The sequence below is a fragment of the Carcharodon carcharias genome, chromosome 13 (assembly GCF_017639515.1).
Source record: "Carcharodon carcharias isolate sCarCar2 chromosome 13, sCarCar2.pri, whole genome shotgun sequence".
NCBI classification, from domain to species: domain Eukaryota; kingdom Metazoa; phylum Chordata; class Chondrichthyes; order Lamniformes; family Lamnidae; genus Carcharodon; species Carcharodon carcharias.
The window spans coordinates 128,703,355-128,847,533 of NC_054479.1; the positions used below are offsets into that span (position 1 = coordinate 128,703,355).

Here is a 144,179-nt window from a genome sequence, read left to right on the forward strand (position 1 = left end):
AAAAATTTTTGATTAGTTTTTGAGTTGGTGAGTCTGGGCCTACCCAGTGCCTCCTTCCTCTGTGTTTTACAATAGATTCATTCCTACCGTGCTGCAGGGGGGCTGGTCAATGAAGGTGATAGGGATCTGGCGCTGCAGCTAACCCTCCAGGCCAGCAGTGGGAGACATGCTGCTCTCTGCGTGTCATTGGGATAGGAAAGGGGGCGGGACGAGGCGGTCAACGGAACCGACCCGGAAATAATCGTACCTTCAGGTGAGACGGGCTGTCTTGACGATGAGAGTTCACCTGAGTGCAGGTAAGTGGCGTCTGGCTCTCACACATCTGGCTGGCAGCAGTTCATGGACTAAACGTTACTGCATTTTTACACTTTTTTAAATAAAAATGACCCCAGTTAGCATATATTTTTTCTTAAATATTAACATTTAAATCCATTTAAGATTTGAAAAGTAAGTATTTTAATTAGTTGAAGTTGTTAAAACTTGTTTGAAAAAGCTTTGCACAGAATCACGGGAACAGACTGTTGTCAGTCTTTTTTATGAAGATTAAATTTATTGCAGATTATGTTAAAATGTATTCCTGAGTTTTTAAGAACTATATTAAACACCACATTCAGTCAGCAATCCAAAAAATAGGCCTGTGTTTAAAAGTCAAGTAATTTGTGTTCTTATCTCGTCTTACCCTCCCGTCTGCGGTTGTCAATTCTGGTAGGACATATTCCCAGAGGTTTCAATGCAGGATTTCCTTGCCTTTATCACCCTACCTAAACAGCTCCCCACACCACCACAACCCCCGTCTTCATTTCCAATTTTTTATTAACTAATAAAGAGTAGTCAAATAAAATGAATAAAAACACGCAGATTTTTAATGTCCCTATGATATTTCTTCAGGGTTGCTTTACTTGCAGCAGTATTCAGGAGATTAATGTTTAATTCCCAGAGACTCCAGGATCTTCCCGGAGGGTTGGCAGTCCTCTCCTGACCTCCCCTGATGTAGGTGTGTACAGTGGGTTGCTCTGTGGTTCAGTTTCAAAGTTTGTTTTGTATCAGTTCTGTGAAGTGCCTTGGGACATTCTACGACTATATAAATGCAAGTCAAAGTTGTTTTGTGGTCCTTCACACATCATGTATAAACTTCCAGGATCCATTCATCTGGGACTGTTACCTCGAGCCCAGTGAAAACCAGATGTGGGTATAGTATTTTTAAAACACATACCTTCATGTGCGGTGGGGGGTGCGGGCGGGATCACTAGATTACTTGCAGCAGCAGAAACTCTTGATGATTTTCCTCTCTCTCTCCATCTCCCTGCCTTCTGCAGGAACTCCTTGACCAATTGTAAAGCTACAAGTACTGTCCTGATTGAAGTCTGTGAACTCAGCACAGGCCATGTGTCAAACCTAAGGGCTTACCCTTATCGATTTGCAAGTTTGGATAGAGTATGTGGCAAGCCGTTGAATTCTGGGGTGCTTCAGGATTGAGCCTGCTCTTTCCACTTTTGTACGAGGGGAAAGTGTAGTTTTGGCTGCTGGTTTAACATGGTTCCATAGATGTTTGCTCATGTGGGTGGTGGTTTAACAGATTAGTTATAATGTTAGAATAACATTGCAACATTAAGTTTTCCTCTAGTGAGGGTGAGTTTACAAAGCTTGTGCAGATCACAATATGTTTGGAGTATAATTCAGTGGTTATTGATGGTAACTATATTTTCTCTCATCTGTGTGTAATTTGAAAATGAGTTCTATTTGCAAGGAAGATCTAGGATAGAAATATGATTTTGTTTGAAGGATCTTAACCTGGCATTTTTTTGTTTTAAGGATGAAAGAGTGGTGGATCCAGGTTGCACTTCTTGCTGCACCGCTCATTGCTGTCTACCTTCATCTTCCTCCCCCAAGTCTTTCACCATCCCTCTATTCATGGAGAATGGCTGGAGCCTTCTTTACCTTCAAAGACCACCGCATATTTTACAGAGGTGAGGGCTTTGCATGATATGACAATGATCTAATTAAATGGCAGAGAATGCCTGTGGTGTCAAATGGTGTAGTTCTGTTTTTAATGTTGCTATGGTGTGGCTTTGATGAATCTGTAATTGTGCTATATGTAAATGCTTACGCCCATTGCTCCATATATGTTGTAAATAGCAATGTTTGTCTTAGGTTGGCTTGTATATCCAAAAACACTTTTCTTCCCTGAAAAGCTATAAATCAGTTGAAAATGAGGCCCTTGTGTTCTCAAAGTTATGATGCCTATGAGATTAGGAATACGGTCTTTATCAGGAGTTAGTTAAGGTAAAGCCTCTCTTTGAGGACAGTGTTACAAATGAAAAGCTGCAAGAGGCGAGCAGCTCAGCAAGTATATTAAAATTGTACCTGAAGCTGTGCCATTTTATCTTAAGAGAAGACTTTGACCACCTGTAGTAATTTTTTCCATGTATTACCAGCTTCCTGATTCAGTAGGAAACCCTCTGTAGCAAAGCCCACATTGCATACATTTGCATGGAAAGGCATTAATTTGGTCCAAATACATCGTGTTTTTTTAGGGCCTTAAGATGGCATGTGGCTGCTTTAAGAACTTGATTCAGAGCAACTTTTATCATCCATCTTGTGGCTGGTCCAAAATGTGACTCTTGGGAAAAGACTGGTTTCTGACAAATGATAAAATAGTAACTAAAGAAAAAGCAAAATACTGCAGATCTTGGGGATCTGAAATAAAAACAAAAAGTGATGGAAAAACTCAGCAGGTCTGACAGCATTCGGAGAGAGAAACAGAGTTAACATTTCAAGTTTAATATGATTCTTCTGCAAAACACTCTTCTGAACAGGGATGGTTCAATGGTAATGCCACTGGACTAACAACCCAGGGTCACAGAGCTCTGAGTTCCAGACCTCTGGGAGCACAGGGTCAAATCCCACCATGGCAGCTGGTGGAATTTGAATTCTGTTAATAAATCTGGAATTGAAAGCTAGTCAATTATGCAGACCATGACAATATCATTGATTGTCATGAAAACCCATCTGGTTCACTGATGTCCTTTCGGGAAATCCTTAGCTGGCGTGACCTACATATGACTCCAGACCCACAGCAGTGTGGTTGACTGACCCCCTGAAGTGTTCAGTTCAAAGGCAATGAGGGATGGACAACAAATGCTGGCCTTGCCAGTGATGCCCACATCCCATGAAGGAATAAAGGAAAAAAACCCTTTTAATAAGGGTCTTTAACGAGCTTTTCCAGCACTTTCTGCTTTTACATCACAACTTATCACTGAAGTATCTTGGAATTTAACACAATTAATTACTTTGAGGTAAAGTGACCTACATCGATAAATGGGGGCAAACATTTGTGCATAGCAAGATCCCACAAACAGCAATGAGATGAATGAATCTGTTGTTTTTGATAGTTAAGGGAGGAATGCTGGCTCAGACCCCTGCTTTTCTTCAATTAGTGCCATGGGGTCTCTAGCCTATACCTTAACCACTGGAACCGATGGATGTCCTCTTGAGCTGTCTTAATGCGATCTGCGTGTGAATTTCAGATTCCGTGGGTGCTGTCGGCAGTTCCGACATAGTGATCCTTTTGCATGGTTTCCCAACATCGAGCTATGACTGGCACAAGGTAAGGGGTGGGGTAGAAGAATGCCAAGACTTGGTCAAAGTTTTAAAATTGTTTTCCCTCACTTGATTTTAATGTGGGGTGGGGCAAGAGGGGTCTGTGATTTTGAAGAGTGAGCAGCTGTGTTGTGGTTAAAACATTGCACTGACATAGGGATAGAACTAGATTGAAGACAATGGAGGTTTAAGACAACTACTTCCATTATCAAAATATCTAAAATCTTAGAGCATTGAGCTCTGAGCTTTGATATTCCAGCTGGTCGGATGGCAGCAGGGACCTAACTGGTTAATGCACAGTTTTACTAGGAAGGGATAAAATTGGTCAGGAATTTTACTTCTAATTGCTACTGGAAACCAATTTAACTTAATACATCCTCAATCCTAAAATACTATTAAAAACATTTTTTTACGTTTTAATTTTGAAATAAACTGGAGTGAGTAATCGAAGGGATCTCTTTATTTGAACAGACTCCCCTATAGCAACTAAAATTTGTCGCCAGACAATCTAACATTTTATTGAATGTTGGAGAGTACTAAAAGGGATTGAAATATGCTTTTTGTTTTAGATCTGGGAAGGCTTGATGCTGAGGTTTAATCGAGTTATCGCACTAGATTTTCTTGGTTTTGGATTCAGCGATAAACCTGTGAGTATCTGGTTACTGAGGAACTTTCCTTTGCTGAAGATTTAGCCCTTTGAGCAGCAGACATAATTCATAGTCTGTAGGTAGCTGAGTGGTTGTCAACTGTAGGTTTTTTATTTACAATAAATAGTCGTTTGGTAGTACTTGAGAATTGCTGAAAAAAGAGATGTCTAAGTTTTTCATCTTGCACTCATCATGACACTCTCAAGAATACCAATATAAGGGGGAAAACAACAATTTATACTGTATGTGAAGAGTGCTGATTGGTTGGCAAGTGGCATTGCCATGGAGAATGCACCACTGATGGACTGACAGTTAACTGCCCAGCATTGTTTGAAATTTAAGCCAGGCAGCTTGACCCTGATTGGTCAAGGCACTGCCCTGAGGAATGAGTCAGCGAATGGCTGTCACTTATTTTGTTTAGCTGAAACAGATGCAATGTATGTATATGTTCTTTCTGTCTGCAAACAACAGGGCCCTGTGTATTAATATATGTAGCTTCCAGTAAATGCAAATGTGCCACATTGTGAGCCCGGCTGACAATCTTAAATTGGTTATCAGCATAATTCTTAGCACATTGAGGATTATTTAGCAAATGTTGTCCAATCGCGGAATCACATCTAATGTTGGACACTATGTCTTGAGTCTTGCAAACACGGGCTGGTTGGGTGCAGTCTGTGCCCTGCCTGTTGTGAACAGCGGCTGGGACATGCTGTTTGATACGATCTGCCAGTCTTTGGGACATAAGGCCTATATACTTAGCATCACACTGGCACTGAAATTCATATACTACATTACTCATTTGTGTGAATGGCAGAACGTCTTTTTAACTTGACGGCAGCATCCTGTTAGTGATGAGTACCACTCTTGTTGCTACTGCATAGTTGCAGCGTGAAATAGTTAGCTTCACCTGTTGCTCAAATATTTGAGATACCTTGCCCTTCCAGGGTAAACTGAAGTACACTGGGCATTTTTCAGGGCCAAAACTGATGCCCTTAGGCCCATTCATGAGTTGCGTGGTATACAGCGTGAAATGATCTGATCAGGGTGGCCCTTATCCTGCAGGATGTCTTTGATGCGCCCTATTTCAGCATGAAGCTTGCATGGTGAGCAAATGGCTCGGGCCTTATTTACAAGTTTGTTGATAAGACCAATCTTATGGTGTGAAACTATAAGAATCTCAACATGTATATTGACCAGTGAAGGTAAGCTTGTGGTAGACTGTGGTAGAGAGTCCCCTGGCAGATTTCTCAACTAGTACTTTAAGGAATGAGAGTTCGTTTAACTGCTACATTTCATAGGTGAATTTGAGCGCAGGATGGAACCCATTAAGACATGTAAGGAAATTGTTACATGCAACTGCGGATTTAAATATAGCAAACATATCATCTAGTCATTCCATCAAGGAGACGTTTCTCATGGAACCCAACAAAAATGTTTGCAAGAGCTGGTCCTAGAGGGGATCCCATGGCAACACCATCTATTTGGGCTTACATCGCGTCATTAAAACTGAACTCAACTGTGCGAGTTGTCGAGCTCATAAGTTCAATGAATACTGATTCATAAATGGTGCAGGGTCTAGATCGCCATGATATACTGCTGCAGTGCAAATATTTATGGCTTCCTTAAGTGGAACATTGGTGAATAGGCTAGCAATTCAAATGAGCACATGAATATAGCATTGCTATCGATATGCAAGTCCTTTATGGCCTTCGCAAATGTGAAGGAGTCCTTCACCGTGTATATGGAAAACTTGGTCAAAGCCGGTTGTAACAATTCACTCAACCATTCAGCCAATTCATGTTGTGTAGAGCCGGTCACAGATAAGATTGAGAGAGAGAGTTTCTGCTTGTTAGATCAGATAGATTAGATCTGCTAGTTCGATCACAATCTGAGCGAAACCATTCGCATCATTGCAAAAAAACTTGAGAGTTTAAAACATAAATGAGTTGCAACTAAAATTATTTGTTTTTTCTGTGATTCTTTTTACGCTGGTTCAGTCTTCAATTTCCCCAAATCAGACCCCTCGAACTCACCACACCCTCCAAGTTGATACTGGTTTGGAAAACTCTTCAAATTGGGTGTGCTTTTTAAAGATTTTTCATATCAAAAATAATTAATTTACTAAGAAACTGACCAGCATACAACAATGAAAGTAAATGGTTCAGTATAGTTATTTAAATTCATTTTCAGTGATTTTAAATCAGGTAATTCAAATGGAATACCTGTCACCCTTATTAAAGTGTTTATTTTTGGTGATAAACCTATTTTCAGCTATATTAATCAACCTGCACCAGGTTGCCACTCTTAAACACAATAATTACTCTTTGATGGAAAAATAAAAACAAAATCATTACATTCTGCTATGGTGCCAGATTGCTTTGGTTCATGCAAGATTTCAATTTTGTTGTTAAGCAAATGTCCATGCTAATATTTATCCCTTAATCAACATTACTAAAACCGATTATCTGGCCATTATTTCATTGCTGCTTGTTGTGCACAAATTGGCTGCCACATTTCCAACATTACGGCTGTGAATACATTTCAAAATTACCTTGTTGACACTGAAGCACTTTGGAACAACCCTCTGTCTTTCTTTCATTCATGGATCATACATCTCATTGCTACTTACTGGCACTGAACGAATGCTACATGTACCTATAGAACAAGTTACTTCACTTCAAAGAAGTAATTCATCGGGAGAACCAATTCAAAATAGATGGACATAATTATGTCTTTATGTAGTTGCAAGTATTGTCCTGAAAAGTATCTGTTTTGGCAAGTGATTGTGGGCTTACATTATTGGAAAAGTTAACTGTTAAATGCAATGCATTTGCTCTTCACTAGAGGCTGCACAGATACTCCATCTTTGAGCAGGCAGATATTGTCCAGCAGCTAATGATGGAACTGGGCCTTGCTCAGCAGAAGATCAACATCCTGGCCCATGATTATGGAGACACTGTTGCACTGGAGCTGCTATACAGGTTACCACTTTAAAATTGAGTGGCATTTGGGGGCGGGGAAAGTCACCAACTGAGCATCAATGTTAAGTGCATTGTATGTTGTTCATCTGTCTTTTTTTCAAAAATTACATTTGCAGAGTTCCTGATGAGGTTATGTTTCACTGGTGCCAGCGTTCCCCACTGCCCTAAACTCTCCCCACAGTGTTATATTGGCTGTTCTCTGCAGGCATGGTGTTCACTTGTGGAGGGAACCAAGCTGAGTACAATCTGTGTTCAGCAAGTCATTTGAATTGTGATCAGTAGAGAACTTGTCTATTTCCCACCTTTATTCTGGGGCAATTTTAAGGCATCTGTGTTGCTGCCCTGATTGAGATTAGTTAACTTGGCAATTAGACCATGGACCAAGCCTGAGGTTGTATAGCTCAGCACTGCTTGGCCTAAATAGCCAAGTGTTTATGGTACTGGGCTTGTAACCCCAAGATCAAAAGTTCAAATCTCACAATGGCAAACTATGAAGCAATGTAACTTCATCTGAAACAGATGGAAACGGGTTTGTACTCAAAAGAGTTACATGAATGCTTGGCCTAAATAGCCAAGTGGTTATGGTACTGGGCTTGTAACCCCAAGATCAAGAGTTCAAGTCTCACAATGGCAAACTATGAAACAATGTAACTTCATCTGAAACAGATGGAAATGTGTTTGTACTCGAAAGAGTTATAGCTCAGCACTAGCTGCAGGCAAAGACTGAGTGGGCCACTGAGTGTAGCTCTGCACAAAACTGCCTCTGTTGATGGATAGGGCACTGCTGTCCCTGAGCAGAGAATGATGGTTGAACTACTCAGGTGATCCTGTTTGCCAGACCCCACTGGCAATAGTCTTGGTCTGAAGCCAGTATCTGTGGTAGAACCAATGTGACTGCAATGTAATCCCACTATTGGAAGTTTCACAATTCAAATGATTGAGCATTGTCTCCTGTGTATTAGGTCTGAACACAGTAAACCTGGACATCTGATGATTAAGAGCCTGTGTTTGTCAAATGGAGGTATTCAGCTATTTGGTTATCTCATTAACATGATGAACTCATTTATATAATTCCCAATTCCTCTGGACGAGAGCTTACTTCATATTCTTTGTAATAATTTCAGGAATTTTTCCAGAGACAAACCACCCAAGATTTATACAGAAGGTCTGTATTTTATCCATTTAAAAAAAAATTATAACTGAATGAATTCATTAAGTGTTGCGCTCCAAGTAAGCTGAATGTGTCTTGGATACATTTAAAAGGAAGCTATATAAGCATATGAAACTGAAAGAAATAGAAGGGTACGTTGATAGGGTGAGATGAAGTAAATAGTGCAGGAGGAGCTCTTATGGAGCATGAACACAGCCATAGACCAGTTGGACTGAATGAATTGACATCACAGAAACAGGCGAATGTAATATGCTGACGTCTTGAAGCCTTAAAGCACTAGTTTCCTGTCAGCAGTGCTAAACATGGCAAGCAGTAAAACCACAGCAGGGAACAGACAAGATTGCAGGATGAGAAAGTGTAGCCAATATTGTGATATTTGGCAATTGTGACAGTTCACTCAGGATGAGTAAAGATGTACAGTAGCAGGTATGTATACCTCTCTTGTTTCTGGGCTGTGAAGGAGTGTATGTTGGCTCAGTCTTGTTCACTATGGAGCAAATCAAGAGTGGTTGATTTATAGCTTGAGGGGAATAGTACTTTAATCATTTCTTTTTGTTGTTTTATCTATGTTTTTAATGGGAGCTAGCAAAATTTAAGTGATATGTTAAGATATGAATCATTTTGTTCTTCCAATTCTCTTTTCCTACACCGCCTTCCTTCCTCTCCCTGAATCGCCACAGTTGCTGGGGTAGTTTCACATGCTTGGGAGCTGCCCAGTTCTTCACCCCAGCGTCAATTCTTCATGTTACTCCTGACAGTGGTCTTGAGAGGTTATTTAACCATGATTGGTGCTAGGGGGGAGGTGCGGGTGGTGTCAGCAGGTAAACTCAAGCCTCATCCTGATTTTGGTTCTACTTTTCCTATCAGTGGCTGCTTATTAGAAATAGGAGACTTGGCTTTTTATTTATCCTGTACCCAACAGGGGAGACTTGTGCATCTCACTGTTGACATCAACTGAGATCGGCTAACTCAGCATAGATTGTACCTGGAATCTTGTTGCTAACACAACCAGAGATGAACTAATAGGAGGATAGTACCTGGTTCAAGACTTAAAGGCTTCCGCCTTTGCTTTCTCTGAAATTTTGTATCACTAGTATTACTAATGGAGAAATTTTAATATTATATCCTTATTTTGTTAACCTGGGCTTTACATTATTTTTGACATATAAAAGCGCCCATTGTCTGAAATGAGTAGTAAAGAGTTAATATGGACAGTAAAGAATCCATTCCTATTTCTCTAACAATGTATCCAAAAGATTTGAAACTGGGAGTGAAAAGTTATTGCAGTTCTCTTCAATTATAACTAGTTAATGTACTGTGGCATTGCTCACTATCTTATAATTTTTGTCTATATAAGCGATGACGATTGGGTTGGGACAGAGACTTCAGAAACTCATTCCACAGAGTCATATAATGACCAGAACCTGCAACAACATTGTGAAAACTAACAGCAAAATTGAATGGAAAATGTAGACAGCAGTTTACAATGATAAATATTGACACAAAATGTAACAAGAATTATGACAACAGTGAGTGAGGTTTATGGATAGCAAGTGTACACTCTACGCAGGATTTCTAATGGTATATATGGATGTTTCTTAACATCCAATGAAGCAAGAGGCAGTTGTGCCTGAACACACAAAAGCCTATGCGTGCCTTTTTAAAACTTAAGATATGAGCAGTAGATTTCTAAATTAAATTAATAATTCTTTCCTTTTCTTTACAACAGCTGCTCAAAGACAGTGGGTACTTTTCACCAATCTTTACCAGACTTATGAACTACTACTTCTTTTCAAAAGGGTGAGCTCTGCAACTGTGTACGTTTGGCATAATCTGGATTAAAGCCAGTGAGAAACAGAAATAAACTAATCTTCCCTGAACAAGAATTGGATAGGGTATTTGTTTCATTCTCTCAGCCCACCCAATTTGATCGCCCTACACCAACAATGCAGTACTGATTTGAATCTTCTGAATTGCTTTACATGTGACAGCTAAATTGCTGATTGTGATACTTCGCACAGGTTTGTGGGTGCACTGTCTTCAATTCACTAATCTCAGTGAAAAAAGTTGGTCTGACATATTTTGATAGTACTAGTGGACTAAGGAATGTATACTGCATGAATGTTATAGGCCTAGCTCAGTTGGACTCTTGTCGGAAGGATCTGGCTTCAAATCCTACAGCAAGCTTTAAGTGCATAATCTACGCTCAGTCCAGTACTGAGGGAGCCCAGAATTGCCAAATAACCTGCCCTTTGAATCAGATGTTAATATGAGGCCAGGTCCACACCTCTTATCAAAGACTCCAATAGTACCACCAAGGCATAGATTAGCTGGCATCGATTGCCCATTCCTATTGATAGAACTAAGTGGCTTGCTGGGCCACTTCAGAGGGCCAGGAAGAGTCAGCCATGTTGGTGTGAGATTGGAGTTACGTTCCCTAAAGGACATTAGTGAACTAGTTGTGGTTTTTAATGACAATTCAAAAGCTTTTATGGTCACATTTATTAGCTTTTATTTTTGTCAAAAGTGGACCTTTGGGTTGTGATGAAATCTCCTGAAGGAATATTTATTTCGGGCTTTTCCAGAATCAGCGCAGTATTTGGACCCCACACGCAACCCACGAATGCAGAGTACTGGGACATGTGGACCATGGTCCGTGTCAATGATGGCAACCTGGTAATGGACAGGTGAGTGAAGCACCTAAAGCCTTTCAATTTGCATGTTATGTTCACAGCTCGCAGCAAGGTGTAAGCTTCAGGCCCCAGTTAGTGTTTAACTGTAGGCAATCCAAGTGTTGCTTTGTTGTATTTACTGTTGCTCAGAAATTGGCACTCACCATTTCTCAAAATTGCAGCAACCAGGCAGCTAATTGCACTACAGGTGGTAAATGTAAAGGCTTGTGAGATGTTGTAGGATATAGATTGCATCATTTGGTGTTAATTGCGCAACTGTTCCAGAATTTGTGTGAGGAGAATAACCTGTGCTTGGCAAGCACATCTTGTCTGTTAATTGGTGTTTTATATATATGTAACTTATAGCCTCTTACTTGTGTCTCTCTCTCTCTCTCTCTCTATCATCAAGACCACTATTGGTAAACGTCATCGGAGCTTTCCACATTATTACTAAACTGCAAAAACGCTATCTGAAACAATATTTCCCACTAATTTGTCTCCCAAACGTTTTCAGCCTGCACAGAGGATCCAGACTGGGTGTCCTGGCCCTTTCCCCAGCATCCTTCATATGTTTGGAGACAAGATGAATTAAACCAAGCGATCAGATGACTCCAAGGTTTTTTTAAACTCTTTCATGGGATGTGGGTGTTGCTGACAAGGCCAGCAATCGTTGGCCTTCCCTAATTGCCCTTGAGAAGATGGTGGTGAGCCGTTGCCTTGAACGGCTGCAGTCTATCTGGTGCAAATACAGTCACAGTGCTCCTGGAAAGGAAGTTCTAGTCTTATGATCCCGCGACAGTGAAGGAATGATGATACAGTTCCAGGTCAGAATGGTGTGTGGCTTGAGGGGGACTTGCAGGTGGAATTACATCTGCAATTATAGAAGTCTGAAGATGGTAAAAATTGGATGAAGGAATGTAAGGACTGTCAAGGTTCAGGGAAGGAGGAGCTGGAACAGGCAATAATGCATTAAGTTTTTAATTCAACAGAGAGGAGAAGCAGATTACTGGCTGCTGCTACAGCAAGAAAAGAAATCTTATAAATGGCCAGCAGAATAGGACATGGTCCAGTAGATGTAGCATAAGCTCGCTAATTGAACTGAACACCTAATGGATTTAAAACGTCAGAGTAATTAAAGTCTTAGTGCAATACAGCTCCTGATCATTGGCTGAATCAAAGCTTTCAGTTCAGCAGGTTCTGTGCTCTGTTAAAACTCTAATTAAATATGTACTGTAGTGGTTACATTTCCTAAAGATAAGTTTACACTCTGGCAATTTAAGCATGTTACAGCAATGTTTTTAGGTTGGCTGAGATTTTTTAGCCCCACTGTAATGGGTTTCCCCTTGGCGGATGCGGCAGGCCATTCAAATCTCCATTGACTTCGGCAGGACCAGAAAATCCTGCCCATAGTTTTTACTTGGCATGCAGTATAATTGCTTAGGCTGTTCACTGGGCTACAAGAGGTAAGGATTTCGTAGCCCATCCTACATTCAAAGGAATTTTTTCGGTGGGTGGGTGGTTTCTTGCAGAATTGTGCTTGTGTGAAAAAGAGTCCAACATGCAGCGGGTAGTGCCATGTGGATAAGTATGACTAAAAACATAAAGCTGAGTATCTGGTTAGGTAGTGGATTGAGATTTACTCGGTTAAGTACAGATAATCCAGTGATGTAGGCAAATATGCTTTCTCCCTGAGCTGCTGGGACCTTGCAAATGTGCCACGGAAGCTGCTAGGTCAAGGCTGTACAATACTGATTTAACTCTGAGAGGGGAAATGTGGGTTATTGCTAAATCTTTCATTAGTGGAGGAGTTGAGTTGGTAGAGTCCATGATAGATTGTCCATTGCCTGTGGAAACTTGGGCCAAAAAGCTTTTCTTTTTCTGTGCATTTTAACATTTTTACTGTCTACATCTTAGTTCAAAATTGCTTAATTCAAATAATTTGATCATTCGTATTTTGGCAATAAGCTCCCACTTTGTATTATTTATATTGCTTAATTTAACTTAAAATCCATTTTTTTAAAGCACAAGAAATTACCAGGAGCATATTGTAATTGTGATAAGCTTACTAATATTTATGACTGAAGTTATAAAAGAGATTCAGGGTGAAACCTTAAGAGAGAGCTGGATCAGTACCTGCCTAGAATGGAGATTGAGATCTAGAGAAAGATTAATGGGGCTCTTTGATCTTTCCCCTCCCCCACCAAGGGGTAGGATAAGATGGTTAATGATCCTTAAAGTAGGAGATAAACAAGTAGTTCAGGCAAGAATTCTGCTAGAATAATGATGAAATTTGAATGGAGTAGGATTGATAGGCCAAATGGCCTTTTTTCAGCCGAGACTTTCTTACATTGTGGGAGCTGAGAAATAAAAATAGGGAAGGTAGAGTATCACAGTCAACTGGCCCATTGCTGTTGTCTGTTTTGAATGGATGCACCAGAATCCTTTGCTCTACCTCCATTTGGTGCATCCAATTCTGGAAAATGGGAAAATGTTATTGAAATGCAGATATTGCTTGGTCATGAGGGGAAAAAAATGACATCTTGGATTCTAATTACCTAATGCTGATAGAGCCTGATTTTAAAATGATGAAACGCAAGGCAGCACTTTGTGTGGGTGAAGTATCAGCCAACTCCAGTAGAATATTAGAACAAGGGGGTGAGGCATGAGAAAAGGTCAACAAGGGACAGTTGGAGTGAGAAAGAAGCAGGGAAAGATTGAAGACTTGAAGAGGAACAGTAGTAATGTGTAGGTGGTCACAAAGCAACTTCCCCTTCCTGTGAAATATTCTTGGTGGTGTGCACTCTCATGTTGTGCCTGTGTAGGCTGTCAGTTCATTTAATAAAAATATATTTCATTGTCATATTGACTCAACTCTTAAACCTGTCAGAATAACCTCCTATAGTTTAATTCTTTTTCAGTGTTTTGCAATTTATTAATCAAAGATGGAAGTACAGAGATCGATGGGTAAAAATCCTGACTTCGACTTCTGTTCCATGTGAGTATATTGAACGTGTTTTATATTAACAGAAAGTAAGAAACTATTCTAATACATGAAAGCTGTTTACAAAATAATTTTGTAGTCGGTAAAACCATGCATTTCTGTTGGTAGAATGTTCCTTGTGTTGTGAGATTCTAAACTTATAGGGTTAATGTACTGGGTGGTACTGAAGCACATAGACCAGGGATATCGTGGGGTCAATTGAAGTCGGTGCAGATTTAGCTAATCTGAATTTCAGTAGTGGTCAAGATGGCTTCTGCACCCTGGGTTAAGGAGCAATGAACGAATCATCCAGAGTTCTTGCTGCAAATAGTTCTTTAGTGACTTCTTTTAGCTGGAGTTATTGTTGGTGGGTCTCATATTTAAAGAATGTCTCTTTGTACAACTGTAGAAATTGTTTATTGGGTATCAGAGCTCTTGAGTATTAATGCATTCTGTTAAGTTAATTTTATTCCAACAGTTCCAATTGCAGCAGTTTATTAGCTCCAATTAATTGGAACTTAAACCAAACAATATGAAGCCTTTCCTAAACAAAACCAGTGGTTTCAGTCTTGTTCCGGTTAGTATGAATATCCTTGTGGTTCCTTGTAAGACCTGATTGTTATTAACCAACACAGACAGCTGCAGTGACTGAATAAATGAAAATGTGCCTAATATCCAACTTCTGTTGCAGTGCATTTAATCTATGGACCACTGGATTGTGTGAATCCTCATCCTGAGTTTCTGGATCTTTATCAGTAAGTAGTGGTTGTTTTTACCTTCTACAACCCTTACTCAAATGATTGGAACATACAAGAATTGTCTTCAACCCCTGGCTTTGGATCTTTGCTATGTATTGTGGATTTAGATCTGTCATGAAATTGGGCAGATATGTAGAAAACTAAACATTGTGTAAACCTTTGCAGGAAGATCAGGGGAATGTGCAGCATGTATGTGTATATATAGAGTCAATAGGATTGGCTCAACCCAGGGGACTTAGAAAAAGGCTTTGGGAGAACTCAATGATGGGAATATGAAAAGTTGGGCTGGAAGGCCTATCTCATCTGCACTCATCTTTCAATGATCAAACAAACCTTTAGTGAACCCAATGGAATGTTAGGATATATAACCTAAAGAGTGGAATAATAAGTTTTAAAGCTTTAGTGAAACTTCTTTAGTGTATTGGTCAGATCCGATCACGCTTTTAATAGTGTGCTCATTTTTTAGTTAGCATATGACAAAGCAAGATAAGTTGCATTAAGTTGGATGGAGAAGAGAACAATGAGCCTTATCCCATGTATAAAAGAGAAGAGCCATGAGGAAAACTTTAGGGTATGGAAGAAGTGGCTAATAAGTTCACTGAATTAACATACTAAATCATATAAAAAAGGTGAAGATTATTACTTACATTATACCAAGAAAATCAGAGCCAAGGACATAGAAACAAAGGATATTGCAGCACAGACATCAACCAACGTCACTAAAACAGTTAATGTGGTTGATAATTCAATGCTGTCTGTAGGACCCGGCTGCTACTATTCCTTACATTAAAGTACATAAAGCATTTGGGACATTGTGAAAGCCACTGTAAAAATGTGAGTTGTTTGTTCTTTGCTGGGTGGTCACCTTAGATCAGACTGTAGGGTCAGGAATTGTAATCCTACTTAATTGATGTTTGTTCAATGCAGATGCCAAGTGAGTGTGCAAGGATATTAAACAGACTGGAAAAGTCACATTCCTGTTCCCATGATGACACAGTCCATAGTACTTTTAAGTATATTGCAGCGAAAGAACTTCCTCAGAGATTATCATCTTCCTTTTAAAGAATATGGAGCACATTGTGTCAACAAAGGCTGTATTGGTAGCACACTCACCTTTGAGCCAGAAAGTGGATTCAAATCCCACTCCAACACTTGAGAACAAAAATCAAGGCTGACATTTCAGTGCAGTACTGAGGGGCACCATTGAACCAAAGCTCCCTTTGCCCCCTCAGGTGAACATAAAAGATCCCATAGCACTTTTTCAAAGAAGAGTAGGGGAGTTGTCCCCAGCATCCTTACTAAATATTTATTCCTCAGTTAACATCTGAAAAGTATCTGGTCATTGTCACATTGCAGTTTGTGGGAGCTTGTGTGAAAATTGGCTGCCTCATTTCCTACATTACAACAGTGACTACACTTCAAAAGTACTTTATTGGCTATGAAGTGCTTTGGGGCATCTGGTGATATTGAAAGGTGCCAAATTAATTTTTAAAATATCCTTTCATGGGAGGTGAGTGTCACTGGCAAGACCAGCATTCGTTGCCCATCCCTAAGGGGATGAAAAGGTAGTGGTGAGCTGCTTTCTTGAACTGCTGCTGTCCATCTAGTCATCTAATAAATGCAAATCTTTTTTTATATGTTCCTTCATACAGTGAAAGCCTCAGCTGATTAGACAAGAGACATCAGTCTTGCTCACAAGTCTAATTTGCTCATTTGGGTTAACAAACCTCACTATTACTGTAGCAATGTTACATTCTGCTTCGTGAAAGTTAATGGTTAATTTGCACTTGTTGGTTGAAAGAGCAGACTGCACCTCTTCAGGGTAGGTTTAAGGAGAAAGACTCCCCACTTTAGATTGTTTTCTTTCAGGAAGTTGGTACCGAAGTCAACAGTGTCAGTTCTCGATGACCATATCAATCATTACCCTCAACTTGAGGACCCTTTGGGTTTTGAACAAGCCTACATTAACTTCATCAACTCCTTCTGAACTGACAGTTACAGCACTGGATCTTGACCGTTCTGGACTAGTAAATGTTCATCAGCTGCTTCTGCATTATGAGAATTCTGGTAACAAACTACATTTAGTACAGACCAAATGAAAAAAAAGTTACATGCTAGAAACTTTGAAAATGCACAGCAGATGAATCAGCACCTGAAAGAGATAGATAGATCAATGCTTTGGGTGGCACTTACATCAAGAGATCACCACACCCAAGATATTAAACCTTTCGGATGCTGAACAACCAGCTGTGCCTTTGTTATTTTCTGCTTTGATGTTTCGTCTTTGTTGTATGTGTGTAGATGTTTCACTCCCTTAATGTGTGATAATTCAATGTGGAAATTACTGCATGTAACGCCTATCAGTTGTGCACATTCATCCAATTATAATTTATAAGTAGCTTCTAATACATATAATTCATGGTGAAAGTCTTGGAAGTGTTCCATTTCCCAGTTCTGACAAGTGTTGGACTCATACATTTTTGCTAGTTGATTCTTTGGGTCAGACACATATACCCTCACCCATTCAGAGACACAGTTATTTTTAATTACCTGCTCTTGGCAATCTATTTCTTCAGCATTCTACGATAAAACATAAGGGGTGACCTAGCAGCAGTCTTGAAAATTATGAAGGGACTAGATATGACAGACATAGGGAAAATGTTTCCATTTGTGGTGGTGGGGGGGGAGAGGTGAGGTGGAGGAGGAGAGTCCAAAACTATAAGATAGTCACTAATAAATTCAATGGGGAATTCAGAGAAACTTCCTTTACTAGAAATAGAAGGATGTGTTGATAGGGTTAGATGAAGCAGGGTGGGAAGTTGGTCACTTGGGACATAAACACTGGCACAGACCAATTGGGCAGAATGGCATGTTATTTATTGTTCCTTGTGCAAAACTGTTCAATGATACCAATGTTCAGCATGATTAAGCAAGATTAACCTACATCTGCATGCTTGGCAAGTTTTATGAAATAGTGCTTTGTGGAAAAAGAATGCAAGAATTTGGGTGTAAAGATCAGCACAGCCATTCATTTCACATGCTCTCATTGTGTAAAGTTCTGTATCAGAGGAACTAATTTGTGTAATTTTCCCTCAAGTTTCACTTACTTTCCATCAGTTACAGTTTGTTCTTTTAGTTCACGCTTGCTCAATTTGACAAAGAAGTTGGTGATCTACTGAGCCTTGTATTCTACATGGAGCTAAAAGGTTTAAGTTATGACATTGTATAGACTTGGCTTGCATTCCTTTTGAATAGAAGATTAAAGGGTGATCTAACTGAGTTGTATCCATTTCCTCTGGTGGGACAATTCAGAACACAGGGATATAATCTTCAAATTACAGATAGACTATTTGGGGGTGATATCAGGAAACACTTCTTCACACAGTAGTAGACATCTGTTCAGACTAGGGTGTCACTTGAAAATTTTAAAGCTGCGATTGACTGATTTTTGTTAGGCAAGAGTTATGGAACCAAGATAGGTAAATGGAGGGTAAGATACAGATCATGCTCTAATTGAATGGTGGAATAGGCTCGAGTGGCTAAATGGTCAATTCTTGTTTCTACATATAATTCAACAAAACTCAGACTCCTGCTTGTTCAGTAGTAAAATCTCTGATTTGAATTATCATTTAGTTGAGTAGTGGAAAGTTGATTTGTTAGTTATAAATGTTTCCACAACTCTGCTGGGGCCCAAAACAATCCAATTTTTCATGCACAAAAAAGCCTTTCCTTATTGACTAATTGTAACCCAGGTCCAAGTCTTTGTTGTGCATAGGTTGGTACACACTGGCTTATAATCATTACTTTTCGTATTTGATTTCTTCATAATTGCATATCAAATAACTAATTGAGATTAAAGAGATTGTGAATTCTCAAAATGCAGCGCTGAATAGTCAGCCTCTGAACTGGAAATATAGGTAATGCTTATGATGAAAAGATCCCACCTAAAATATTAAACTGCCTTTCAGATGTCAAGTTTTTACATTTTGAAAACCTGTTGCAGGGTGCACCAGCTCTTATTTGATAAGTCCCTGACATGATTGCTATGGAAGTATTTTGAGTGACAGTGCCATTTCAATAAGACCCACTGCATATGATCAGTTAATTCCATAGAAACTCTATAAAGTCCAAAACTTGCACACTGCTCCTATATCTGGGGCACACTTAGTACTTGGCACATTCTTCAAAAAATATCATCTAATGCATGCTACTTCCTCTTTAACCTCCCAAGGTCTTATCAAAAATCACTTTGATAGTTGCATCTCTGAACTCTCCTCGTTTTGTTTCTTCCAAACTCTAAATATACCATCTACCCCTAATCAAACTCTTTCAAGAACTGAAAACCAACTCCTTACATCCCACAATCTACCCCCCCCCCTTTTTTCTGAGTCTTTTAAAAACTGAGTAATATGTCACCTAAACTAAATTACTTTGTCCTCCTCTGTCATTTTCACCCTGGGATAGTGTTCTGCACTATGGATCTTGGCCCTTAACTGAGGTTAAAGGAGGGGAAATAAAGCATTCATTTGATTTTAAAGTCTAACTGCTAACTTATATAAGAATTTGGACAATTCAGTTCCCATGCTGCAGTGATTGAAGATTTTGCACTGCTGCTCAATGCTCGTTAATTTTCCCAGTCAACAGGGTTGCTGTACTGTAATTGCACTTCACTTCTGCTAAAAGTTATGTGGTGTAGGTGGTTTCTGAACATTGGTGCTTTTGCAATGTGCTTTGTTGTGCTGCCTGGATGGAGCTCCTACTGTGCACAGCTGCATCGCAAGAATATTCAAGTTGAACAAAAAATGTTTCCAATGAGTATTTTATCCAAACCATAATGAAACTGGTTTTGCAGAAATTTTGTAAATTTCACACAAATATGCAAATACAAAGATCACAGTTTATCTTTATTTTAGTAAATAAAGGTAGTTTCACAAAAAAGCATGTATTTTTAATTATATGGACAGTTTTGTCCTCTATTTCATGGCATAACACGACACCAAAACTGTAAACATTTGTTAGTCTTACAAAATGAAGGAATGTTCAGACATTAATCTGAGAAACAACTTTCAATGAAGCAGCATCTTACTGGTGATAACCCAGACAGACCAAGAAAAACAAATGTATGTTTCACATTATTGATTTTTCTTCTTAAATTTCTTACCTAAATTGGTCCCCATTAGTCAAGTAGTTTAAAATGTACGTGAGTTCTTGATGGGGAAAACTAAAGTGAGTTAAACGAATGAGTTTAACCAACAGAAACTAGGATGACATCCACGGCCATCTCTGCCTCACTTCGGACTGTCACCTGCATTGTGACTCCATCTGCCATAGCTAATCTGGCACGTACAAGGACGTCATAGCCACCTCTAAAAACACCTGCAATAAGATGGACACAAAGAAGATGGTTTAGAAATTGGAAAACTAGTCAATATAAAGAGCGAAAACACAAGGTAAAGCCTAAAGGTGACCTACTGCAGCATCAGTAGAGAAAAAAAAAACAAAATAACACTAAAGGACAAGAAAGATCTGGTTGCATTTGGGAATAAAAGAGAAAAATCGGTCTTTCCTGCTTGAACTGACCATTATATGCACAATAAACCTGCAGTATGAGCACATGCATCAATGAGGTAGGCCAAGAGGCTCTTCCTCCTGCAGATGCTGGGGGCCATGCTATTATAGGCACCAGCTGATGTACCTACATTTCCCACTGCAGGATCATTCTAGTTGGAGGTTAGATCAGTAGAAATCAGATAAGATAGACAAAGTTTCTATGACTGTCCTGTGTGGAATACATCAACAAAATATTGCACTTGTGCAAGGTTCTTTGTCACAAGTTCTATGGAATAATAGGATCTCAACAGTTCTCAAATCTTGATCTTGGGTGTACTGTACAGCGAAAAAAAATGCACAGGAGGACGAGAAAAAAACAATACAGATTCAATTTAATCTTTCCTAAGCAAGGTTGATTCTGTCAAATGTGGAGGAGACCGGCATTAGCAGACTGAACCAGAACCTCTGGAGTAGTGATCGCAGTTAGATTGCCACTCCATTCCTTTACTTACCTTAGTCTGGAGCTACGCATTTCTTGTCCAGGCTTCTGATCCGGGCCTGGTGAGAAATGTGCAGTGCAGCAGCTCCAGAGTCCTTCCACTACAGGGCAGCAGTGTCGGGGGAAGTGAAGCCACAACTTTTTATGGTATTAGCTGCTGTAAACCAGCTAAGATTAAAAGTTCCAGCCACTTTGAGAAACAAGGGAAAAGTAGGTAAGAGGGTTGGCCGGTCACCTAAGAGTAACAAATGGTTTTAAACCTTCTAACTTTTCCTGGATAAATATTCTGCTAAGAGAGTCAGAACCATCTAAAGTTTCCGATTTAAATTGGAGTTCCGGATGGTTCCTGGTGCAGAACAATTGCCCATCAAAAGTTTAAATTTCCCGGGCAATTGCTGTGCAGTCCTTGCATGGGGACTTCCAGGAAGCTCCCCAGGGCATATTCTGGGGGACCCCTGCAGTATGACCCCCAGAGATCAGAAGTTCTGGACCTGTGAGATAAATTATGTCTCATTAAAAGGAGAATCACCAAGGTGGGTAATGGATGTTCTCTTGTTTTATGAAAATAACTCTATCATGTACAGTCTGTGATTCATGAAATATGTGCAGCTTTATCAATGTATCTAATCAATAGAACACCATTATGAACTTTTAAATTGAGAAACTTTGGACAGAGCACCACCCAGACTGGCAAGAGTGAGGCATATGAAGCCAAACCTGAGTTTTAAAGTATTGTAGGGGGTATTTAAAATTTCCATAGTCATGTTTAAATTCTTTTATGCACTCACCCCATACTATCTCTACAAGCTGCTCCAGCAACTCAAACCTCTTGAGAACTCTGTTCCTTTAACACTGGCCTCCGCCTTCACCCCACATTGGCAACTGTGTCTTCAGCTGTACAGGCCCTAAGCCATAGCTCTGTAATTTCCTCCCTAAAGCTCTCCACCTCCCTCTTTTCCTTTAAGGTCCTCCATAAAAGTCACATCTATGCTCATGCTCTTGGTAACTCTCAATATTTCCTTCTTTGGGTTAGTGTCCAGTTTTGACTTTTTATGAAGTGCTTTGGTATGTCCTCTACATTAAATGCACCACATGAATGCAAGATACTGTTTAAATTTAGTTACTTAACCAAATAGTTTGTAACTGTAATGCAGATTTACTCTGGCTACATTTCCAAGAACACTAGCTAAATTTGAGGCCAGTCAACACTTTTATAATGCAGGCTCCGAAAGCTTTTACAACAGCAGTTACTTTATATTAAGGGTTCTCCTCTCCCTTTAGGTATTGAAGGAACTTACCTGCCAGGTAGAGCGTGTGGGCATTTTTATTCTCTGGGACCTTGTCCGATCTCTCACATGGCTGCATGCCAAGGAAACTAATTATATTATTCACAGCCTCTGCAGCAAAAGAAACAAGTAAATGTGTAGTTATTTCAGATAAACATTCTGAACTGAGGCACTGGGAAATAAATCAAACCCAATGGCTATAGGAATGACCTCCATTGAGATGAAATGTTTGACTAGAACTTATTAGATGAGATGTTAAACTTAGGCCCTGTCTGCCCTTGTAGGTGAGCACCATACTTCAAAAGTAATTTATTTGCATTTTCTTTCCTTCTATCCTTAATGTTAAAATGACTGAGTGGCATTTTTTAAACTCATTCACAGGATGTGGGCTTCGCTGGCTAGGCCAGCATTTATTGCCCATCCCTAGTTGCCCTTGAGGTGGTGGTGGTGGTGGAGCTGCCTTCTTGAACTGCTGCAGTCCATGTGGTGTAGGTACACCCACAGTGCGGTTAGGAAGGGAGTTCCAGGACTTTGACCCAGCGACAGTGAAGGAACGGCAATATATTTCCAAGTCAGGATGGTGAGTGACTTGGGGGGGGGGGGGGGAACTTGCAGATGGTAGTGCTGCTTCCATTTATCTGCTGCCTTTGGCCTTCTAGGTGGTAGTGGTCATGGGTTTGGAAGGTGCTGTCTAAGAAGCCTTGGTGAATTTCTGCAGTGCATCTTGTAGATGGTATATACTGCTGCTGCTGTGCATCAGTGGAGGGAGTGAATGATTGTGGATGTGGTGCCAATCAAGCGGGTTGCTTTGTTCTGGATGGTGTCCAGCTTCTTCAGTGTTGTGGGAGCTGCACTCATCCAGGCAAGTGGGAAGTATTCCATCACATTCCTGACTTGTGCCTTGTAGATGGTTGAGAGGTTTTGAGAAGTCAGGTGGTGAGTTACTTGCTGTAGGATTCCTAGCTTCTGACCTGCTCTTGCAGCCACAGTATTTATATGGCTAGTCCAGTTCAGTTTCTGGTCAATGGTAACCCCCAGGGTGTTGTTAGTGGGGTATTCAGTTTTGGTAATGCCATTGAACATAAAGGGGCAATGGTTGGATTCTCTCTTGTTGGAGATGGTCATTGCCTGACACATGTGTGGTGCGAATGTTACTTGCCACTTGTCAGCCCAAGCCTGGATATTGTCCAGGTCTTGCTGCATTTGGACATGGACTGCTTCAGTATCTGGGGAGTCACGAATGATGCTGAACATTGTGAAATCATCAGGGAACATCCCCACTTCTGACCTTATGATGGAAGGAAGGTCATTGATGAAGCAGCTGAAGATGGTTGGGCCTAGGACACTACCCTGAGGAACTCCTGCAGTGATGTCCTGGAGCTGAGATGACTAACCTCCAACAACCACACCCATCTTCCTTTGTGCTAGGTATGACTCCAACCAGCGGAGTCCCCTTGTCTAGTACACTAATGCCACTTTCTTAGGGCTGGCAATGAGTTACCCTTCAGTTCCTTGCCCTTCTTCCTCAGATACTCTAGGAAGAATTTCCATGGGGTGCTCCTGATCCCCTGCCATAACTTTGGTGGAAGATCAACATTTCTCCAGGATGCTGCTGTTATCCCACCAAACTCCCCTAGAAATTCTAGGCATCTTTTGTAGCATATTCACCAACACCAGAATTATCCATGTCCTATCACTTGTTTTCCTGCTTACCACAACCCCAATTTTAATGGAATCCTGTGTGAGAAACAACAGTAAGTTCTTATTTTATTTGGAACAATGAAGATGCTGTGCTAGAAACAAACCATATGAAGCCAATTAAACGGATTTTTTTGGGGGTAGGAGTGGAAGGCAAATTCCCCTTACCATCCAATGTCTTCACAGAAGAGAGCGCAAATGTTTCCTCTTTCTGAAATTCATCTCCTACTTTATCCCAAGCAGCTGTAAAGTTAGGCTTCAGGACCTTCTGTATATGATCAGAAACAGTCACCTCCAGGTCTTCTAACTATAGGACAGAGAAGGAAGGTGGTCATGTTAGCCTATAGCAGCTTTTCTGAATGCTAAATGGATCTCAAAAGATAGTTTCCATTTTTAATTCACTAGAGCCGTTAAATCCACAATTCACTTTGCAACTATAGCGCATAACAACTTGCTTTTGTATAGCACCATAACAGCTCCTGAAGCACTTCAAAAAGCCAGAGTGGGGTGCAGCAAAGCAATAGATATTAGCTTGGCTTGGGGGGGGTGGAATGAAATAATGGTAGAAAAGTTATTTTTTCTTATTTGTCTTTTGAATGTGGGGACAGATGTGGCAAAGTCTGGAGTTCTGAATGAGTGCAGGTGGGGAGATCTATGAGGAAGACATTAGAGGCAACAGATGTAGGGTAGTTCTGATGAATTAGATGTGCCAGTTTAAGCTGAACTCAGATTTTGCAATGAAACACTGAATTTAAGTTCAGCTTGAGCAAACAGATGGGAAGAGAGGTGGATCATGTCCTAGTGTGCAAAGCGTGTCTAGCAGGAACCAAACAAGATGGCTTTGGTCTTGTCAATGTTGAGCTGGAGGAAGTTCTGGCCCATCCCCAATTTAATGTAAAAAAACAGAACAATAGTTGTGGATAGTGGCAGAGAGGTAGAGTTAGGTATATTCAGTATACAAGCATATTAGCTGACCCCATTCTTGAAATAATGCTGTTGAAAGATACCATGTAGATTATGAAAAAGGGTCCTATACAGGATCTTGGGCATGCTGGATGTTAAACAAATATAAGAGATGCCATTAAATTATACATTAAACCATTATAGGTTGGGACAGACAGCAATGAAACAAAGAGAGAAAATTGTCACAGGAGAGGTAGTGGAAGGAGAATGGGTGACCATGTTGGAAGTTGTGAGAGGATGGGGTATAACTTACATCAGCATCCAACATTTAGGATACTGTTAGAGATTTTAACCAGAGTGGTCTGTGTTTGGTGGGCTAGAAAGCAGATTTGAAAAAGCCCAACAACAGAATGATGAGATAAGTCGGCCCCATGTGGGTGATGATGGCGCATTCAAGAATATTTGACTGGAAGGTGTGCTTAGAGATGGACTGATAGTTGTAAGAATAAAGTAGTTGAGAGTGAGCTTTAAGAAGGTGAATGATGACAGTAGTTTTATGAGGTGAAGGGTGGGGTAGAGAAAATAGTGCCCATGAAAGAAAATATCTGGTCACAAAAGCAAAAGAGATGCTAAAGAGATAGTTGAGTATATCCTTGTGAGCTGCCTTAAAATTGGATTTGTCTGAAATTGAAATCTTTACCCTTTAACACTATAGCCCTTAAGTTCACATGCATGAAATCATAAAGATTGTGGTGCAGGGAACACTTCTACTCCTCTTGCCTCCACAGAAATGCTTGTAAAGATATATTTAAAAATGTAAACTTATCTATTTGGTAGCAGCTGCCACTTAGGCACCAAGAGCTGAAGCAAAGATGGCTGCCCCTGCTTCTGGAACCAATTTCTCAGAGGGGTGCTAGCATCTTGAGATATATCTGTTCCTCTGCTCTTGAGAAGCCTGATATTTAGAGCGCATTTCTTTTCTTTGCTCTGTATTAAAGTCTACCCCTCTTAATCTGATAAACCAATAATTTGAATCTTAAATTCACCCTATTGTTTCTATCATAATTCAAAATGCTTAGTTAATTTATTTATCTCAAAAATGTCTTCAAATTTTCGGCTGTATTTTACACACATTCCTCGGCATTAAATTGAATTTGCTTTTTATATGCCCAACCTGCCATGTTCTTCTCTAATCATCTCCATTTTTCCTCATGGTTTGTCATGCTCCCTAATGACAATTATATCTGTGCTTAAAAAAAAATTCTTTCTGCTCCTTAAACAATATCAATAACCCAGAACCATAGCTACTTACCACATACTCATCATCATAGCCCTCAGCTTCTGGTAGTCCAGTGTTAGGATCACAGTCTTTTACTACAAATTTCATTGTACAGCTAAATGTGCAGGAAACTAAGGAATAATGACAACAAACAAATAAGACTTCAGAAGAGGAAATACTGTTGCAGATTAATTAGCACAAATATCTAACTGGGTTTGCTTTCAATGATAGGACCTGCACTTGAATCCAACTGAGATTGAAGAGATGAAAGTCTCCTCTCTCTGCTGGCTGTTCAGAGTTCTAAAGAAAAACAATTTGAGGCAGCTTTAACTCAACTAGTAGCAATCGAGTGTGTGCACAGCATAAAACTGTCAGTGATCTGGCACTAATTGACAATCTCATTAAGTAGCTACAAATATGACTGGATGAGGATTTTACGAGGTGATGTTTTTATTTATTGTGCATTGAACAACTAGAGACAAGGCCTACTGATTGGTTGTCTTCAGACTTTGTGTTCCACTTGCTTTCATTCAATTTGACTGGCATTGAAAGGTGTAAGATTAAGCTGCATTGTCAGCAAAGGGTGTAGGGAACCCTACCCTTACATTTATCCAATGCTGTATTAGTCATCCTCTTAGTGCTTCATTCTGAAACCATGCTGAAGTTAAAGGTTCTCAGCAAAGAAATTACTTTCATGATTAAAAAAAATCGTTTCTCTTTCACCACCACCATAAAACATCCCAGGTATGTGAGATTTATCTTCATTTATCCAATCTTAGATCTACATTTTCTTGACGTTATATTTTGTTCCAGGTAGTTTTTACCTGCTGTGGGATCCTCCTCGGGCAGCATCACCAGAGTGTAACAGGAGCTGGGCTGGTTAAAGTGAAGGGCTGGTGCTGCCACGGAACAAACCAACTCATATGCGTCTGAAGGCTCCATCTGTACGGTGATTTTCTCCAGTAACTGGTCATTCAGGGTGTTGGTACAGTCAAACTGAATGAAAACAAATTGTGACACAGAAAGAGTTAAGACAACCAAGCAATAGGCCTCATTGCTAATTGGTCAATACAGAATCACAGTGCAGAAGAGGCCCATCGAGTCTGCACCGACATCTGACCTACCTACCTAATCCCATTTACCAGTATTTGGCCCATACCCTTGAACGTTATGACGTGCCAAGTGCTCATCCAAGTACTTTTTAAAGGATGTGATGCAACCCGCCTCCACCACCCTCCCAGGCAGTGCATTCCAGACCGTTACCACCCTCTGGGTAAAAAGGTTTTTCCTCAATTCCCCCTAAACCTCTTGTCCCTCACCTTGAACTTATGCCCCCTTGTGACTGGCCCTTCAACTAAAGGGAACAGCTGCTCCCTATCCACTCTGTCCATGCCTCTCATAATCTTGAACACCTCGATCAGGTCACCCCTCAGTCTTCTCTGCTCCATCGAAAACAACCCAAGTCTATCCAACCTCTCTTCATAACTTAAATGTTTCATTCCAGGCAACATCCTGGTGAATCTCCTCTGCAACCCCTCCAGTACAATCACATCCTTCCTATAATGTGGCGACCAGAACCGCACACACTACTCCAGCTGTGGCCTCACCAAGGTTCTATACAACTCCAACATGACCTCCCTACTTTAGTAATCTATGCCTCGATTGATAAAGACAAGTGTCCCATATGCTTTTTTCACCACCCCACTAACATGCCCCTCTGCCTTCAGAGATCTATGGACACACATGCCAAGGTCCCTTTGTTCCTCAGAACTTCCTAGTGCCATGCTGTTCATTGAATACTTCCTTGTCAAATTATTCCTTCCAAAGTGTATCACCTCACACTTTTCAGGGTTAAATTCCATCTGCCACTTATCTGCCCATTTGACCATCCCGTCTATATCTTCCTAGCCCAAGACACTCAACCTCACCGTTAACCACCTGGCCAATCTTTGTGTCATCTGCAAATTTACTAATCCAACCCCCACGTAGTCATCTATGTCATTTATATAAATGAAAATAACAGGGGACTGAGCACAGGTCCCCTGTGGTACGCCACTGTACACTGGCTTCCAGTCACTAAAGCATCCTTGTCATTACCCTCTGTCTCCTACAACTAAGCCAATTTTGAATCCACCTTATCAAATTACCCCGTATCGCATGTGCATTTGCCTTCTTTATAAGTCTCCCATATGGGACCTTGTCAAGGCTTTGCTGAAATCCATATAAGCTACATCAACACACCTGGTCACCTCCTCAAAAAATTCAATCAAATTTGTTAGGCATTACCTCTCTCTGACAAAGCCATGCTGACTATCCCTGATCAAACCTTGCCTCTCCAAGTGGAGGTAGATACTCTCCTTCAGAAATTTCTCCAATAGTTTCCCTACCACTGATGTGAGACTCACTGGCCTGTAGTTCCCTGGCTTATCTCTACAATCCTTCTTAAATAGCGGAACCACATTAGCTGTTCTCCAGTCCTCTGGCATCTCCCCCATGGCCAGAAAGGAATTAAAAATTTGGGTCAGAGCCCTGCGATCTCCTCCCTTGCCTCCATCACTTTAAATAAAAAGCACCAGCTCCTAATGTTACATCTTCTTACAGTAATTAGCAACATTCTGAAATGAGTGGTTGCGAGCAGCCATTAGTCACAAATGGGACATTCTATTACAAAGATTCTCCATCCATTGACATAACTCATCCCAACAGCAAGCCATTGGGCTCAAACCACAATCACAGAATCTCACAGTGCAGAAGAGGCCTTTCAGCCCATCGAGTCTGCATCGACACGTGAGAAACACCTGACCTACCTACCTAATCCCATTTATCAGCACTTAGCCTTTAGCCTTGAATGTTATGACGTGCCAAGTGCTCATCCAAGTACTTTTTAAAGGATGTGACGCAACCCGCCTCCACCACCCTCCCAGGCAGTGCATTCCAGACCGTAACCACCCTCTGGGTAAAAAGGTTTCTCCTCACATCCCCCCCTAAACCTCCTGCCCCTCACCTTGAACTTATGCCCCCTTGTGACTGGCCCTTCAACTAAGGGGAACAGCTGCTCCCTATCCACTCTGTCCATGCCTCTCAATCTTGTACACCTCGAACAGGTTGCCCCTCAGTCTTCTCTGCGCCAATCAAAACAACCCAAGTCTATCCAACCTCTCTTCATAACTTAAAATGTTTCATCCCAGGCAACATCCTGGTGAATCTCCTCTGCAACCCCTCCAGTGCAATCACATCCTTCCTATAATGTGGCGACTAGAACTGCAAACAGTACTCCAGCTGTGGCCTCACCAAGGTTCTATACAACTCCAACATGACCTCCCTACTTTTGTAACCTATGCCTCGATTGATAAAGACAAGTGTCCCATATGCCTTTTTCACCACCCCACTAATATGCCCCTCCACCTTCAGAGATCTATGGACACACGCCAAGGTCCCTTTGTTCTTCAGAACTTCCTAGTGTCATACCATTCATTGAATACTTCCTTGTCAAATTACTCCTTCCAAAGCGTATCACCTCACACTTTTCAGGGTTAAATTCCATCTGCCCATTTGACCATCCCATCTATATCTTCCTGTTGCCCAAGACGCTCAACCTCACTGTTAACCACTTGGCCAATCTTTGTGTCATCTGCAAACTTACTAATCCTACCCCCCACATAGTCATCTATGTCGTTTATATAAACGACAAATAATAGGGGACCCAGCACAGATCCCTGTGGTACGCCACTGGACACTGGCTTCCAGTCACTAAAGCATCCTTGTGTCATCACCCTCTGTCCCCTACAACTAAGCCAATTTTGAATCCACCTTATCAAATTACCCTGTATCCCATGTGCATTTGCCTTCTTTATAAGTCTCCCATGTGGGACCTTGTCAAAGGCTTTGCTGAAATCCATATAAACTACATCAACTGCACTACCCTCATCTACACACCTGGTCACCTCCTCAAAAAATTCAATCAAATTTGTCAGGCATGACCTCCCTCTGACAAAGCCATGCCGACTATCCCTGATCAAACCTTGCCTCTCCAAATGGAAATAGATTCTCTCCTTCAGAATTTTCTCCAATAGTTTCCCTACCACTGACATGAGACTCACTGGCCTGTAGTTCCCTGGCTTATCTCTACAACCCTTCCTAAATAGCAGAACCACATTAGTTGTTCTCCAGTCTTCTGGCACCTCCCCCTTCGTCAGAGAGGAATTAAAAATGTGTTTAGTGTTGGTACTAAATAGCCCAGTTATCCCTAAAGGGGAAGGAAAGCCTAAGAAGAATATTTTCTTCTCAATGTGCATCCACCTATGTTGAAAAAAGTTACCTTATCAACAATCCATTACATAATGGCCTTCGAGTTCTATTTCAGGCTCCTTTCCTGCTTTTCTGGTGCAGTAACATCAATGTGCAGAGGGGCCCAAGTTACTTCAAAAGAGACCTACATTTAAGATTGGCCTGGGAGATGACTGAGAGCCACTGGACCTTGCAGATAGACTCTATTGTCTGGGTACTTCCTGGACTTCCTTTTCCCTTTCAAACAAACTAGGAAAGTTATCTTCAGGAAAATGGGTATAAAAACACACCCATCTATATCAAAAACGAAGATAGAAGATTTTCCAATCTTCATAATTCCGGTCCTAAATTACAAGTTTCCTGTTTTAATCCAACACTCAAATGAACTTTCTTTTAGTTTCATCTGCACTTTCCACTGGATATTAATTTTTAAACTCTGAAGTTACAATAATTCTGACAAAATAATCTCAGGTTGACATAATTCAAGTATACTGGAATTTAAGGGAGGTCATATTGAAACTTCATGCTATACTTTAAATTTCACAATAAATCCAAATGGAAGTCACTGACAAGACAAAACCATGTTTGAGAATTTGTCATCCCTAAAGGCTGAGTAGATGTTTACATGTAGAACCACTGAATTCAAATATTGTGTGCCCTGAGAAGTTTAAAGTGATTTTTCTTTCCTCTATATCATGTGCCATTCCCCAACTCAAAGTGGGCAAGAAGTAACCACAAGGGGCATCACAGAAACCAGTTGGAACATGGCTGATATTTCCTCCCCACCAAGCTGAGTCTTGCTTCAAGTGGAGCCTTTCTTGGCTTCTGGTTGAATTGGCAACCTCCATGTGGGGAAGCACAAACAGGAGGCAATGGTCTAACACTACACAACAACGATGATAATGTGCTTATTCCATTTTCACACCACGGTGTATTTATATAGTGCCTTTACTGTAAAAGAAATTTCCCGATGCATTTCAAATAATACACTAATGTTTTTAATACTGTTTCACTGGATACAATGTCACAAGTGCCAAATCTAATTTTCAAGAATGGGATTTTAACTTTGTCTTTTGCAGAGAGAACGCAGCCTAGAGCTACAGATGTCCGAGCAAGCAATACTTCATCGACTTCATAAGCTATCACTCCATTACATCTGTCATAATGGCATTGTTTATGTGGTCTATTTTCAATACAGAATTCAAAAACTAATGACAGTAATTACCTGAAACACCATATATTTTTTAAATGTGTGCTTGATGCAACGAACCACATATTCAGTTTCTGCTTCTGTCAGCTGTACAGGTGCTGAGGACTTGAAGAGTGGGCCAAGGTGCTTGAATTCTGGAATGGCTGCCAGTTGATCTGTGTATAAATATTTCCAATAAAAAAGGAGTACTGAAAGAACATCCAGTATATTCCACCCTGATGCTACAAAATATCTATCACCAATGACAAAGTATTTACAGGCTATTCAGCCTAATAAATCCGTGCCAGTTTTCATTCTCCAGGGGGAGGCAATATGTAGTGGTATTGTCACTGAACTGGTAATCCAAAGACCCAGGTAATGCTCTGGGAACCCTGGTTTGAATCCCACCACTGCAGATACTGGAATGTGAATTCAATAAAATACCTGGAATTGTCGTAAAAATGCATCTGGTTCAGTAATGTCCTTTAGGGAAGGAAATCTGCAGTCCTTACCTGGTCTTGGCCTACATGTGACTCTTAAAATTTCCTCTGAAATGGCTTAGCAGACCGCTAGAAAGTCTAAAAGGGACCAGAAACAACAATGGCAAACTCAGCCCTGTTGACCCTGCTAACAACTGAGGGCTTGTGCCAAAAACATTTTTTTATTCATTCACGGGATGTGGGCTTCGCTGGCTAGGCCAGCATCTATTGCCCATCCCTAATTGCCTATGAGAAGGTGGTGGTGAGCTGCCTTCTTGAACTGCTGCAGTCCATGTGGCACACTGAGTGCTGCAAGGAAGGGAGTTCCAGGATTTTAACCCAGTGACAGTGAAGGAACAGCGATATATTTCCAAGTCAGGATGATGAGTGGCTTAGAGGGGAAATTCCAGGTGATGGTGTTCCCATCTATCTGCTGCCCTTCTAGATGGTATTGGTCGTGGGTTTGGAAGGTGCTGTCGAAGGAGTCTTGGTGAATTCCTGCAACCCATCTTGTAGATGCTACTGTGTGTCGGTGAGGGAGGGCGTGAATGTTTGTGGATGTGGTGCCAATCAAGTGGGCTGCTTTGTCCTGGACAGTGTCAAGCTTCTTGAGTGATGTAGGAGCTGCACTCATCCAGGCAAGTGGGGAGTATTCCATCACACTCCTGACTTGTGCCTTGTAGATGGTGGACAGACTTTAGGGAGTCAGGAGGTGAGTTACTCGCCACAGAATTCCTAGCCTTTGACCTGCTCTTGTAGCCACTATATTTAAATGGCTTGTCCAGTTCAGTTTCTGGTCAATGGTAATCCCCAGGATGTTGATTGTGGGGGAATTCAGTGTTGATAATGCCATTGAACATCAAGGGGCGATGGTTGGATTCTCTCTTATTGGAGATAGTCATTGACTGACACTTGTGTGGCACGAATGTTGCTTGCTACTTGTCAGCCCAAGCCTGAATATTGTACAGGTCTTGCTGCATTTGGACATGGACTGCTTCAGTATCTGAGGAGTCGTGAATGGTGCTGAACATCGTGTACTCATCAGCGAACATCCCCACTTCTGACCTTATGATGGAAGGAAGGTCATTGATGAAGCAGCTGAAGATGGTTGGGCCGAGGAAAATACCCTGAGGAACTTCTGCAGTGATGTCCTGGAGCTGAGATGACTGACCTCCAACACCCACAACCATCTCCTTTTGTGCTAGGTATGACTCCAACCAGTGGAGAGTTTTCCCCCTGATTCCCATTGACTCTAGTTTTGGGGAACTGTCTCAGGCAACAACCTGACATAGTTATACTCACGGAATCATAGCTTACAGATAATGTCCCAGACACCACCATCACCAGAAATGGCGGCACAGTGGTATACTGTTGGGAAGGAGTTGCCTTGGGAGTCCTCAACATTGACTCCGGACCATATGAAGACTCATGGCACCTGGTCAAACTTAGGCAATGAAACCTCCTACTGGTTACCATGAACCGTATCCCCTTAGCTGATGAATCAGTACTCCTCCATGTTGAGCACCACTTGGAGGAAGCACTGAGGGTGGCAAGGGTGCAAAATGTACTCTGGTGGGGGGACTTCAATGTGGTTGACTCAATGTGAAGACAGGATTTTGTCTCCACAAGGACTGTTCGGTAGCACCACCGCAGACTGAACTAGCCGAGTCCTAAAGGACATAACCGCTAGACTGAGTCTGCAGTTGGTGAGAGAACCAACAAGAGGGAAAAACATGCTTGACCTCATCCTCACTAACCTGCCTGCCGCTGGTGTATCTGTCCATGATAGTATCAGTAGGAGTGACCACCGCCCAGTCCGTTTTTCACATTGAGGATACTTGCGTGACACTATCACCGTGCTTTTTTAAAAATTCGTTCATGGGATGTGAGCACTGCTGGCTAGGCCAGCATTTATTGCCCATCCCTAACTGTCCTTGTTCAGAGGGCATTTTAAGAGTCAACCACATTGCTGTAGGTCTGGTGTCACATGTAGGCCAGACCAGGTAAGGACAGCAGATTTCCTTCCCTAAAGGACATTAGTGAATCATATGAGTTTTTATAACCATTGGCATTGGTTTCATGGTCATCATTAGACTTTTAATTCCAGATTTTTTTTTTATTGAATTCAAATTTCACCATCTGCTGTGGCAGGATTCAAACCTGGGTCCCCAAATCATTACCCTGGGTCACCAGAATACTAGTCCAGTGACAATACCACTATGCCAACATCTCCCTGGGATACATTTCAAACGGATCTAGCAACTCAAGACTGGGCAACTATGAGGTCTTGTGGGCCATTAGCAGCAGCAGAATTGTACTCAACCATAATTTGTTCTCTCATGACTCAGCATATCCCCCATTCTACCATTATCATCAAACCAGGGGATCAACCCTGGTTCAATGAAGAGCAATGACAGGAGCAGCACCAGGTATACCTAAAAATTAGGTGTCAACTCAGTGAAGCTACAACACAGGACTACTTACGTGCCAAACAGCATAAGCAGCAAACGATAAACAGAGCTAAGCGATTCCACAACCAACGGATCAGATCTAAGCTCTGCAGTCCTGCCACATCCAGTTGTGAATGGTGGTGGATAATTAAACAACTCACTGGAGGAGGAGGCTCCACAAATATCCCCATCCTCAAATGATGAGGGGATGGGGCAGCACATCAGTGGAAAAGATAAGGCTGAAGGCATTTGCAACAATCTTCAGCCAGAAGAGCCGAATGGATGAGCCATCTCGGCCTCCTCCAGTGGTCCCCAGCATCACAGATGCCAGTCTTCAGCCAATTCAATTCACTTCGCATGATATCAAGAAATGGCTGAAGGCACTGGATACTGCAAAGGCTATGGGCCCTGACAATATTCCGGCAACAGTACTGAAGACTTGTGCTCCAGAACTTGCCCGCCCCTAGCCACACTGTTCCATTACAGCTACAACAGAAGCATCTATCCAGCAATGTGGAAAATTGCCCAGGTATGTACACAAAAAGCAGGACAAATAACTCGGCCAATTACTGCCCCACCAGTCTACTCTCGATCATCAGTAAAGTGATGGAAGGGGTCATCAAAGGTGCTATCCAGCAGCATTTGCTTAGTAATAACTTGCTCACTGAGGCTCGGTTTGGGTTCCGGCAAAGTCACTCAGCTCCTGATCTCATCACAGCCTTGGTTCAAACATGGACAAAAGAGCTGAACTTCAGAGGTGAGCTGAGAGTGACTGGCCTTGACTTCAAGACAGCATTTTACTGAGTGTGGCATCAAGGAGCCCTAGAAAAACTGAAGTCAATGGGAATCGGGGGAAAACTCTGCTGGTTGGAGTCATACCTAGCACAAAGGAAGTAGTTGTGGTTGTTGAAGGTCAATTATCTCAGTTCCAGGACATCACTGCAGGAGTGCCTCAGGGTAGATTCCTCAGCCCAACCATCTTCAGCTGCTTCATCAATGACCTTCCTTCCATCATAAGGTAAGAAGTGGGGATGTTCGCTAATGATTTCACGATGTTCAGCAACATTTGCGACTCCTCATAAGCAGTCCATGTCCAAATGAAGCAAGACCTGGACAATATCCAGGCTTGGGCTGACAAGTGGCAAGTAACATTCACACCACAAGTGCCAGGCAATGACCATCTCCAACAAGAGAGAATCTAACCATCGTCCTTTGACGTTCAATGGCATTACCATCACTGAATCCCCCACTATCAACACCCTGGGGATTACCATTGACCTGAAACTGAACTGGATTAGCCATATAAATACTATGGCTACAAGTGCAGTTCAGAGGCTAGGAATTCAGCGGCGTGTAACTCACCTCCTGACACCACAAAGCTTTTCCACCATCTACTGGGCACATTTCGGAAGTGTGATGGAATACTCTCCACTTGCATGATGAGTACAGCTCCAAATATATTCAGGAAGCTTGACACTATCCAGGACTAAGCAGTCCACTTCACTGGCACCTCATCCACATAAAGGCTCCCTCCACCACCGATGCACAGTGGAAGCAGTGTGTACCATCTACAAGATGCACTGGAGGAACTCACCAAGGCTTCTTAGATAGCACTTTCCAAACCCACTACCACCTAGAAGGTAAAAGCAGAATACTACGGACGTTGGAAATCTGAAACAAAAACAGAAAATGCTAGAAAAACTCAGCAGATCTAGCAGCATCTGTGGAGAAAGAAACAGAGTTAACATTTTTGAGTCTGTAAGACCTCTCTTCAGAGCATACGGACTCGAAACGTTAACTCTGTTTCCCTCACCACAAATACTACTAGACCTGCTGAGTTTTTCCAGCATTTTCTGTTTTTGTACCATCTAGAAGGACAAGGGCAGCAGACACATGGGAACACCGCCACCTGGAAGTTCCCCTCTAAGCAACTCACCATCCTGACTTGGAAATATGTTGCCGTCCCTTCACTGTTGCTGGGTCAAAATCCTGGAACTCCCTCCTGTACAGCACTGTGGGTATACCTGCACCACATGGACTGCAGGGGTTTAAGAAGGCGGCTCACCACTGCCTTCCACCTTCCAATTTGGGGTGGAAAATAAAGGCTGGCCTAGTCAGCAACGCCCACATGCCATGACTGATTTTTTAAAAAATCTCCACGTGAGCCTCCTCCCAACCCCCTTCATCTAACCCTAGCGATAAATCCTTCTGTTCTGTTCCAAATTTCCTTTGCATCTATGCAACTTTCATCAACCCCTCCCTGTGGTCATGAGTTCCATATTTTAACCACTTAGAGAAGTTTCTCCTGAATTCTCTGAATTTTTTAAGTGACTATCTTATATTTACAGCCCCTAGTTCTGCTCTCACTCGCAAGTGGGAACATCTTCTATACATCCACCATATCAAATCCTTCCACAATCTTAAAGATCTTGATCAGGTGACTATCAGTCTTTGCTTTTCTAGAGTCCTAAGCTTGTTCAACTTTTTCTGATAGGTATAACCTCTCAGTTCTGGCATCATTCTAGTAAACAGTTTTTGCACCTTCTCCAAGGTCTCTATGTTATTTTTATAATATGGATTGGAACTGTTCGTAGAACTCCTAGTGTGGTTTAACCAGGCACACTATCACCAGCTCCCTTCTCAACCAATAGTTTAATTTCTTTTAAATCACTCCCTATTGTCAACAGGCCCACTCTCAACATCAATGGAAGGGATTCTAACAAATAATAGACATTACAACAGAGTTACGATTGGGGTTCACGGCCACAGATTCCATACAGCAGCACTGTTATGGTGGGAAAGTATTAACCAGAAGCTCGAGACTTTGCAAGCACAGATTCAGACCTTAAGAATGGGGTGAATCTAAATACATGAAAAAACAGAATGGCATAAAGCTATAGAACTTCTTTTAGTCAAAGATTAAACTTTTTTTTTACCTTGGAATATGTCTTGGCGCAATGGTGCAATCTTCTCTAGCTGTTTACTGGCAACAGGTGTAATTTCTGCAAGGAGAACACAGGCAAAGGCAGGTTTATTCTATTTTCAGAATTTCAGAACCAATCCAAAAACACAAGTATTACCATGCCACGCCATTATCTCACATTAACCTTGTCAACCATTCTGCCCATTTTAAAATTTGCAAATAAGTTTAAAATAAACACATTATGTAGTATTCACATTTAAAATAATCATTTAAGATTACATCCTGGGGTCAATTTTCCAAACAGCCTGGAACCGTAGTGCTCACAATAACCACGTGATAGATGAAATGAGCACCTGGCTGTGACACGTATGAACCGTCCAACTGAATTACTTGTTGGGTGGAAGAGAGAAGAGGATATAGATGATTTGTGATTTGCCCATAAGTAAAATGCATATTTCTACCACAAGAGTAAATAGCAGGTCACTCTGCTTAGCAGCCTACCAGTTTTCTGCTCAACATTAACAGCAGTGGCCAAGGGCACTGACTTCATGTCGAATGGTTTATCTGAAGGCTCCAGGGTATACTGATGTAAAGCTCGTTCCAATCCTGGAATAGAGACTGACAAACCTGCAAAAAAGCAAAAATGTAATCACTCCCCTTTAGTATTTAATTGTCAATGTACTGAATACATTTTAAAATTATGCCTTGAAATATAATTTATTAATTTTAGTTCACATTCAGTTGAGCACAACTGCCTACATTGGAAACATCATAAATATTTAAATGAAAGCTCTGCAGTATTTCTCTGTAAAACTGCCAAATCTTTCAATTGTCCCCAAACAAACAGAGGTTTTTCTCCCTTGAGAGTAAAGACCAAGTGCAATCATCAGGTGAAAATTTTAGAATCATGTGGATAATTGGATCAGAGCGTGCAGTAGGGTTGCCAACTCTGGTTGGATGAATTACTGGGGGTTTCATCACATGATCCTCATCCTACTACCATCTCAATTCCATGTTCCTGCCACTGGTCACCTGACATGTCCATCCTCGCAGCGCATTGTCTTCTTAGACCAATTGGAAAGTGAACAGACTCTTTGTTAAATGACCGACTGACATTCAACAATCATCCAACCTTTTTTATCCACCTCTAGTAGTTTTATAAATGATCAACAGATTGTTTAAAGAAAGTGATTTTTTTCACATTCCTTTGCTTTTTCTCCCGGGTTAGTCATAATAGTTCAATTCTTGAAGACTCCAGGACAATGCTGGAGAGCTGCCAACTCTACAGCACAGGAAAATTCAGTCCTTATTTTAGTCTTATATTCTGTTTTTATATTAATATTTTCACCTAAAGTGTCAACCGTGGTTTAGTTGGTAGCACTCCTGCCTCCAAGTCACAAAGTCCTGAGTTCAAGTCCCACTACAGGGCATGAGCACAAAAATCAAGGTTGACACTCCAGTGCAGTATTAGGGAATGCTTCACTGTTGGAGGTGCCGTTTTTCAGATGAGACATTAAACTGAGGCCCCATCTGCCTGCTTGGATAGATTTAAAAGATCCCATGGCATTATTTTGAAGAAGAGCAGCAGGTTATCCGTGGTGTTCTGGCCAATATTTATCCATCAAACAACTTCCCCAAAACAGATTAGCTAGTTATTATCACAGCTGTTTGTGGGAGTTTGTTGTGTGAAAATTGGTTGCTGTGTTTCCTACAAGACAAGAGTGACTACACTTCAGAAGTATTTCATTCGTTGTAAAGCACTTTGAGGTGGTCATGAACATGCAAATCTTTTTTTTATTATAAATTCTGATATTTATAGCAGGAACTACCTATATAAAAATGATCACACTAATTAAACCCTCCCATTAGTGACAGTATTTAAGCCCTGAGTCCCTCTCAGCAATGTGGGGGAGAGGGAGGCTTTGGCAGGGACTCTGAACATCTATCTCAGCCGTGGGTCTGAAACTATGTTTGTCAGCTACTACAATACTTCAGTCAATGGTTGAAAATTAGCTAATACTGAAGAGATATAGAATGGTCTATCACAGCCCCCATCCAAACATCCAGGATTAAGGCAATATACATACTTTCAGAAAACTTACTCACCATTAAAAATATAGCTAGCGTTGAGAACTTTCTGCCGTTGCTGTAATACATTCACATAGAAAGTTGCACGGTCACGGACTTCATCATCACAATCCATCATACACCTGTGAGGTGGAAGGTTTCAGATTCACGTTACACTTTTGCCAGTCGATAGCCCAAAAAGATGGAAGATTTAATAAGTAGCTTACAACAATTGAGCTTAACTAAGCTGGTTCCATACCAAGGTCCTGAATGTGAATGGACAAAGTGCTAACCAGCTACATCACCCAATCTCATTTGTGAAAATGCTTTACAACATGAAACTGGACAATAACACAGCAAAAAATTGTGGCAGATCTGAATTTGTCAATCATTCAGAGTAACCATAATATGCTTAAAACTCTGACTTCAAAAATACTTCAAACTGCTCTCTCCTCTCCTTAAGAAAATAAACATGTGGAATTACTTGGAAAACTGTCATTTCCAACATCCGGAAAGATAAATTCTGAATTCCAAACCTTTCCAGAAGAAATGGGGGTCTCAGTAAACACTTATTTTAGTTTCTTTTAAATTAACCCAATTATTTTTTCTGGTTTCTCTGATTCAACATCTTTTGCTAATTGAGGAGGCATTTGGATGGCTATCTTGAAGCTAATCTTGCCTGCAGTTCTCCAGAATGAGTAGGCTTCTAAGCACAAGAATGAGAGAAGATCATTTAGATCACTGAAGTCCATCTCTCTACTACCCTGCTGTCCCATTTTTGCAACTGCCCCTTGTTTGGTGCATGATGAAACCAACATCTTGAGTGATAAAGAGGAAACAAAAAAAATCTCCACCTTTCACTCCACGCCATTGCTCATCAGTCCTCCAACAGTCAGAGCATCATGATGCTCTTGGACTTTAAATGTCAAAATTAGCTCTTTTAATATAAAAGCAATATACTGTGAATGCTGGAAATCTGAAATAAAAATATAAAATGCTGGAAATACTCAACAGCTCTGGCAGCATCTGTGGAGAGAGAAACAGAGTTAATGTTTCAGGTCTGTGACCTCTCATCAGAACTGCCAGCTTCTTTGCAAGATCACAAACCTGAAATGTTAACTGTTTCTCTCTCCACAGATGCTGCCAGGACTGCTGAGTATTGCCAGCATTTTCCGTTTTCATTTCAGCTCTAAACTCTGCTAATCAGCTATTCTTTTAAACAAGGTAAAGCCAACAACTGGTGGATAATGTGATTCTCACCTCTGTAAAAGAACCAAGACACTTGGAAGCAGCTCCTCATTTTGGGCTCCAAACTTAGCTAATGCACTGACAGCAGCTGTAGACAGAAAATGCAATAACCAACTGGTTAAAAGTTCACACTCACAACAATAAATAATAAAACACTCTCTATCATATTGAAATATATCAAGGATGTTTTGATATGGCTTTTGTAAAGGGCAGTCTAAGTTGCATCTTCATCAAGATTTCCTACATTATAACAGTCACTACACTTCAAAAGTACTTCGCTGGCTGTAAAATGCTTTGAGATGCTAGGTGGTTGTGAAAAGCACTATATAGATGCAAGTCTTTTATACGATCGCATCCTCTACATACTGAGATGTGATTTAAATGGTAGATATTATCACAACTATGTTATACTGTAAGCTTAATGTCTTTAGTTTCTTGCACCCTTCTGGAATTAACATTTACCAATTTGTTGGGAGTGGTAGTTTTTCCCTCCTCATAACCAGGAAGATCTTTTTACCCAACAAGTGTTTAGGATCTGGCAGTGCCTTTGAATGTGATGGAGGCAGATTCAATCGTAGATTTCAAAAAGGAATTCAATAATTATCTGAAGAGAAAAGATTTGCAGGGCTATGGGGAAAAGACGGGGAAGTGCGACTAGCTGGGTTGCTCTCAGAAAGAGTCGACAAGGACACGATGGGTCAAATGGCCTGCTTCTGTGCCGTAACCATTCTATGACTAAAATGCACTATTCCCCAATCAGTAATTCACCAAGGACACCTGTACCCTGGATCATATTCAGGATTCATAGCGAAGCTTCAGGCATCAGAAGACTCTGCTTGGAACTGACCACCTGCTTCAGAAAACTGAATGAGTTGAGCAGCTTTTATGACACGTCTAATTGCACAGTTAACGACAAGTGGGGTCAGCAGAATAGAAAGAAAACAGGATTCAGAAAACAGTCGAAAAAGTTTTATTCATCCCCTCCATTCTTTTGGATTTTATGTTCTACACTTTGTCCTCTTGAGTAAGGGATGGATGGACAAGTATGCTCTCTAATTCCTATCTCTCTTTCTGAAGCACCACTAGATAACAGTTAAATGTGGAAATTCATAGAACATGGAAATTACAGTGGAGGGAGAACTACAAGTCAGTAAGTATGGTCTAGTTATCATAAAAAACACATTAAAAAGGAATGTAATAAATTTTACACAAACTCAATCAGCAAAAAACTGAATAGGCATTTAAAATATTACTTTGCATTAGATCGCGCATACCAGCTCTCACTGCCTCGTTTTCCAACACCACTCTGTTGAATATAAACCGAATGTACTTGGAAGGAACTGGTGTCTTGGGTGCTTCTCTGCCCAACAGATGGAGGATACGAGTGGCCAGAACAGTGTGCTCACAGTCTTCGATAAACTCACACAAATGGGCCAGACCAGTTTCTTTACTCTCTGGATTCTCCTCGATGATATTAATTATGCAATCAACAATGGCACGTTTGTACTCAAACCCACCCTAGGTAGACAAATGTACAATGCAATGGGCAAAACTTAGTTTGATATGACAATAACACAGAAAAGTCTGTATATCAGCACTGCATTTCATCTTTTAGCAGAATCAAAGTTAATAATTCCCAATCCAATTACAATACAGGTATTTGCAGTACCCCAAATTATGCACAAGTGTGTACACATCTACAGCAAGATTAACATGGACATCCAATGTTGCCAATGCCCTTTTAGGGCATGGTACCTGAAGAGAGAGAGGGAGAGAGAGAGAGAGATAATGTATAAGGCCAGGGTTAAAGCTCACCTCATCCCTCAGCATATTGGAAAGGAAGTTCATCATAACACTGTGTTTGCGAGGATATTTCTGGCAAAGTGCACTGATTGCTTCCACCACAACGACCTAAACAGCAATTGTATGAACACAATTGCGATCAGTACTCTGTGACAGATGTTCTACTTACTCTTTCCATCTCACAAACATTCCTCTATTCATTAAAAAAACAAAAATACCTGGAAAAACTCAGCAGGTTTGACAGCATCTGCGGAGAGGGATACAGTTGACGTTTCAAGTCCATAAACGTCAACTGTATCCCTCTCTGGAGATGCTGTCAGACCTGCTGAGTTTTTCCAGGTATTTCTGTCTTTGTTCTAGATTTCCAGCATCCGCAGTATTTTGCTTTTCCCTATTCATTACCTTGATCTTGATGTTTATCTAACCTCAATGTAATTGAATCTTAACAACAAATGCAAATCATAATGTGGGTCACAGATCTGGCAAGAGATTACTTTTCTTTCTTTGTTTCTGTCCAGCAGTAGATTACCTTCAAACATTCATATTTCTTACAGTGCTATATCTGTTCCTGAAGCGACACTAAATAGGTTGATATGCTGGTATCCCACACTGAAATTGGTTGCTCAAAATCGGTGGAGTTATTAATCTGATTTAGCAGATTAACACTTCTGCCTACAGTAACAGAGGCAGGAACCTCAGACATATGTGCTTAGTATCAATGTATCAGTTTCCCTCAGTACAATTCAAGGACAATGACTTTCTCCAAAATTTTCATTGCAAAATATAATATTCTTTAAAATGAAAGTTGAAGAGTTCCTGGAAAATAAAAACAAAACAAACAAAATCTGAAGGGATAAGCCCTGTTCATTACTTTGGGACTGTTCTCTTGACCCTTGTCAAGTCTTGAAAGTCTTGATAAGACTTTCTAAAGGGTTTCACCTTAAATTCATCAGATATTTCAGACACGAAGGTTGAGATCTGTTTCATGAGCCGATCCACACTACTCTCGCTGCCGGTTTTCAGCAGCGTAGTGATGGCTAGTGTGGCGATGCTGCGGTTTGAGTCTGTGATCAGGTTCTCTAGGTCCAGGTTACAGGCAGTCACAGCAGACGGGTGCTTCATTGCAACCTTCCAGGGAACAAAAACAAAGATTCCAGGGTTTAACAAATAGTTTCTAAGCATTCCTGAAATTTCCATAAAGAAGCACAAAGCTATTCTTCAAAAACAATATTTCAAGAAACAAGAATCTATTTCACTAACATTGCAACATAGCTGTGTATTTGTTAAACAAAACTCCTTCTCCCTTGCTCCCATGTGCACCTCATGGCTCCTTGGCTTTTTTCTAATTCTGCTCTGCAATGGACCACTTGTAGGTGTCTTAGGATAATTATCCATTTTTCCTCATAACTTTAATGCATTGTTACTCCAAGGGTCAGATTGGAAACTCAGAGCATAGAGGATAACGTTTTAATCAATTCATTTACTGGCCACTTGATTCTACTAAGTCCAGTATCTTACAAGAATAACTTGGGGTTCCAATAGAGTCAAGGTGGCTTCAAGATGACACATCTGACAATGAAAGTTCAGAACCAAGTCAACCACTTGCAAAATCTTTAGTAACTAAATATATAGGTTTGCAGTACTGCATGGCATTGTGGATAACGACCAGCCTGTTTAGCTCACTCATGAAACCTTGTGTGGTAGATCTGTCACTGGAGGCTGAAATGCTTTCTAGACAGCGCCAAATAACGCTGTAGGCTAATACCTCAATGGATAGGCATTGTCCTAGCTGGTCAAATAGATGGAAGATCATGACTACTCTTTTGGTAAGTTGTCCAATTATAACTATTTAAGATACAGCAATACAGTGCACACTGTTGGGACTCCAAAGCCTTGGCTCTTCCAACCTGCACCTGAGCTCTCAGTACCCAAGTAGCTTGTTTCAGGCAAAGCAAAAACTCTACCAATGTGGGTTTCTCAGTGGCTTGGTTTGGTGATTTAAATATGACATTGGATCTTCCAGGCACGTCAAAAAAGAGGATAAAAATATTTAACCTAACAATGACAGTTATACCAAAAGGACCAAACGGTTTATACAAAGATTAGTTCAGTGATTTTTAAAATTCACAAACATTATTTATATTGCACATTATTTATATTGTGCATTATATTGGAAAAGCAACAAACTGTAAACTTACTTTGTTGAGGGTTCTAACAGCAGCAAATCTCAGGGCTGGTTTGGAAGAACTACAGAAAAGTTGGAGCACTGTTTGAAAGTACAGTAAAAAAGTTAACTCAACTTTGCCATATAGTAAGAATCAATAGGGCAAAATTCAGATAGTAGCACAGATTATCAATTTAAAATTAAACAAGCATACAAGAAAATAACATTTGAGCTAACTACCCTGCCCTCCTAAAGAATGATATTATTACTACTGTTTATGACAGTATATTTACTTTCTTTAAGCAGGCAATTCATCACTGGAAAAATTTCCAAAACCAGAAAACTCAAGATTCCAAATACAACTGAGCAAGCATGCTGCATCATTAATCTAATATTATTCAACTGTGATCCATTGGGTTCCACAGGTGGCAAGCCGATAATCCAAAGACTGGTTTCTGACAGCGCCAAAGCTTTAATCCCCACCTCGAATGAAGTCTGGGGTACAGTTGTGTGAGTGCCAACAGCCATCCAGAACCCAAGTCATTCTTTGTATGGACTTCAAAAAAGTGAACACTGGCATAATTCTCAATTGTAGAGGGACATCAAAACTAAGTCAGATCCAGTTCCTCCTCTAAGGTTGCAGCTTTGCACAGGGATCAGAGATAGTAATGAAGAATGGTAAATATGACCAATTCCTTCCTTTTCTATCATAAAGTCGCTGAGGTCATTGCTACATGGGTACGCATATCCTGACTGGGTAACATTCAGCTAAAGTTCCTGATGACTTTTTTCCCTCTCCTTAGCCCGTAGGCATGAATCAATTGTAGAATCCCCACTGCTGCCCCAATTAACATCAATTAATCTTGCATATGTCTGAATACTATGCCATGCAATAACACAATGAACCCATCAAGGGAACCACAGTTTTCAAACATGTCTCTCATGGATTAGTTTTAGAGCTTTTCAGGAGTGATAGTAATGATCAGGCTTCTGTAATGGGCTATTTTGTGTTGCACCATTATTATAATAGCCTTGCATCTAAATTAGAAGCTACATATATCTGCCTGTGCTATCAGTTTAAAAAGTACTTACCTGAGACAGCTGGTGCCAGCTCCCTAGCTGTGCAGTTAGGTAGGTGGACGATGGCTGATGCTGCTTCATAGACAACCATTTCATGTTTATTGCGTAAGCAGCCTTCAATGAAATCAAACAAGGGACTGTCCTGCCTGTTAGGTTATAGGATTCCAGGGTCAGTACGAACAGGTTCAGGGAAATATGGATCCCTGGAAGTGACTACAGTGTTATAACTAACAGTGGAAGTAAGATAACTTTGAACGAGGACAAGGCTAGGGCAGGATATAACCGTCATCTAAATCCAGAGATCAGATTAGTACTTTGTAATCATTTTCATTTTACATATATAGTGGTTTGTGGGCAGAGTTTTATTCAGGTTTGATTTGGTTTTGAGAGTCATAGCAAGCGTTATTAATCAAAAAAGCATGACCAAATTAACAATTTACATCAGTTGTTAGAATGACAATATTTTGCAGGTTTATTAAGTAAACAGATTATACTCAGACATCTTACAAAATGTTGGCACTGTAGCACACTGAAAGCTTTCAAGCCCCACTGTTAGGAGTAATTTTCTGACTTGACACTTGCTGTGGGGCCCTCACCTATCGGCAGCTTGTATCAAGAATCTAGGGACAAATGCATCATAGTTTCCAATCATTGTGGTTGGAAAACCATGCACGGCACATACCTGAATTTCCAATAAACACTACTGGTGGGAAAGGCTCACAACAGAAAAGCTGAAAAATTATCACATATGAGTTTAGGGAGCTCAGCTTTAAATCTCAGCCTCTGTTCTCATGGCTCCTCATCTCCTTTAATTTCTCGTGAGATATCACAAAAAGGTAATTTCTCCTGACGTTCCACAGGATAGGGAATTGTTTGCAGTTTTCTAATCTCAACCCTGCCATCAGGAAAAAAAACGGTACCAGGCTGAGACCAACTCCATCTTGGAATAGAGTGGAATTTAAAAATATAAGGAAAAAAATCATTCTTTTTCCTCAAGCAACAGTTTCTCACCAGTCACTGGGCAGCATCCCAAGAGCAGAGAAAATAAACAAAAGCAATGTTTTCTATTAGAATCAAAGGCAAAGAAAAAAGGGCTCAGGAAAAAAAATGGCAACATGAGGAAAATCATTTTTATGCAGCGAGTGGTCAGGAACTGGAATGCACTGCCTAACAATGTGGTGGAGGCAGATTCAATCATGGCTTTCAAAACATAATCGGATCATTATCTAAAGAGGAAAAATTTGCAGGTCTACGGGGAAAGTTGGGAGAGTGGCACTAGGTGAATTGCACTTGCTGAGAGCCTGTACAGATGATGGACCGAATGGCCTCCTTCTGTGCTGTAAATCATTCTATAATTCTATATGATTCTAGTATCTTCACTAATTTTAATGAGAAAGTAGGCCCAAGTACAAACTCACTTCATGTTCATGTGTACTATTTCACTAAAATCTGTGATAGCAAGAATTTTGTTCCCAAAGTTTTTCCAGATCCCTGTACTCTCAGTTAGAATGAAAACAGGATGACAACCTGATTGCATGGTTAGATTTGAATAGTCAGATACAAATCTGACTGTGTAACTTAGTATTTTGGATACATAATTTCTTAGATTGCTGAATTCCCACCCCAAAATGGTCAATTTAACTCGTTAGACAACACAATTGGGGATGTGAGGTTGGAATACAAAAAAAGGGAGTAACTTACCCCCCCTCCGCTTCTTCCAGAAGTTTACTTGCAATCCGGATCAGCATGCAATAGGCAAAAGGGGATTTCAGACCAGACTTCGTAAATTTATTTACCATCTTTGTAACAGCTAAGCGGTCAGTCTTCCGAATGTGATACAAGAGGCCTAAAGCATGGTACTGTAATAAAACATTGCAGGAAGGATGACAAGAAAACATTAGCAAGTAAGGCATCAATAATGAAAACATTAACACCCTCAGCAAATCAGCACTGATATTCTCCCACGACGACTCCGCCAATTTCTTTTGACTTGCTTAACAAGCCCTGGTTCTTTGCTGGAGTACAGTTCCATATGCTTTAAAAGCCTATAAGTTGTAGGAACAAGGCAAGACTGAGTGGGGAAAGGCTTCCATGGTTTGTGCTTCAACAAACAAATGAGCTAGAAGATTAATTAGTTCAATGAACCTTAATTTCAAGATGGGGAGATGTGTAAAACAAACTAGGGTACAAGAGGAATAAAATAAATTTGCAAGAGCAATAGCAATATTACTATCAATAAAAGAGTAAAGAATATGTGATGGAGGTTAAGTCTACTGAAGGGTTTCTATTAAATAGTCTCTTGGTACTAATATTACATGGCAAGGTAGCGATACGTTTATCATCATCTATCAGCATTACCTTGTTATGCTTTTACCAAAAGCTATCTACAGGCAATGTTTTGTTTTAAGTAGCTCAAGTGTGGACACCATTACATTCCACTTCAGTGACATGATGAGTGGTGGTTCCAGGCTGCGGACAGGAATCAAGAGTCGTGTTGTTTAAGACCCAGGATAATGTAATAATTCAGTAAAAAGGCACTTTGTATTCCCTTGAAGTTGAACCCACACAACTCAGCACATAATTTAGGCCAACACTTCAGTACCAAGGTAGTTGGAGGCATCCACTTTTGGTGATGTTAAATCAAGGTCCCATTTGTCCTTCCAGGTGGATGTCAAAGATTCAGTGAAACTATTTGAAAGGGGGAAGGCGATGGCGTAGTGGTATTGTCACTGGACTAGTGATCCAAAGACCCAGGATAATGATAAACCCATCACAACAGGTGGTCAAATCTGAATTAAATAAAAATCTGGAATTAAAAGTCTAAGGTGCTATGGGCCATCAGCAGCAGCAGAATTGTATACAACCACAATCTGTAACCTCATGGCCCATTATATCCCCCACTCTCATATTACCATTAAGCCAGGGGATAAACCCTGATTCAATAAAGAGTGCAGGAGGGCATGCGAGGAGCAGCACCAGGCAAACCTAAAAATTAGGTGAAGCTACAACACAGCATAAGCAGCAAGTGACAGACAGAGCTAAACGATTCCACAACCAACAGACCAGATTTAAGCTCTGCAGTCCTGCCACATTGAGTCATGAATGAAAAACAACTTACTGGAGGAGGAGGCTCCACAGATATCCTCATCCTCAATGATGTAGGGGGTGGGGGGGCAGCACATCAGTGCAAAAGATGAGGCTGAAGCATTTGCAACAATCTTCAGCCAGAAGTGTCTCGACCCCCTCCGGAGAACTCCAGCATCACAGATGCCAGTCTTCAGCCAATTCGATTCACTCCACATGATATCAATAACCGGCTGAAGGCACTGGATACTGCAACGGCTATGAGCCCTGATGATATTCCAATATAGTACTGACGACATGTGATCCAGAACTTGCTGGGCCCCTAGACAAGCTGTTCCAAGACCGCTACAACATTGGCATCTACCCGGCAATATGGAAAATTGCCCAGGTATGTCCTGTACACAAAAAAGCAGGAAAAATCCAACACGGGCAATTACTACCCCATCAGTCTACTCTCCATCATAATTAAAGTGATGGAAGGTTTCATCAACAGTGCCATAAAGCGCCACTTGCTTAGCAAAAACTTGCTCACTGACGTTCAGTTTGGGTTCCATCAGGACCACTCAGCTCCTGACCTCATTACAGCTTTGGTTCAAGCATGGACAAAAGAGCTGAACTTCAGAGGGAGGTGTGAGTGACTGCCCTTGACATCAAGGTAGCATTTCACTCAGTAAGGCTTCGAGGAGCCCTAGCAAAACTGGAGTCAATGGGAATCAGGGTTGGAGTCATACCTGGCACAAAGGAAGGTGGCTATGGTTGTTAGAGGTCAATCATCTCAGTTCCAGGACATCTCTGCAGGAGTTCCTCAGGATAATGTCCTAGGTCCAATCATCTTCAGTTGCTTCATCAAAAACCTTTCTTTTATCATAAGATCAGAAGTGGGGATGTTTGCTGCTGATTGCACGATGTTCAGCGCCATTCTCGATTCTTCAGATACTGAAGCAGTCCATGTCCAAATGCAGCAAGACCTGGACAATATCCAGGCTTGGGCTGACAAGTGGCAAGTAACATTTGTGCCACACAAGTGCCAGGCAGTAACTATCTCCAACAAGAGAGAATCCAACCATAGCCCCATGACATTCAATGGCATTACCATCACTGAATCCCCCACTATCAACATCCTGGGAGCTTACCACTGACCAGAAACTGAACTGGACTAGCCATATAAATACTGTGGCGACAACAGCAGGTCAAAGGCTTGGAATCCTGTGGAGAGTAACTCACTTACTGATTCTCCAAAGCCTGTCCGCCATCTACAAGGCACAAGTCAGGAGTGTGATGGAATACTTTCCACTTGCCTGGATGACTGCAGCTCCAACAATATTCAAGAAGCTTGACACCATCCAGGACAAAACAACCTGCTTGATTGTCACTCCATACACAAATATTCATTCCCTCCACCACTGATGCACAGTGGCAGCACTGTGTACCATCTACAAGGTGCACTGCAGGAACTGACCAAGGCTTCTTAGACAACACCTTCCAACCCCACGACCATTTGGAAGGACAAAGACAGCAGATACATGGGAACACCACGACCTGCAAGTTCCCCTCCAAGCCACTCACCATCCTGACTTTGAAATATATTGCTGCTCCTTCAGTGTCGCTGGGTCAAAATCCTAGAACTCCCTTCCTAACAGCACTGTGGGTTTACCTACACCATATGGACTGCAGGGGTTCAGGAAAGCAGCTCACCACCACCATCTTCTCAAGGGCAATTAGCGACGGGCAATAAATGCTGGCCTAGCCAGTGATGCTCACATCCTGTAAATGATGAATAAAAGCAGGGAGTGCTTCCAGTGTCTTCACCAATGTTTTTGCTATTAGTCAACTTGACCAATACTATATTAACTTGTCAGTCATTTTGTTTATGGATTGTAGGACTTTGCTATCTGCTGTTACATTTGTTACGATCCTGTTAGGGCCTGTTAACATTTGAAGAGAAACCAGAACACCCAGTGATTAACTAAAAGAACTACACCACAAGGCTTCACACTTTTAAACAAAAACAAACTTTACTGTTTATAAAGAGAACTCCAACAAAACAAGCACTGCTAAATTAACACAGTAGTTTACAAAGACTTATGCTATAAACTCAGTTCTACTTTTTACTTCCCACCCAACCCCCCAAGAGATATGTTACAAGAATCTTGAAGATTTATTCACTTTTCCTAGGCACACCAAAGGTATGCCACTGGAATTCACTCCAACTCTCCACAGTATTCCAGCTTTCTCCAAGGTACAAGATTTATGAGGATCTTTTCATTAGCCTATGGCTAAGCGACACTCTTAAGTTTTCCTCAAAGACCTCACAACTGTGAACTCCTCAGCTCCTTGTCCTGGTTGCCAGCAGATATCCAACTACCTTCTCACAGCCTTCCAAACTAAACTCAGGTGACTGTTTTTTGTCACAAGACTCTATGAGGACCACTGTAGATTTCTTCCTCTCGCTTCAAACTAGGCAAGTCCTTCAGCTTCTTTCCTCCCTCACGAATTCAAAACCGACCTCCAGTCCCCACCCGCATTCCATGCAGTGAACGATAAAGTTAGTATTTTCTCTGTTTAAGGTGCAGGCCTGACTTAACATTTAACTCCTTTTGGTTCCTTGACTCAATGAGCTGCAGCCTACACCATAAAAAAATGCAACTGCCTTCTGTAAGAAAAACCCAGATAAATTAAACAAATAACCTTCTAAACCCGACAGCTCATCTCCATGGCATTGTGGCATGCTTTGGAATGGCTCAAACAGAAATATAAATTAATTATTTACCTCCAAAAAACTCTTTGATTCTGTAACCCATATGAATAATTTCTCTCTAATGGATGTGACTGTCCTCTCTCCAGACTTGCTGGCGCTGTTAAGGAACTCTCTTGTTTACACCAGCTTTCAACTTTTTAAAATCTGGGAACTACAGAAACAATTTACATCTTTTATTGAAGTAAGGGTAGACCTTATTGCTCCAATATGAAGCTAAGAGAACACACCTATTTTTTGTTGCTTTCACACCTCTACCTCTGACCTTGTAAGATAAACATAGGTTAGCTTCTAACTGTAATATTTCAAGCTTGTTTGATTTGCATTCATTTGATATATATACCACTTTCACTAACCAGATGTTTCCATTTATCTTACATTTAACACAATCTCCAACCTAAAAGTTATATAACTCAAACTAAAAGTTATAGTCTGAAACATATGAATTATGAATGAAATATTTGCAACACATTTGACTACATGACAGTGACTGCACTTCAAAAGTAATTCATTGGTGGGAAACACTTTGGGACACCCTGAGGACGTAATAACAGGCTACACAACTTTCTTTGAACTTTAATTATTCCTGAACTACAAATATCAAACTAAACTGAGATGAGGAAACTCATCCATCTCAAAACATCCAGTTATCTTACCATTACATCCAACTCTCAGGTTAAAAATGACGTCTTGCTGCTCTTTTTCCTCCCTGCAGCCTTTTGTGAGTTGAATTCAAGACAAAGTTTATGCTTTCCAATTGTAGCTCATTGTTTCCCAGGACCTCAAATCCCCTGAGAACTTTGTACCTCCCTCAGCAGAATCCTATAAACTACAGGTATTCAAAGCTCAAGCTTTTGGCCCCCATATAAGTGTGTCTCATTTAAAAATAAATAGCTTGTTCTGATTTCAAACTCATTCTATTTTGCTAAACTGTGTAAAATTTTCATTTTAGTTAGCTTACCTGCACCATGATATTATCACTGGAGGCAGCCTCTTGAGCTTCATTTACCCAGCGTTTCACCACATCGTAGCTTGTAGATACAAGATGCTAAAGATTTTTTTAAAAATCCAAAAGAAACAAATAATTACCCTTGGATACCAAAGAATAATTTTCAATATGGTGTTTATCTCTAATTAGAACACAACGTCATAAACAGCAAAAATAATTTTTGTATCTATGAAGAGACAGATTAGGAACATTGGAAATAAGACAGGAAAAGGCTGCAATGTAACTGTCACCTAAGAACATTGATCTGTGCACCAGCAAACAGAAAGATTACTTGCAGTTGATGAGAAAGTAGAATCTCTCTGATCATAGAGACAACACACTTCACCGTGGTGCCAGATCAAAAGTTGCAAATGAATGGTTAACCTAGCTTTCTCTTTCAGATGGTAGCCCAGTTGCGATGCATTTCCAAAATATTGTTGACTTGTCACCCAAGTTTCTCAATCAAAAAACTTATTTAAATTCACAAAAAATGATTCTACAGTTTTTAGTAGAACAATTACCCATTGTGCTTAATTGCTTTAGGAGACCAAGCTAACAGGTACTAGTGAAGCAGCTCTGCTCCTAGACTTGAACCTTTAGCCTACCAAATCCCACACACACAGGTGTTATTTGGAAGCAATATAATGGTACAGTATGTTAGGCGCATTGCACTAAAACATAGGTTTGTCCTGATCTCAAACTTGCCACTGGGGAAATGGAGAACCAAGATCCCATGCTTTTCCTCATGAAAAAGAAGATTCAAGCCAGGCTGCTCTTATGCAACTTGTAGAAATACAAATAACTTTGGCAGAGGCTTGGTAGGAAGTCAACTATTCACCTTTTTATTTGGGGACTAATGGGAAAGATCTAGGGAGTATGGAGGAAATAAGAAGAGGTGAGGGAAAAACACAATGGTTAAACAACAGCCTTTTACCTCTTTTAATCTAAACTCTAAGTTCCATTGAGATAACGGAACATAGATTCCTTTCTGTGCTGGTTTGCATTTGAAAGGAGCCTGAAAATCTTAGTTAAGATCCTAGGCCAGGATATTGAGGTCAGCAAGTGGGGAACGGGGCCTGGGGCCCGCTCGCCGACACCTAAAATGACATGGGATGACGTCGGGCAGAACTCCCAACATCACCCCGCGTCATTTCAATTTTCAGGTCGGCGGGGATGCAGCTGAATCGGCGGGCTTCAGAAAAAGCATAAAATCTCATCCACGGGTGGGATGAGGTTTCATGTAGGTTTTAAAAAATTTAATAAAAGTTTGAACGAAGATGATGGACATTCCCAACTCATGTGACAGTGTCACATGTCAGGGAAATTTTAATTTTGTGCATTGACCATTTTTGAATTTGCCGCCGATCTCCCTGAGGCAGCACTTAGAGATGAGTGTGCACTTTCGCGTGCATGCGCGGGAAGAGTGCATTCCCGGCTGAGGGAATCCACCCCCCCCCCCCCCACCGGGAGCACATAGCGCTTCCTGGCGGACGTCACAATGGGCTGGCCTTAATTGGCCTGCCCACGTAAAATGGTGGCGTGCCCCCACAATCAGAGGCACTCCTGCACGCGCCCGCTCCTGCACTCCCCGGCCCCACCATCCCAAGGGGCAAAATTCTTCCCCTATTGTGCGTGCAGTTACTATTTAAAATTGTCCCTGTTCCAGTGCTAATAGATGATATCATTATGAGTGGTAACAGAACAGCTGATGTGGGAATGGAAAATGATACATTGTTGTGGTAGTGGGTGCTCTTCTGAGGTAGTGGATGCGGTATATTATTGCAGATGGAAAGAAAGAGTTTTAGAAAGCTGTTACAGACCTGGGAAAGCTCAAAAATACATAGGTACCTGAATGAGTGTGTGGCAAATATTGCACTTTAATTTACAAAAATCAAGCTGATCTCCTGTGATATAGTCCATGGGTCTGAAGAATCTGAAGTATGGTTCTGAATTGCAGCTAAAAGGGCTGTTTTTAACCTGAAAAAATTCTATAAGACCACCACTGAGACTTTTTTTATATCAAGAAGTGGCCTAAATAGGCACACAGTCAATTAGATACTAATTGCCAGCTGGAGTTTCTGAAAACTAATACCTGCTTACTTCTGCACTGAGGAGGGCCCAGATTATCAAAGTAAAATTGTCTTCTATATTCTATTAAATATATGAACAAATTATTTAAGTTAAAGCATATTATTTCTTTAAAATAAGTCTCCTTTGGAGAAAGAATAACAAGATTTAAGCGAACCAGGTAATAAAATTATAGCATCATAGTGAATGCTTTTGCTTTCAGGTAATGCATTTTAACACTAATGGTAATACTGATTTATGATCAGTTAGATCTTAAAAAAGATCAAAAGTTCAGATTTTTGTAAAAGGAATAAGAAATGATATTTCAGACACCCTTACCAGAGAGGAGACCAAGGCAGAGCTGGACACACTGGCCACTTTATCCACAATAGCTTGCTTCATATAACGTTCTATCCCCTGCAGCATTGTCATCTACCAATAAAACGACAGTAAGACACTTAACCTTAAAAAGACGTACTCTACTGCTTCTACGGTGCCCTGAGCTACAGGATCCACCAAAGCTGCATTAAACTTCTGTAAATGTTGAAATAAAGTGTGCTGCAGACTTGTGGTTTGGATCAGTTGGTAGTATTCTCACCTCTGAGCCAGCTGGCTGTGGATTGAAACTCTGCTTCAGATTTTGGCTCAGGGGTACCTTTACCAACTGAGGGTTGGGGGGGGGGGGGAGGTGGAGGAGGAGGATTGGTTTAAAATACAAAACCATTTTATGAACATACAAAAAGGTTGCAAATGACCAGCTAGTCCATCAATCCTGTCCCATAAAAACAATGTGCAACCTGTATGCCCCCAATTCTCCAACAGCTTGCATTTATATTGCAACTTTAATGTAGAACAAACCATCCAAAGTACATTGTCAAACAAAATTTGACACTGAGTGAAGAGATAATAGGAAAGATGACCAATGGCTTGGTCAATGTCTTAGAGGAGGACAGAGAGGTAGCGAGATGGAGAGGTTTAGGGAGAGAAATCCAGAGCTTAGCACCAAGGCAGCAGAAGGCAATGGTGAAGAAATTAAAACCTGGAATGTGCAAAAGGCAGGAAGTGGAGGAGCACAGATATCTCAGAAGGTTGTATGTTTGGAGAAGGTTACAGAAATAGAGAGGGGTGTGCCATGGAGGGATTTCCAAACAAGAGAGTTTTGTAATTATGACTCCAGCCAGGCAATCTCTTACCAAAAACGTAAGCCTATTTATGAAAATAAACTCGGATATTCTAAAGGCAATGAAGCAAACCTTAGGGATTATAGTGACTGATATCATCAGTCTCAATTAACCCACCTACCAGATATAACTTGAAATATCTTCTACCTGCAGGTACTCATTTAGCTCCCTTTTGAACTAGATTCAAACTTGGAGTTGGCTACATTAGACCACATAGTAACATGTATTTTGATATGATGGCAAGCAGATAAAGTTTTGAAGTTCCTATTTTGAATCAGCTCCACTAGCCCTGGCTTCAAGTTCTCTGCCTGCATTTTTATGTAAAATTATAGCCAAAACTTTTAAGTAATTTTCCAAAATTTATAATAAAGAAATGTAGCTGGCTTCACTATATTCCTCTGCAGCAGTTGCATAACCTGTTTTTTCTCCAGAGTGCATACTTACATCTGTAATACGGCAAAGTGCCCTCACAGCCGGACCTCTGTACACATCATCCTTCCCGGTCATGTCCTTGGTCAAACTTGACACATTAGCAAACAGAAAACAACGTTAATTAATTGGAAAATCTTCTTTAATGACATCTGGTTGGTGGCCAAACAGATTTTAAAAATTGTATGAGGAGCTAATATAGTGTCTTAATATTTCTTGTTTTTCTAATGCTGAGGACTTAGCTTCGGGAAAGCGCTGCATTATTTTGAACTGTAACCAGCTTTTGTCAATCTTAAATCATGATAATCTTTACCCCGAGGCTGCACTGACTGTACTACAATTCTACACTAATTTTAGAAAAGTTCTAAGCTAAGAGTTATAAGAACTAGAAACTCTACATCACACTGACTACCTCTTCATTTTTCGCCCACTGAAGCAAATTTTACATGACTATACTTTCTTGTAAAGGTTTAAAATACTATGAGACAAAAGAATTCAAAAATTAAAATGTACATAATAATAAATGTGATTATACTAAAGACACAATCATTATCTGAGTTCTTAATGCTGGAGGTAAAACTGGCACTTCATTAAAGTAGCAGCCAGACACTGAAGATCATCATCACTGCCACTACCACGCCCCCAGCACCCCCCCCCCCCCACCCCCCCCCCCCCCCCCTCTCCCCGCCCCCATCCCACCCCATTCCAAGAAAAGAGTAACACTACAGTTCCCTTGAAGCTGTAACATATACTTCCGAAGGGCATCCAGTAGGCCTTTTAAAACTACTGGACTTGGGTGTAAAACAATTGCTTACAACTTCTTTGACAGTTAATCCAGGTTAATCTTGTTTGGTTCAGAAATTTCACTAAGGACTTACTACACTCTCAAACATCAGAGCATAAACAGTGCATAATGTCCCTGGCACCTGTTTCCACACAGCTGGAATATATCAAAGTGCTCAACAAGATGATTAACCAGCCCATTGTAAAACACACTGTGATCTCCACAGAGAGTCCTAAAACGTAATGCAGATGAAGTAAACTATCATTGCTCCCAATTACAAAATGATTCTTAATATTTAAGTCGCGGCAGAAGGAATGAAATTACTAAGACTAATTATACTTTTTCACTCTTACCTGCTTGTGACTATTATTACATCTTCTGAAATGTTAGCCATCTCTTTAATTGTCAAGTAACACATTCTCCTAAGAGTTTGCTGTAAATGGATAAAATCAATTTTAAGAAGTGCACAGTCTCTCAGAAACAGATGCAACCTCAAATCAACTGAAATTGTAACAAAGAAGAACGATACTATTTCCTGGAACATTAGGTATTTTGTTGAAGAACACCTAAGCAGATGAGAGAGTGTAAATACATTAAAAGATAAACAGTAATTAAGAACAAGAAGTAGGAGTAGGCAGTACAGCCCTTTTAGCCTGCTCCACCATTTAATAAGATCATGGCTGTATTTCTTCAACAACTCCACTTTTCCACCTTATCCCCATATCCCTGGATTCCCTTAGTGCTTCAAAATCCATCAATCTCAGTCTTGAAAATACTCTAACTAAACATCCAGTCCTCTGGCTAGAGAATTCCAAAGATTCACAAACCTGAGTGAAGACGTTGATCCTCATCTAACTCCTAAATGGCCAGCCCCTTATCTTGAGACTATAACACGTAGTTCTAGGCTCTTTAGCCAAAGGAAACAGCATCTAAGAAGACTTGACAGGTATTATGCTCTGGTTAGGGACCACTAATTTTTTTGTTAAAGTAGACAATATTTGAAAACCCAGTTATTTACTAAGAGAATAAAGCCAACAGATTCCACAGTTTCAAACAAACAGGAATTTTTACTATACAAGAGTCAAAAAAGCAAACAGTAAAGTTATCTATCCTATGCTCTAACATCAAGAATTAACTTTAGGTAAACATGAATTAACAGGCAAACTGTGGTTGAACATAAACCACAAACTGCACACCTAAACAGATACCACAATTTTTTTCAGCAGCCCACCCATATGTCAGTAATCATTGTAAGTCACAAACATCCTTCAAACTCTGTCTTCCTCAGCTCCTCTTTTTCGAGGATTTAGTCTCCGATTTCCTTTCAATGGCAATTCCAATTCAGCCTTGAGGCCCTCTTGCTTCTTCTGTTTGCAATGAGTTGTCAGGCAACTGGACTCCAGCTCAAATTGCCCCAATGACTGCTCACCTCCCAGTTGCTCAATCTCTTCTCCCGAGACTGCATCCCACTAGGCTTACAAGGCTGCACCCCAGCATCTAATCACCGGCACGTTCCCAGCTCACTAGCTGCATTAAGCAGACAACCACTGCTCCTGGATTTCTCTGAGCCCAGCTCCTAGTTGCACCAAGCAACCATTACTCCCGGGTTTCTTTGAGCTTTGGATCCCCAGCTGCAAGAAGCTATCAAATGCTGCAGTTATTCAAATCTTTTCTCATGGGCTAGTTTTTGCGCCGTTCCCCAGATCCCGTGGTTGGGATTCATGTCAAAACATTGAAACCTGAGCAACCTTTGCACCACACACCCCATGCAGGCGCACTACTGCCTCTGGCCAACTCCTTCAGCTTCTTTAAGCAGCTGTCAAAAGAAACGTGGAAATAGAGCATGTGTGACCTTTTGCCTGCCGTGCTTTGTGCTTGTGCTAGAGCCCTGACATCCTTCAATCAGGGCACAGCCTCCACCATGAAAACAGACAGAAATAATTTAGATAGTATCTCACACTCTGTGTGAGGGAATCTAAAAATTATATATGTTTCAATCTGATCACCTTCATTCTTCGAAACTCCAGAAAGTATAGGTTCATTCTACTTAATTTCTCCTCTTAGCACAGTCCTGTCATCCCAGGAATAAATCTAGTTAGCTTTCCTTGCATCCCTTCTAAGGCAAGTATATCCTTCCTTAGGTAACAAGACAAAACTGTACACAGTACTCCAGGTCTGGTCTTATCCAAACCCTATATATTTGCCACAAGAATTTGTTACATTTATCTTCCAATTCCCTTGCAACAAAGGCTAACATACCATTTGCCTTCTCAACTGCTTGCAGTAACTGCATGCTAATTTTCTGTGATTCCTGTAGAAGAACACCCAAATCCTTCTGAATACTAACAAGCTTTAGTCTCTCACCTTGTAAAAAAAAATACTGCCTTTCCATTGTACCAAAGCAGATAATTTCACATTTTCCCACATGATAATCCACCTGCCACCTTCCTGTCCAACCACTTAGCCAGTCTACAGCCCTTTGCTGCCTCTTAATGGTGTCCTCAAAGCTTCCTTTCTTATCTAGCTTTGTAACATTAGCAAACTTGTTTATATTACAATTGGCCCCTTCAAAGTCATTGACATAGATTGTAAGTAGTTGAGGCCCAAGCAATAATTCTTGTGGCTCTCCACTAATTACACCCTACCAACCTGAAAATAACCCATTTTATTTCTACTCTCCATTTTCTGTCTGTTAACCAATCCTCAATTCATTCTAATATGTTACACCAATCCCATGAGCCTTAGGTCAATTGATATAATGCAATCAGGAATAACATAAGGAGAAAGTAAGCAAAAAAAATTAATAAAATTGGTTATACGTTTAAAATTGATTTGAAAACAATATCCATTAATACTAATTACTGTTTTTTAAAACAAAATCTGGAAAGCTGCAGTACAAATCAAGTACATTTAGAGCATGCCATCACCTTTCCAAAATACACTATAATACCGCAAGCGGAAGGAGTTGATGAGGTGCAGTGCCATAAAGCTGCATTTCTCCAAAACAAATGGTTCAGAAATGCTTAGTAGTGTGCTGTAATCCAGAAGCAAATTATTTAAATATGCAACTTGAATGAACACTGTGCCGCTTTAAAACTTAATTAGTTAATCTCCCTTGATTCTGCCTATTGAGCAAAAATTTTTGAATTATGCAGCATCGTAAATTAATTTAACAATGCCAATCAAAGAATTCTAAGAACTTTTGTCACAGTCGTATTCAGCAGATACTTACATCATTGCACTGAAACAGCTTAGTCATTGCAAAGAAGGCTTCAGTGGCTTCTGTTGTTCCAAAGTGTTCCCCCTTAAAGAGAAGAGAAAAATAAAAGTAGGAACTCTGTGTGTTAACTTACAGGAGTCTAAAGTAAATGGGCTGACAAATGAGCCATCAATTGGGCCTTTGAAAATTGTAGCTTCATTTTCATTGTGCAAGTTACAAAATCACATTATGGGGGAGGTGGAGACATAATGGTATTATCACTGGACTGGTAATTCAGAGATCCAGGGTAATGCTCTGGGGACCTGGTTTGAATCCTGTCCCACTGGCAGGGCAGACCGCGCAGAGGTGGAGGCACAATGGTATACAGTTGGGAGGGAGCTGCCCTGGGAGCCCTCGACATCAACTCTGGACTACATGAAGTCTCATGGCATCAGGGCAAACATGGGCAAGGAGAATTTGTGCTGATCGCCATGTACCGTCCCCCCTCAGCTGATAAATCAGTGCTGATGATTGCACAATGTTCAGCACAATTAGAGACTCCTCAGATACTGAAGCAGTCGATGTCCATATGCAGCAAGACCTGGACAATATCCAGGCTTGGGCTGACAAGTGACAAGTAACAATCGCGCCACACAATTGCCAGGCAATGACCATCTCCAACAAGAGAGAATCTAACCATCGCCCCATGATATTCAATGACATTACCATCGCTGAATCCCCCACTATCAACATCCTGAGGGTTACCATTGACTAGAAATTGAACTGAACTAGCCATATAAATACTGTGGTTACAAGAGCAGCTCCAGAGGCTAGGAATCCTGCGGTGAGTAATTCACCTCCTGACTCCCCATAGGCTGTCCACCATCTACAAGGCACAAGTCAGGAGTATGATGAAATACTCCCCACTTGCTTGGATGAGTGCAGCTACAACGACACCCAGGACAATGCAGCCCGCTGATTGACAACACATCCACAAACATTCACTCCCTTCACCACCAACGCACAGAGCCAGCAGGGAGTACCATCTATAAGGTGCACTGCAGGAACTCACCAAATCTCCTTAGACAGCACCTTCTAAACCCACGACCAGTACCATCTAGAAGGACAAGGTAGCAGACAGATGGGAACACCCCCGCCTGCAAGTTCCCCTCCAAGCCACTTACTATTTCAACTTGGAAATATATTGCTGTTCCTTCATTGTCGCTGGGTCAAAATCATGGCACTCCCTAACAGCACTGTGGTGTAACTACACCACATGGATCGCAGCAGTTGAAGAAGGCAGCTCACCACCACATCTCAAGTGTAATTAAGGATGGACAATAAATGTTGATCTAGCTATCGACGCCCATAAGCCATGAATAAATAAAAAATATTATGCCATCCCACGAAAATCATCCTGCTCTTCTTCATCTCTTACACTTGAGGTCCTGGACATTATTTATCCCTCAGCCAATACGAAAGCAGATTATGTGGTCATTATCTCTTTGCTGCCTTTGGGAAGTGTGCTGTGCTGAAATGCGTTGCATTTACATTAATGGCTACATTTTAAAAGCATTTAATTGGCTTTAGGGTTCTTTAGGGTTTCCCTGAGGTTGTGAGCACTTATATGTTATTTATTATTTGTTCTTTCTTAGAATCTACTAGCTGTGAATGCTATGGTCAAGGATTTACAAGATCTGGGATCCCTGCCCACAGTGTTACTGTGAACTGAGAGAAAGGGGAAAAATAAACAGGTGCGTGAACTAGTAAAGAGGGATTGATAAATATAACAGAAATCAGATTTGGCAGGATTACCAATACATACCCACAATTTCACTGTAGACATCTCCCTCAATTTTCAAGTAGCACGAGCCAATAGTAAATCTAAGGCCCTATTTTGTTATGATCCCAGTTGATGTTCCTAATGGTTTTGTCAGATCCCAGGGCTTGACAGATCCTAACTTTTATTTTTTGTTTAGCAACATGAAGAGTGACTACTGAACAGAGTCACAGGAGTCTGCTGATTAACTTTTAACAACAGAATAAAACATTTATTAAATAAGAAAAGATGAACTATATTACACCACTCCTTCACCCCGACTATACCTTTACAGAAACATACAAATTCGTAAAGATAACACAAGTTACAAAATCAAAGTACTCTAATGTTCAAAGTAAGGATACAGCACATGTAAACTATGAGGTGAGCTGCAGTCAGACACACCACACTCCAATACCAAATTCCTACAAATATCTCATCAACTCCCGAGATGCTAGTCACTCCGTGAGCCAACTGGTCTCGCTGAAATGCTGTCTCTCTCATGAGGGCTTCCAATCTCCACATTCGAAGAACTTGCTTTGGAATTCTCTCCCAAACAATGCTTTCACTTGGATATCTCCAACAGGGATCCACCTCCAGGGTTTCAACCTCCCTATCCAAGGCTTCTTTCCCCTGGATCTCAAAGTGTACTCAAGCTTCACCTTCCACACTCCCAGATATTTGGCTGTGTCAAGCAGAACACCACTCCAAAGCCTACAGTAAGGAGTCAATGACCTTTAGCTGTCATCTCAGATCTTCTGGCATCTTATAAGCCCGCTTTGTTCCAAATCTGTTCCCTACAGCTCTGACTCTTTAATTTGGAGTCTTTCCCTTTGCTCCTTACTTTCAATTCCACTGAACCAGACCTGCTTCCCATTTCTTTCCATGTTCCTTGACTTAAGTATCTCCCTGGGACATCTTTCTGTCCCACTCATCAGTTTTGGGATTCTTTTCTTTGGGATCTGCTCCCTGTTGCTCTCGTCCTGGCTCTTCTGGCAGTTTCTGCAGAATGGCATTCTCTTCTAGGTTACCTGGCCCTCTTTTCCGGCTGTTTCGCTCTTGTTTCCCTTCTGCACAGGAACAGTTTCCATCTAAAAATATAAAAGTAACAAACTGTGCATGCATGCTGGGCCGTTTACCGGCCTGAAGACGTGAACATGCACACACTGCACATGTGCAACTATTCCCTAGGCAGCACACGCGCAGAGCCACAGAAGATTGTTTAAAAAAAAAGAACGATCTGCTCATGTGTGGCCATTCTACGCCAGGGCCCGATTTTTAAGTTTATTTTCATCCAATGTTTTATATCCACCTTTTAGCCTATTTCGATCCCTTCATCCCGCCCCACCCCCACTAGGGCTATCTGTCACTTGCTCGTCCTTTCTATCCTTAATGTCACCATTAGCACATTCCTTAGTTAATATCACCACCGTCAACACCCCTTTGTCCTTTTGTCTATGACATCTTTGGCAAACTCTTCTTTGCCTCCACCTATCACTGACCCTCTATCCAGCTCTACCTGTCCCACCCCCCTCAACCAGCTTATATTTCACCTCATTTCTGGATTTCCTTAGTTCTGATGAAGAGTCATACAGACTCAAAACGTTAACTGTATTCCTCTCCGCAAATGCTGTCGGACCTGCTGAGTTTTTCCATCTATTTTTGTTTTTGTTTCGGATTTCCAGCATCAGCAGTATTTTGCTTTTAACCCTATGGGAACTGTAGTTCCCAAACTCCAAGGCTCGATCTCCTTTTTCAAAAGGTAAGTTTTATCTTCTTTTTCTCCTTTCTCTTTGGGATTCGTCACAATTTTATGAATCCCGGGTTCTTTGCAACTGCAGTCTGCAAGTTCGCATTAAAATTTCTTGAAGGGCTAGGAAAGCAGCTTGCCAGCCCAATTTACAACTGAAAAATTTGACAATATTAGCCTAAGATATGATTTGACAATAAAGGGTAGCTCCAAGATACATTGTGTGCTCCATAGCCTATAGGTAACTGGATTCCATACGTCAAACCAGTGGAGAAAAGAAAGAGAAAAAAAGACTCACTGAAGAAATTTACCAATCCCAATGTGGAACTATAATCAGCTTCTTGAAGGAACCCTAGTCAGTCCATGCCCATGATAGGAATTACTCTGGTGAGCTTGGCCTCAGAAGTCTTAATTGCACCAAAATATTGCATCACTAAGAACGTGATGCTGAAGAACCACCTTCTTGAGGGCAATTAGGGATGGGCAACAAATGGTGGCTTTGCCAGCGATACTCGCATCCCATGAAAGAGTTAAAAAAAAAATCTTGGGTGTTGCAGTTCAACAATGCAGCCATATCTCATTGAGCAAAGCCCAACTCAGATACTAAGTTGGCTAGAGACAATCATTTAATTGAGGCAGATACACTGTTTTATAGGGGACACCAATTTTCTGTTAAGGATGAACAAAGTTTTGGACAGTAATGGCTAAAATTGATTTTTAACTGTATGGGGAAAGAGAAAATTGGAATAAGCCTAATTTACTTGTTCAAGTTTATTCATGCTATACACATTTGTAGAATAATTCTAAGGCAGCTTACTTTTGCACTGAAAATGATCAATGATCATCTGCTAAAACACTATCAAAATGGATGGGGGAGTATAACAAGATATATACATTAACAAAGCTGTTTTAAAAATATACAATTTTACATTGGATAAATTCAAATCTTCCATCTATAATGAACTGTTCTTACTAATTTTTTAATTTATCCATAGGATGTGAGCATTGCTAGCAAGGCCAGCATTTATTGCCCATGCCTAATCGACCTTGAGGAGGTGGTGGTGAATAGCCTTCCTAAACCAATGCAGTCCATGTGGTGTAGGTACACTCACAGTGCTGTTAGGGATGGAGTTCCAGAATTTTGATCCAGCAATAACACAGGAGCAGTGATCAGGGTGACCAACCTTCCTTTATTTTACAGGATTGTCCTGTATTTGAGGCCACTGTCCTGTGTCTGGATCGAATATTGCTGTTTTTCCTGTAATTTGGTTCTTTAAACCTCACGTACCCCCTCTCCTTCTGCTTGCGTACTATCACAGCCCTGACAGCAACCCCCCACAGAACCCCCACCCACCCTCACAGTCCTAGCTGTACCCTCCCGTCAGAGTGTCCCTTAATCTTCTCTGTGAGAGTTGGTCACACTGACAGCAATATAGTTCCAAGTCAGAATGGTATGTGACTTGGAGGGGAACTTGCAGATGGTGGTGTACCCATGCAATTCCAAATGGGGTGCTAATCAAGTAGGTTGCTCTGTCCTGAAGCTGTTAAGTTTCTACAGTGTTATTGGAGCTGCACAGATCCAGGCAAGTGGGGAGTATTCTATCACACTCTTGTATCTTGTAAGATAGTGGACAGGCTTTGGGGGTTGGGTGAGTTACTCAATGCAGAATTCCCAGCCTCTGATCCATGGTATGAAATATAATAAATAATGGTCTGTTATCACACTGATTGCCAATCAATACATAAGGAGGGAAAAGATGCTCAAGTAATTTGCAAATCATCCTACTGCTCAACAATAAACACACAAATCAAGCTGTCTATCTGTAAGAGACCATTACATCTTTTAACTTAAATATTTGAAGCAGAGGAAGATTCAAGCCCAGAGGAATATACTGCACAGTGGCATTAGGTTTGGATTGCTCTAGCAAAGAGCAAACAAAGATACAACAGATTAATTCATCTCCTTTGGTGCTTCATGATTCCATGTTATTATGGTTGTTTCTCAACAAGATAACGAAATGGAAATATAAAATCTCCCCTGTAGAAATGCACAAATATAAATGGCACTAAAATCAGTTATTGTTAAGATGCTTTTCTTCAAAGTCCTAAGACTCACATTCAGAAAAATGAAAAAACTGTAATACATCAGATCTTTTTGGCAATGCTGTCTTTGATGGGTATATAGAAACCACATACCGGAGATGTATTATACACAAGACATTTTATAATTTCTGCTAAAGGACTAGCATTATATTAAGTGGTAATCTTCCACTAAACATCAATGTGTAAGAAATACAAGGGGAATTATAAAAATGTTTATTGCTGCAAATTTATTCTAACTTTTTAATGGAGTCAATATTTTACTGGAGTTCTAAATCAGCTTTAGTGCATGAAGATCTCAGATTAGATAGTTAATAACAGAATACATAACAGTTACACTGCCTGAGAGTGTGGTGGAGGCAGATTCAATCATGGCTTTGAAAGAGAACTGGATAATTATCTGACAAGAAAAAATTTGCATGGCTATGGGGAAAAGATGGGCGAGTGGTACTGAGTTGCTCTGACAGAGAGCTGACATGACATGATAAGTTGAATGACCTCCTCCTGTGCCATTACTATTCTATGACTTCTTACCTGGTTGAGCAGGTACAGGATCTTTGTAAGGATATGTAAGCATTTTCTGGGATTTAGTGGTGTTTCGTTGAATATACGGGCCTGTTAACAATAAAAAAGTTTGTTAATACTACACAGAAAACTTGTACTAAAATGATTAAAATAAACTGATGTTTCTTGATAAAATTCTGTTGCAGATAGATTTTGTCTTCAACACGGCAGGATAATAGAATACTTTCCTACACACGGCATCCAATGTCATACTCGACTATGTTTTGGTCAACTACATTACATATCAAATACGTTCCTTTAACTCTGCACAAAAATAGGAAAAAGATTTCACTGAAGCTCAATGTAAGCCTGCTCTTCATAAATTGATTTACAATTTTACTGCACAACGCATAGGACATCTTCCTCTATGTACTTAACCCAATCAGAAAAGTATCGTCAGTTACTGCACCAGAGTGACATTTCCATCACTCAGGCCAAACTGGGAGATCACAGTCATTCAGCAAGCAACTGTTGTCAGTTTTATGTAGTGGTCTCACAAGGATCTGGGTGAACCATCCCAAACACTTAAAAGTAGGATTTTAGATTTGGCACAGAATTGCAACTGCCCAACAAACTGTACTGGATTAAAATTCAGAAGTAAAAAGGTGGTTAGTGTATTAACTCATTAGATCATATAGATACTCAAGCAACCATTGAACGTGTATGTCACCCATGTATTGATAACGGTTCAAATGCTTAAAACATTAAAGTATTTTTCAAAATTGAAATCAAAAACATGGTGTAACTGGCATGAATTCTCAGTTAATAGAAGATGCTGTGTTTAATTATCTGTTATAATTAAAGAGATAGTTTAAGTTCGCTTTAGCGCAGTGTACTAAAGTATTCTAGAAATATTTCCCTTCATATATCTAGTTGTTCAATCTGATTTTCAAGGAAACCTTCTGAACCAAAACCAAATGGAAGCAAAGCCATTAAAAAACATCTGACAATTGCCATTGAAGTTCACGTGCCACACAATCACTTTTCAATAAGCCATTTTTTTTAAATGATCTAAAGTCAGAATTACGCCATGACAACTAACAAAAGCATTTGAATCTTTTGTCTGGAATAAAACATTTAAAATAAATGGATCGAAAGCTCCGGTAAAAACGTAGACAAATTTCAGTTGAACACATTAGGTATTCCTATACTACCATCCTACAATGTAATTTCAGGGTCACCCCTTTCTGAGGTTCTGCAAGCTTTTCCTTCTCTGCAGCCTGACACACTCTGGGCTAAAGTGGCCGAAAGTCTACTATGTGATATTTGTACTAAATTCCTCGGTTCATCATTTTAAAGTAATTAATCTAATTAAAATAAGGCAGTTCAAATTAAGAAAGGAAATCCATGTGTGTAAACTGGTTTTAGAATGAAATAACAATCATATCCAATGCTAGCTAATAGCACTTTTTCTCTACATAATAGCTGTACTTAACCGTCGCTTTACTTATCATAGCCTTTAGCAATCACATGAAAAGGCTGTCTAGTATTTGTCTTTCAGTCAAAGTAATGAGAAATACTTCAGAAGCATAAAAGCTTTGAAATTTCTACATGGGGTGGCGGCCATTTAGTCTGTGCCACATTCAAGCTATTTATCCCCTTGCTCTTTACCCAAAACCATAAATATTTATATTCAGATGTTCAATATTAATTCCTCTTAAATGTTACAACTGACTCAAATTCAATACCCACTTGTTGTAATGCATCCCATAGTCTTAATAATGGTTTGCGTGAATAAGCGTTAGCTTACCCTTTATCTTTCTAGTACTAATCCTAAATTTATGCTACTTTTCACAGACCAGTGGAAATAAGAATTAGAATTATCTCCTCAAACCCTTGCAAAATTTTGAATATTTCTATTACCTCTCTGCTCAATTCTAGTTTTTACAACTCTTCCTTCATAACTGTATTCTTTCATCCCTATTAAATTCCAGATAATCTTCACTGGCTCTTTTCTATGCATCCATTATTTCTAAAACTTAACAGTATTCCAAATGTAGCTTCATCAATATCTTGTACAATTTCATCATGACCTTGATTTTGCATTCAGTGCACCCATTAATAAATGCCATAAACTCTTTCACCTTTTTTATAATTACTGCAATTCTGCTTTTGAAGGTTTTCAAGATGATGAGAGGGTTTGACAGTAAATAGAGAAAAATTATTCTATCTGGCAAATGGGTCAGTAATGAGGTCACAGATACAAAATCATTGGAAAAAGGTCTAGAGGGTAGATGGCAAGAAACCTTTTCACTCAGAGAGCTATCAGGATTCGTCACGATCTACCTCAAAGGGTTCTGAAAGCCCATTCCATAAATAATTTAAAAAGGAGTTGTGAAGATGAGGATCTTACAAGGCTACAGACAAAAAACGGGGATGTGCGATTAAGCAGAACAGGTCCTTCAAAGAGCCAGCCCAGGTACAATGGGCTAAATGGCCTCCTTCTGTGCTATAAGTTTAAATGATTCTATATCTGCATCGTTGTCTTCACAAATTTCTCTGTGTTACCTTGTGAAAGAAAGGTGCATTTTTAAGTTGTGGTTTTTAAATGAAGTCATGAATAATCTCCTAATGTTAGTAATGACATTTCTCTATTCTGGGAATTAAATAAACAGATGATATGTAAGACTTGCCTCTTGTAGTACTGCACTCTTCTCTAGTTGTTGGTAAGGATTAGATCCACTTCCTAAAAGGAATACAATAAATTATATGATGCACAGACAGTAATTGGTGATTATTATACTGTAAATTAATTAGTCCAAAAGCTATCTTGACAAATATTTGTGCTCACATTTCACTCCAGGAATTTTTGCACCTTTCTTTTGTCCCATAGATTCACACACTCTCAATGAAGTAATATTGTCAGTCTAACCATTTCCACAGATATCAAAAGTACCATTCCACTGATTTGTACAATCATCAGGAAGATTATATGATTGGTAGATTTCTCCTAGCTTCCACACACATCCATGTAACTGATACTGACAGAACGATCCTTTCATCATGCATTGTGGAAAAATGACATGGCAAACCTACATCAAAATAGTTGCACCATGTGAATGAAAGGCATAACTGTTGAAATTAACATAAATGCAAAGTTTATGAACTCCCTGACTGTTTATGAAAGTAGTTCAACTATTACTGCAGTACTTACATTGTGCTTTCTATTAGTCAAGATAACTTATTTTTATTGCAGAGAAAGTGGTAGGAAATCTCTCTCTGCAGAATTTACGAAACTTCTCTCTGCAGATTTCCATGGGTTGGACTAACATACCCGACATTCTATATTTAAACCCGACAACATATGAACATAATTACTTAAATATAATTTATAAAATGACAATTAACATAGCTTATCTATTTTGAAACACATTTTCACTAATATGCTTGTAACTGGGGGAAAACTCTACAAATTCAGTTACAAACATAATTTCATGACCTGTAATTTCCAAGGAGTGGCAATCAGAGTCAGATTGCCACTCTGCTCTTACTTACTTACCTGGAAATGAAGCCGGTCCTTTCTTGCCCGACCTTCCGACTCAGGCCAGGCGAGAAAATTGTAGTGCAGCGAGTTCCCGAGGCCTTATATCAAGGGTGGCTGAGTCAGAGGTAAGGGAGCCATGCCCCCTTTTATGTAGTATTAGGGGTTGGGCGGTTGGAGGGGTAGGGGGTCAGGTAGTGGCAGGGTGTCGGGTTGGGTGGTCAGTGCGTGGGGTCAGGTGGGCAGTGTGGGGTGTGGTCAGTGGTGTGTTCATGTGGGGGTGATGGGAAGGGTAGTCAGAAGGAGGGGAGGAAGATCCTTGGGATTGGGGGGGGGCGGTGGGTTCCATCAGGGGGTTGTGTGGGGGGGGGGTTGGGTGGTAGTTGAGGGTCCCGTGGGGATGGGGGAGGATGTTCAGTACTATAGTTACTCAGAAGTTAGAAGTGGTTTTAATCCTTCCAACCTTCTCTGGGTAACATTACTATTAGACAATCGGAACCATCTAAAGCTTTCAATTTATATCTTACTTTTGGAGGGTTCCCATTGCATGGCAATTCCCCAACGGAAGTTTGAATTTCCAGGACAACTGTCATGCAAATCTTAGCTGAGGACGTCTGGGAGTGAGGGGGTTCCCAGAGCATCTTTGGGGTACCTTCCAGTTACAATGCTCCAGAGCCCAGAAGTTACGGACCATCTTCAGCTGCTTCATCAATGACCTTCCTCCCATCACAGGGCTGGAAATGGGGATGTTTGCTGATGATTGCACAATGTTCAGCACCATCTGCAACTCCTCAGATACTGAAACAGACCATGTCCAAATGCAGCAAGACCTGGACAATATCCAGGCTTGGGCTGACAAGTGGCAAGTAACATGCTGCACAAGTGCCAGACAATGACCATCTCCAACAAGAGAGAATCACCCCTTGACATTCATCGGCATTACTATTGCTGAATCTCCCACTATCAACAATCTGAGGTTACCGTTGACCAAAAACTGAACTGGACTAGCGATATAAATACTATGGTACAAAAGCAATTCAGAGGCTAGGAATCCTGTACAAGTAACTCACCTCCTGACTCTCCAAAGCCTATACAAGGCGCAAGTTAGAAGTATGATGGAATACTCTCCGCTTGCCTGGATGAGTGCAGCTCCAACAACACTCAAGAAGCTTGACGTCATCCAGGATAAAGCAGCCCGCTTGATTGTCTCCCCATCCACAAACATTCACTACTTCCACCACTGACACACAGTGGCAGCAGTGTGTACCATCTGCAAGATGCACTGCAGGAACTCACCAAGGCTTCGTAGACATCACCTTCCAAACTCATGACCACTACTATCTGGAAGGACAAGGGTAGCAGACACATGGGAACACCACCACCTGGAAGTCCCCCTCCAAGCCACTCACCATCCTGACTTGGAAATAAATCACTGCTCCTTCACTGTTGCTGAGTCAAAATCCTTGAACTCTCTCCCTAACAGCACACTGTGGGTGTACCTACACCACATGGACTGCAGCGGTCCAAGAAGGCAGTTCACTACCACCTTCTCAAGGGCAATTAGGGATGGGCAATAAATGCTGGCCTAGCCAGCGATGTCCACATTCCATGAATGAATAAAAAAAATTATCATATCCCAAAGGGGAAAATATAATCACGGTAAGCACAATGAAATCCTGAACAAGCAATAAGTTCTAGGTTTGGTCTCCTGTACAGGATTCCTAGCCTCTGAATTGCTTTTGTACCACAGTATTTATATCGCTAGTCCAGTTCAGTTTTTGGTCAACGGTAACCTCAGATTGTTGATAGTGGGAGATTCAGCAATAGTAATGCCGATGAATGTCAAGGGGTGATTCTCTCTTGTTGGAGATGGTCATTGTCTGGCACTTGTGCAGCATGTTACTTGCCACTTGTCAGCCCAAGCCTGGATATTGTCCAGGTCTTGCTGCATTTGGACATGGTCTGCTTCAGTATCTGAGGAGTTGCAGATGGTGCTGAACATTGTGCAATCATCAGCAAACATCCCCATTTCCAGCCCTGTGATGGGAGGAAGGTCATTGATGAAGCAGCCAGAATGTCAGTTGGAGTGCTATAACTGGCCTCAGGGTTCATGGTCTAATGAAAGGAGGGAGAAAAAAAATCAGCCAATTGCTGTCCAGTGCTATTGCTAATTACTGTCCAGTGACCTCTGCTAGCAAGTGTGAATGCTATCATGCTTAGCTGTCATGTCTCCAAAGTCAAATCATCTCCCTATTAAATTCACACAAGAATGGTCACTTGGGTTAGGTACCAGAGGGTTACCAGCACCTGCTGAGCCTTCCCACAGCCAATAGGCTGTGTATGAGGAGGAAACAAAATGACCAAAGAACAAAATCCTGGGATATAGTTCAACCACACTTAATACTTTAATACAATGGCATATAGGTTGATGCTTTAAACAAGCCCAGTATATTACATCCTTGTTCATCTTTTGGATTGTATTGGAGAATTACTTCACTAACTTGAAAATGTGCTTGGGCTCTATAGCCAAATTGGAGCTTCTCTTTCTCACCAAGAACATTGGCTAGATTGCGATAATGATCTCAAAGATTGGGTGGTAGCATCTAACAATGCTCATCAAATTCTACCAATATCCACCTTTTATTCTCGGGATACAGCAGGCAAGAGGCCAAATGTACTATATGGCTCTTAACAAAGGCAGCATGAAAGAATCACAAGTGTGTAGTTGCTGGTAGATTATTATAACTTTCACACAGAGATCTATAATAAGCTCATAAAAGCACAAAGGAAGAAATTTCTATCACATGGTTGTTAAGTATGCACCATGTCTACACATGGAATGCATTTATAGATTGAATGCAACAGTCACAACACCAGTGTCAAAGCTCATTATCAAAATTTACAGCATAATTTAATTAAATAAGTTTAGTTCTGGACATTAGAACATTAAAATGAAAATTTATCTACAAAGTTTCCCAAGATAATTGTTATGTGTGCTGCATATGCTGTACAAACAAATGTTTAAATTTACATCAAAATAAGATTATAATTTCTTCCAGGAAATGCAAAACAATTAACCTTGCAAACCAGAACTGTTTCATCGTCCAGTCTCACAGATCAATGATTGCAACTTCAGGTCATTAATAATTACAAATTTCTTTTGCAGATCTTGACATTTCTGTCCCTGCCTCCATGGGCAAAATTATTTTTTCCCCACTGAAAACTAATCAAAGAGTAATAATGCACTAATTCTACTATATTGTATAGAAACACAAACAGCTGGAGCTTGGATAAGATCTAGATCATCACCTTACTTCAAGTAAATGAGAGGTACCAACAAGTATACAAATACTTGTAATGTTTAGAATATTATAAGTCAATAAAGATCATGATGGGCAGCATTTTTTGTGTTGTATAGCAAACAAGATAAAGACCATACAGAAGATAAAAAAAGAATTATCTGGAAAAACTCAGCAGTTCTGGCAGCATCGGCGGAGAAGAACAAAGTTGACGTTTCGAGTCCTCATGACCCTTCAACAGAACTAAGTAAAAATAGGAGAGGGGTGAAATATAAGCTGGTTTTGGTGGGGGGGGGGGGGGGGGGGGGGGGGGGGGGGGGGGGGGGGTGGTTGTAGGGACAAGCAAGCAGTAATAGGAGCAGATAATCAAAAGTTGTCACAGACAAAAGAACAAAGAGGTGTTGAAGGTGGTGATATTATCTAAAAGAATGTGCTAATTAAGAATGGATGGCAGGACACGCAAGGTACAGCTCTAGTGGGGGTAGGGTGAAATAAGACTAAAAGAGCATAAAAGGTATAGATTTAAAAATAATGGAAATAGGTGGGAAAAGAAAAATCTTTTTAAATTATTGGAAAAAACAAAAGAGATGGGGAAGAAACAGAAAGGGGGTGGGGATGGAGGAGGGAGTTCAAGATCTAAAATTGTTGAATTCAATATTCAGTCCGGAAGGCTGTAAAGTGTCTAGTCGGAAGATGAGGTGTTGTTCCCCCAGTTTGCGTTGAGCTTCACTGGAATAATGCAGCAAGCCAAGGACAGACATGTGGGCAAGCGAGCAGGGTGGAGTGTTAAAATGGCAAGCGACAGGGAGGTCTGGGTCATTCTTGCAGACATACTGGGCGACCACTTTGCAGAACACCTTCGGTCTGTCCCAAGGTAAAGGCATCGCCTCGTATACCGCCCCCGCCACCCCCCCTACCCACCCCCACCATATATACATGGAAACCATTTGGCCTAACCAGTTTGTGCCAGCATTTACTCTTCACAAGCAAATAGTCCTAATCACATTTACCCATAAGCAAGCAATTACACTTAAGCAAGCAAAGGTTTGTTATATTGACTATCCAAGCCAAGAATTCTACTGGATCAGTATTGATGTGATTATCGTTGGATTAATTGAGGATAGCCCTATGGATGTCACCAATTCAGAGCATGTCGTGTCCCTTACTGATTTTGATTGCAAACCTCAATGCCCAATCTTTGGGAACCTTGTCTTTAAGGGTGTCTGGTGATGCTGAATAATGATGACTACAGTGTTCTCAAATGTGATTTGCCTTGTTACACCTGTGTTATGCACCTAGGCCACACCATCTAATTCTCAGCAGTTCCCTCACACTGATAAAAATACCATCAAAAGTACTGATCTATCAGTCCTGCACTCTTCCAATACTTCTTTAGGGATCTGAAGGCATGTACCCATCCTGTTCTTGTATCCCTTCACCACCTATTCCTTCATCCACCTATCTAAACTAATACTGAATGTTGACACAATTTCAGAGTCAACCACTAACCCTGGAAGTAAATTTTGCAGCCTCACAACTCTGTGTAAGGAGGTCTATATTGCACCTACGTTCTAAGTTTATGTAAATTTAGAGACTTTGTCTGATACCAGAGGTCTGATGGATCCTGTGGAAACCCACTTAATAAAAGAGAGCAAAGGAAAGAGTTTTGTTTGAGGGTGGGTGGGAGTACAGTGGGTGGAGCGTGTTGCGACTCTATGGCAATTGTTGCCTATAATGTGGATATTGTAGTAGTGCATTACTATTCATTTACAGCTAACCCTATCATTAGTTGGCTGCAGATGAATAGTAATGCACTACTAAGAAGCTGGTGATGGACCTTCCCCTTGAACTACTGTAGTCCTGATGCTAAAGTAGCTCTCATAATGATGTTAGATAGTGAATTCCAGCAACAGTGAAGGAATAGTAATATATACCCAAGTCACAATTGTGTATTATTTGGAGTGGAGTGCAGAAATGATGCTTTACCCATGATGATGTTGCTTGTCCTTCTTGGTGGGCCCAGAAGTACCGTTTATGTAAGAAAAACTGCTGGGAAACTTCCAAGTGCATATAGAGCCAATGCTGACATGACAATGCAGTCTAAGAACAGAGGACTGGTAAGTTTCTCACTGATTGTACAGCTAAACATCGATAAAAGTAACATGCAGCTATATTGCAGTTTAACTTAGTAAAAACAACCCAAGGTAACGTACAGGAGTGTTATCAAGCAAAGCTTGACACTGAACCGCCTAAAGAAATATTAGGTCAGGAGACCAAAAATTTGGTCAAAGAAATTTTAAAGAGAGAAAGGTAGAGAGGCAATGAGGTTTAGCGAGGGAATTCCATGGCTTAAGGCTAAGACAACTGAAGGTCAAAGTTTCTTTTCATTCATGGGATGTGATTGTCACTGGCAAGGCCAGCATTTGTTGTCCATCCCTAGTTGTCTTTGAGAGGAGATAATGAGCAGCCTTCATAAACTGCTGCATTCCCACAGTGCTGTTCAGCAAGGAATTCCAGGATTTTAACCAGCAATAATGAATGAATTTCCAAGTCTACACTACAGTGCTGTTCAGTAGGGAATTCCAGGATTTTAACCAGCAATAATGAATGAATTTCCAAGTCTACACTACAGTGCTGTTCAGTAGGGAATTCCAGGATTTTAACCAGCAATAATGAATGAATTTCCAAGTCAGGAAATTGTGTGATTTGGAGGGGAATTTGCAGGTGGTGGTGTTCCCATGTGCTTACTATTCTAGATGGTAGAGGTCACAAGTTTGGAAGGTGCTGTCAAAGAAGCCTTGGTGCTGCATTGCACCTTGTGGAAGATAGACATTGCAGTCACAGTGCGCTGGTGGTGCAAGCAGAGTGTGTTTAAGGTGATGGATGGAGTGTCAATCAGTCTTTATCCAGGATGGTTTCAAGCTTCTTGAGTTGTTGGAGCTGCATTTATCCAGGCATGTGGAGAGTACTCCATCACACTCCTGACTTGTGCCTTGTAGATGGTAAAGACTTCAAGGAGTCAGGAGGTGAGCTGCTCTTATCAGCAATCAGTTATTGCAGAACACCTAGCCTCTGAGCTGCTCTTATAGCCACAGTATTTATGTACCTGATACAGCTGAATCTTTGGTCAAAGGTGACCAACCCCCAGGATATTGCTGGTGGTGAATTCAACTTTGGTAATGGCATTGAATTTCAAGAGGAAGTGGTTAGATTCTTTTGGAGATGATCAATGCTTGGCACTTGTAATACACCAATGTTACTTGCCACTTTGCAGCCCTAGCCTAAATGTTGTTCAGGTCTTATTCCCTCAGGTCTTGGAGGCATCTCGAACTAGGGGACATAGTTACAGAAAAAGGAGACATTCATTTAAAACCGAAATGCAAAAGTATTCTTCTCTGAGGGTGGTGAATGTCTGGAATTCCCTACCTCGGAGAGTTGTGGATGCTCGATCAATGCAAGTATTTAAAGAAGGTAGAGAGATTTTTTGAAATATCAGGGAGTTGAGGGCTAAAGGAGCTGGCACAAAAGTGGAGTTGAGGCCTGGGGCAGATCAACCATAATCTTGCTGAATGGCCTTCTCCCGCTCCTATTTCTTATAGACATGGATTGCATCATTATCTGAGACATTGTCTTGGATACTGATAAGTGAAAGGGGCGGATTTGGAAGCAAGGGAACAGAGTTTGTGGTGAGGACCAAAGGCATGGCTTCGATCTTTCCAAAATTTAATTAGATGAAAATTCTGTTAATCCAAAATTCAATGTTGGACAAGCAGCTTGACAAATCAGAAGCAGTAGAGTGATCAAGAATGTTGAGGAAACACACACAAGTGGGATCCGATGCTTTTGGATGTTGAGGCTGAGGGGCTGCATATTGATGAGAGATGGGGCAGCCAAGGTTAGATCGCTGCAGGACACCAAAGAGGGGTGTGTGTGGGGCAGCCAGAACCATCCTGAAATGGTTAGGATCCCAGCCTCCAAGTACAGATCTGCCTACCCAAGTTCTATTAATAAAACAGGCTGGCTGGTCAATCACCAGTGCCCACCCAGCTCAAAAGGAGGGAAGAGTCTGCTACAGATCCGGTCAGTTCCAATCTGCCATTGCATGGTGAGCCACTGACCCCTCTATTCCCCGCCCCCCCCCTCCCTCCAATAACAGTGATCAATTTATTGTAAATTATACACGCAAATCTCTACATATTAAACAAGTTCAGTGGCTGGCGTTTACATTAAAAACATTACTCTTATAGGCCTTTAGTCCAAGGGTAATTGTTTTAATGTCCCATAGCAGCCCGAGACGGGAGACGGGAGCCGAGCCTTTCTCCTTGGTCAAACCCGCCGCCGAGCCGGGCCGGCAGCTGCAGCTTGTCCCCCGCTCAAGAGCGATGCAGGGCCTGGAGTCAAACCCCGGGAGAGAGCGAGGCCTCTACCGCCCTTTGCTGTGGACTTTCACAGTGAATAATAAGGGTTTAAAAACGGACGATAACTCTGCGTTAAAAGCGCCATCACTAACCCAACTCCTCGTCTTTTTTATCGAATTTCTTAATCATTTTCACTGCAGCAGGTCCGAAGCCTCGTCGTCAGGGGAAAAGCAGCTAACCACACCCCCTCACACTGACTGACAGTTAAAGGACACGCCCCCAAAGTTGGCTGGTATATTGAAATAGTTCCGATAAAAGGCCACAACCTGAAACATTAGCTGTTTCTCTCTCCACAGGTACTGCCAGACGTGCTGAGCACTTCCAGCATTTTCTGTTTTTATTTCAGATTTCCAGCATCTGCACTGTGGGAAATGGGGGGGGTGGGGGGGGGAAATGGGGAGGGCGGGTCTCTCAATGATTGACAGCTCAATGCGCAGCATGCCCCGCCCCCAGATTGGTTGACACCTCAAGGCAAATATAGCCCCGCCTCTCGGAATGATTAAAGCTCAGTGCACTTGGAGCCCCGCCCCTCCCACAGACTGACAGCTCAAAGCACGCAAAACTCCACCTCTCACAATGATTGGCTCCTCCACCCTTATCACCCTGAATTCTTTTGATAGAATCATAGAATAATAAAGCACAAAAGAGTGCCATTCAGCCCATTGTGCCCACTCTTTACAAGAGTGATCTAATTATTGTCATACCCCTGGCCATTCCCTATAGCTTTGCCAATTTTACCTTCAAGTTGTTTACCCAATTTCTTTTTGAAAGTTATTATTGAAAATGTTTTTATTCATTCATGGGATGTGGCCTCCGCTGGCTGGGCCAGCATTTATTGTCCATTCTTAGTTGCCCTTGAGATGGTGGTGGTGAACTGCCTTCTTGAACTGCTGCAGTCTATGTGGTGTAGGTACATCCACAATGCTGTTAGGAAGGGAGTTCCAGGATTTAGACCCAGCGACAGTGAAGGAACAGTGATATATTTCCAAGTCAGGATGGTGAGTGACTTGGAGGGGATTATCCATGTGGTGGTGTTTCCATTTATCTGCTACCCTTGTCCTTCTAGGTGGTAGTGGTTGTGGATTTGGAAGGCGTTGTCTAAGGAGCCTTGGTGAATTCCTGCAGTGCATCTTGTACATGGTACACACTGCTGCTACTGTGCGCCGATGTTGGATGGAGTGAATGTTTGTGGATGTGGTGCCAATCAAGCGGACTGCTTTGTCCTGGACAGTGTCCACGTTCTTCGGTGTTGTGGGAGGTGCACTCATCCAGGCAAGTGGGGAGTATCCCATCAGACTCCTGAATTGTGCCTTGTGAACAAGCTTTGGGAAGTCAGGATGTGAGTTACTCGTTGCATAATTCCTAGTCTCTGACCTGCTCTTGTAGCCATAGTATTTATATGGCTAGTCTAGTTCAGTTTCTGGTTAAACTGAAGGATGTTGATAGTAGTGGATTCAGTGATGACAATGCCATTGAACATCAAGGGTTGATGATTGGATCCTCTCTAGTTGGAGATGGTCATTGCCTGACACTTGTGAGGTGCAAATGTACTTGCCACTTGTCAGCCCAAGCCTGGATATTGTCCAGGTCTTGCTGCATTTGGACATGGACTGCTTCAGTATCTGAGGAGTCGTGAATGGTGCTGAACATTATGCAATCCTCAGCGAACATCCCCACTTCTGACCTTATGACGGAAGGAAGGTCATTGGTGGTTGTGCCTAGGACACTTCCCTGAGGTGCTCCTGCAGGGATGCCCTAGGGCTGAGATGACTGACCTCCAACAACCACAACCATCTTCCTTTGTGCTAGGTATGACTCCAACCAGCAGAGAGCTTTCCTCCTGATTCTCATTGACTCCAGTTTTGCTAGGGCTCCTTGATGCCACACACGGTCAAATGCTGCCTTGATTTAAAGGCAGTCACTATCACCTCACCTCGGGAGTTCAGCTCTTTTGTCCATGTTTGAGCCAAAGCTGTAATGAGGTCAGGAGCCGAGTGGCCCTGGTGGAACCCAAACAGAGCATCAGTGAGCAAGTTATTGCTAAGCAAGTGCCACTGGATAGCACTGTTGATGATCGTTCCATTTCTTTACTGATGATGGAGAGTAGACTGATGGGACAGTAATTGGCCGGGTTGGATTGTCCTGCTTTTTGTATGCAGGACATAACTGGGCAATTTTCCACATAACCGGGTAGATGCCAGTGTTGTAGCTGTACTGGAACAGCTTGGCTAGGGGCATGGCAAGTTCTGGAGCACAAGTCTTCAGTACTATTGCCGGAATATTGTCAGAGCCCATAGCCTTTGCAGCATCCAATGCCTTCAGTTGTTTCTTGATGTCACATGGAGTGAATCGAATTAGCTGAAGGCTGGCATCTGTGATGCTGAGGACCTCCAGAGGAAGCCGAGGTGGATCATACACATGGCACCTCTGACTGATGATTGTTGCAAATGCTTCAGCCTTATCTTTTGCACTGATGTGCTGGGCTCCTCCATCATTGAGGATGGAGATATTTGTGGAGCTTCCTCCTCCAGTGAGTTGTTTAATTGTCTACCACCATTCACAGCTGGATGTGGCAGGACTGCAGAGCTTAGATCTGATCCATTGGTTGTGAGATCGCTTAGCTATCTATCACTTGCTGCTTATGCTGTTTGGCACACAAGTAGTCCTGTGTTATAGCTTCACCAGGTTGACACCTCATTTTTAGGTATGTCAGGTGCTGCTCCTGGCATGCCCTCCTGCACTTTTATTGAACCAGGGTTGATCCCCTGGCTTGATGGTAATGGTAGAATGGGGGATATGCCAGTCCATGAGGTTACAGATTGTGTTCAAATACAATTCTGCTGCTGCTGATGGCTCACAGTGCCTCATGCATGCCCAGTCTTGAGTTGCTAGATCTGTTCGAAATCTATCCCATTTAGCATGGTGGTAAGTGCCACACAACATGATGGAGGGTATCCTCAATGTGAAGGCGGGGGACTTTGTCTCCACAACGAATGTGCGGCGCTCACTCCTTCCGATAATGTCCTGGACAGATACATCTGCGGCAGGCAGGTTGGTGAGGATGAGGTCAAGTATGTTTTTCCCTCTTGTTGGTTTCTTCACCACCTGCCGCAGACCCAGTCTAGCAGCTATATCATTTAGAACTCGGCCAGCTCGGTCAGTCATGGTGCTACCGAGCCACTCTTGGTGATGGACATTGAAGTCCCCCACCCAGCATGCATTTTGCGCCCTTGCCACCCTCAGTGCTTCCTCCAAGTGATGTTTAACATGGAGGAGCACTGGTCCCATTTCCTCTTCAAATCCTGACAACTCGCTATGTAAAACTTTTTCTGCACATTGTTCCTCTGGTTCTATTGTCAATTAACTTAAATCTGTGACATCTGGTTACCAACCCTTCTGCCATTGGAAAGAGTTATACCTTATTTACTTGATCAAATCCTTCATGATTTTGAACACCTTTGAAATTTCTTAAGTTTCTCTGTTTCTGAGGAAAACAATCCCAGCTTCTCCATGTAACTGAAGTCCCACATCCCTGGTATCTTTCCAGTAAATCTCCTCTGCACCCTCTCTAATCCCTTGACAGATCACAGAATTGTTATAGCACAGAAGGAGGCTCTTTGGCACATCATGTCTGCATCGGCTTTCTGAATGAACAATTCACCTAGTGCCATTCCCCCGCCTTCTAACTGTGACCCTGCACATTCTTGCTTTGCAGATAACCATTTACTTCCCCTTTGAATGCCTCAATTGAATCTGCCTCCACCACACTCTCAGGCAGAGCATTCCAGAGCTTAACCATTTACTGCATGAAAACATTTTTCTTCATGTTGCTTTTGCTTCTTTGGCCAATTGCTTTAAATGTATGACCTCTCGAACCTTTCACAATTAGGAACAGTTTCTCTCTATCTACTCTGTCCAGACCCCTCATGATTGTAAATACATCTATCAAATCTCCTCTCAGCCTTTCCTTCTCCAAGGAAAACATTGCTTTACATCCTTCAGTACCAACAACATGCATTTATATAGTTAACGTTTCGAGTCCGTATGACTCTTCATCAGAACTAATGAAAAATATAAATGAGGTGAAATATAAGTTGGATGAGGGGGATGGGACAGGTAGAGCTGGATAGAGGGCCAGTGATAGGTGGAGGCAAAGCCAAAGATGTCATAGGCAAAAGGACAAAGGAGTGTTGATGGTGGTGATATTAGCTAAAGGATGTGCTAATGATGACATTAAGGGTAGAAAGCAGGACGAGCAAGTGACAGATAACCCTAGTGGGGCTGGGGTAGAGGGAAGGGATCAAAATAAGCTAAAAGGTGGAGATAAAACAAGGGATGGAAATAGATTTAAAAATAATAATAGAAATAGGTGGGAAAAGAAAAATATATTAAAAAATAAATAAAAATATAAAATTAGAAAAAAGGGCGATCAGAAAGGGGATGGGGATGGAGGAAAGAGTTCATGATCTGAAGTTGTTGAACTTAATGTTAAGTCCTGAAGGCTGCAAAGTGCCTAATCAGAAGATGAGGTGCTGTTCCTCCAGATTTTCATTGAGCTTCACTGGAACATTGCAACAGGCCAAGGACGGACATGTGGGCATGAGAGCAGGGTGGTGTGTTGAAATGGCAAGTGACAGGGAGGTCATGGTCATGCTTGCGGACATACTGAATGTGTTCCGCAAAGCGGTCACCCAGTCTGCATCTGGTCTCTCCAATATAGAGGAGATTGCATTGGGAGCAGCGAATGCATTAGACTAAATTGAGGGAAGTGCAAGTGAAATGCTGCTTCACTAGAAAGGAGTGTTTGAGCCCTTGGATGGTAAGGAGGGGGGAATTAAAGGGGCAAGAGTTGCATCTTCTATGGTTGCATGGGAAGGTGCCATGGGAGGGGGTTGAGGTGTAGGGGGTGATGGAGGAGTGGACCAGGATGTCTCTATGGAATGCCAATAGTGGGGGTAAAGGGAAGATATGTTTGGTGGTGGCATCATGCTGGAGTTGGCGGAAATGGTGGCGGGTGATCCTTTGAATGCAGAGGATGATGTGGTGATGAGTGAGGACAACGAGGACCCTATCATGGTTCTGGGAGGGAGAGGAAGGTGTGAGGGCAGATGTGCGAGAGATGGGCCGGACATGGTTGAAAGCCCTTCAACTACCGTGGGTGGAAAACCTCGGTTAAGGAAGAAGGAACACATGTCAGAAGAACTGTTTTGGAAAATGGCATCATCAGAACAGATGTGACGGAGGCGAAGGAACTGAGAGAATGGGATGGGGTCCTTACAGGAAGCAGGGTGTGAGGAGTTATAATCGAGGTAGCTGTGGGAGTCGGTGGGCTTGTAATGAATATTGGTGGACGGTCTATCACCAGAAATTGAGACAGAGAGGTCAAGGAAGGGAAGGGAAGTGTCAGTGATGGACTATGTCAAAATGATGGAGTGGTGGAAATTGGAAGCAAAATTCATAAATTTTTCCAGATCCAGATGAGAGCATGAAGCAGCACCAAAGCAGTTATCGATGTACCGGAGAAAGAGTTGTGGGAGGGGGCCTGAGGAGGACTGGAACAAGGAATGTTTCACACACCCCAGAAAGAGACAGGCATAACTGGGGCCCATGCGTGTACCCATAGCCACACCTTTTATTTGGAGGAAGTGAGACGAGTTTAAGGAGAAATTGTTTAGTGAGAGAACAAGTTCAGCGAGACGAAGGAGAGTGGTGGTGGATGGGGATTGTTCGGGCCTCTGTTTGAGGAAGAAGCGGAGAGCCCTCAGACCATCCCGGTGGGGGATGGAGGTGTAGAGGGATTGGACGCCCATGGTGAAGAGGAGGCAGTTGGGGACAGGGAACTGTAAATTGTTGATATGATGTAGGGCGTCAGAGGAATCGCAGATGTAGGTGGAAAGAGACTGGACAAGGGGAGTCAAGATACCACTGAACATCAAGCCATTGTTTCCAGGACTGTCACTGACTTCATCTCCTCTGGAGTTCTTCCCTCCACAGCTTCCAGCCTCATAGTCTCCCAACGTCGGAGGGCCGCTTCTACCTCCTAGCCAAAGTCCACAAACAGGACTGTCCCGGCAGACCGATCATGTCAGCCTGTTCCTGCTCCACGGAACTCATTTCTTGCTATCTTGACTGGTCAGACAATGAGAATTTGAATTCAATCAGTGGTGGTAGGTATAACTTCAGCAATTTTCAGGTGTGCAGAGCAGAGGCAATGTAAGATCATAAGGCAGCTGCAAGCCTCCAACTGGCTCCACAGTAAAATGAACCTCATTTTGATTTCGTAAGGTGAAAATGCTTTGCCTAGTGTTTGGTTAAGTCTATGGGTTGCTGTTGCCTTAATGGAAATTAGTTTGGGAATTTGTTAAAAGTTATGATAGCAGTAATTGCTAGCCATGTGCATATATATTTTAACCTGTGTATATTAATAAAATGTTTCAATTATTTTAATGTAAAATAACCTCAAGAACCAATGGTCTGATTCCTAAATTTAGAGTTGCATCTCAAACATAACACTTAAAATTATAGGTTAAGACAGTTGTTTAAAGTTTTCCTCTGGGATTTTTAAATAACAGCTTTACCGACTGCATCAGTCATAATAAGTGTCATGAAGCTATTAAGGTATACACTATTATTGAAAAATATTTTTCTTTTAAAATAGAGATTTAGTCTGTGGGTGTGTCTTAATTGGATTAAAGCCAGCTAGTCTGGGTGCTTTGATGTACACTAGATTTGAGATGTAACAGAGGTAGAGTGTATTTGCATTTTGTTGAATAAATCATTCAAGAAGGGGAATGAATTCTGGCATCTAGCTAGCAGAGACCAAGCAATGTTTATATTACTAATAAAATTGGTTCTATGAAAGGGGTTTTATTGTTAGAAGAGTTGAAGTTCAAAAGACCTAATGATACAATGGAAAAATTACCTTCAAAAGGGAAAATATGAAGAAAGGAATTTGTGTGAGAGAGGTAGGGGCATTTAAGACCTAACCAGCCTGTACAGCTCTGACCAATTTGCAAAGGAACCTCATTTAGGAGTCGTAAGTTCAAATGTGCTTTGCCTGGTGTCTATTTAAAGCCTATGGGTTACTGTTGCCTTAGTGGAAATTTAACTGGGGGTTATTAATTTTGGGATTTGTTAAAAAGTTATTATAGTGGTAATTTGTAGCCATGTGTATGTGCTTAATTTGTTGTTAAATTAATAAATGTTTAATTTAGTTTTATATAATAACCACAAGACTCGGTGTCTTATTCCTACTGAATTCAAAGTCAGCATCTCAAAACTACAGCTTGCAAAAAATGGGTTATGACAGTTGTTTCAAGTTTCCCTCTGGGAGTTGAATAACTCAGCCTGTACCATTGGCAGTGTCATAATAAGATTTTGTAATTATTATGAGATCTTGGTTTGCTGGTAGGTTTTTGGTAAAGCTGTCTTCTTGAATTGGGTGACATGCTTATTCCAAGAGACAGAGAGATAGCCCTCAGCTTGTTTCCTCTGCTGAAGACTTTCTGGACACCACCTGTGTCACTTGCAATCTCCCTCTAGTGGCTGGCAGCCTTGCTTTGAAATACTTCACCCATTGTGTATTTCCAAGAGGTTTTGGGTGGGTCTGTCAGTGGTACCCTTGTTTCAATATCAAGTACTTTGCATTTTTAACGTCTCTTCCTTAGACAGTTACGAGTTTCAATGGGTGTCTGGATTATAGGAAATGCTTCTCTTTTCACGCCCCCTGAGGGTGATTTGTTGCTTTCTCACCTTCAGCTTTAAACATGGCCTTGCTTTTTTAAGCAGTTTGCTCTGTCTCTGTTCAAATTGCAAAATTTCCAGTGATTTGAGAGTTGAAAAATCATATTTTCAAAAATGAAGGGGCATAGCCTCGTAACAGTAAATAAATACCTGTTTTCATAAGGGCATCATTAAAACACTCTTTATAGTACGAGTGTATTGTATCATAATCTTCCCAACAATTGGAAAATTGCCCGGGTGCATTCTGTCCACAAAAAGCAGGACAAATCCAACCTGGCCAGTTACTTTTTTTTAAATTCATTCATGGGATTGGGGCTTCGCTGGCTGGGCCAGCATTTATTGCCCATCCCTAGTTGCCCTTGAGAAGTTGGTGGTGAGCTGCCTTCTTGAACTGGGGAGTTACTCAAAGTTATTGTCCCATCAATCTACTCTCATCAACAGAAAAGTGATGTAAGGTGTCATCAACAGTGCTATCAGTGGCCTTGGTCCAAACATAGAAAAAAAGCTGAACTCAAGAGGTGAGGTGGGAGCGACTTCCCTTGACTTCAAGGCAGCATTCAACAGAGTGTGGCATCAAGGAGCCCTAGCAAAATTGAATTTGATGGTTTTCAGGGGGAAACCCTCTATTGCTTGGAGTCATATTGAGCACAAAGGAAGATGGTTATGGTTGTTGGAGGTCAACCATCTCATTCACAACATCACTGCAGGAGTTCCTCAGGGTAGTATAGCATCTTCAGTTGCTTCAACAATGACCTTCCCTCTATCATAAGGTCATAAGTGGGGATGTTTGCTGATGATTGCACAATGTTCAATACCATTTCCTACTCCTCAGATACTGAAGTGGTCTATGTCCAAATGCAACAAGACCTGGGCCAGAATTTTACATCCCACGGGCAGGTGCACACCTGACCTGAATGGATGTGAAATAACACAAGATGACATTGGGCGAGCATCCCGACATCATCACGTGATATTTCACTCGGCGGACGCATGCAGCAGTAGGAAGCGCACCCACTGACAATTAAGTGGGCAATTAAGCCCATTAACAATGCGATTAACAACGATTTTACATTGCCCTTCCACATTTACGGTTGGCAGATGGGCCATTCTCCCAGGCGACATTCACATTTTTTTCTCAAACTTAGATCCAGGGTGGGATGAAATCTCTGTGGGAAATAAAATAGAAGGAGATGTCTGGGGATTGTTTTTTTATGTTGTATGCTTTCAGGTGTTTGACTGTGCTGCAAGGACATATTTTGCAGCACTTTTGCAGTTTCCTTTATTCAGTGGAGGTCCACAGCTCCCTGCTGCAGCTATCGGCCTTCTGGGATCTCACTAGAAACACTCACCCGCAGCCTCAGTTAGGTCAGCGCCTGCCTTCTTCCTGCCCCCACCCCGGCAGTGCTGAACATTTCTCAGTGTGCGTTTCATGCTAGCTGGTCGTTAATTGGCCAGCCAGTGTGAAATCACGGTCGGGGGCCGATCACAGCCGGAGGCCCATTTCTCATCTGCTTCCATGCCTGCCGATCGCGTGCGCCTGACAAATGAAATATTCAGGCCCAGGGTAACATTCAGGCTTGGGTTGATAAGTGGCAAGTAACATTTGTGCCACACAAGTGCCAGGCAATGACCATCTCCAACAAGAGAGAATCTAACCATCTCCACTTGACATTCAATGGCATTACCATCACTGAATCCCCCTCTATCAACATCCTGGGGCTTGCCATTGACCAGAAACTGAACTAGACCAATCATATTGGTCCATAGATCTCTGAAGGCAAAATGGCACGTTAGTGGGGTGGTGAAAAAGGCATATGGGACACTTGTCTTTATCAATCGAGGCATAGATTACACAAGTAGTGAGATCATGTTGGAATTGTATGGAATCTTGGTGAGGCCACAGCTGGAGTACTGTGTGCAGTTCTGGTTGCCACATTATAGGAAGGATGTGATTGCACTGGAGGTGGTGCAGAGGAGATTCACCAGGATGTTGCCTGGGATGAAACATTTAAGTCATGAAGAGAGGTTGGATTGTTTTCGTTGGAGCAGAGAAGACTGAGGGGTGACCTGATCGAGATGTACGAGATTATGAGGGGCGTGGACAGGTTAGATAGGGAGCAGCTGTTCCCCTTAGTTGAAGGGTCAGTCACGAGAGGACATAAGTTCAAGGTGAGGGGCAGGAGGTTTAGGGGGGATATGAGGAAAAATGATGGTGACGGTCTGGAATGCGCTGCCTGGGAGGGTGGTGGAGGTGGGTTGCCTCACATTCTTTAAAAATTACCTGGATGAGCACTTGGCATGTCAGAACATTCAAGGCTATGGGCCAAGTGCTGGTAAACGGGATTATGTAGGTAGGTCAAGTGTTTCTCACGTGTCGGTGCAGACTTGATAGGCCGAAGGGCCTCTTCTGCACTGTGTGCTTCTGTGATTCTGTGATATAAATACTGTGGCTACAAGGGCAGGTCAGAGGCTGGGAATTCTGAATCAAGTAATTCGCCTCTGGACTCTCCAAAGCCTGTCTATCATGGAGTGTAATGGAATGCTCTCCACTTGCCTGGATGAGGTCAGCATCAACAATGCTCAAGAAGCTCAACACCATTCAGGATTGGCACCCCATCCACCACCTTAAACATACTTTCCCTCCACTACCATTGCACAGTGGCAGTAGCATGTACCATAATCAATGTGCACTGCAGCAACTCACCATGGTTCCTTTGACAGCACCTTCCAAATCCGTGACCTCTACCACCTAGTAGCAGACACGTGGGGACACAACCACTGATGAATACCCCTCTAAGCCACACATCATCCTGACTTTGAACTACATTGCCGTTTTTTCACTGCCATGAGTCGAAATCCTGGAATTCGCTTCCTACAAGCACTGTGGGCGTACATATACCAGATGCAGTGGTTCAAGAAAATAGGTTACCACCACCTTCTCAAGGGCAATTAGGGCTGAGCAACAAAAACTGGCCTTGCCAGCAATGGTCACATCCCACAAAAGAATAAAAGCAAACATTGTAAGGATGTCAAATCATGAAGAAGTGGATAAGTATGAACTTGGGACACCAGCCAAGTTTCTGATTGATCATGGAAAGGAACTTGCCAATATCAAGTTAAGTAACATGAATATCATGGTTATGAATACTACAGCTGAAAGTTCTTTTAGCAACTGACTTTGTGAAAAGTATCATGTGGTGATTGATGAAATGCTTCTTAAAATTTTAGCTGATCAACCAACTGCAAGTTGACAACGGCCCTGGCATGAGCAGTTCATGCAAAGAAATGGTTGGAGGAAATAATCCCTAGCAATTAGTCTGTGCCCAAAATCCCAAATGTGGTGAAATCACCAGCTTGGCAACAGGGTCAATAGAAGTGGGTTGGAATGTTATTTATTACTCCTTCTGTCTTTTTCCCCCTTGCCAGTTCATGTTCTCCATTTAACATATGGCTGCAGTGCAGAGACTTTGCGAATTTTGGACAACCAAAGTGACAGATATATTATTTTCATCAGTCAGTGGGTGCAAAAACAAGTTTTAAACCTTCAGAAATCTTTGCCAAGATTTAAGGCCAGGAGAAGAGAAATTTTCCCTGAATTTCCCTGAATTTTGAGGAGGCCTTGAAATTAATCTGTTCTTTGTAAATTTTTCCTCTCATAATAACTCCCATAACTCCAATTTGGAACAGAAAGTAGAGGAGTAAATCTTTGAGGGGAAAGAAATCCCCTCAATAAGGCACGAGATTCAGAAATAGAACTCGGCTAGTAAATTTTGCAACCCTGAAATTTAAACCTTAGCACATGTCAGTATTAAGCACATTTCTCCACCACTGTATTCTGTGCCATTCTACATTACTAGAAATGAAACTGGTTTTATACGATACTTTGTTTATTCCTACCCGACTGTCTGATTGACTACATCAAGCAGTGTAATATCAGGATCCATTACCTCAATTAGGCTTTGGGATTACAGCATAATTAGAACCTATCAAACCTGCCTAATGAGCTGTTTGTAACAGCAATAGGACTTAATATTTAATTTTTCATAATTGGAATGTCCAGAATGACAGTAGATCTCTATTTTGCCTGCCTTTTACAAAACTTAGCTGTGACATTTAAGCTTTGAATTTGTATTACTGTTAAATATTAAGTAGAATTTTATCTTGAACTTGAATAGTTGTTGTTTGAATACCATCTCCAGTAAGAACTAGGAGCACAGAAATTGATGTTAGTAATATTGGAAAATAAAAAGGTCAACATCTTTGTACAGCATTCCTTTGTAGACTATTTCAACAATGATATTAACCCATTTAAAATAAACAAGTAATTTATCGACAAGAATGTAGTAACATAGAGTACAATAAGATTTTCTGCCACTATCTTATTTCCTATAAGTTAAAGACTTTAAAAACCTAAACTCAACTCATCTAATCACCGCTTCTTCATTTGCCTCACCTTGTTCAAATCTTAGCAGTGTCCTCCCAGTACAGGCCTCGGTATATAATACAGTATATAATACTAGTTTACATTTTGATAGCACTCAAAATATGCAAAGAATCACCCAGCATTACAGGACAGTGAATTGTGAGTGGACATTGAACATTTGGAGTGAGGGGTGGGATGGAGGTGGAGGATAGCTTTTAGTACCAAGATCAACTTTGTCTGAAACTAAATAAAGTGCATGGCATTTGTCTGTATTACATAATAAAGGGATGCAGATCCAGATATCTGTTTACCAACATTTCAAAGCATCCCTTTATTCCTGGAAGATACTGTGTGTATGCTGACCAATGTCTTTCACTATTCCATTGCTCTAGGAAGATACAGCATGATTTACTGACTGTTACTCTGAAGCTAAAGTCATCAAAAATCATTGTGTGGATGTGGAAATTTAACCTCGAAGCAAGAAGATTGAAGTGTTAGGAAACAGAGTAAGTTAAATGTGTATTTGGGTGTATTTGGAATAAGGTATACCTTTAAGTTTAATTTATATTTTTTCTTTTTGTGGGTTAAAAGGTGAAACCTGGGATCTAGTTTCATTTTTGAATGGAGACAGCAAGTCTAAGACTTTGTTTGTGTGCTGTCATGCTAAGGAGATTTTATGACTCCTGAAAGGAAGTCAAAACAAACACAAGGTTAAAAAAACTGTGCTGTTGCCTAGCAACAGGGGTCCAGAGAGAGGGACCCACAGAGACAGAGAATACTAGAAAAGCAGTTTCAGTTTGGTTGAAGCCAGGATTTCAGAGAGGCTGGACAGCAGAGGGACTGATAGCAAGTCCCAAACTAAAGCTGAAGCCAGCTTCCAGAAGAAGCTGGGCACACGAGAAAGAGATGTAGAAACAGGTTTCAGAAACTAAAGAAGAAAGTCCCAAAATCTAGGGGAGTGGAACAGGAAATGTCCCAAGAGGACAGTCTAGTCAAAGGGCAAGGACAGGAATCTGGAAAAGGTCCTGTTCTGTGGAAGTGAAAGTAAGGATCAGGGAGAAGTCTCCAAGCATCAAGCTTAAAGGGAGAAAGCTGCAGGATTTAAAGCAATATAGGTGTGCAAAAGGACAAAAGATCCAAGGGGACAACTGAAGGTCTGTAACTCTTTACTATGGGCATGTGAAACAGTGGTGTTCTGTTGGCACAGCTGAGTCAGTGAGAGAGAGAGTGCATGGAAGAAAACTTGGATGCACGTGGCGATCCATGGGAGAGGAACATTGGAAGGAATATGTTATGACCATGCAGTTGGTAAAGCTGAGTTATTTTTTAAAAATCCCAGAAGAAAACTTTAAACAACTGTCATGACCTATAATTCTAAGTGTTATGTTGGAGATGCATAAATTCAGGAATCAAACTACCAGTTTTTGAGAGGTTTTATATTAAGCTAGATGAAACATTTTATTAATTTACATAAATTAACTATATACACATGGCTACAAATTACAATGATCATAACTTTTAAGAAATTCCCAAACGAATCTCCAATAAGGCAACAGCAACCCATAGATTTAATCAGACACCAGGCAAAGTATTTTCACCTTACGAATTCAAAATGAGGTCCTTTTCACTTTGGTTCCTGTGGAAACAGTTGGAGGCTTACAGCGGCTTTTGATCTCATATTGCCTCTATCCTACACACACAAACCTGCAGAATTTATACCTAGCATAGCCCATTGAATGCAAATTCGCATTGCATCAACAGCCTCTTTGAACTCCACCTTTTAACAATAAAACCCCTTTCATAGTAATATAAACATATTGCTTGGAATCTGCTAGCTCGGTGGTAGTTTTTACCCCACTTCTTGAATGCTCTATTCAAAAAATGCAAATGCACTCTACAGGCAGGATTTTACCATTGGCGAGCTGGGGCGGGGCCTGCTCGCTGATGCATAAAATGATGCAGGGTGACATCAGGCAGAACCTCCAATGTCACCCTGCCCCATTTAAATTCTCAGGAAGGGGGGGGGGCGCAACAAAATCAGCTGCGGGCCCGACGACCTGTCAATGGCCATTTGAGGCCATTGACAGGATCAAGTAAGCAATTAAAGGACCTGCCCGTCCAACCTTAAGTTTGGTGGGTCGGCCAGGAGCACCGGCAGCAACTAGAAAAAACATGAAACCTCATCCAGCGGTGGGATGAGGTTTCATGTAGGGTTTTAAAAATTGTAATAAAGTTGTTATGGAAATTATGAACAAAAATTCAGCCCTATCTCTCTGTTTGCCTCTCAAAACTAGTACTTATCAAAGCACCCAGACTAGCTGGATTTAATCCAATTAAGACACACCTGCAGACTAAACCTCTATTCTAAAAGAAAAATATTTTCCAATAATATTATATACATTAATAGCTTCATGACAGAGTGTTTGAAACCCTGGAGGTGGACCACTGTGGAAAGTGAGAGAAAGCATTGTTTGGGAGAAGATTCCAGAGCAAGTTCTTCGAGATTGGAGATTGGAAGCCCTTGTGTGAAAGATGAGGTTCAGTGAAACCGGTTGGCTCATGGTGTGACAAGTGTCTGGGGGGAGTTGAGGAGATATCCATAGCATCTGTTTGGGGTGGCATCTGTCACTTAGTTTCAGAGTGTGGTGTGCCTGACCACAGGTCGCCCATTGGTTTACATGGACTGTGTACTTACTGTGGACATTAGAATAGAATAGAGCTTTTGTAACTTATGTTATCCTTATAAATCTGCATATATCTGTAAAGGTATTGGTGTGAGTTAACGAGTAATGTAGTATAGTTCATCTTTTCTGGTTTAATAAATATTTTATTCTTTTGTTAAAAATGAATCTGACTCCTGTGACTGTTCAGTAGCCACTCTTCTCGTATCTAAACAAAAAATAAAGTTACGATCAATCAAGCTGGGTTCCACCCTGAGATCTGCCTGTTCAGTAGTAACATTAGCTGGGATCATAACAGAGATGCTTGAGTTTTGTGGAAAATAAGTTGGACAAGCAGCATGACAAATGAAAGAGCTAGCAACAGAAAAAGAACACTAATGCAGTTGATTATCTTGCAAGAGATGATACACTGCAAAAATGACATGGGGCAGAATTTTTCACTGAGTGGGCAGGTGTGCGCCTGAACCGCTTGAGCATAAAATGACGCACGATAACATCGGGTGAGCATCCTGACATTATTGCGCACTCGTGCGATATTTCGCTTGGCAGGCACGCGTGGGAGTCAGAGCCACACCCGCCATTAATTAATAGGCCGGTTATGGCCCTTGACAACCCAACTGATGGGGATTTAACCTTGCTCGTGCGATTTTTCGCCATCGCATGAGCAAAACGGACAGGCGGGCAGGCCACAATTTGCAAAACCTCATCCACGGGTGGGATAAGGAGGGTCAGCAGCATTTTCAATGTGAGTAGTGAGGAGTTTTGGAAATAACTTGCTGTTGGTGGCTTATTGGTACTTGGCAGCTTAATCTCTGATCGGGGCTTCATTCTTAGCATTTCCAGGCTTCATTTCAGGACTCATTAGTGTCTTCCAGGCCCCCTGAGGATTTGGACCATGTGGACCCTTCCAGGTATCAGACAGCATTCCCTTACCCTGGTAATAGGGATTGTGGTCTCTGCTGGAGGCACCTCCTCTGAGGAGGAAGAGAGGGGCAGAAAGCAGAGGAGGACAGGTGTCCCAATGCAGCTTCCAGGGGAGGGACCTGTGGGAGGAGAGACACAGACACAAGGGGCACAGGGCCAGCAGGAAGTTCAAAGTGGAAGGGACCTCAGAAGACGCCACTATCCTGCTGCCAGGGTTTATAGATGGCAATGCAGATACCTCGATGTGTCCAAGGTGCAATGCCGAAGAAGGCTCTGCCTCTCAAGGGAGATCGTGACCTCCATTTGTCAGATGATCGGGCCTGAGTTCAGCTCTGACTGTGTAGGTGGACACCCCAATCCAGTGGCTCTGAAGGTCACAGTGGCCCTCAACTTCTTTGCCTCCGACTTTCTCCAGGGGTCAGTGGGGGATTTGTGTCTCCCAATCAGCTGTCCATAGTTGTGTCAAGCTGGTGACAGAAGCTCTGCTCAGGTGAGTATTGACTTTCCTTCATTTCCGTATAGAAGCAGCCAGCAAAGCAGAGCGAGTCAGAGGCTTTGCAGCAATTGTTGTGTTCCTCTGCATTCAGGGTGCTATCAACTACACACATGTGGCCATCAAGACACTAACGGGTCAGCCGGGCGCCTTCGTCAACAGGAAGGGATTCCACCCCATGAACGTGCAGATAGTGAGTGACCACAGGACGCAGATTCTGCAAGTCTGTGCAAGGTACCCTGGTAGCTCCCATAAGTGCTTACACCCTCAGACACTCCCATGCGCTGAGGGTCTTCAGTGCTCCAGCCCAACTGGATGGATGGCTTTTGGGTGACAAGGGCTATCTGTTGAAAAGGTGGCTCATGACGCTTCTCCGCCACCCAAGAACAGTGGTGGAGCAGGGGTACATAGGAGCCATGGCCTCACAAGGGCGGCAGTGGAGAGAACCATAGGTCTTCTCAAGATGCAATTCCGATGCCTGGACCCTTCAGGGGCCCACTGCAATACCCCCCAGAGCGGGTTCACTGATAGTGGTTGCATGCTGCGCTCTCCACAATCTGGCACTGGCAAGGGGTGACCCACTGGAGGAAGAAGATGTTGACACAGCTGCACAGGCCATAGAGGATGAATCCAGTAGTGAGTCAGAAGAGGAGCACAGTGAAGAGAACACTGAGGGGGTGGAGCCAGACCTCAGTAACCTCCAGGGAGGCAGGGACACAAGGGATGCCTTGATCCAATGCTCCTTCAGCTAGGCTGCCAAATAAGAACTACCACCTCATGCCAGGGCTGCCACCTCCATCCTGGATCGCAGAAATGACCCTCTCCTTGACCTCCAAGATACACTCAGTGCCTGTGCAATAAAGTTTTGAGCCGCCTATGTCCAGCATTATATATTGGCCTATCCTGCACCTACAAAACAAATGAAGCATACTCAGGCCAATGACACAAAAGCAAATGTAATTTCATGTTGGAACTTACATAGTCTTGAATGGAAAAAAACTGGTGTTGGTCATCACACCATTAAAAAACGGAAAACAAAATGGACGAACAAAAGATTACCCGTGACCAGTCTCTTTTGTGCTTAAGGTGCTTTAAATTTACGTTTTACGGGTGCTACATCTAGGTGCTACCCCGCACTGGCACCAGCATTAGAGACAGCCAGCTGATTCTTCTGTCTGTTGGCCTTGATGACCTTGGCGGTCGTCCTCTGGCCAGTGGAGCCCATGCTCGCCCCACCTAAGACGGAGCAGCCAGTGCCACAGTTAGAATCTCCCCAGTCGCCGCAGCCTCATCAGATGCAACGGTCACTGGCAGAGGGGCGGAGGAGCTGCTGCCGTCATCCAGAGCACTCTGAGAGGAGCCTGCAGAGACGAGGAGCAGCTCATATGCCAACGTGAAATCGCTGTGGACCACCTTACTCGCCATTGATGGATGGGCACCCAGCTGGAATACTGGGTGCCTCATCCATCTCACACAGGGACACTGACCAGCTAAGGTTAGTGCCTGTGTGAGGGCTTGCAGGTCCGAGCGCAACCCCAGGAACCCCTGATTCTGTCCCTGGAGTTGCCTTTCCATAAGAGTCACCACTCTCTTCATGGAAGAGACATTGCATTCAGCCATGAGGGTCAACGCAGTGCTCATGCTCCACAGGAACTCCTCCACAACAGAGACCATGGCATGCATACCCTCATGGATCTCCACAAGATCCTCCTGTACAACCTGCTGGACGTCCAGCATCTACTGCCTAATGGACAACCCAAGAGGGTCATTGCCTGCCTTTGAATGAGCATTGACCTGCTTCTGCAGTCCTCCGACTGCCGGCACCTTGGACACTCTCTGCCTCTGCCTACACCTCAAGTGAATACGAAGTGCCCTCACCAATGTGCACTGAGATACTAGCCGCTGAAATAATGTCCACCGAGGTGGTGTCTGCTCCAGAGACTGAGTGTGACGCAGGTGCTTGGGGAGCATGGTGGTCCTCTGGGGTCAGGGGTGGCTCTTCAGGGTCTGGAGAGTGAATGCCTGCTGGCGGACCTAAAAGGGAGAAGAAGGACATGTCATTAGTTAAAGTCATCTCACTGTCACTGTGCATGCCAGGCATCCTGCTGAGACAATGGAGATCTGCATCATGGTGCCCTCGTCTTTCAATGGTCATTGGGGTCTCCAGGTTTGAGGCTCACATCATTGAATAGACTGCACTAGTATGGTTGCAGAAGCCGAAATTCTTACCTCAGTGCACTGCACTTTTACCTTCGCCTGACACCCCAGCCTCACTGCAGTAGCTTGACTGAGGTGCATGGCACCTCTCGAGCTCCAAGGCCCACTGTTCGTACCGGGAGAAGATGTCTTCTCCTGAAAGGACAGAGGAGCATTGATTAGTCCACTTTCTACCTGCAGCGCCGTTGCAGCCTGGCCAACCTCAGCTGAGGAAAACCTCGCAGGGCACATAAAGGTCATGGCCCTTGAGCCGCAAGGCACTCAGTCAAAGCAGCCAGGGCTCAGCGCCTTGGCCAGTGCTGGCGGGATTGACAGTTGGCACTACGGGGGACAGCCAGCCCAAAACAATTGAACACACTGACCCATGCCAACATGGTACTCACTCTTCCTGAGCACAACAGGTCATTGAAGCGCCTCCAGCGCTGCACCATGTGCGCTGCACCATGTAGTGACTGTTCACCGGGGCTGCCACCTCCTCCCATACTTTCTTTGTGAGGTACGGTGGCCTCCTCCTCCCATCTCTGGGGACAAGGGTGCCCCTTCTGGCAGCCGCCTCCTCCAGGAGGGCAGCGAGGCACTTGTCAGAAAAACAGGGGGGGCGGGGAGGGGGCCGAGTGCCCAGCTGGCTTTACCTCCCGCCTGGCATTTGTTACCGCACTCGAGACCATCTTTACAACGGCAGACAGAAGTCTTTCCCTGGCACCTTTTCTGGGGCTGCCTGGGCCGTTTTTAAACAGGCCGCCGGGTCGCCATTGGACCCGGCAGCCGACAGGTCCCCACCCCCGCTCGGCCCATCCCGGCCAGTGATTCACACTGGGTGGGCCTTAATTGGCCCGCCAGTGGAAATTGCCGTCGGGGCCCGATCGCGGGCGGTGGTCAGCTTCCCGACTGCTCCTGCCTGTCCCCGCCGAGCCTGCTCGACGAGGGCAAAATTCTGCCTGTGAATCCATTTGGTTTGTAGAAAGCAGGGCTGAGAATCTGCACATCATCAGTAACCCAATGGTACACAAGAGGGCAGCAGAGAATGAGTGCAGAGGGGGAAGCAGCAGACATTCAGGTACACAAATCAAGCACACACTTTAAACCAATCATCTGATGCTCAGGGATCTCTTTTTAAAAATTAATTCATAGGATGTGAGCATTGTTGGCAGGGCCAGCACATATCGCCCATCCCTAATTACCCCTGAGAAGGTGTGGTGGGCCTACTTCCAGGCCTGCTGTAGTCCATATGCCGTCAGTACGTCCACAGTGCTGTTTGGGAGGGAGTTCCAGGATCTAGACCCAGTGACATTGTGGGAATAATGATATAGTTCCAAGTCAGGATGGTGTGTGACTTGGACAGTGGTGTTCCCATGTGTCTGTGCCCTTGTTTTTACAGATGCTAGAGGTTGTGGGTTTGGAAGGTGCTGTCAAAGGAGCAAGTTGCTGCAGTGCATCTTGTAGCTGATACACACTGTTGCCCCTGTATGAAAGGGTGAATGATAAGGCAGTGGATGGGCTCCAAGCAAGCAGGCTGCTTTGTCCTGTATGGTGTTGAGCTTCTTAAGTGTTTTCAGAGCAAGTGTTATCCAGGCAAGTGAGGAGTATTCCATCACACTCTTGACTTGTGCTTGTAGACGGTGGACAGGCTTTGGGGAGTTAGCATACTCACTGCAGAAGTTCCAGCGCCTGATCTCATCTTGTAGCGACAATAATTATATGGCTGGCCCAGTTAAGTTTCTGGTCAATAGTAACCTTCAGGATGTTGATGGTGGGGGATTCAATGATGGTAATGCTGTTGGACGTCAAAGGGAAATGGCTGGAGTCTCTCCCTTTTGCAAACACCTGAGAGGGAAGATGGGGCATCTGTTTAATGTCTCATCTGAAAGATGGCATCTCTGACAGTGCAGCAACCCCTCAGAAGTGCCAATATAGATTATGTGCTCAACTCCCTGGAGTGGGATTTGAACCCATGACCTTTCAATTCAAAAGCGAGATTGCTACCACAGAGACAAAGGTGATTCACAGTTTTTACTTGTGATCTGCATTTTCCTGGAAGCATCTACAAGACATGTCGATGTTAGAGGTGAGCAGAGCACCTTTGTGTCCAGTCTACAACACTCCTTATGTGAATGTATTTCAATGCATATAGTTTCTGGGGGTAAGCCTTGTTTCTGAGCACAGCTTTCAACATTCATGTTAGTGTCACAATGCAAGTTACTTACGTGCAATAGGCAAGTGTGTGGAAAAGGGAAAAAGATGTTTTCCAACTTTGCCTAATACCTTGCTGAGTGTGCCATGCATGCCTCAATAGTTGTTAGGCTTACAAACATGGATACATTAACTGTGGCAGATGTAGAAAGCTTCTTTTCATCTCACACCTCTGCAGTTACCCAGTTTCCCTTCTGCTCAAAAGAGGACCATCCTTGTTTGCTGCAACAATCTGTGGTGGGACCTCCAATATGATCTCAGTAGATGGGGGCATCTCCCCAACAGTCCTGCATGGTCACATTTTTCCAGGGTACAAACTCTAGAAACTGCAGTGTCAACACAATTTTTCACATTAGAGACCCTTCAAGATAGATATTAGCTCTTGAGGGCTGTTGCTGTGCTGAATCTCCTCACCACGCATGAGGAGAGATTAGTCTTGCAAAGTTCTGCTTGCCAGTGCAAGCAATTGTGTTTGCAAAATCAGGTTTAGTTTTTTTTCAATCAAAGGTTTCTGTATTGGTCCCAGTGATTTACCTCATCTTTCACCCAGCAGGTTGTATATATGTCACTCACTTTTCCAGAACTGCTTCATCCAAATCAGGGTTGTAGAGAGTCAGAGTCTATCCTGACAGGTAATGAACACTAGGCTGTGTACACCCAGGGAACAATTTACCATAGCCAACCCACCTAACCAGTACATCTTTAGATGGTAGGAGGAAATCAGAACACCCAGCAGAAACCCAAACAGACACAGGGAGAATGAGCAAGCTCTATGCAGACAGACACCTGAGATTAGGATTGAACCTGGGTCCCTGAAGCTGTGAAGCAGCAGTGCTAACCACTGTGCCACCTGTACTTATTTATTTCACATTGTATTGTATTGTCAACATATTTGGAATTGCATTTGCTTAGTCTGAAAATTAAAAATTTAGGCCAGAATTTTTAGCTCGGCAGGTGGACGCACATCCCAACTGAGCATGAAATGATGCGCGATGATGTCGGCCGAGCATGTCAATGTCAATGCGCAGTTGTGCGATAGCTTGGCCGGTGGGCACGTGCAGAGCTGGCAGCGCGCCCACAACAATTAAAAGGCCTATTACGGCCGTTAAGCTATCATTTGAGCTTAATTTTTCACTGCCCGCTCAACCTAATGCTTGATGGGCAGGCGAAAAGGCCAAGCAGCCTTTGCATATTTTTGGAAACCTCATCCATGGGCAGGATGAGGTTTCTAAAAGCAAATAGAAATGAAATAAAACCTTTAATTTTTAATTAAAAACATGACCCTGCTCATGTGACAAATTATTCAGCATTCTTTTGCCCACATGCACCTGCTCGCCCTCCTCCCCCTGCCCGTACAGGCAGCGCTCAGCGCTGCCGCTCGCATATCACACTGCACGGCTCATAATTGGCCCACCAGTGTGAAATCACGGTGCGCTGTCGATCACGGGCAATGGTCGTCTTCCTGACCATCCCCACCTGCCCCCGCCGATCCCACATGCCAAGGGCAAAATTCTGCCCTTAAAGTAGAGAAGGAAGATTTTTGGCCCCATTCACCAGTTCTACCCATAAACCTGTGTCTTCCCCTGCTTCAAATCCTTACTCACTTTGAAAGCAAGTTCCAATTACCGCTGCATCAACCATCCTTTAGTGAGAAGCATTCAATATTTTTAAAGATTCAACGTCAGATTCTTATTACATTGTAGATTCAAGTGCAACACGCCTCCAGATGGCATCTTATTAAAAATGATTCTTTCATTCATAAGCATACAAGAAAGAACATACATTTATATAGCGCCTTTCACAGCTTAAGGACATCCCAAAGCGCAATACTGGTAATGAATTACTTTTGAAACCTAGGCCAGAATTTGCGGCTCGGCGAGCAGAGGCAGGGCCCACTCGCCGAGTTGTAAAATGACACAGGGTGACATCGGGCGTGCGCCCCGACATCACTGCGCGTCATTTAGATTTACAATTCGGTTGGCGCGCAGCCGAATCGGCTGTGCGCCTGCCAAACTATCAAAGGCCTATTAAGGCCTTTTAAAAACTAATTAAAGCAATTAACTGAGCTGCCCATCCAACCTTAAAGTTGGCGGGCAGGCGAAGAGCCCAGGCGCCCTTTGCATTTTTCATGGAACCTCATCCACGGGCGGGATGAGGTTTCATGAAGTGTTTATAAATTGAATAAAAATTTTTATAAAAAGTCATTGACATGTCCCAGCTCATATAACACTGTCACATGGGGAGACATGTCTTTAAAATTTTTTTTTCTTTATTTAGCTTTTTGAAACTTAAACTAACCCCCCTGAGTCACCTCTGTGCCTCAGGGAGATTTCTGCACTGTTTCGCGTGCATGCGCAAAAGAGCACAGGCCCCGACTCAGGGAATCCACCCCCCACCCCCAAACCCCCCCTCCATCCGCATAGGGAGCGCTCAACGCTTCCGGGTGCACATCAAGCTGGGTAGGCCTTAGTTGGTCCGCCCATGTAAAATGGTGGCACGGATCCGATTGGGGGCGCCGATCGGGTTTGTGCCCGCTCCCACACAACTCCCCCCGATGGGGTAAAATTCTCCCCATAGCCACTGTTGCAATGTAGGAAATGAAGCAGCTAATTTATACTCAGCAAGGTCCCACAATCGACCATGTGATAATGACCATGTAATCTGTTTTTAGTGATGTTGGTCGTAAAGACAGCAGGGAGTACTCCCTATACTTCTTTGAAATAATTTTTTATGTTTATCTGAGGGAGCCTCTGTATAATGTCTCATCTAAAAGACAGCACTTCTGACAATGCAGCACTCCCACAGTACAGCATGGAAGGATCAGTCTGGATTATTCCTTGAGAGGAATTGATCACCTTAATTTTCTGTGGCTGCCTGTTACTGTTAGCTTTATTCACCCTGTGTAAGTATCCATTTTGGCTAATATTCATTCTCATTCTTTTGTGATCTCCCACATCAAGTTTAAATGTTTGTCGATGGTTGTCTCAATGGGTTGATGTTCAGTGGGTAGCTGCCCCTTTTAAATAAATGGAATTACAATAGATCCCTTAGAATTATATGACAGCATTGTCTACCTGTTTCACACTGAAAGTGCCCCAAGATGGCATATTGAATCAGGCCTCCTCTTAGGCGTACAAGGAAATAAATGTTGTGTGCTTGTTTAAGAACCCAAACGCCATTTTCAACAATTCTATTTATTAGTTCAACAACAGAGCCACAAATCATGGGTGGGAACAGTCAGGAAGTTGCTATTTCCAGCATTATATATAGAATTCATCAGCTGATCTCAGGTAAATCATCGTTTGTTCATTTTGGCTGCGACTGTGCTGCTTTTGCTTTTTTTGGCTGTTAGAGCTGACATTAAAATTTGCTAAAAGTTACCTGGCTGAGAATACATTTCAACTTTGACTACGGTTTATAGACAAACCAGTTCGGCATTCTGGGTTTGGTGATTGGGGCGCCGTTGTGGCTGGAAGAAGAGAAGCACCAAACAAGAGTTTAGAGACCTACAGCTTCAGAGAGAAGAGGCAGAAAGAGGGAAAGTTTGCAAGAGGTGTTACTTTCACTATTGCGTACTGGACAAGAACTCTATGACTGCAGTTCAGTTAGCAGCAGTGTGAAGCTTCTCTTTACCAAAGAAGACATCGAGAGCTATATCGTCTGCTGCAGCACTAATTGTGGCCCAGCACTAGGTCAGACTCATCCTTGTCTGTGGTTCTGGCTGGTTAAGTCTAGAGGCACCTTGCAGTACAGCCGCTAGAGAGTCACCAGAATTTTAAGATTTCTGTACCCTCTACAGCTTTTACACTAATCATTCATGGTTAATAACAGGGTTCTTGAAATCCTCTACTATTACTGCCCTATTTGTTTTGGCACATCTCAGAAATATGACTCGATAATTGCTCTTCTATCTCCCCATGTCAGTTTAGAGGTCTGTAGTTCCTCTCAGCAATGTGATAGCCCCTTTTTTGTTCTTCATTTCAACCCATATGGCCTCATTTGATGATCCTTCTCATAGCTGTAATTGTTTCTTTAACCGTTATGTGACCAACCCTTCATTTTATCCCCCTCTCTACCTTATCTGAAAACCTTGCAACCAGGAATGTTAAATTGTGGTTTCTGCCCTTCTGATGTTGCATTGATCAGCAGGAGAGCAGACTGTAGGAAGGCTGTGACAGCACTGAAGCCCTATTGATGCTTTCACACAAACTGCTGAAGCCTATGGTGGTGGTAGGTCCAAGTCTGATTTGCAAGTTGTCTGACTTTCCATCAAAACTTTAGGGTACACACAACTGGCCAAATAGCCTTCTTCTGTGCTTCTATGATTCTATGGTTACCAGTGGCACTGACACTTAGGGTTCCATAGAGTTCATTGAGCTGGCCATATTCTGCATGGTTGACAGCACTAGTTTGATGTTGCACTATGACCTCAAAGGAGTTGGAAACGGGTTCCTACACAATCTTCCACGCAGTGTGGAGGCTTCTTGGCAGGCCACCCAATGGATCAAACAATTGATGGTGCAGACCCATCAGTCTTTTAAAGGTTAGCTCTGTTAGTCTTTATTTGTAACAAATATAGGAGATCTTGGGTGTGAACTTGCCTTCTGGAGAAACGTCTTTGTCATTCTTTCCCCTTGTCGTTACTCCTTCTCACATTTCCATAGTGAATTACCCAGAGCAGACTTCTGAAAGCTGCTAAGGTACTCAGAACGCTGATTTAGGAGCAGGTGCTGGCAGCGCATAATGGTGATTTCCAGATGGTCACAGTCTTGCTAAGGCCCTGCAGAGGGGAGACAACAAAAGTTACACTTAGCAGCAGTGGAAAGTTGCAGCATCTGGTTGACCGTGTGTGGATCACCAGGTTTTGTTGCGAGTTCAGGAAAAAGAGGAAAAGATGGCCAAACATCCCGCAAGACTCTTCTTCCAGCTTTGCCATTTGCCACACTTTAATCTCTCCTTCTGCTTGCCACCATCGATTTCCACCTTCTCCATTGATGCAAACTCTTATATAGATGGTGGACCTCCTCCATATCTGAAAAACTCCCTCCTGTTGTGTCAACTTCTTCTGCAAGAAGCGTAGGAGCGTGTTAGTGTGTGGCCTATCAGTGATGTAAAGATCTCTATGGCATTTTAGCACAATTTTCAAGGTGAGGGAAGGTAGTAGTGGGTGTGAGAAAGAGGGCCCGGTAATTGTGAGGTCATTAGCAGGTCCAGAATGTGCAAATGGATGCAGAAGCAGGTGTATTGATATTTGTTGCTGTGACTGGGGGACAGAGATGGAAAACTGGGATGGTTAGACTTGTTGGTGCTGGTGCCAGAGTAGGCTCCCAGGGCTGTGTACATTATAAGAACCCTGCAAATGTACATCCTACCTTAGTAGCTCTGATCAGGTCACTGAATTTCTTCCTACATTACTGTCAGGCGTGTGGTGTCAGACTCTTGGTTTTCATCTGCTCTACTATCTCTACCCACTGTTGCTTGGCAATTTTTTGAACCATTCTGTCCTGTCAGCGGGAACAATCTCCTCCTGACATTCTCCATTGACTAAAGGCGCTTCCTTTTAAGGGTAAGCTGCCTTTAAAACATGCGAGCCCTGCCAGATTGCTTGTCCCTTCAATGGAAGAGTTGCCAATTACAAAAGCAAGTAGCACTGACAACACTACCTCATTATGGAAACAAAGCATACAGGCCAAAATGGCATGTCTAAAGTCAACTGGTGCAGGCAGATGTAGCAGATACCTAGCCCACACAGCTCAAAATTTCCTACTACGTTGATCTAGATATATAGTTATCTTTCCAACTGTATCTACTGTTTAGTACCAAGAGAATATGGCTCAAATAAGTACTCTCCATAAATAAATGAGAACTTGAAAGTTTGTGGTGCAGCTTATCAGATCCATCGTAACACTCTACTTTCACCCAATTTGAGAGTATTAATTACATCTTTATACAATGTATCTGTCAAGGTGTGTCACTCCCATTTTATTAAACATTTTGTGAACAATAAAAAAGTCTAGTGAAGCTACTTGCTTCGAGAGGGGCAAATTGGAAAACAATACGAGTTTTTGGTACAGTAAAATATAATTTGTATGCACATTATTAGATATGGCATATTTTGGAGAATAAACAAGTAGGTTTTCCCTTTGATTTAGGGAGAAGATTTGACAATGAATTATGTTTAGCTATGAATACAAAATCCCACATTGTTGGAATTTTATTTACAGTCTAAGGAATAACAATGTATCCTATGTGTAAAAAGAAATTTGAAATTAGACCATTTTTGTCTGCAACATAGTTATTGCTGTGCCTAATTCCAAATTTATTTGACATATATTTACAATTGCCTTTTTGCTATAACATCTAGAAAGAAAGCTGGAAATATCAAAGCAAACTGCTTTATAGATTTGCAAGGAAACAGCTCATCAACATTTTACATAGACAAATGTTGTAAGATACATACAATAAACTTGCTAATTTACAGCTTAGAAGAAACAGATGAATTGGCAGTCAGTCACAGATCTCAATTTAACAATTTAGAAAATAGAAATGTTAAGTCTAGAATCAGCAGGTACACATTTTGCTTAATCTTTTCTCCTTTACCTTTAATCATGTGAAATAATACTTAATAATAAACAACAGCAGCAGTATGCAATGTACTAGAATCCATTAACATATGTTCTGTCCAGAGTCACAGGTTCAAGGAAGAAATAAACTATCTGTCTAGTGATCTAGGTATTCTCATGCATGAAGAAGTTCTTGTAACTCTTTCAAGAACAAACACGTTTCCATCTGTTCCTATTCAGATGAAGTTACATTGTTTCATAGTTTGCTATGGTGAGATTGGAACTCTTGATCTTGGGGTTACAAATGCAGTATCATAACCACTTGGCTATTTAGGCCAAGCAAGAAGTTCTTGTAGCTCATCACTTGTTCAAATACCAGCAATTCATTTTCATTGCAATCTAAAGCTGTGTAGTTGGACTCATGACCATTACAAATTGGATTGGGACTCCTCAAACTCTTTCCACCTGAGGGAAGACAATTTTTGTTCCCTTTCCTTTGATGGATTTGATCTCAGGTGTCTGCAGTGAAAAGAGACATAAGAGATTTAGGTATATGTTCTTTCATAATGGGTATTCGGCAAGCATAATGCTCATTCTGGGAATGGTGGGCAGCAGTAAGGATGGCATAGGGTGCTCTGCTGCTTCAAGAGGTATGGTAGATTAATAATTATTTTACTGAACTACTAACCCAGAGATATTGGTCTTAATGCTGACCCCCTGACAATGGGTGAGAAGTGGGGGAGGGAGTGGGGTGCGGGGAGGTTAAACTCTAAAAAAAATTGAGAACCTGTCCCAACCTGCCATGTACATGTTCATTTTTATGGCAGCAGGTAAGGAAGCAATTGAGATGTGGAATACTTCATTAACATATATAAATCAGGCACTCAGTGCAATTGGGAGCTCAATTTAAATGCTGCTGGCTAGGTTCCCAAGGGGTTGGGAAACTCAGCAGTGAAATGGAGGCAGAAGTATTTTCTAGCACTCCTTGTTGCCAGTACTGCACCCCCTGATCTCAAAGAATCCTTCAGCCTCCATTACACCAATTACAGCCTCTCTTTCCCCACTGTCACAATCGGTGACCTCTCACCCTCCCTAACCCTGATCTGCAACCTGCCCCGTGATCCAATCCCAACTGCAGCCAACCCGTAATCCAATTCCCCACCACTAAGCACCAATCGGCGACCTAATCTCCAATCTAATCCCTGTCTCCAAGCCTTGATCAGCAGTCTACCTTGTGATCATGATTTCTGGGCATGATCCCTAAGGGTCCATGGCCTCCTACCACTGGTTTTCCTGACAGTGGCCTTATTGACGGAAAATGTGAAAAATATATGAGGCCCAATGATTAAAGTCAGCAGGATCTCTGTGTTCCTAGCTTCCCAGTTTTGTCCCAAACCCTCCACATATATAGCAGTCATTGAGTTCAAATTCTACCACAGTAAATTGTTACATTGTATTTGGGGAATAAATGTAGCTTAACCAGGGTAAGCCACACAATGAGACCAGATTAAATAAAATAATTAGTGACCTAACCGTGAACTGATTAAACTCATATGAATGAAAGGGCGTAGTATGGCAGGACAAATGGAAGCTGTAAATGATGACCACTTAAGAAGCATCTGTCTTATTTATAGAAATGTAATCAAACAATTGGATGATTCCGTGGTTAGTTGCAAGCAAAACCTTAGATTCCCTATGTGATGAGTTTACAATTAGTGGAGGGACTCAGTGGAGAATGGCCACTTTGCACAGGAGGAGGAGAGCAAAAGAGTATTGCTTCCACTTTGCAGCAATTGATGAAGTACTATTGGCAAAGGCCTTGAAGCAGTTACTTGAATGGCATGTTAACTTGAACAGTGGTTCTCAAACTGGGGTCTATGGACCTTTCAGGGTTCATAGAGACTTTTCAGGGAGTCCACAAAATAATCCAAAGAGTAAGATTAAAGACCTTGAGAGAGTAGAACTTTTCAAAATAAATGAAATGTAGCAGGGATTCAGCTCACTCATTTATACTTATAGGTCTTCAATGAAAGACCATAGGAAGTGGTCCATAGTAAGAGAAAGAGCGATGCCACAGGCGGGCTAGGTGCGAGATGGGAGAAGAGTGCAACTGGCATGTCAGGAGGGGAGCACACATGGAGGAAAGCTGAGAGTGGCACAAAGATTTAGAATGTAAATAACCATCTGGTTGTCTCCTGATTTCTGCTGACTTTATGTTGAACACTGGAACAGAATTTATTGAGCTGGTTTAGAGGGCCAATGAGCAAAGTATAGCCAGGTTATTAAATTTACCAGTTACTTTATTAGTCAGTATTTATGTTGTATCTCAGATATCTGTAAATAATTATCTGTTTTCTTAAAAACATTATTGAAATACTCATTACTTGTAGCACTTTATATTGTGGGTACTAAATGTATAATTTTGATGGGGAATCCGTGATTAGTAATCCATTTGAAAAGGGTTGTTGAACCAGGAGTAATGTTTTAGAGAAGGGAAAGGCGGCGAAAAATATACTTGGTGATGTTATGTGTTGAAGTCCTGGAACTGCACTTGAACCCCACAAACTTCTGGCTTCTGGGGAAGAGTGATACCAACCGAGCAATACCTGACATTTGGAGGGAGAGGAAATCTAAACATTGGACAAAATCTGACCCAATCCAAATATAAAAACATATATGTTTATTTTCTTGCTGGATTTGGATGTGGAAGCGAAAGGACTAAGTTTTTTGTCACTGCCAGCTTAGAGCATAGATGCATCTAAGGGAAGCTAAAAAGTAGATATGGGAGAAGGGAATGGAAAGTCTGCTGATAGTGTGAGATAAAGAAGAGCGGGAGGAGGCTTGTGTGGAGGCTTGTCTGGCATAGGCTCGTTGAGCTAAATAGCTTGTTTATGTGCTATAAGTTCTAATTAACTGTAGGTAACTATATACTCCTTAACGGACTGACATCCTAGTAGAAACATATGGGTGGAACATAGTACTGCTGGAAACCTCTGAGCTGTCAGTCAAATAAGCAACGTTTTGCCTACCATAGACCTGTGAGGGATTGCTTAGGCTTTGCCACTGATAAATGTTGAAATGTACCTTTTTGTTGCTGAAAGATATCTTTTGCTGCCATAAAATCACTGGATCCAGGGTTTAACAGGTATGCATTGCAAAGTTGCAAATTGAAGGAAATGGGCCAATGGATGTATTTCTTTAATTTGTGTCATCTTACGTAATGCATGCCCATTTGTGGGAAGATGTATTGCAAGGTTCAGGACCTAGGCAGCAGGAAATGGGGTGAGTGAATGCAAAAAGAAGTGAAATTGTCTGTCTTTACCTGTACCAATTGGTAAGAGTGAATAGGAAATCCCAGTTTGTTGCTGGTAGACCTTACTTTCATGCATGCTGCCCATAGTTTGCATTACTTTTCTCATGGTTAATTACCGCAATGTATAAGATTAGAAAATCTAATGGAAAATATTACATGTGGTTAAGTGTAGCATTGGGAGGAAAATGGTTACTTTAGACCTATGATTCCTAAAGGTCTTCAACAGGGGTTTTCCTCGTGTCATTACTGTATCTGTTGAAGATTAATTGATAGAGATCGATTGCTACAATTAATCAAAAACAACTTTATTTGTATCATGCAACTGCCAGGATGGTAGAAACTGAACTCAGTGGACATTGGTTTTTTCCCATCTAACAATTAAAATGGTCTTCCAAAATTACATTTCCTGAAAAAAAAGGACTGATGGAACTCAGCGAAGAAAAATATACGCAGAGGCAACTTTCAATTACCAGTTCCGCAAGTGAGCTCATTGTATGTCACGAAGTTGCTAAATCATTAAATGAAAGGGATAAACATTCTAGCATCTTATAATTTTTGGCCTTCTCCAACTCATCACTGTATAATTAATGTGTTTTGAGTGATGCAATCATCTAAGAAATAACAAAATAAGGCCCACTACTTCCACAAAGTCAAACCACTCTAGAAAGCTCCTGATTTCCTGACCTTTCTCTCCAATAATGCATTTTATCCAAGTTTTATGGTAAAAGTGTGATCTTTAACAAGTATTTGCTGGTGCAAATGTTATCAATACTCCTGTACTCAATAAACCCTTTACTGCTACTCTAATTTTTTATTTTCTGTTGATTTACAAATTGAACCTAACATTTCATGTCACCTGCCAAATGGATTTTTTTTAGTGCTAACAGATTTTAGCCATAAGCATGCAGCTGCAGTTTCATGCTGACATGGAAATAACCTTAAAATTCCAATAATTACAAATCTACTTTCTTCTACCAATTTGTGCCATCAGGCGAGCATTTGCCGCTGCTTTTGCTCTCATGCTTTTAGCTTTTGCGATGTTTAAAAGAATATTGAGAATGTTCGTGGGCACATCTAGGGACAGGGTGAACTTGGTTCGACGATTGTTCCTTGCATTATTTTGGTACATTTTTCTTTTTAATTGTGTTCGGTTGAGATATCTATATCGAGCAAATGGCAATGTCCTTTTCTCTTTTTCTTCAGCAAATGAAGATGTGTCAGTTGGTAGGTAGGTGAAGCTTCTATCCTTCAGCGAGGAGTTTTCTGTAGGTTCATCCTTCATTGCTTCAGAAAGCAGCTCGTTGTTGCAAGAATAGCTTTTGTTTATTTTGTACAATCTGTAGCCAAAGGTGGTTCTTGCAGTGCAACATACAGTTAACAGCAGCACAAGCTTCGTGAAAGACATCATTTTATCCTATTTCAAAAACACAACGGAAATAATTCTGATCAGCTGCAACTTTGGAACAACAACTATTTTTTTCATAGCAAACTAAAAAAATGAAATATTGTTCAAATAGATGATTGATGGGAATGCTGATTAAACTTTATAAACAATTTATTAGCAGTTTTGGGAACTCCACTTACATGGGACTGTGGTAAGTTGCAGAAAATTTACCATTTGTTCTTGGTATATATGACCAAATTATAAAAGCTTACTATTACCAAAAGAAAAAGAAAGTGTTTCACCATCAGATACCCTTCAAAGAGTGAAAATAAAGAATGCAAGGGATCACACACCAGTAATCTAATCAGAGAAGAGAGTGCCATCAGATCCAAAGAAAAGTATGGTATAGCTGCAATGATTACATTATATGATTACATTCTTGTGGGTGTTCTATGAGTTTGCTCCCAGTGCTAATAATGGCAAAAAGAAATAGGTTTCTAGTCCAGCACTACTTTCTAGTTCAATATAACAAAACCCATTACGGGGGCTGGGGGGTGGTGGAGGCAGCAAAATATGAAAATTCATGTAATCAAAAACTGTGGGAATAGGACCAGCAGGATATTTGGTGGACCAAAACAAAAACAAAAAATGCTAGAAAAGCTCAGCAGGTCTAACAGCATCTGTGGAGAGAAAGACAGAGTTAACATTTTGGGTCTGTATGACTCTTCTTCAGGAAGAAGTAAAAATGCCAGAGAAACATACGGTTCAGACAGATAACAGTTTAAAAGTGGTAGGACAAGTTTTTTTGGACAAAGCGTATAGGATCTTAAGTGTTATTAATAAGGATATAGGATAACTAAAGCAAAGAAATAATGCTAAACCTATACAAATTATTGCTTAGGTCAGATTTAGAGTATTGTATTCAGTTTTGACTGTTTTGCTTGAAAACATATATGAAGGATATGGAGAGATTGCAAAAGAAATTCCATAATAACTTTTAAAAGGAAATATTTGCAAAATAAAAAAGGTACTAAAATGTTATTGGGAGCATAGGATTAAAGGATTTGTTCTTTCAGAAAGTATATAGAGAGGATGTTCCAAATGTCCTTCTCCTACACTTTAGAAATCTATAATATTGATATATTTGACAATGGTTAAGAGTGACAGAGAAATGCAAGTTACTGAAGCGCTAGTTCAATAAAAGCTATATGTTCAAAATTCAGTATGACTTTGAACTAGAATTGGAAACAAAGTTAAAATTCTATATCTTACATTGCCTACTTAGCTAATCTCTTATCGACAGCCCTACTTATGATTCAAATGCTTCTCTCGCAGTGAAGATGTCACTTTCACATGCAAATTTGCTGCCTCATTAAAAAAAATATAAAAAAGAGCAAACAGCAATTTCCTGTTGGTTCCCAAAAACCTTCCATAGCATTAGAGGTTACCTTCCAATTGACCCAGGATCTGCCTAAGAACAATTAATACCTAACTGAACTCAGGATATATCCATATAGCAATCAGGCATTACAAACGTAAAGGAATACCTCAATTATACACAGACACCTTAGTAGCATAATTGTGCTTAATTATGTAAATCTACACAAATGTAGATTTGCTTACTGCCTCTCCCAAAAGTACCTTTTTAAACTTGTGTCATCAATATGCATCTTTGACTCTTTGGGAATGTAATGCCAGGGTAAAAATTGAGATAAATTGAATCACTGGCAATGATACAAAAGCCCAAAGCTAAGGTATATAATTGTTTGAATTATTTAATAAGTGATTAGAAGAAATAAAGAAACAAAAATGGACAGAAAAATATAGGAATAGAGAGATGTATGAATGAATATGTTTAAAATATTTTCCCACATAGCCACAGATGTAATAAAGCACTTAATGTGTGTGACTTGATAGTTAAAAAGAGCGGGGTGACAGTTTGAAAAGAAATAGAGGACTATAACATTAGGTATTGATGGAGATAGTGAAATGATGAGAAATTTGATGATTTCTCAGCCATTAGGACCACGTTTTCATTGGCATCACATTCCCTAAGGGTCAAAGATGCATATTGTTGATGAAATTTTGGTGACACAGTGAGCAAATCTGCATTCCATCCTGAAGACAGTTGAGTAGGATATGCAGATTTCATGATAGATTATGCATGGTGTGTGCTTGATGAGTTAAATGTTTTTTTCAAAAAAAAGGCAGGAGTATTATGCCATGTAATGCACAATGTATAACTATGCTGCTAAGGTGTCTGTGTGTAACAGATGGCTCCCTTTTAAGGTTATAACGGCGTAGAGGTATTGTCGCTGGGCTAGTAATCTAGGGTAATGCTCTGGGGACCCAACACATAGTGGAATTTGAATTCAATAAAAATCTGGAATTAAAAGGTCTAATGATGACCATGAAACCCATCTAGTTCACTAATATCCTTTAGGGAAGAAAAACTGTGTCCTTACCTGGTCTGGCCTACATGTGACTCCCAACCCACAGCAATGTGATTGACTCTTAAATGCCCTCTGAACTAGGGCAACTAGGGATGGGTAATAAATGCTGGCCTGGCCAGTGAGGCCCACATCCCACGAACGAATAAAAAAAAAGCCTGCTGTATGGATACATCCCAAGTTCAATTAGATACTTATTGCTCTTAGGCAGATCCTAGGTCATTGCTAATGCCATGGAAGGTTAGTCGAAACCAACAAGGAATTGCTGTTTGTTTTTTTTTAAAATGTGGATTAAACTGAGGCAGTGAAATTTGCATGTGAAAGTGACATCTTTAGTGTGAGAGAAACTTTTGAAAACATATCTACATAATTTAAAAAAATATTTTAACCATGCACACTCATTTCAATCTTCCATTATAAGTTTTTATTTCCATATTTATAATGGCAACTGCCGATGTATACTTATTACATTGTAATTGCAGCCTACTTCCACTAGAGGTGTAGTGACTCAGATATCAGGAGAGTGTCATTAAAACTTGAAAATTGCACATAAGTAGTTTCCATTATGCACATGAACATAGAAATTAATGGAAAAATATACATATAAGACCAAAATATATAACTGCAATTGAATTATGTCTGCCTGTACTAGTCCAATTATTCCTCTTCCTTTTTTCACGCACTTTACTAGTCTTGTCTTCCCTTCTGAAAAGTCCCTGAAATTCAATTAGTATTTATAAAGGGCCAAAATTTACATGGTGTTCTCCAGCTGCAACTGCTTAGGGAGATACTGCATTAATTGACAGAAATCACAGTAGTTCTAGACTTATATATCGATAAAGCGCATCTCCTGTGCTATGGTGATCAGAGAATGTTTTATGTTACAACTACAGAAATGTTATGTCATACAATAAAGGTTATGCAATATTAGTCTGAAAAGGTGGAAAGTGGTCTGCCCCCTTAAAGTCACAACAAATACTGTAAATTTTGAGGTTAGTTAGATGCTAATTATTGTCTCTGAGAGAAGTTTGCAGATTGGTAGGAATTTGTGAAACCTTAGTAGTCAATAGGGATTAATTGCTCTTTGTAAGAGAAATTTGTAGATTGGCAGGTGTTTTAAGTTTCCAGCTCCAGGCTAGAAGAATCCAGCAGAAATGCTTTTTCTTAATATTTTTGACATTTTGAAGTGTGACAGATATGAACTAAATGTGAGACTTTTAGTAGATATTCTGTGTATTGTTTACAGTGGGTCATAAGATATTGTTTCATGTTAATGAATGTAAAATTTATCAGGCCATTGTTGACTATTAAAAACACACAATTTCATTTAAGGGTTGAGATTGTAAATGGCATTTTTCTGATTAAAATTATGTGATCATGTCCATATTTTCATAGAAATCATAAATCTATGACTTTGATTGTGTTTGCATTTACTTATAAATCTTTTTTTTAAAAAAACGAGTGCAACGAAAGGAAGGTGTCTGAAGTTGGAGGTAGTTAGGTGCACAGTATGGCTAAAAAGGCCACGGGATTTCAAATGTTGAGGCAATATTGAATTTAGCCATTATTTCAGATAAGTACCAACTGAAACACTCAAACAGATGTCAATGCAAAAACCTAATTATAGTTTATCAATTTTTTTCTTAATACTTATGAGGAAAAAAGCAAGTCTAACTCAATACAGTTAATACTAAATATGTGAAAGTAATCTAATGTGCTAATAAAAATGTTATTCTTGTCTTATGACCTACGTGGCTAAAACAGATGAGATACTTCCCGATGGAAACACTTTTTAGGTTTCTTCTAGTCTGGAGCTGGAAACTTAAAACACCTGCCAATCTACAAATTTCTCTTACAAAGATCAATTAATCCCTATTGACTACTGAGGTTTCACAAACTCCTACCAATCTGCAAACTTCTCTCAGAGACAATAATTAGCATCTAATTAACCTCATTTTTTAGGAGAAAGTGATGTGACGGAATTCATCAGGTATTGGAAAGATTTAGAAGAATTTTGTTTGTGTTCAATAATAAAAGTATAAAACCTGGAGCCCTGTGCCTTTTAAATGTGTCTTCTTCTGAGTTAATTGGAGTAGCAGCAGCTATTAACACATGAAAAGTGCTCATTCAGTTTATCATGAGTAAGCATAATGGGCTTCCCAAATCAATAAGCTCTTCTATATTGACAGTTTCCAAAGTATTCCAGCTAGCAGCAGCAGCTGTCAGGGGCAAGCTGCTGACAACTCCTCCCCACAGATAATGACCATCATTAGGTCAGCAAGTTTCTCTAACTTTTGTCTGTCCTTGCAGAGGTTTTAAAAAAAAATTTCGTTCACAGGATGCTAGGGGGTGCTGGCTAGGTCAGCATTTATTGCCCAACCCCAGCTGCCCTTGAGAAGGTGGTAGTGAGCCACTTTCTTGAACCCCTGCAGTTATGTGGTGCAAGTACAACCAGTGTTGTTAGGGAGTTCCAAAATTCTGACCCAGCAACAGTGAAGGAATGGCAATATAGTTCCAAGTCAGGATGGTGTGCTTCTTGGAGGGGAACTTGCAGGTGCTACCCTTGTGCTTCTAGGCTATGCATTTGGAAGGTGCTGTCAAAGGAGCCTTGGTGAGTTGCTTAGACAAGCTTGGTTTTTGTCACATTCTGTGCATATTGCTGCTGAAAGGTCATAATGTCTGATATCTAATGCCATTGAAATAACTAGTGTTGCAAACTATGTTAGCTGCAGTGTCAAATTTTATTATTAAAGCAATCCAGTTTCTTCCATTGTAGATTCAAGCCACCTAACTAGACAGCTAGATACCTTCAACTGCTTCAGTTTGAATTAATATACAAAATTAACCATTCTGGGCTTTTATGAAACTCTAGGTTACAGTACTTTTGTGACTTGCTTTAATCTAGTCCAATCTAATGAAATACAAGTTTCCATCCTGGAATGGAAGTAAAATGAGGTTTCTGCAATGTCAATATACTAAACAGGTAGGTACAAACACATTGGAATTGACATTGGAATTACGTAGTTCCCTCTGGGAGCAGGTATTTTTGGGCCTGCCATTTTGCATCTAGTGTGGTCAAGTTGACTTCTTTGTTCACCAGTCTTTAATTTGCTTTCCCTATTGCAAGCCTAACATCTGGAAAGTTCTTGGGTAAACTGGAAAAGTAAAGTTCAGAACTTTATTGCAAGATAAATAACAATTACTGTTTCCCCTAGCTATGTAGGGTTAAAAAGGCATATTATGCAATTATCCCTTTTGGTCAGTGTGCATATATGATAGAGCGAGGACAAGATCAAATTCTAGTATGATGCTTCCCAAGATGGAATAACTTGCTATTAATCACAGCTTGAAACAGAAATAAAAAAGTGGTATTTGGCAAAGTATTGGATTATTACTAGCACCAGTGAAAACATCCCACAACATGAGCGAGTGACTGCCCTCAGGAGGAAAAAGGAAACATAAGGAAAAGAAAACATGGAGCAAAAATTGGGCATTTTACTCAATAAGCCCATTACTTTCACTGACCACACACAATTGACCACTTTTTGAAAAAATATAATTCTTAACATGGCAGATGGAATGTAATGTGAAAAAATATGAAGTAAGAAAAACAGAGTTGCAGATTTAAAAAAATAATTGTGAGAGATTGGAAGTGTTGATGTCCAAAGGGACCTGGTGTCCTTGTTCATGAGTCACCGAAAGCTAGAATGCAGGTATAGCAAACAATTGGGAAGGCAAATGGTATGTTGGCTTTTAATGCAAGAGGATTTGAGTACAGCAGTAAAGATCTTGCTGGAATTGTATAAAGGCTTGGTGAGACCACCCCTGCAGTATTGTGTACAGTTTTGGTCTCCTTTCCTAAGGAAGGATATACTATATAGAGTGAGTGCAATGGAGGTTCACCAGACTGATTCCTGGGATGGTGGGATTGTCCTATGAGGAGAGACTGAGGAGACTGGGCCTGTATTCTCTAGAGTTTAGAAGAATGAGAGGTGATCTCATTGAAACATACAAAATTCTTAATTTTTATTTTTGTTTTGGATTTCCAACATCTGCAGTTTTTTGCTTTTATCTTAGTGTTTAATTGACTGCCACTTCTCTTCAAGGAATGCCTACCTTGAAGAAGTATTGCTCTTCTCTCCGACAAGATTTCCGTATCTACATTTCACCTCTCTTCTATTTTTACTTAGTTCTGTTAAAGAGTCATATGGACTTGAAATGTTAACTGTGTTCCTCTCCGCAGATGCTGCCAGACCTGCTGAGTTTTTCCAGGTATTTTTATTTTTGTTTTGGATTTCCAGCATCTGCAGTTTTTTGCTTTTATAAAATTCTTACAGGGCTTGTCAAGGTAGATGCAGGAAGGATGGGTGGGGTGGGGGGACATCATGAACCAGGGAACACCGTCTCAGCATAAGAAGTAGGCCATTTAGGACTGAGATGAAGAGAATTTCTTCACTCAGAGCATGATAAATCTTTGGAATTCTCTACCCAAGAGGGCTGTGGAGGCTCAGTCATTGAGTTATGTTCAAGACAGAGATAGTTAGATAGATTTGTAGATATTAAAGACACAAAGGGATATGGGGATAGTGCGGGAAAATGGTGTTCAGGTAGATCATCATCCATGATCTAATTGAATGCAAAGCAGACTCAAGCGGCTGAATGGCCTACTCTTCCTATTTCCTATGTTTTGAGACATGGGTGTTGCTGGTAAGGCCCATCCCAAGTTGCCTGTGGTGTTAGGCCTTCTTGAACTGCTGAAGTCACTCATTAATGACAGTACAATGAAGCCAAACAAAAACTATTAATTGTGTTTAAAACATAGGAATGTAAAAATCAGAAAATGCCATTTAGCCCATCTGATTCACCATGTTATTTACATCCTCAAGTACCTATATTTTATAACTCATTTATGGTTCTGTTGCAAGCCCATACACCTGCAGAATCATGCTCCTCTTTGAACCCAATGCACTACTTGTACAGCTTCTTGGTAGCCACGAGATTAGCAAACCTCGGCACCCTGTCCCACATCCAATAAAAAAAGGCTTGGATAAAATGGATGACTTGAAGACAAGATTAAGGATATTGATGATAAACAGAGATGATCAAATGCGGTATGGAAAATGATGACACCTGAGTCATTGCAATCACCAAAATGTTGTACAAAGGGTAGTATCTAGAATATATAAACAAGTCATGATATATACGTGTATTTTTCTTAATGGATTGGATAGAGTTTTAAAAGCATTGTGAGCGCCTTCACAATGTCATCAGGCGTCATTTTATGCTCGGGCGTGTCGGGCAAGCGTAATATTCTGCCCCATGTATTTTGAATCAGATGGGCTAAATGGCATTTTCTGATTTTTACATTCCTATATTTTAAACACAATTAATAGTTTTTGTTTGGCTTCATTGTACTGTCATTAATTTTAGTCATTAAAAAAATCTTTATCAAGACAGTGGCAAAATTGCACCAAAATACAAGGGGCAGAATATTACGCTTGCCCAACACGCCCGAGCGTAAAATGACGCTAGATGACATTGGGTGTGCGTCCCGACATCATCGCGCAGTCTCACGATATTTCATTCGGCTGGCGTGCCTGCCGATAGTTAAAAGCCCTACAAAGCCCATTAACAATCTAATTAAATTCAAATTTATGCTGCCAATACAACCTTACGGTTGGCAGGCAGGCAAAAAGGCCAGGTGGCTTTTAAATATTTTAGGGAACCTCATCCACAAGTGGGATGAAGTTTCCTAAAGCAAATAAACATTAACTAAAAGCTTTATTTTAAAATTAAAAACATGTCCCAGCTCATGTGACAGAGTCACATGTTTTATTCTCTTCATTTTTCTTTCAACACAGTGCTTCAATCTTCCTGAGGCCTTAGGGAGATTGAAGCGCTCTTTCTCGCGCGTGCACAAACTGCGCGCTAAGCCCGGCTCACCCACCTCTCCCCGCCCACATAGGCAGCGCTGAGCACTGCTGCTCATGATCCGTGCAGGCCGGGCCTTAATTAGCCTGCCTGTGTGAAATCATGGTGCGAAGCCAATCGTGGGGGGCGGGGGGCGGGGGTGGGTGTAGGCTTCCCGATCACCCCTGTCGAGAACCCCTGCCATGGTCAAAATCCTGCCCATGGTGATGAAAGTACTTCATGACATTGCTTATGCATGACTTATTATTAAAAGGCCTGCTCTTTTTCTCAGCTTGAAGAATTACAGCACCAACAACACCCCCCACCCCCTCCACACCACTCCATGAAGTCAATCCATCTTCTGTAATATTTTGAAAACAAAAACCAGTCATTACTGTTTCTGGGAAACTTCTGCTCAACATTTTCTATACTGAGTATAAAGCAACATTGAGCACTGAACTTCTTCACAATACTTATGAATTTTTTTAGTACGTTTTGTTCTGTTGCCTTCAAATACCAAGGGCAGAATTTTATGGCCCGTTTCAGTGGGGCCGGGGCTGTAAAATGCGGTGGGCCATTATAAATCCCATTGACGACAGTGGGAACATAAAATCCTGCTTTCGTAAAATTCTGCCCCAAGTGTTTTTCCTTGCTAACAAATTTGAAGCTGATTTTCTTTATCTGGCTACTGGGGAAGTCCATTACTGTGGAAATTTCCAAAATTTCCTTTGCTCCTAATGGGGATGAGGTATTGCCTCTAATTGCCACTTCCCAACAGGAGGCCATTGCTAATATTGGGAATCACCCAAGCAACAGACCTGGATCCTTCTCATTTCAAAAGGTCACATATTAACCAGCAATTACTTCAACAAACACACCACAATATTTAGGCTACACAATACCATCTTCTGGTCCATTCTGACATCCAGTTCTCCATAGTCATGTTTGCTCTATCTAATGCGAACAAAACCTTCTGCTACCTCTCTCAATTATAATAGATATCAGCATTTTCTAAAAAGACAATACACTAGCACTCCTGCTGATTATTTTGGAAACATATGCAAACTCAGTAACCGTCACATTTCAATGTTCCTACACAATGTACTGCCATCTGTAAATTTGCTAAGAATGACTTTATAAAATCTTCTCAGTTGACAATGAACTAAATGATGCTATTCCAGGTTTCAGAAAACAATGTTAATTTACAAATTTATCCTTAAATCATACTAACAGTTCCCCTGCTCACAGGGACTTGTTCATTTGCTGAAACCCTCTCCCAGTGACCGTAGGAAATTTCTAATGGTTTTTAAGAACCCCTCTCTGGAGTGTTTCTGAAGCTTTGAGGGCAATTTTAGGAACTGGGAGAACTACAGAAGGCCAAGGATCACTGCAAAACGGGATTTTGAAAGAACTGGGCAGTTCGCAGGATCACTGAGAGAGTCCCTGGACCATCGGAAGACTGTCTCTGAATTGGGGAGTGGTCCTAGGACCTGGAGAGGGCATAATCTTGAGTTAGTGAATATGGGAGTGGGAAGTTCTGAGGGTCTGGATGCTGGAAATGGATTGCAAATGCTTGAGGGGGAAGGGGGTTCAAGAAAATTTGAGAGAGGATCTGGCAGTATTGAGAGAGTGGACAAGGATAGTAGGCGTTCAGGAAATTGGAATTGTGTTGTAGGACATTCCGAGATTTGCTCTATAAAAATGCACGATTATTTTTTCCCCTTTCTTGACTCCTTTAGACCATCAGGTTCCTTACCCAAATGTTTGTGGCTCCTTTCTGGCCACCTTACTATTGGTTTCTCATCATCAGCCAGGTCCTGTCATTAAGTTCCTGCCTTAAAGCAAGGTGCACTATTAATGTGTTTGCCACCTTAAATAGTTTACAAATTTCAATAACCAAACAAAATTACCTCTTAAGGTGCTGAAATTTTGTGTGGGTAGTTTCCAAGTTTCAATCAAATCATATTTACCTGTATAGGAAGTGGTTTGCTATCTTTTTCAGGAGAAGGTATTATTTTTAAAGTGAATTTGGAGCTATCACAAGGGGCTTACTGTAATTGCCATTTACATAAGACAACCAGGAGAAAATCATTCAAATTCATCTTCCATCTATGTTTGTCACTTTGATAACCAATCTGAGATTCTCTTAAATTTCAAATTGAAAAAGATAAACTCTTTTTTCAGAGACAAACTTCTTGTTTTGTTTTCGAAATGGCAAGAAATTACAGATGCTGTTAAGTACAAACATTGTCAACTATATGGAAGGTAAAAATTGGGCAATTAATAGGAATTGAGCAGTTGTTAATACTTTTATTGGAAGCAAGTTTCACATTTAATGAGAATTTAGTTTCCAGTTTGCTTGAAGTCTTTGGAAAATGCAAAATGAAAGGAGACAACCTTTTAATTCAAATCGGAGAAACCTACAGATCCATGATGGAAAATTCTACACACTGCATGGTCTGAATCTTCCTCCTGAAAGCCATCCAACTTCAATTGTGGATGCAGTTAAGCAAATGAAAAAAACCGCCTGCCTAATCACCACCCTAAAAAATGCAAATCAGAACTTTTGCCTGTTCCATAAGGTGGAGACTGCAGCCTTGAGCTCCACCACAAGTAAATGTCAATGGGGACAGTAGTTGTTTCTTTCTTTGTAGACATTAAAGTTGCTTGCAAGATTCAAATTAATTATTACATAAAAATTGCAGAAACATTTAAAGTTACACATTTTCGTCAAGGAATTCCTGTGTTATTGAAGAGGAGAGAATAGAAACCAAAGTCCAACATCATGGATATCAGAAATGTTTCATCCATAAACCCATGCCAGAGGATCTACAGACTAAGGAGGTCATACCTGGATTTCTCTCACTGAGTGGCTAGTAACATGACTGCAACTGTGGATGATTAGAAGGAAGAAGTTGAAGGCCATCCATCCCCAGCACATGAAGACATTAACCAGGAGGTAACACAGAACATTCTGTTGCCAATAGTGAGGCAGTAGGTAGGAAATCATCATCATCTGCTTCTACATATGTGAGGTCCTAGTTCTCTACTTTCATTGATGACTGTGCAATTGCCACTGCTAATCTTCACTCAACTGGCAGTGATTTTTATATCAGAGAAAGGATCATACCACTTGTAGCAAAGAGAGAATTGGAAGGTTTCTTCAAAAAAGTTGCACAAGGACATTAATTTGGATTTGGACTTAGCATTTCCAAATTAACATTAAGCCCCATGCCAATTTTTGCATAGAATTACACAGATTTCCTCCATGGCAGTGACTGCACTTCAAAAGTACATAATTGGCTGTAAAGCTCTTTGATGTGTCTGATGGTTATGAAAAGTGCTATATAAATGCAATTTTTTCTTTCACTGTTTCTAACCCTTGAGCATAAAATCCTTCTTACATAAAACATTCTGAATGTCATGGGATTGTGAGGCAGCAGATGTGGATATTTCTAATGTTGCCTTTGAGGATCAAGGCAACACTCATTTCAGTAATGTTGATATTCTTGAAGAACCCATTTCTGGTGCATCTCTCTTACGCTTGCAATGGTTCCTGGGTACAAACCCTTAGAGGGATGCACCTCACTGTCACAATTATGGGAAACAAAAACATCTGTTACCACTCTTTCCATACACTGATGCAAGACATGAGATCAGTGGTATCTAAAAGTCAGCCTGAATATAAATCAAACACAAAGGGACTCCAGGACATAATGAGATGGCCCTGTTAAAGCATCTAATGAGCAGTTGCAGCTGCCATTTGGAAGCCACTACTGCACTGTCGTCGCAGATATCTCTGGAATGTCACTCTTCAGGGTGTTCTGCATTGCCCGTCATACCTTTGCATGGTGTTGCCAAGACTTCTCCAACTTATTTCACCATTATTTTTCTCTTAAGATCAAGGTCCCTATGCTCATCAAGCGAGGGCAGCTGTCGTCCACCTTCCAGCACAGCATTGCGGCTTCCTTCTGTTCCCATCCCAGCTTCTCCTGATCACTTGTAAAAAGTACTTCACTCAGTGACGTTCCTTCCGACTCATTAAAATATGACTTCAGAATGGATGAAGCTGGGCTTAAATTGAATGTGCCAGGCTGCCTGAGATCTGTCATCTTCAAACTGAGCCCATGAGGGTAAGAAAAGGAATACACTCAGGAGGATGAACTCCCACATGTAACTTTGAATTGGCAACAGAGCAATGAAAAGAAACCTTATAACTAAGGTGAGCATCTGGAGATTGTATCAACTCTTTGTTGGCAAGATCGGTTCACAATCCTGACAATTACCAACATGTTCATGACAGCTCGCCTATCAACAACTTCCCTAACTCTCACCTCCCTGGCAGTGAAGCATTTCATTTGTGTGCGCACTAGGTGGTATGATGGTAGGCTTTCCTATCCTTGTATTTCTTTGTGCAATCTTTACGTTCATTCATTTCCCCCCACCACGTGCACTATAACTGCAGTAATTGCCATCTACAAAATACACTTTAGCAACTTGCCAAGGTATCTTTGACAGCATCTTCTGAACCCCGAATCTCTACCGCCTGGAAGAACAAAGGTGCATGGGAATACCACCTGCAAGTTACCTTCACAGTCATATTCCATCCTGACTTGGAAAAATACCCTGGTTCCTTCATTGTCACTGGATCAAACTCCAGGAACTCCCTCCTTAACGGCATTTGAATGTACCTACACCAAATGGATTGCTGCGGTTCAAGAAGGCAGCTCACCACGACCTTCACAGATGCAATTAGGGATGGGCAACAAATCCAGGCCTTGCCAGTGATGCCCACATTCCATGAATGAATTTTTAAAAAAATGTAGAATTAGAAAGGTATCTGATTGACACATTTAATTTTAACTAAGAGTCTTCAGCCATTGCTTGATTAGAATACTTTTAGATGCAGGAATGAAGCTATCTCTTCTATTTTAAGGCCACTGCACCATTCTTGGACTCGGGCATTAGGATGGGGCTCAAGGGAATGATGTGAAAAGTGAGATTCCTTGTGAACAAGATATTACATTCATCTCTTTGCTAATGCTACAATAGGAATGGATCCAATCATGGTTTTATAATTCTTTCCAGATGTGCATGGGTACTTGTGATTACACATACCTTGTCCAATTTCAGAAAGTCATTAAACCAATTTCAGCACAGTGTTGCTTGAGGTGGTCTACCCCACCCTCTTCAGTGGCTTCCCAGGGTTCTGAAGACCTCTTGCCTTTATCTCCCAATAGAACCTTTATAGAATATTCTGAAAATTTAGAGGTTTTGACCACAGCCAATGTCCTCAATGATACTACTTCTTCTGACATTTCAGAGTTTGGTTTTCCACATCTTCCTTAGTTATAAACACTTTCTGGCTTTAAACAGCTGCCCTCTCCTAAATGCTGCAACAAAAGTGCATTTCTCTTCTTCCTAGTGGCAGTAAGCCATTTGGAAGTGGAAATCACACTAATAATCTGCCTGCAGACCAGAAGAATCCCCTCCAGAAAAAGGCTGTGGGTTTCTTTTGGTGTAAGGCGGAGGTCATCCATGCCTATATTTCCAGAAACTGGAGAAAAATCCAACCCCATATATTCAGAATGCACAGACGGAGTTGATAATTCCTTTCAATGTGGAGAAAAAGTCCAGTTGCAGCCTTTGCTATTGATACAGGCTGAGACTTTTGGAAAAAAAAAATACTGAATGTATTAAAAACACAAACCCAGTGGCACAATAATTCATAGTGAAATTTACTGTAATTTGATGTTTTTAATTTGCTTAATCATATTTTTATTTTACAAATATTAATTATTGAGACAAAATGGTGAACCAATGTTTTTCCAAAAATATGTTGAGTGATTCAATTGGTTTGTCTTCTTTCTTTTATTAATAAGTTCTTCTGACTGGTCATTCAGAATTGGTCACTTACATATGTTCTTAGTCTGTAGTAGTTTAAGACTTTTTTCTCATTTCTAATTTACACATTATCTACCTTTTCTGTTCTAATTTGTCTTATTTAGATCTAATTAACAAATTGTAATAGCAGAATGTGTGGTGCTGCAGGAAATTGCAGATTCAAAATTTTTAATATAAGTATTGATTTTCTAATGCACGGCTAGGGCTAAGTCATGATACACTAGGTGGGCGTTTATCAGTTGTTTAGTTCGGAGTTTCTTATTTAGGTTGGATTCCCGCATGAAGTAAAAAAAAATCATCTGTTGATATCTTTTTCCTTTGGGAAACCTAATTGTCTCCCTATGGCAGCACAATAGAAACTGGCAACTAAATGAGAGAAATAATGGCTTTACTTTGTATATCACCAAAGCTTGCTACATTGCAGTTTTGTTCCCAATGAAATAAGTCACAGTGGTCCCTGATGATTGATTTCTTCAATTCTGCTTTACTGAAAATATTTTTTTTGTTTAAAAACCTCAATCTTAACATCAAAAAGAATTATAAAACACATGCAATATGCTGAAATTGAAAGATTTAGCACTAAAATGATAATTTTTAAGATATTGGTATGAGGAATAAACCAGTGAAAACTTATTAATGTGTCTTCTTTGAAAAATGTTCTAATTTCAATTCTGGAGCTAATTTCCTCCTCCACTCAGTCCCTTAACTGCATGTTAATGTATTAAAGGTTGAATACTGTAATATTGACCTCTGATAGCCTGCATTGCATTTTATTATAATGTGAGTATTATAAATTGGGAATTGAATGTGTCTTAATTACCAGTAATCAGTTTTAAGAATGTGTCCAGAAGCCAAAAGGAAAATTCACATGAATGCCAAAAACTCAGGGAGCTAAATGTTTAGGGTCCAAAATTCTAAAATATACCGAGTCCCATTGTTTCCAAGAGTCCTTAACATGCTTTGTAAGAGGTACAACTTTCACCTTCCCTTTAAAAGGCAAATCTGTGAAATAAATTGGCAGATGTAGTATAATATGGGAAAATGAGATGTTGTCCACTTTGGTGAGAAGAATAGAAAAAGAGTTTTATTTAATTGGAGAGAGACTGCAGAAAGCAGTGGTATTGAGGTATCTGTAGTCCTCATAGATGAATCACAAAAAGTTAGCATGCAGGTACAGCAAGTAATGAGGAAGGCAAGTGGAAAGTTAGCCTTAGGATGGAGTTTAAGAGTAGGGAAGTCTTGCTACAACTGTACATGGTATGGTGAGACCACACCTCAAGAATTGTGGATAGTTTTGGTCTCATTACTTAAGGAAGGATATAGTGGCAGTTTGGAAACAGTTCGATAAGGATGTAGAAGTTACCTTGAGGAAAGGTTAAGCAGGTTGGGCCTATACCTATTGGAGTTTAGAAGAATGAGAGCTGACTTTATTGAAAGATACAAGATTCTGAAGGGGTTTGGCAGAGTAGATGCTGAGAGAATGTTTCCCCTTGTGGGGAAAATCTAGAACTAAGGGTCACAGTTTCCCATTTAAGACGGATGAGGAGGAATTTCTTCTCTGAGGGTTGTTAATCTTAGGAACTCTCCAATCCAGAGAGCAGTGGAGGCTGGGTCATTGAATATATTCAAGGCCAAGTTAGATTTTTCATCCACAAGTGAGTCAAGGTTTATGGGGTGGAGGCTTGCAGGCAGGAAAGTGAAGTTAAGGCCATTATCTGATCTGTCATGATCTTACTGAATGGTGGAGCAGGCTTGAGAGCCTGAATGGCCTTCATCCGCTCCATTTTTTTATGTTCTTATGACCATGTTGTGGAATATCTCCTTTCAGTCCGCAAGCATGACACCGAGCTTCCTGTTGCCTGTAATTTCAATTCTCTATCTTGCACCCACTCATCTTTCTGCCTTTGACCTGCTACAGGGTTCCAGTGCAGCTGAATGAAAGCTCGAGAAACAGCACCTCATCTTCCGACTGGGCACTTTTACAGCCTCCTGAATGCAACATTGAGTTCAATTTTAGATCATAAACTCAGGCCCCATTTTGTTTTGCTAGCCCCTTTTTCTCCATTTCTTTCTTAATCAATTTAATTTGCATTTGGATGGTTGCTATTCTGTCAGTTACACATTATCAAGACACATCTTTTGTTTCATTACTTGCCCCAATTCGGTTGGCTTTCACAATGAAAACTTTTGGCATTTAATCTGTCTTTCCTATCACCCTATCACAGACCTTCCCTATTGTTCTTCTTCCCTCCCACCCTCTCCCTTTCACTTGTCAAACCCTATTGCATCAAAACTGAGAAAAGTTAGAAATGTAAGGTCACAGACTTGAAACATTGAGTGGAACCTTCAGCTCTCGCTGGTGACGAGCTTGGAGGTGGAGAGGGCATGTAATTACGTGCGATAATGACATACTGGAACCCCGCCATTTTCCTGTCTCTGCCAGAACTGAATTCTGGCAAGTATTGATCACTTAAAAGGCCTCATCCCGCCACCTCTGGTATTAACCTAGTGGCAGCTGGCCTGTCGCCATGGGGCATGCACATCAGCTAAAACCATGCGACCAGCTGGTGACCACCTATTTGGGGCAGTGGGGGGGGAGGTATTTTGATCAAAGGCACTCAATGCTTGATGGAGGGACTGCTCATCAGGAAGGGAGGCCGGGTGAGAGTCATCCCCCTCGTGCAGCACCCCTCTCCCCGCGAAACCTCGCCCATACATTACTTGCCTGTGGCCTTGGTCGCTCCACGGTCTTGGAACCACAGTGCTTGTCCTTTTGTTAGGAACCATGGCCTCCTGAGTGTTGCTGCTGAGCACAAGAGCTAGTAGCTCTCCTAGATGAGACTTCTGTCCCGGGGGTCCAGGTTCGAGGGGAAGGCCTGCGCTGACTTTTTACCACTGCCTGATTGGCTCTGGTTTGGCGGGCCTTCCCAAAAAGAGGCAGCATGGGTCTCTTGCTGGATCTCCAGCTGGCAGGTGAGACTCCCGAAGCCTCAACAAGACTCCGCCCATTAACCCTGTTTCTCTTTCCACAGATGCTGCCGGACCTGCTAAGTGTATCTAAGCATTTTTTGTTTTATTTCAGATTTTCAGCATCCACGGCGCTTTGCTTTTGAAACACGAGGACTATTGTAGGTTCAGGAATGCCTTCAGAAAATTAAACTCAAGAATAAGTCAATACCCAGAGGAAGAGGAAATCTAACTGGAAGAAGGGAGGCAGAATGAGGGTGCAGAGGTTGGTGGGGAATGTGTGGCAGAATGATACTTTCAATCTTGAGCTTTGTTCTGAAATGTTTGTTTCATCTCCAGTCCTTAATATGCTACTGTCAGGTTACTTCATCAGAAATAAAAATCCAGCTTGGTATTCTGGTAAACATTAATTTTTTCAACCAATAACAGCAAATGCAAATTAATCATTCGTCTTTGGTGAGATTTTGATGTGCACAAAATGGCTGCTCAATTTGCCTATATAATATTCAGTACACTTGAAACTAATTCACTATATATGAAGCACTTTTGTGATATTTGAGAGAGATGCAATAATGCATTATGCAAATGCAAATGTATTTTTACTTTTCAAAATTACATTAACCTTATGAAGATATGTGGGTGTTAATGCTGGTGATTTATTTAAAGAATTATTATAGACACCTGCAAGGGGATCAAAGATTAATAAACATCAGATTTTAGTCGTGAAAAATTATTTTTACAAATTGTAAACTACAGAAGAAACTATATGATCCAGAATAAAATACAACAATGCAGCAATACTCAATCTTACTATTTAATTAAAAATAGTTGCAAAATGGGAAAAAGGATGAAGGGATATGGAAACAAGGACAGTAACTGTGATTTGGACATTTTGCTCTTGAACTCGTTGGGCCAAATAGCCTATGTGTGAAAGAATAAACAAATAGAATGTTGTGTTTATTGTGGTTCTTGAGGTCAATCATCTGGGTTCCAGGACATTGCTGCAAGAATTCCTCAGGTCAGTATTCTAGGACCAACCATCTTCAGCTGCTTCAACAATGGCCTTCCCTCCACCATAAGGTCAGAAGTGGGGATGTTCGCTGATGATTGCACAATGTTCAACACCATTCATGACTCCTCAGAAGCAGTCCATGTCCAAATTCAACAAGTCCTGGACAATATCCAGGCTTGAGTTGATAAGTGGCAAATAATATTCGTGCCGCACAAGTGTCGGGCAATGACCATCTCCAATAAGAGAGAATCCAACCATTGCTCCTTGCTGTTCAATGGCATTGTCATCACTGAATCCGCCACTATCAACATCCTTCAGTTTGACCAGAAACTGAACTAGACTAGCCATATAAATACTATGGCTACAAGAGCAGGTCAGAGGCTAGGAATTATGCAATGAGTAACTCACTTCCTGACTTCCCAAACCCTGTTCACCATCTACAAGGCACAAGTCAGGAGTGTGATGGAATACTTCCCACTTGCCTGGATGAGTGCAGCTCCCACAACACTCAAGAAGCTTGACATCATCCAGGACAAAGCAGCCCACTTGATTGGCACCATATCCACAAACATTCACTCCCTCTGGTGCACTGTAGCAGCAGCAATGTGTACCATCTACAAGATGCATTGCAGGAATTCACCAAGGCTCCTTATACAGCACCTTCCAAACCCACGACCGCTACCATCTAGAAGGACAAGGGCAGCAGGTGGATGGGAACATCACCACCTAGAAGTTCCCCTCTAAGTCAATCACTATCCTGACTTGGAAATATATCACTGTTCCTTCACTGTCGTTAGGTCAAAGCCCTGGAACTCCCTTCCTAACAGCACTGTGGGTGTACCTACACCATATGGAGTGCAGCAGTTCAAGAAGGCAGCTCACCACCACCTTCTCCAAGGGCAATTAGGGATGGGCAATAAATGCTGGCCCAGCCAGCGAAGCCCACATCCTGTGAATGAATAAAAAAATTGGGGATGTTAGCTGATGACTGTGATTTCTCAGATACTGAAGCAGTCCTTATCCACATGCAGCAAGATATGGACAACATTCAGGCTTGGCCTGATAAGTGGCAAGTAACATTGGCCACACAAGTGCCAGGCAATGACCATCTCCACAAGAGAGAATCCAACCATCTCTCCTTGACATTCAATTGCTACCATCACTGAATCCCCCATTATCAAAATCCTTGGGGTAACCATTAACTAGAAACTGAAGTGCACCAGCCATATAAATACTGAGTCTACAAGAGCAGGTCAAAGGCTGGGAATTCTGTAGCAAGTAGCTCACCTCCTGTCTCCCCAAAGCCAGTCCACCATCTACAAGACACAAGTCAAGAGTATGATGGAATACTCTCCACTTGCCAGGTTGAGTGCAATGTTCAAGAAGCTGAACGCCATCCAGGCCAAAGCAGTGCATTTGGATGTCACCCCATCCACCACCTTAAACATTCACTTCCCCCACCTAAGATGCACAGTGGCAGCATTGTGTACCATCTATTCGATGCACTGCAGCAACTCATCAAGGCTCCTTCGACAGCATCTTCCAAACTCAGAACCTTTACCATCCAGGACAAGGGCAGCAGCTGCATTGGAACATCACCATCTGCAAGTTCCCCTCCAAGCCACACACTATCCTGACAACTATATTGCTGATCCTTCATTGTTGCTGGCTCAAAACACTGGAACTCCATCTCTAACAGCACTGTGGGTGTACCTACACCACATGGACTGCAGTGGTTCAAGAAGATGGCTCACACCACCTTCTCAAGGGCTAGTAGGAATGGGTAACAAATGCTGGCCTAGCCAGTGACACCTACAGCCTGTGAATAACAAAAATTAATTATGCTTTCTTGTATTGTGAATTCCTAGCAAATACCAAGAAAGGATTTAAATTGCAATAACATATACCAAAATAAGTCATAGTGAAAATGCAGAATGTTAATTTTGTTATCCCCTAGTTATAGGCAGTGATTACTTTTTTAGAATTTACTTTCATATTGAGGTTATGTGGTAAAATATATTACAGGCGATTTTTCAGATGGATAGGTCATACGAATTGTGCAAATGATTTCATCACAAGTGTTTCTGGTGCTCAAAGATCCACATTAGTGAGCATTTATTATTTTTTGTCTCTGTCCTCTAATTGCTGGTCGAATGAATCATAGTTCATTCTTCTAACCAAGTGAATAGCCCACTGAAATCCGAACAGGTCATTGCTCTGAAATGCTAACTCTGTCTCTCTCTCTCCACCAATGCTGTCTGATTTGCTGAATATTTTCAGCATCTGCTACATTTTGCTTTTGAATAACCCACTGCTTATACGTAAAGGAAACTAGGTTTCTTGACCAAAGCTGTCCAGTGGGGACAACTATTGGCAAGCTTTTAACGGAGTCACATCCAGTGTACAGCAGACAAAATTACAACTGGACAATAAAGATATTTTATTTGGATGTGTGCATCTGTGTATATCTGTTTCATCTGATGAATGAAATGTCGAACTTTGGCAATACCTAGTGTTAAAAATTAACAGAGAAGAGCTTGCAGTTGTTGCCTGTGTGCTAGGATTGACAGGACTTTATGCAGGGTGTTTGCTTATAAATTTATTGGAAGAAAGGATACTCAGAGGATACGTGCAGCAATGCAAAGGTTGCAGAGACCTCATTCTACAATTGCTGAGCTCAATAGCAGGGTAGCCAACCCTCAGTTTCCCTAAATTTACATTATAATAATCTCACTTTTATCCCTTAGCTACATCATACTACTTTGGTTTACCATAGTTATCACCAGCATAGTGCAAAGATTTTTTGCTTTATGGTACCAGCAGGTGAAAGCCCCATGATGGACTCCAGGCATAGGGTGGGACTTTTCCGGTCACACCAGTGGTGGACATTGTAACAAGTGGGGTGGGAAAATTTGCAGAGCTGCAAAATGTCAATTGAGTTTTAACTGCTCTCAATTTTTCTGTCCTGCCCGTGACTTTGCCTGACGCTGGTGGGACCGTAAAATCCCAGCCATAGCATAAGCAAAGTGTCTCATTAAAAGTAAATATATACTTCTAAGATACATTCATGTACCAGAATTCTTAATAAAATCCAGCCTGCAGCAGAATTCTTATAATGCCAGCCTGTATCAGTTTCACAAAGATCCTTGATTGTCAACAAGCAGCCTAGACTATTTCCAGATACTATCTGTTTCAGCAAATTACTGGATATCTTTAAACAAAATGGAATTCTCAATTGAAAATGGAATCCATCACAACTTCTCTAACAGTTATCAAAGTGTTGTGATGAAAAACTGGAGCAACTTAGAACCACTGCTATTTTTGCCCCAACTGGAAATCTGTCACATAATTATTGCTTTTACAGCTGATGTTGAAGAGTACACTGCTTTATTCTATTTTCATTATATTAGGGATACTGATTTGTTGTGCTTAAATGCAATCTGTGACAGCTTTTGACACAGGAGCAGCAACAGTAAGGAAAATGTATATATACTTTAAAATGTTTGGGGATCTGTAAATATTTTTTAAAATTTAAAAGACAGACTTGTGTTTGTATCAATTGTAAAGGAATCAGTTATAATTTTTGGATAATAAGAAATAATGGTCCCTGGTCATCCCAGTGTTCTCACACGCTGGCAAACGTTGGCATGGAAGCGGTATCAACAGCAAGGAAGTTAAAATACGCAGGCCGTGTGGTACAGAGAGGCAGAAAGAAAACAGAAGAGCTGGCTGCTGCCTGTGGAGAATTAGCTAACTCCTTGAAGGAAAAGGGTCTAGAATTCGGCTTGCTGAAACAAGGACTATACAGGCAGGGTAGACTAGCTACTATTGCCATGAGATGGCCTTTGATGTATCTGCTATTCTATGTGCAATTTATATTTCCTTTTAATTCATGTTTATTCTGATTTATGTTAAAATAAAAGTTACAAAAAGTGAAAGTCTGTTGGTAATTTATTCATGGTGGGGGTTCGTTCAGTAAATGTGGTTAGCCTATCCCCATAGAGCTTGTAATAAATCTTACAGGAGTAGGATCATACATTCAATATTATATTGTATATTCAGTTTGATTATGTTAAACATTTGAATGGAAACTAAATCAGTGGTCTTGCTTTATTGTTACACAATTGTTCCACTATGCAGGCAGTCACAACTTTTTCTAAAGCAGGATACAAAGGCACATCACAAGTATCTCAATATAACACTATTGCTATAATGGGAGGAAAATAGTTATGACTTGGTAATGTTTCTGGAATGAGAGAACTCTGGAATGACCAGGATTTGTGAGTACTGTAAAAGAGGGACTTTTGGTTTTTGTAGTATTTTGTACTAGGAAGACCAAGGACTGGGTGTATTGACAGCATGATTCGTGGGAGCACTGGAAGTTGGCTCCTAGAGTTTGGAAGCACTGGCAAAAGGGTATGAGTGAGGTGGGTGGGTGGGTGGGTGGGGGGGGTGGAGGGGGATGGAGGCAGGGTGGAATCTTAGGGTCTGGAACTGGAAAAGGGAAAGAAGTCCTAGGATCTGGTAGCAGTGAAGGAGCACTAGTGGAAGGTTACTGCAGAAACTAGGAAAGATAGAAGGTCTTGTGATGAAATTTGAAGCAGCACGGGTGGGGAGAGAGAGTGGTGTGGGTGGGGGTAACTTCTATATATAAAGGGAACTTTACAAGAATTGGAGAGCAGGGATTTGGTGAGTGTATCTTGGGAATTCTGTCAATTCTTACACTAAGCAGTGCGAGTGTGGGGTCAGGTCCAGGCTCTTTCGGTAGTGGAAGAGCATTATGAGATTTGAGACTTTTTCAGTAAGGAGTTAGGAGACTTTCCGGGTATTGGATTAGGATTTGGTATAGTATTGTGTATGTGGTCGAGGGAAATGTTGGCTAATGTTCCCCAGATATTTGCACATGTCAAGCGTTTGTAGCCCCTCCCCTGCCCCTCCAAGATAAAAATCAATATTTAGTGATTTTAAAAAAAGTGTGTATATATGAGAATGAAGGACTACAGAAATTATAAACCTGTCTGCCTTTTCTTCTGTGTACTATAAACTTCAAAAACTATATTAATGAGAGGCATGGATACTGGGTTATAGAAAGGTAGCTGTGAGAAAGGGATAAAGGGGAGAAAGTGGAGATGAGAGGGAGATAAAGAAGAGTTTGGGAGAAAACAGGGTTGAGAAAGGGATGAGAGAGAGAGAGAAAGGAGCTAGTTGAAAGAATATCACCTCATTCCAATTTTTAAAAAGAGGAATAAAATTATTTTGAAAATAAACAAAGCCTCGCATAGTAATAGGGAGAAGAGGGGTATTGCAGTGGTTATGTTACTGGACTAAATCCTACCATCCTTATACAGCCTGGCTTCCATATGACTTCAGCCTGACGCAACATTCTGACTCTTAACTGTCCTCTGAATGGCCTAGCAAACTATTCCGTTCTATACTAAAAAAGCTACTCAGGACCACTAGGAATGGGCAATAAATGCCATCATAGCCAGTGATGCCTACACTCTGATTTAAAAAAGAGGGCACCTGTTGCCTTTAATTATCCACCTTTGAGGCTCACTTGTGTGAATGATTAGCTTGGGGGGGGGGTGGCAGTCTGTGGTAAAAGGTGGGTCAAGGGTAAAGCAGCAACAGTGCACCAAGGGGAGTGCAGGATAGAAATCGAGCAGAAAGCTCAACATGGAAGAGACAAGGATAGTGACAGGACATGATAGATCGTAGGAAGGGGGAGGGATATTGAGAGTATGATGGAGTAGGGGCAAAATGGGAGAGAGGAGTTGAACCAAGTGTGAGTAATGGAGGAGGGGAGGGAAGGGAGCGACCAAGAGCTAGACTTTTGTTATGATCTTCACCCCAAATACAGCTGTCAGTGGCTCCTGTTCCGCCACCTCTCAACTGGACGAAAGAAGCACAGTAAAAGTGAGAAGAAGAGAAAAAGAGAATCAAAGAGTTAAATGGAGAGAAGCAGAAGAAAGAGAGAAATTGAAAAGAGAGAGAAAGAAAGCAACGTCATGATAGAAGATATGGGTAAGAGACTGACCATATCCTCTTAACCACCTAGATTTTCATCTTCCTGCTTGGGTGTGAAAATGGTGTTGCAGATTGGCTGTCAATTAGAAAAACTGCTCCATTTTAATTTCTACTGAAATCAACACCTGTCTCATACCTGGGCAGCAAGTTCATAAGCAATTCTGTGTGAAATACCGTAGGAGATTTGCTTTTCTAGATGCTTTGCTACACTGATTTCTCACTGAGACACTTGGTACTGAAATACATACATTGTAAGATATGGGTGCTTATATGATCAATATACACAAACATGTCACAAAAAGTTAGGACTCATCTATTCCAGTTTGTGAATTTTTATTAGTATGAGAACTCTTAATTACTTCCAAAACAACATCTCTGGCACTCAAAATTGACTTTCACAAGTGTAGAGTCTTATTCATTTATCTTTGAATTATTGTTAGAGATTTAAAAAAAATTACTTCTACTTTGTCTCCTATCTCTCTCTTGATCACACCCTTTTTTCTGTACATAATTTGGCATAGAATTAAATATTCTAACTTCTGGCTCAGGCTCTATGCACCTCAGCAAAACTTCTGTAATCTGATTGATTGAAGATACTTAGTTTTCCGAACCACTCAGGGCCCAGATTCCCTCATGGGCACCACACTGTTTTGGATTTCTAATCATTGCAAGTTCCAGTGCAAAAAGCTCAAAGTCCTTGAGCAAGTTTAAGTGTAATGGACAGCTATCATGTTTGTTTGCTGCTGACCACAAAACATGAGCCATTAAAAACTACAAACAGTCCACATGATCAACTTTTCGCATTATAACATCTTCAGTCCATGTTAAAATTGCCATGCTGTAATATCTCCTACCCCAACAAAAGTGCTGTAGTGCCATCATTGACACAACAATGTAATCACAGCATTTAAAGTTTACAGAGAGTTTCCATTATAAATGTGGACATAGAATTATATAATTAAATATGTAAGAATAAGGGCAGAATGTATGGTGCTTTATAAAAGGGATTGAACTGTGTATCCCCTCAGTTCAATTATCTGCAGCCTCTAAACTTGCTTCATCTGAAGGCTACACTTGATCTTTATTGCTTATTGTGCAATACCAAGTGGAATTGACCAGCATACCTACATTAAAAATGATGGCTCAGAATTTGCTGAAAAAAATAACAGCACACGAACAATGCATACCATTGTTAATGTGTAAATTGGCCAACAACTTGCAGCGAGGAAGAGATACACCTTGAAATGCGAATTGCCTAGGTTGCTGGCTGATTTGCACTACACTGTTGTTGACCATCTTGCCCTTAATCTCCCCTTGATTTCATGATGTTACACATTAATTGACCATTAAACTCACTACTGAAAGTTAATTTTTAATTATGCAATAATTGTTAATGACAGTCAATCAACATCTCTGAGCCAGAAAGAAAACAATTTAAAGTCTGAAGTCTCATTCCTTTAAGTGGTGAATTGTTTGAGATTTTAAAAATGCCATTTTATTTTTCACTTTTCCTTTGTCTCTTTTTCCATTTTCTTCTAATCCAATCTTTCTTTTGCTTCTTTTATTTTGTGCACTTGATTTGACATTGAATTCACTCTCTCCTCAGTTATTCCTTTGTTTCTTTTTCACTCCTTAAACCTCATCAGTTAAGGAAATTCACCATTGCTCCAGTTGTTAATGCAAGTACCAGATGCCCTGTTGCCCTCGCCATACTGTTATCAATTTGTACTTCCAGCACTTGCAGGGCAAAAGACTTGAGATTTAGGGTGCAGAAATATATTTAACTAACAGTGTATGCTATGAGATTCCCCTCTCCAACAAATATGTGTGTGGAATTGAAAGTTGTTACATGTCATTTGTGCTTTGATCTGTTGGCTGTTGGTGTAAGGTAACTTTCATCCTTATCACAGAATCAAATAAATATTTGTTATTATCAACAATTACAGCTTTTATCCATGGTATTATTAGCCTGAATCAATTTGAAAAAGTTTTTTTAGTATATATATAACACTAAGAGGGAATAACACATTTTGCTTGGTTTAAAATTATGGTGACATCTAAAAATATATATTTGGATCAAACATGTTTTACTTAGTAACTAAAGATTCAGTCTTATTATGAAACAAACTCAGACATAACACTTCATAATTGCCAAATATATATGTAGCCAGACAAACGGTAATGTTTTGGCACAACAAAAACAAAGAGGTGAAATTACTGCTCATGTTTTAAAACAATTTAGATGTTTTTGATGTTGTTCTATAACAACTTGCATTGCGTGGCATTCTACATCCAAAATATTGAAATAATTTATTCCACACCAAACTGAAAGGCAGGTGAATAAGAAGCTGAAAAAAACATTCAGATAGAGGAACTAGAATTCAAATTAAAGGGCACGTTTAGCAGCAAATGTGTTGTCAATAGTCGTTTCTAATTCTAATACTAACTAATAATCCATACCCACAAGCCCCAACCCTAAACTGCATGGGGTCCATAGTCAATATAAAAACAGAGGCCGGGATTTTCTGCCCTGCTGTGGTGGCACCTGCCACCAGCCGAAGGTGCATTTACTTACGGCGGGACCAGACGATCCCAGTGGCGGGCGGGGCAAGAAAATCCCACCCAGAAAACGCTGGAAAAACTCAGCAGGTCTGACAACATACGCGGAGACAGAAACAGAGCTAATGTTTCAGGTCCGTATGTCTCTACTACAGAGCTTTAACCTGGGGGTCAGTAGTCACTTTGTTAAATTATAAGCTTGGAATGCATACAATGGGGATTTTACAAATCAATGTGAGACTCATTTTCTCAGTCATGGCATAAGAAATGTTATTTAGTACAAATGGTACCTTAGAAGTGTTAAAAGTATAATTTTAATTATATTTCGTAAATGCAAGTTAATGTCACAACTTTAGAAAATTATGTTAATGCTACCTTTACTAGATGAAATGCATATGGTTAAAGTAACTCAAAAACTTTAAGAAATTAATAGACTCCCATTCAGCAAACTACTACTCATCGGAAAAGCTCCATTTCCACGCTACCACGCCTGAGACCTAACAGGAGGCGGCGAATCTGATGTAGCCCGATTACTTCGACTTTGAAAATGTCTAGTTCAGATATAACAACTCGAGGTGTGTCACCGTACAAGGAGAGAAAGACAAGCGTGAAGACCTGTCAAGTCAACTCTTTTCTTCTCCGCCGATGCTGCCAGACCGGCTGAGTTTTTCCAGGTAATTCTGCTTTTGACCAGTCAAAGTGGTTGGGAGGCAGCGCTTTCACGTGATCGCACTGGCCGCGCGCCGCCGCAGCAGCAGCCCCACGCGGGCGTGAACCGTTGGAAGCGCGGGACGGGCGTGGGGAGCTCGAGGTCAGTGCAAATGGCGCGGGGAGAAACGCTGCCAGCAATATGGTGGTGGGGACCGCCTGAGAACGGACATTATCAAGTAATAGAGATACACACAAAACAATGAAAAGCCCGAGGACATCATTGGAAATGGGAATGGGATGGGGAATGGGATGGGATATGGGGGGGGGGGGGGTGGAATTAGGAAAAGAGCATAGAATAAGGGGCCTACAATCCTAAAATATGCCCAGGGGAATGGGGAGATGTGGAACTGGAGAAATAATTCAGGGAATCGCGAAAAGGAATGGGATTGAGGAAAGCAATCCCAGTTACTTCAGGGAACGTGAATTTGAAAATGCGGAAAACGGGACCGAGAGTCATCCCAGAGAGCAGCTGGAAATCTGGGAAGAGCGGGCAATAATCCAGATAATTGTTTCAGAGAACGGGCAAATCCCAAGAAACCGGGAAAATAATCCCTCCGGGTCACCGGGGAAATTTGCCCGAGAGTCCTCTCAGGAAACAACAAGGACGGGCGGGGCGGGGGGGGGGGATTATAGGGTAACTACAGGAAATTAGAGAAAAGTTGAGCAATTGAGAAAGGAAGCGAAAGTCTAGCAAAAAAAAAAGAGCCCGATGCTGCTTCACAAACTGGGTGAAAGAAGGGCATCGACAGAAATTACGGTTTGCTATTAGGCCACAGGATGGAGAAGCTGAAGGGGGAGGGGAGGGGGGGGGGGGGAAATACCGTTAGGAATCTTACATGTGAAGATTTTGGAATGGGGTGGGATGTCAATAATGGCCACAAAACATTTTGGAATAAGGTTGAGCGGCAAGTAGACGTGCAATCTTCCAGAAGTCCCGTTTTATTTTTTTTTTAATTTAAAAAAAGGAAAGCTGCGAGGAATATTAGCAATTTCGAAGAGTTTGGGAAACATGTTGCGATCCGCTGAGGTCTGGAGGAGTTGAGGGACGGAAGAGAGAGAGAGGGTGGGACAAAACCGTGGTAATTCCAGAGACTGGGAAATTTGGGAAGAGGCACAGTTGTTGGTGTACTGGAATTGAGAAGTAACCTTAGCAGGGGCCGTGGCACTCCAGAGATTTGAAAGAGCGGCGGAAGAAGAAAGGAATAATTGCTGTAGTGGAAGGCTCGGGAAGAGCCCCACTCAACAGCTGAGAACCGGGAGGACGAAAGAATCGTGTGAACAACATGAAGGGTAAGAGCTTTGAGTGCCCAAGGTAGGGACTGTGGAAGGAGAAGAGGTGGGGAAAAGCCATAGATCACCAGCAGATAGTCATGAGAGTGCAAGAAGGAGGCTAAAAAGATCTCCAGATAAACCTGCTCCAACACTGTAGCTTTGCGGTTCCTCGGGTCTGGAACGGGTTAATCTTGTGGGTAAGGGAAGGGTCCCGTTCTGTCCCAAACTAAATGGGATCCAACCAAAATCCAAATGGTGGGAACGCCCCGTATATTTCCACACATCCTTTTAAAACGAGCTAGTAAGATGATGATCAGTTCACTCAATTTGAAAAGTTTAATCATGTAGCATTTGGAATTTATTCAATTCTAAAATCTTTTGCCAAAACACTTCGGGATTGCAACGCGGTACATGCAACTTCTGAAAAACTAATAATTAGGGAAGTCTGGCGATTTCAAATCTTAAAATTAATTTTGAGTTAGGCTCTTGCAACACTTGAAAGTGTTTACTTACCGATTGAAGCTCCCAGTTGAAAATCTCGGAGATAAGAGTTCAGTTGTCAAACTTCAATGTTCTTTAATTGTAAACTGGAACCAACAAGTCACTCCGCTTGATTTTACCTCGATTTCTTTCTTACATTTCCCCCCAACTTTTTTTCGGTGAAATGATTTGTTTCCCCCCCTCTGAAAACAGTCTTGTCTGCCTCTTAAATCAAACTCTGAGATCACGGGGTTGAATTCGTAACATTTACGTCGTGCTACTTTAAAAGATGATTTCATTAAAAGAGCGCAAGCTACCAGCGCCACGGACAGGTTCATTCTAGCACATCTGACATTCTTAATGTCTTAAGATACATACATGAAATCCTCCCACCCGCTGAACATATTGGTGCATAGTGGCAAGACATGAACTGTCATATTTTATTCCAAGCATTCGACTATTCAGGGTACTTTTTCTCATTCGTTCCCTCATATGATAGCCACTTTCTTTAACCGCAGCATTATTATACATAACGTTAATTGAAATAAGCAGTTCTATTTTGTACAACTTCAATTTGCTAGGTTTTTCAGTTATAAAATTCATTTTTCTTGATTCAACGTTGCACTTATAAATTGTACAAATGTAATTAGCAGAATCATTCAAATTAGGATCATTGTGCAGACAATTTAATTGTGACCCCAAATTCATTCATTTGTGTCATTGACTGATGAATTTATTCTTGGTTAAACATTGTCTTTGCAATGGTTAAACATTTCTAATTTGCTTTTTTAAAATTCGAATCTTTTTAAGTCTACAAATGGGACTGTTAAAGGAGGAGTAAAATATAGTGGGATGGAGGATGGAGAGAGGTTTGCATTGTTTAAAAAGTAAAATGACTCAAAAGTGCTGTACAGCAAGCTGTTATGATCCCGTAGTCATTGAATATCAAACTGGAGTTTTCAAATTTCTTTTATTTTCAGATGGTTACAATGAACATTCAAGCATTTTCACTGCTGGAATTGGGGACCTTGTGCTGATTAAATTGCATGTGCCTTATGCCTTAATCACCTTAGCTACTGAACATATTGGAATGTTCTCATGTAATGTTACAATGTTACTTGAGAATTCTTTGGACAGTGGAAACTCAAAGTTCCTTACAACACTGAATTAGCTGAGTTATAATAGGATTAACATATTAAGTTATGAAAGAACCCCAGATGACCTCAATACATGTATGTTTTTAAAATTTAATTAGTTTTTATAGGGGTATTTGCTCTGATCAAGTTCAAAGCTATATTTGAAATGAGCCTTTTCTGCAAAACCTGTGTAAAATTATAAATTCAGGAAATTGATTTGAACAACTTAGATACTGTCTACAAGTTGCTGAGCAACAGAATGCAAAGCCAGTGATACCAAGCTTGATTGCTCCTGTTTATTTTGATGCAGGTGGCAGATTTTAAATTTGGTTAAGACAGACACCTCATCTGTTCAAATATTATCTTGGGGTCTTTTATATCTATATGAATAATAGCAAAAGTTTAACCTCTCAACTGAAAGACAGCACCCCCAACAACAGATTCCTCACTACTACACAAAGGTGTCAGGCTACATTCTGTGCTGTAGTATCTGATGCAGGTTTTGAACCCGCAACCTTTTTCCTTAGAGACAGGAGCACTATTCCTGACCAACACTGATACATCTTTGTAACACAATTACGAACAGAAGTATTAATATAGCAATGTTCTCGGTTTGACTTTATCATCAGACTGATAAGTTTGGTCAGATTAAGAGGTTATCTAGTTAACGTAACAGCATACATTGTTTTCATTCATGGGATGGCATCGCTGGCTAGGCTAGCATTTATTGTTCATCCCTAGTTGTCCTTGAGAAGGTGGTGTGAGTTGCGTTCTTGAACCGCTGCAGTCCATGTGATGTAGGTATACCCACAATGCTGTTAGGCGGGGTTGTTCCAGGATCTTGACCCATTGACAGTGAAGGAATGGCGATATATTTCCAAGTCAGGGTGGTGTGTGGCTTGGGGGGAACTTCCAGGCAGTGGTGTTCCCATGCATCTGTTGCCCTTGGCCTTCTAGATGGTAGCCATTGTGGGTTTGAAAGGTGCTGTCTATGGAGCCTTTGTGTGCTCCTGCAGTGCATCTAATAGATAGTACACACTGCTGCCACTGTGTGTTGCTGGTGAAGGAAGTGAATCTTTGTGGATGTTGCCAGTCAAGCAGGTTGCTTTGTCCTGGATGGTGTTGAGCTTCTTGAGTGTTGTGGAGCTGCACTCAGTCCAGGCAAGTGATGAGTATTTCATCATACTCCTGACTTGTGCCTTGTAAATGGTGGACAGGCTTTGGGAAATCAGGAAGTGAGTTTCTCACTACATGATTCTTGGCCTCTGACCTGCTCTTGTAGACACAGTATTTAGATGGCTAGTCCAGTTCAGTTTCTGGCCAGTGGTAACCCCCAGGATATTTATAGTGGGGGTTCAGCAATGGTAATGTCATTGAGTGTCAAGGGGCGGTGGTTAGATTCTCTCTTGTTGGAGATGGTCATTTCCTGGTACTTGAGTGGCTTGGAAGTTATTTGCCACTTGTCAGCCCAAGCCTGGGTATTGTCCAGGTCTTGTTGCATATGGACATGGACTGCTTCGGTATCTGAGGAGTCACATATGGTGCTGAACATTGCGCAATCATCGGCAAACATCCCCACTTCCAGCCTTACGATGGAAGGAAGGTCATTGATGAAGCAGCTGAAGATGATTGGGCTAGGACACTACCCTGAGGAACTCTTGCAGTGATGTCCTGAAACTGAGATGATTGACCTTCAGCAACTAGAACCATCTCCCATTGTGCAAGGTATGGCTCCAGCCAGCAGAGAGTTTTCCACCTGATTTCCATTGACTCCAGTTTTGCTTGGGCACCTTGATACCGCACTCAGTCAAATGTTGCCTTGATGTCAAGGACAGTCACTCTTACCTCACCTCTGGAGCTCAGCACTTTTCTCCATGTTTGAACCAAGGCTGTAATGAGGTCAGGAGCTGAATGACCCTGACAGAACCCAAACTGAGCGCCAGTGAGCAGGTTATTGCTAATTAAGTGCCGCTTGATAGCATTGTTGATGATCCCTTTCATCACTTTACTGATGATCAAGAGTAAACTGATGGGGCGGTTATTGGTCAGGTTGGATTTCCCCAATTTTTGTGTTCAGGATATACCTGAGCAATTTTCCATATTGGTGGGTGAATGCCAGTGTTGTAGCTGTACTGGCTAGGGGCGCAGCAAGTTTTGGAGCATAAGTTTTTTTTTATTCATTCACAGGTTGTGGACTTCACTGGCTGGGCCAGCATTTATTGCTCATCCCTTGAGAATGTGGCGGTGTGCTGCCTTCTTGAACCGCTGCAGTCCATGTAGTGTAGGTATCCCCACGGTGCTGTTAGGAAGGGTATTCCAGGATTTTGACCCAGTGACAGTGAAGGAAAGACGATATATTTCCAAGTCAGGATGGTGAGTGACTTGGGAGGGGAACTTCCAGGTGGTGGTGTTCCCATCTATCTGCTGCCTTTGTCCTTCTAGGTGGTAGCGGTGGTGGGTTTGGAAGGTGCTGTCTAAGTACTGTTGCTGGAATATTGTCAGAACCCAAAGCCTTTTAAGCTGTTTCTTGATATCACACAGAGTGAAAAGTGGCATCTATGAAGTTGTGGGTCTCAGGAGGACGCCAAGACGAATTATCCACTCGGCCCTTCTGGCTGAAGATTGTTGCAAATGCTTCAGCCTTATCTTTTGCACTGATGTTCTGGGCTCCCCCATCATTGAGGATGGGGATATTTGTGGAGCCTCCGTCTCCAGTGAGTTGTTTAACTGTCCACCATCATTCACGACTGGATGTGGCAGGACTGCTGAGTTTAGACCTGATTCATTGGTTGTGTGATCACTTAGCACTGTCTATTGCATGCTGCTTACGCTGTTTGGTACACAAGTAGTCCTGAGTTGTAGCTTCATCAGGTTGATAGCTCATTTTCTTAGGTATGTCTGGTGCTGCTCCTGGCATGCCCTCCTGCACTCTTCATTGAACCAGGGTTGATCTCCTGACTTGTTGGTAATGGTAGAGTGGGTGATATGCTGAGGCTACAAATTGTGGTTGAGTACAATTCTGCTGCTGCTGATGGCTCATTGTGCATCCATGAGGCGCTGTCTTGAGTTGCTAGATCTGTTCAAAATCTATCCCACACAACATGATGGAGGGTATCCTCAATGTGAAGGCAGGACTTCATCACTCCTACTGACACTGTCGTGAACAGATGCATCTGTGGCAGGCAGGTTGGTGAGGACAGTGTCAAGTATGCTTTTCCCTCTTGTTGGCTCCCTCACCACCTGCCACAGGCCTAGTCTGGCAGCTATGTCCTTTAGGACTTGGCCAGCAGAAGTGCTACTGAACCAATCTTGATTGGTTTGATTGGATTGGACATTGAAGACCTCCACCCTGTGCCCTTGCCAGCCTCAGTGCTTCCTCCAAGTTGTGTTCAACATGGAGGAGCACTCATTCATCAGCTGAAGGGGGGGCGGTACACGGTTTGACCTGATGCCATGAGACTTCATGGGGTCTGGAGTTGATGCAACTCCCACCTGCTTGTATACTGCTGTGGTGCCACCTCTCCTGTACCACTGACAGGCATGACGATGATGGTGTCTGGGACATTTTATGTAAGGTACGACTATGTCAAGCTGTTGCTTGACTAGTCTGTGAGCTGGTACTAGCCTGCAGATGTCAACAGGGTTGAGTTTGAGTTTGCTTGTTTCGGGTGCCTAAGTCGATGCCAAGTGATCTGTTTGGTTTCATTCCTTATTGATGTTGTAGTGGTTTTGCTAGGGAGTCACATGAAGGCAGATTTTCTTCTCTAAATCAGTGAACCTGATGGGTTTTTATGACAATTGTTTCATGGTCACCATTAGGCTTTTATTGAATTCAACTTGCACCATCTGCCATGTTAGGACTCGAACTCTGGTCCCCAGAACATTACCCTGGGTTTCTGGATTACTAGCCCAGTGAAACGTCCAGTGACAATACCACTACACCACCAGCTCCCCTAAATTGTGTCAATACTGTGGTTGATTTAGCTCCTGAAACTGTTAATATACTTTAAGTTTTGCTGCTTTACACTGTCCTCAGGTGAGATCAACTTTAGGCACCTAATAATCTTGGAATGCACTGCCTAGTAGTGTGGTCGAGGCAGGTTCAATCAAGGCATTCAAGAGGACATTGTTTCTATTCAAATAATAATCTAATGTGCAAGGGTACAGGAAAAAGGCAGGGGAATGGCA

General features: G+C 41.4%; 3 protein-coding genes across 5 annotated transcripts; 1 reads left to right on the forward strand and 2 right to left on the reverse strand.

The window, feature by feature from the left end:
* Positions 1-212: 212 nt before the first annotated feature.
* Positions 213-31,543, forward strand: mest. 3 transcript variants are annotated; one of them, XM_041202048.1, is made up of 12 exons: positions 213-296; positions 1,813-1,967; positions 3,528-3,607; positions 4,170-4,247; positions 7,092-7,228; positions 8,191-8,249; positions 8,353-8,393; positions 10,129-10,199; positions 10,985-11,086; positions 13,990-14,066; positions 14,743-14,806; positions 31,391-31,543. In XM_041202048.1, exons 2-12 carry the CDS (start codon positions 1,814-1,816, stop codon positions 31,404-31,406), a joined length of 879 nt encoding a protein of 292 aa, XP_041057982.1. In that variant the 5' UTR covers positions 213-296; position 1,813; the 3' UTR covers positions 31,407-31,543. The 3 variants fall into 3 exon arrangements, with proteins under 3 accessions (XP_041057982.1, XP_041057980.1, XP_041057981.1); XM_041202046.1 differs by lacking the exon at positions 31,391-31,543 and adding an exon at positions 16,679-19,747; XM_041202047.1 differs by lacking the exon at positions 31,391-31,543 and adding an exon at positions 15,737-16,363.
* On the reverse strand, positions 19,695-77,837 carry copg2 (COPI coat complex subunit gamma 2). The gene is made up of 24 exons (XM_041202045.1): positions 77,725-77,837; positions 69,068-69,120; positions 66,405-66,485; positions 60,235-60,306; positions 57,356-57,435; positions 56,234-56,309; positions 54,948-55,040; positions 52,515-52,601; positions 47,416-47,573; positions 45,727-45,860; positions 44,669-44,736; positions 43,410-43,598; positions 42,483-42,578; positions 41,942-42,185; positions 40,680-40,755; positions 39,459-39,562; positions 37,854-37,979; positions 37,366-37,431; positions 31,537-31,676; positions 26,849-27,020; positions 26,058-26,155; positions 24,011-24,149; positions 22,157-22,255; positions 19,695-20,185 (listed from the first exon to the last, which is right to left on the reverse strand). The coding sequence occupies exons 1-24, from the start codon at positions 77,759-77,761 to the stop codon at positions 20,055-20,057; spliced, it is 2,619 nt and encodes an 872-aa protein (XP_041057979.1). The 5' UTR covers positions 77,762-77,837; the 3' UTR covers positions 19,695-20,054.
* A 31,303-nt stretch (positions 77,838-109,140) lies between these two features.
* On the reverse strand, positions 109,141-109,587 carry ucn3l (urocortin 3, like). Its single transcript, XM_041203620.1, has one exon. The coding sequence runs from the start codon at positions 109,585-109,587 to the stop codon at positions 109,141-109,143; it is 447 nt and encodes a 148-aa protein (XP_041059554.1).
* Between the last annotated feature and the right edge of the window lie 34,592 nt (positions 109,588-144,179).

Excerpts from the sequence above, each read along its gene's own strand:
- mest (XM_041202046.1), top strand. The coding sequence starts at position 1,814 with ATGAAAGAGTGGTGGATCCAGGTTGCACTTCTTGCTGCACCGCTCATT. Across the intron at positions 8,394-10,128 it reads ACCCAAGATTTATACAGAAG|CTGCTCAAAGACAGTGGGTA; the intron begins GTCTGTATTTTA and ends TCTTTACAACAG. Across the intron at positions 14,067-14,742 it reads GACTTCGACTTCTGTTCCAT|TGCATTTAATCTATGGACCA; the intron begins GTGAGTATATTG and ends CTTCTGTTGCAG.
- copg2 (XM_041202045.1), bottom strand. The coding sequence starts at position 77,761 with ATGATTAAGAAATTCGATAAAAAAGACGAGGAGTTGG. Across the intron at positions 43,599-44,668 it reads CTGTTAGAACCCTCAACAAA|GTTGCAATGAAGCACCCGTC; the intron begins GTAAGTTTACAG and ends GTTCCCTGGAAG. Across the intron at positions 22,256-24,010 it reads TTCTGTGAAGACATTGGATG|AGGCTGTGAATAATATAATT; the intron begins GTAAGGGGAATT and ends CTTTTGCTGCAG.
- ucn3l (XM_041203620.1), bottom strand. The coding sequence starts at position 109,587 with ATGATGTCTTTCACGAAGCTTGTGCTGCTGTTAACTGTATGTTGCACT.